The 144,179-nt window shown below is 45.7% G+C and overlaps 1 protein-coding gene across 3 annotated transcripts; it reads right to left on the bottom strand.

Annotated features, from left to right (window-relative positions):
- Positions 1 to 44,046: 44,046 nt before the first annotated feature.
- Vrk1 (VRK serine/threonine kinase 1) lies at positions 44,047 to 113,300 on the bottom strand. Of its 3 annotated transcripts, none has more exons than XM_051151103.1 (13): positions 92,872 to 92,956; positions 82,102 to 82,266; positions 76,802 to 76,857; positions 69,736 to 69,805; positions 68,821 to 68,908; positions 64,951 to 65,059; positions 64,746 to 64,838; positions 62,928 to 63,060; positions 62,210 to 62,330; positions 61,801 to 61,859; positions 58,543 to 58,721; positions 49,329 to 49,416; positions 44,047 to 44,631 (listed from the first exon to the last, which is right to left on the bottom strand). In XM_051151103.1, exons 1-13 carry the CDS (start codon positions 92,936 to 92,938, stop codon positions 44,600 to 44,602), a joined length of 1,260 nt encoding a protein of 419 aa, XP_051007060.1. In that variant the 5' UTR covers positions 92,939 to 92,956; the 3' UTR covers positions 44,047 to 44,599. The 3 variants fall into 3 exon arrangements, with proteins under 3 accessions (XP_051007060.1, XP_051007052.1, XP_051007069.1); XM_051151095.1 differs by having other exon boundaries at positions 44,052 to 44,631; positions 49,329 to 49,419; positions 92,872 to 92,895; XM_051151112.1 differs by lacking the exon at positions 92,872 to 92,956 and adding an exon at positions 113,183 to 113,300 and having other exon boundaries at positions 44,053 to 44,631; positions 49,329 to 49,419.
- Positions 113,301 to 144,179: the final 30,879 nt, after the last annotated feature.

Genomic DNA, 144,179 nt, shown 5'->3' with positions numbered 1-144,179 from the left:
CATAATGTGAGTATGAGCTCCTCTCAGGCTGTCCCAGACCCACAGGAACCTGGCTGGTGGGGACAGTTTATTCTTAACTTTTTTATTTTTCGTGTGTGTGTGTGTGTGTGTGTGTGTGTGTGTGTGTGTGTGTGTTGGACTTCATAAAGGGCCTCCCAAGCATGTCAGAGATTTCCTGCAGCTGAGTCCTGAGGGGAGAGCCAGGCCTGGGCACTGAAGATCTACACAATTATCTGGTAAATTAGCTTGTGGGAACCCTCACCTCATGATTATGCTATCCCAATACTCTGTGCTCAATGGTCTGGCTTCAACTTCCTCATGTTGGTCTCATGTCCTATTGAAAAGCATAAGCCAGGTGAGGGACTTCTCACCTTTGTAGACTGTTCTCCCTGATCTTCTACAAGCCAGGCCCTGAAGTCACACAGGAGAGTAGCAAGGCCCAAGGGAGTCCTGAATGTCTATGGAAATAGTTCACCCTGTGATGTGCAGCTCGGGCCCTGATGAGTCGTGGTCCTCAAGCTAAGAGGCAGGGAGACAAGAAAGCCTGCCTCCGTGCCAGAGTCTTCTTCGGACACCAGTCCCTGCATAGCTTGACGATGGCACTCCTTGTCAGCATGCACCTTAAGTGTGAGAGATAGGCAAATGCCCCGGGTGCCCCTCCCCTCATATATTAGCACCCATATGCCAAATGTCTCTTTCCACACTGCCGCTCCCAGCTAGGTCAAGTCACAAGTCAGGAGATCGGAGTGTTGGCTTCCTTGGAAGGAAGGTGCTCCTTGGTGGGATAGGACAAAGGTTGGCTGCACTCTCTTTCCATGTCATCACCTATACCCAGTCTCGACCTGACTGCCCCACTGTGGAACACCGATAAAAGAATATGGTCGGTAGAAACTGGACTTCATAGACTAGGGACCCATGGGTAATTCTCTCTGTGGGTGCTGGGCGCTGCAGTACCTCGTTAGCCCCGCAGTTAGGAGGAAAACACCTGGCCTCCATCCTGTGCTGTGTAGTGTGTCAGCTGATCCAAGAAGAGAACTCAAGGAAAAAAAAAAAGACTTCACCACGGCAAGAAAGTCACGGAGGCAGGAGCCAGAGGCAGCTGGGCACGGAGCACCAACAGTCAAGAAGTAGAAATGAATGGGGGCGCTCTGCTTGCGACCCTCAGGCAGTCGAATGGTGCTGTTCACAGTTAGGGAGGGACTTCCCGTGTCAATCAACCTAATCCGTAAGCCTTACTCCACCCCCAATCCCTTCTTGTTTGGCTGGAACCCCTGCTTGTCCCTGCGCAAACCAGGAAACCCCATTTGCTCTCCTCCCCTCAACCCTGCTGGAAAAAACCTCTGGGCTAACACGCTATCATCTCTTGTCTCCGTGTGTCTGGTAACCCACCCAAGAATACCTGCCCAGGGGCTCAGCTTTTGACAATATATGGGCACAATTCCAGCTATTAGCTGACACGTCATCACTCCTCGCCCAAGCTCTAAAAAAATCCCCTTGCATTAGCCCAAGTGAGTGACTTCGTTGACCTCCACCTGTGAGATTGGTTGACCCTACCTGAGAGCTGCCTCTCAAAAACCTGCCTTTATACTCTTGATTTGGCTTGAATAGGCTTATTGTATTAGCAGAGAAATCTAATTCCTCCTGACCAAAAGCTCACCCTCCATTATGACTTACCCCAGGTGCCATAGTCACTCTAAAGCCATCAGGCGCCCTTGCTACCATGTACAGTCTGTCGAGGCACCATCTGCCTGAATCATACATATAGTGATTGGTCTGTGCTGGCCAGACTCTGAGGAGCTGAGTGGAGCCTGTCAAGAATGGTCTCTGTGCATTGGTCTGTTAGCTATGAGGCTAACCCTCATAACAGCCCTCATGAGGCAGAAGACGCCTGCCAGATGGCCTGAACCCAGTCTCTAGCTATTTGGTGCTAAGAATAAGGGAGTCCTCTTCGCCCTGTTATTTAATGACTTTAGAATCTTGACTACGTTAACTTAAACTCTCTGCCTCAGTTTCCTCATCCATAAAAGTGACTTCTGCAAATAGTACATGACTGAAATTTATACAAAGACCAAACAAGGCGAGGCAGTCAAGCTGGTCCCTTCAAGGTGGACAGAACATGATCTTACCCCGCAAACAAGCCTGCTTACTGTGGAATACGGGGGTTAAGTTAGACAGTTTCCAAGATCTTTCTCCCACTCTAGATCATCTCCCAATCCCACAGTTCATTTCAGAGTGCCACTCAAAACTCTTCCTCAGCAGAGGACTGTCCCAAGTCACTTTGTCCCATGGTTATTTTCTCCAGATTGAAACACTTCTGTCCATCTAGAGGGAGGATGGAGGCTCCTAGACCAGGAAGTAAACCTACAAGGCTCAGGAAGTAAATGAAATTTACAAGGCCCTGAAAGCTCCTGTAAGTTACAAGATTCACCAAGTCTTCCAACACACCCTAAAGGTTACATAAGCCATAACAATTGCTGAGGAGAGGAGACTCTGATCTGCTGAGGTGTCTACAAGGCTGGCAGGAAGTTCCCAGGTACACATTTCATGAAATGTGGCCCACACTGAAGTGGGCTTTTTAGCCATGAAGCAGTCCGGAGTCACTAGACGTACATGAAATTATGTCTTTGCTCTGTCACAAATGCCCTATCTAGAAGTAGACTTTGATCATGTCTCTTCAGGGAAAGTCACACAACCCATTTCCAGTGCCTAATGACAAACACAGCAACATGGAGAAACCAGTGGGAGGGGCGGGCACGGTACAGCAAAGAGACGCTCACAGTGGACAAGCAGAGTGATTTGTGCACATATTTGCAGCTCTTCTTAGAAGGCTCGGCTGGCCTGTTTTTACTACATCCAGGTATATACATATACCTGAATCTGAGGGTGACAATTAGGATCCAGCTCGGTAACGTTGTCTCTCCAACTGGCTGTGTCCCACACTCCCTGCTTGTTAAGGTGAGCCCCTACTTTGCAAGTTGAGGGAGAAAACAACACGGAGTAAGTACAGGGTGCCTGAAAGTGTCTATAGCTTAGTTTTCCCCCCAGGCAGGCAGCTCCTCCACTCCACCTCATTCACACTAGGATTACTCACTTCCCTGGGCAGGTGAGGCAAACGCTTATCCTCTGCCTAATTGTTGAGAGGGATAATATGCTGGATTTCAAAATAATTAGGCTGCTGGTAATGAGGGTTTGATGGCTTCTGTGCAATTAGATGGATGGACACAAACACTTTGTTTTTAACCTACACTGGGGCTAATGACCTCAGGAGGGAATATGACAACACTGCCTTCTGAGAAGAGGAAAAAAAAATATCCTGGGAACTGCAAGAGAAAATAAATCACAGGGTGGGCTCCTTCCCGCAGGTCTGTTGCTCTGGGTACCCGGCCAGATGTTCCCTAGACATCAATAATGAAGAATCTCAGGCACCAGAGGAGCCAGCTCACTGTGGGCTAGAATCGGCTCTGTTGTGTTTTATGGACTCCAGGCTGGAGAGTGCCACTTGCCTCACTGAAGTCCAGATGTCTAACTGTAAAATGGGGGTGATGGTTGTTACTTCACGGGGCTGCTGGGATTTCCTGGCATTGAGGACAGTAAAGTAAGGTGTCCTGGGGCCAAGAAGGTCGTATAGATGAACTAGTATATAGAAGAAAGAAAAGGGTAGAGGCGCGGGCATAGTGGCACACACTTTTAGTCCCAGCACTCAGAAGGCAAAGGCAGGATCTCTGTGAGTTCAAGGCCAGCCTGGTCTCCATAGTGAGTTTTAGGCCAGCCAAGGCTACTCAGCGAGACCTTTTCTCAAACACAAGGTGGAAAGTCCTTTTCGATCAACAAAGGAGAAATTCAGAGTCCAGCAATGGTAGCTGTTCAGAAAGTCCCTCAGAATGGAAGAGAATGTTGTCACCCCAGGACCATAAGCCCTGAAAACATGTCCTCCCTTCCCATGAGCCTCAGTTTGCCTATGGTATCTGGCAAAACACAGCTTGTTCTCCTCGCTTGACAGCCTTTAAGAAACAAGATGCATGAGGTCAGATTTAGTGACAGGGACCCAGAAAGCAGAGGAATTGGCACAGGGCAGGAGGTGTGGGGGCTGCTGGGGGTTGCTCACAGGGCTGCTTGCTATCTGCGAGGCAGGTGCCACACAGGCTGGCTAATGATGAGCCCAGCGTCTGTGCAGGGGGAAAGCACTGGGGAGGAACTTGTCTATCAGACACTTGCTCTCTCAGAGCCCAGGACTTGAGGCCAGAAAAAAAAAGAAAAAAAGAATTGGCATCCAGGCCCTTTCATGTGCTGCTGTGGTACTGACATGGCATCTGAAACAGACACAGGACAGAATGACCAACTCAGGGTGAATCCGGGCTGGCCCTTGATGCGTGAATCTGTGTGGTTTTAGAGGGAAGAGATGGAGAAGAGGAAGGGGAGAAGATAAGGGGAGTGATAACTTTCCTGGTAGCACTGTAACACGCGAAGAAGCTGATTCTCTCTCCCAATCCTTCATGGCCCTGACAGGCACTACCCAGTTAGTTACCACTGTTTTACACCCAGTATCACTGCCTCACTAAATAGGTTTAAAAAAAAAAAAAAACTTCTAGGAAAGTTGGGCCTGGAGTCACCAGTCCCCAAGGAGGAGGCCATGAGATGAGGAAGGAACACACAGTGGGTTCAAGAGGACATGGTAGGCGTGGACAGCATGAGGGCTGTGATCATGGATTTCTTCATGTCACCAAGGTAGAAGACAGCCAGGAAGGTCCCGTGCGCTGGTTATCAATCTGTGGGTTACAAACCCTTTGGGGGGCCAAATCTAACAACCCTTTCACAGGGGTCACCTAAAACCATCGGAAAACACAGATGTTTACGTTATAACTCCTAACAGTAGCAACATTACAGTTATGAAGTAGCAGTGAGAATAATTTTATGGCTGGGGGTCACCACAACATAGGAACCGTATTAAAGGGTCACATCATTAGGAACCTTGAGAACCACTGGTGCAATGTGACTTTTTTTTTTTTTTTTTTTTTTTTTTTTTTAATCCCCCAGATTTCTCTCGCTGGCAGAACAGAGCTGAAGCAAAGACCTCGGGCTCTGGTAGTCAGCACCACGGACAGAGCTAGGGCTCCTCTGCCCTTCGTCCCTCGTGTTGTCTTCCATAGCCATGTTCTGAGTTTTCCTCGTAGGACATTCTCTCTCACGTTAGCAAACCTGTGCAAACCTGTTTTTGCTAGAACCCATTCACACTTACAGAACCACACTGGGAAAACCTTCCTAGGTACTATTTTGGGGCTAATTGCAGAGTCTCTAATTAGATGGAAGGATATCCCAGCAGCCTCTTTGAATGATGGGGGTGAAGGCCAGAGCCCACCAGGATTGTGAGTGTGGGGCCAATGGGACAAGAAAGGCAGACATCTAATTGATGACAATGATCCCATGGCTCTCCTGGGGCCTACTGAGTCCCAGGTTGGCACTGCCTATAATCCCCCCATTATAAGACAAAAGCCCATGGGACCTTGCACTGGTGGGCTCTAGCTCTTTTTTGAGCCTCGGGGAGCTATATCCCCCACAGGAAGACTTGGGTAGCTTCAGAAAAACTCCTGAGCAGGAGCCTCAGGTAGGGGTTGGCGGGGACATATGGAATAACTGACCCACACCTGGATCAAGTGTTTTCCTCCAGATAGACTGCTGCAAAAGGCTGTGCGCAGGCCCTATGAATAGAGCTTTGTTCAAGTCATTGAATTAGAGAGGCCAGGCAGGAGTTCCCCCAAAGCAGAGCTCAGGGGGAGTGACTTACGAGGGCTCAGTTGTTCCTCTGTCTATGACCTCATGAAAGCAGCTCCTACAGTGTGGACACTGCTCTCCTGTGACCCTCTGCCATTCCCCAGCCACCTTGATGGTGTGTGCACTATACCCAAGACATGGGCTTGGCTCACAGGATAGTTAGGCACAGGGGGAAACTTATCAACACTGTACCCACTCCTCCCCATCCCCTGTGTCTCCCTGGGCAAGGCAACTCTGTGGCATCCCTTAGGTGTGGCTAGGGATGTCCTTGACTAATTTTTTGCTTTAACTTGGCATAGACAGCTACTTAGGGTGTCTCCACCATTACCATGTTAGTGAGAGTACTGCCATGTGCTAGGCACAGGCATCCCACATGGTCAACTGTCCTGTGTAAATGGAGAGCTCTCCGACCCACCCTGAGTCCAAGTCAGTGGCTCCCCATGTTCTGACTCCAAGGCACAGCCAGATGGCTGACATGTAACAGGTCGGGAGCCTCAGAAGGGAAATGAATTTGAGAATTGAAACTTTCAGAACAACCAGAAAGTGACTTCGCAGACGGTGACTTCAGAGGCTGCTGTTAGCAGAGTCAGTGCCGCTGAGCTCCCACGCTGCATGTGCCGAAGCCAGATGCTAAAGATGGAGGCTTTGCTCTGGCCTCAGCAAGGGAAACCAGAATCCCATCCTCCCAAACTGTGGAGGGCTGTGGGCACTGGAGGAGGAGAAAGGGTGTCTGCAGGTGGAGTTGAGAGGTGGGAGGTGGGAAAGGGATACCTCACAGTCTGGAGATGGCGAGACAGGCAGAACGTTGTGGTGCAGGAAGGAAGGAACACACAGTAAAAAGTGTTTGGGTTTGGCCAGATAGCCACATCAGGTCTCACTGGCTCTTCAGCACAGTCTCTTGGGCTCACCCAGGACCAGTATCTATGAAGGAGCTCAGGGAATCTCAGCTTGGATGCAGAAGCAGACCCCCTAATGAACTCACAAGTCCATTAAAGGGTATGGGGGTGATTGGATAAGGAACTATCATAGTGGCTTTTGTGAGATAAAATGTTCTCAGAGGGAGCCACAGAACATTTGTGAGGTGATGCTGTGCATATTGGGGGAATATAAAATTGGGGAGGGAAGAAGTTGGGGTTCAGAAGCCAGTAGCTACAGCAATAGTCCAGGCATAAAGTAGCAATGTCCCAAACCATAGCAAAGGCAGAGGGACAGGAAGAGGAGGGTAGAAGTGAGGGACAGACTTTATGGAATATAATTGGCAGAACTCAACAACGATTGGATTGAGGGAGGGAACAAGGGCAGTCAGAGATATCTTACTCAAGATGCCTTTGGCTGTTTTTAATATAAAAGATAAATATAAAAACACATGATTGTATTCCTTAGGACTTTATCTGATTTGGAGAAACAGGCTCCTATCTCTTGGTGCCCAAAGACTCACAGTGGCTCAAGATGACATTAATAATGATGTTCTTTACAGCATCTGAATTTGGCCTTCAGTGGTGCAGGCATCGAAAAGTCAATATGAATAAATTGCAAGCTTGTCAATGAATGAAATTAATTTTCCCTTTCTGATGCATCACTAAACAAAGTTTCAGGATGCCATGGTAATATTAGCTGGCCATTATAATGGCCATGTGACTGAGAGAGAGAGAGAGAGAGAGAGAGAGAGAGAGAGAGAGAAAGTTGAGATACAAAGAGAAACAACTACTCTCTCCCAGCAAACACTCCGATGAACAGGCATTTGTTCGAGTGGGCGCACGGCCCCAGGATCTTGTCTCTGAATTTGTCACAGTTGCAGCCAAGAGACCTTTGTCCTTTGAACGTGAGGAAAAAGATTTTAACACATCTCCCAGTTTTAACCTAGACCTGAGTCCTATCGAATTGAACAGATGGCCTGGCCCACAGCAAGACCTTAGGGATCAGAGAGTCCTGCCTCCTTGTTTGAATATCAGAAAGAGACAGAGGGAGGATGCCACATGGTGGGGGGCCAGATTGGAACCTGAGGCTTTCTGAGGCAAATCTGACCAGCATCAATGTGTCCTGCTGGAAATGGGATGAGAGGAGGAGGTGGCCATCGGAGGGTGGGAAGAAACAGTGCACTCCTGGCATGTGGGTATTGGTGCACACGTGCGTGTGCAAGCACTGAGCACCTGTGCATCATGCAGGTGCTTAACAGCGTTGATGTCCTTTCTGAAAATAAACAGAGAGTGTCTCAGAACAGCCAGCTCACTTAGCTACCCGTGCATGTTATAGTGAAGGTCCGAAATCAGCATGAGGTTGAGGGTACACCCTGCAGCTCAAAAAGAGATGCCTCTGACCTCCCCACAAGCTCTCTGCCAGGTCTGTTCTAGCCACTCTCAGTGGGCAGGAGCTAAAGGCTCACAGGGTCCCAGGGATGGGGGACTCCTGAGGTTCTGGGAAAATGAAGAACAAGGGCATGGCAAAGTCCTCCATCCTCCAGTGCAGCTCTGACATCTGCTTGACCACACCTAACCTCTTTTTCTTTCCTTGTCTACTGAAAAAGCTGTCTTCCAGGTGTTTGTTTGTTTGTTTGTTTGTTTGTTTTCTTCAATGGCTAGAAGGGCTTATTTTGCCCTCTGGTTGACAATGTGGAGGACAAAGTTTGATTTGCAAGGAAGTATTTGTGTGCTTGCATGCAGGACTATGCAGCAGGAAGCAGGCAGATGGATAATGGGGCCCCTGTGGGAGATGAGCCAGGGTCTTGTTTTTCTGCACCTTGGTCCTTTTGGGCCATACCACTAATTGGAACTTGCAGTCCCATTAATGAGCGTTCTCTCCAGAGATCGCTATGACCATTTTGCCTCTAAGTCCCTGACTAATGGACTATTGAACAACAGAGAACCTCGTGGCTTTTGTCCCTATTGGACATGTAACAGTCCCCAATTAACCCAGGGCTTAAAACCAGGGCAGTACAGCAAGGTCCAGACCAGCCCTGGGGAAAGGGCTGATGTCATTCCTCTCCAGCCCAGGAAAAGGACAGCGTGGTTACCATCTGAGCAGTGGACACCTGGCTCCTTGGTGACCAAGAATCAATTTCCACCCTCACCATGCTGCACCTCCATTTGCAGTCATTAAGAGTCTGACCCTGACCTCAATGGGTTAGGCCCTTGGGACCCACCCTTCCCTCTTGGCTGCCTGAAAAGTGGGGTCCGTCATAAAAGTTCAGTCCACAGAAAAAATCAGCCTGTGAGGACTGCCCAAAGGGAAAGGAAAGAAAAGATCTCTTTGACCTGGATTATAGCCACCAAGATTCAAAACATGTGGCAGTCTAATTAAAGTCAGATTAAAAATCACAGTCCATCCCTGCTCACAATCCTTCAATGACTCCCTATTGCTCCTGCAGTAATACACAAGCTCCTGGGGTGGACTCCAAGGCCTCAGTCGCACCTTGGGTCCCCTTCCCCATGTCTTCTCAAGTGATATCTCTGGAAGTTCCATCACATATGGTATCCAGACACTTTTGTCTTTCATTCCCAAGCCTTGGATCCTACTAAGTCCATTCCCCAATGGCTTGATCAGTCCTGTCTTTCTTCCAAGTCTCACTACAGGCTCATCCCCTTAAGGAAAATACCAAATGGTCCCTCCCTCCCCTGCCTCACCACTGCTCAGGTCTGTCTCTCACTTGCTGTTGCCAGCTCTAACAATCCCATGTACCAGATTCACTAATAACTCCCAAAACTGTATGTCTCTGTATGGCTGTAGTTAGTGTCTCTGACTAGACCAGCACTCCCCAACTCAACTCTAGTGACATCTGGGGGCCTTGTGACAAAGAAGAGAGTCTCTAGGTATCACCAGGCACCCTATGGGGTAAGAAGAGCCTCCCTTGACCACTGTAGCTTATCCGGAGTCTGTAGGGATACAGAGAGTAAGAGCCCAGAAAAAAGTGGTCCCTCTCCCTGGGTCTCAGACTCCTCACAATGCGAGGTGAGGATAATGACACGCAGCTTGCAGGTCACAGAGACTAAGTGCACTGTTGATGCAGGCAGGTGACACACATTCAGCTGTTTCTTCCACTGTCTTGTTCTCACCTTGACTACTGTCCAGTTGGGGCCAGGGGCTCACCCAAGATCTGAGCCTTACCTTGTTAGTACACCACTGAAGCCAGCTTCCGCCTCTAGGTCAGCTGGTGCTTCCTCCAAGGAACTGATAGATGTTCTCCCTACTGCTATCCGGCCTCAATGTCCAGCTTATGGCAGTTCCTTGGCATGTGCATTTCCTATTATGGCTCCATCTCATAACCCCAATGAACTCTAGGAGAGCTGAGAGGAACCTCCAGCCTGCTTTTTCCAGTGCCTGGCTTAGCAATGACATTCATTCTATGGTGGGATGGATGGGTAGATGGATGGATGGACAAATAGATGGATGAATGGACGGACAGATGATGGATGGATGGATGGATGGATGGATGGATGGATGGATGGATAGATGGATATATGGATGAATGGACATATGGATGGATGGATGAATGGATGGATGGATGGATGGACAGACGGACATGTGGATGAATGGACATATGGATGAATGGATGGATGGATGGATGGATGGATGGATGGGCATATGGATAGATAGATGGCTGGATGAATGCTAGGTGCTCAGTAAGTGGAAGAGGAGGAAAAAGGAAGGGATGCCCTTTGCAACGGGGCTTATGTTGGGATGTTCTGGCACTGAGTTTGAGAACTGGCTACTGAGGTTCTCCAAGCTGCCTCTCGTGCTCCAGCCTCTGTGGATAGCTCTGTATCTCTCCCTGAACACCCCCAGGGAGAGAACACCCCCCAGGAATTCTGAGAAACTCACACAGTCACAATCCTCCCTTTCAAACCAATAAATTGATTCTAGCCCCACAGTCACACCCAGTACTAGCAAGGTGCTCCCTGGCAGAGTGGTCTACAAACATTTGCCCCAACCCATCCTTTCTCCCAGGGCAAATGCAGAACCCGCTATGGGCCCTCCCTGCACCCCATCTCCTCCCAACCCAAGAGAGGCAGGAAGGGGGGGGACAAGTGGATCCATGGGAACCTTAGATTTTGCATCTTAGGCTCATCTTTATAAAAGAAGCCGGGTTTGCTGGGAAATATTGTACAAAAGGATCTCTTCCCACAGGCGGAAAAATGTAATCATCTCTTTAGCGGGGGAAAAAAATGCAGTTCCTTAAAAACACAGCCATCGCCTGCATATGGTTTGTTTAAATGCATTTTATTAAGATTTATACCACTTAATGATGGCTCAAAGAATGGCTATATAAACAGTATCATTTCTATGTGGGAGGGATGGAAATAACTCCTCAGTGGAGCCAGTAAAAACTCAGAACTTGAGCATGTTGGTGTGGTATCGTTCAATTAATGTCAGGCCTTATGGGTTTCAATCTGGCTGGAAATATATTTAAACAAATGAATAGATACAAATGTTGGCTCTTCGGCCAGCCAGAGCTTTAAAAAAAATCCATTTTCCATCTCATTTATAATAAGAACTAATTTGAATGTAATTTATCTAAAGCACGACATTCCCCAATTTTTACACGCAACCATTACTTACAGCTTAAGTAATAGTTATATCTGTGGATCTCAGTGCACTTAATTGAAAATAGATGCTATTAAAATGCAAGACTTAATCCGTCAAAAATAAAAAGCATTATTCTAAAGAATAATTGAATACTCAGGCTCAGACCAAGAGGGGAGAGGGAGAGGAAAAGGCTCTTTTTTTAAAGAGGGGAAAAACCCTCCCCTTTAAATACAGCACTTCTCTCTCTTTACGTGGTATTAGAATTATGTCAGAGTGAAATTAGCCACTCTCGACCTGCTATTTCAATTCCGATTACCGTTGCCTCTCATCCGAGTGTCAGACTTGGCACAGGAGTCAAATCCGTCTGCCGAGGAGTGACATGTCAAGGGTGACAGTGACAAATTGTCACTAAGTGAGGAATAACACATGACAGGGCATGTGTCCGTAATGAGGCATATGCATGCCAGCCAGCCTCGGGACGCGCGAGGCTGAGGGAGGAACGCTGGAAGCACTCCTGGTGCCTCGGTTCTCATTAGGGCTCTGCGCCTCCCTGGATGGGGGCTTCCGTCATTAAAATAAATAAATAATAAATGTGCACCTAAATGAACAAAACACAGACAAAACCTGATTCTGCATTGTTATTTTAAAACAGAAAGTCACACATTAGCGGACTTTGTTTTGGAGGGGGAGAGAGCTTGGGAATTAAGCGAGGTCCTTCGTGAAGGCCCGGTGCCACCAGCCACACAATGGGTTTCTCTGTTTTCCCTTTCCACGCCACCAACATCAAGGAAATGAGGATGGCTGGAAGAAATGACCTCTCGTGCCTTCACAATATTCCTGTGAGCACTTTGAGAAATGTCTGGCTTACCACGAGGACCTGCCTCATGGAGGCAAGGAGGGGGGTTTCTAACTGTCCTCTGGTGTCAATAACTTTGTTTTCACCCCAAGCAAAATACAAACGGGGCGCGGGGGGTGGTGGACCGGGGCGGGGGATGTGCAAAGGCAGGTATGAGATGTCATCATAAAAAATTAACTCAAGAGACCACAGAAATGGGAAAAATTAGAAATGGTTGCTGGGTCCCTGTTGCTTTGTTTCATTTCATTCTGTTGTCTTTAATTTCCCACAGGAGCTCTCTGAGGCTGTGGGCTCTTTCCATAAAAAGTATTTTTATACCCTAGCCGTGCAGATGTATAAAGTTCTGCTGGACTTTATATGGATGGATGGATGGATGGATGATAGGTAGATGGGGTAGAAAGGAGATAGGTAGGTGAGCAAAAGAAAAGCTGATGAATATAGAACAGATGGCTGGATGGTGGCGGTGGATAGGTAGATGGAAAAAGGATGGATAAGGGATAGAGAGACAAATGAATGAGGTTTGGATAGGTGGATGAGTGAAGGATGGATAGGTGGATCGATAAGGGATAGATGGGTAGAAAAGGGATGGAGAGGGGGGTGGATGGGAGATGAATAGGTCAACGGATAAAGGATAGGTAAGCAGACAGGTGAGCAGATGGAGGATGGATAGGCAGATGAGTGGAGGATGACTAGATCAGGAACGGACAGATGTATAGATGGAAAATAGGTAAGTGCATAGACGTGGGATGAATAGATGGATGAGTGGGAGCTGGATGGAGCAAAGGATGAAGGATGGGCAGTTAGAAGGGAAGGACACGGCTGGCTGGGTGGGCAGGGAATAGATTAGCAGGAGATGGATGGCTAGGAGGTAGATGTGTGGCTGGATGAAAGGGTGAACTCGTGGATATGCCAGGAACTGACTCACAGGAATGGCTGGGACAGATCCTTGGGGGAATCAGCTATCGTATCAAGAGCTTAGACTTTGTCAAGGTTAGGGCTTTAAAGTCGCAAGTGGCAGAGTCGGGCCTGTGAGCAGAAAGATGAGCTAGCTTCAGTGTGGGTGGTAAGTAGAGGAAGAAAAAATGCCTCCCACATGCTGACTTCTGACGGCCTTGTGCATGCACACGCGAGCGCGCACACACATACACACACACACGCACGTATACGCGCGTGCGCACACACACACACACACACACACACACACACACGCTGGGAGCACACCCCACTGGGTGCTATGTTAAAACTCTCTCACCCCTGTGCCACCAGGAGCCTGAGAAGCTGGCACTCCTGCAAGGAGCCTTTATGAAGATGCCCCTGCTCACACTGCTTGCCATTGGGTCGGTTTCCAGTGGGAAAAGAAAAAAGTGGCTTTAGTAAGTTGAACCCCTCGGGGGAAGCTTCCAGTATAACACAGTGCTTGAATAACTGTTGACAGACTCAGAAAGCTATAGATCCTACCCTGGGCCACACAGCCCCAGCTAGGAAAGCACATCCAAGTTCAAGCCCACTGTCCTGGGAGCTCAGGGAGCAGTGACAGTCGGTGGGAAGAAGGCACTTCCTGCTTCCCTGCAGGATGACTTGGCAGAGACAACTACCCAACCTCGGTCCCCACAATCTTGCCCTCTGGTCCCAGGAAATCAGAAGCTCCAGGATGGCTGGTTCAATGTTGGCATAACGGTGGGTGTTCAAGGACATAAAAATCTCTACGTAGTGTGCCAGCAAACTCCCTGAAAAGGCCAGGATGGGAGAGAGATGCCGTGCCAAGCTCAGCGCTGGCAGGGGTGAGGCGCAGGAAGGCTCCGGTCCACCTAATTAATTTCAAGTGTTTGGGGAAATCAGAGAAAATTTGCTGAAGACAAATCCCAGGCCTCCAATTGGACTGTGGCTCCCCTTGCTCACCCCCCCACCCCCACCCCTCAAGTCTAGTTCTCATGTAAATGTGTCCCCAGCCAACCCCTCTCCTCCTGTCATGGACCCTCCCTGCCACCAGACCTCTTGGAGGGGATGGGGGCTGCTCCTCCCTCACGGGGATGCCTCAGACTTTAGAAATCAGAATGTTGGCAGCCTAGGCTGCCAGCCCTTGCCCAGGCAACAAGTGCGACCTTGCTGCTTATGGATTTGGGTCTGTGACGGGTCACTGTCTGTAGGGGTCCCTGACCTAGGGATGCCCACTCCAAGGACACAGGCGAATGCTTTGAGCGCTGTTCTCGATGCCCTTCGTGTCTTGAAACCAAAGGAGGAGACACGCCTCATGAAACAGGCAAACTCTTACACCACACAAAGCCCAAGAGAGCTGGATGAGGCCAATGGGAACACTCCACCAATGGGTGGGGGTGGGGCTAACACCCGGGCCAAGATAGCAGCTTGGTTTACATGAGCCACACAAGAAAGAAGGCTAGCTGCATTCCAGAAACTGGGCAAAGGCAGGCAGATGGCAAAAGGAGGGGGCTGACCCAAAGCCCAGAGGCACCCAGGGTGTGGTTCTCTTCTTGCTGGAGGGGTCTCTGAGGGTGGGGAGAAGGGGCACATGGGCAGTTAGGTCTGCTCATCCTCCGACAGGCATAGGACAAACTGCTGGGCTCAGCAGGCCTCTACATGAGCAGGCTCTGAGCAGGTGGGTTCGCCTTCCTGAAGATGGACAACACTGCACAAAACCTGATTTTCTTTTATCACTATTCCTTATACATACAACAGATAGTCAGCATTTACCTTGTAGTTAATGCAGTTCCAGAGGCCACTTAGGATGCAGTCGGATGTGAATAGGTGACATGCAAACACCACACACCCTTTCACAAAGAGGCTCAGCACGGGTGGACTCAAATTCACTGAAGTTTTACAACCAGTCCTCAGTGGACAGTGGGCAGTGGCTGTATGCCTCTTTTGAAACAAAGATTGTTTGTTTACTTATTTTTGTATGAGGCTTTGCCTGTGTGTGATTGTGCGTACCATGCGTGTGCAGTTCCCATGAAGGCCAGAAGAGGGCACTGCGTTCCCTGGAACTGGAGCTGTGAGCAGCCATGTGCATTTCAGGAACTAAACCTGGGTCATCTGAAAGAGCAGTAAGTGATCTTATTCACGGGCAACTATTCCGACCCATGGCTTTTCTTCAGAATATTTCCTTTATTTCTTAATTTTGTGTACATATGTGCTACGTGGGTATGTGCAATGCAGGTGTCCACGGCAGGCAGAAGCATCAAATCCTTCCAAAGATGGAGTTTAAGACAGCTGTGGGCTGTAAGGGTGCTAGAAACCAAACTGAGGTCCTCTGTAAGAGCAATTTATGCTCTTAACCACTAAGCTACTGGTGCAATGTGTGCATAGCATGTGCAAGGCCTCAGGTTCAATTCAACACACACACACACACACACACACACACACACACACACACACACGGAAGTAAATAACTGGGAGATGCAAATTTGTGTCTGTGGTCTAAAACATTGTAGGGGGCTCAGCAGGGGCTCTCAATACACTAAGAACCAATTGTGGTTCCTAAGGAATAAAGTGAAAATATATTTTAATATATGAGGGACAGAGTTAGTTAGTTGCCCCTCAAATGCCTACTAAATCACCAGGATATAACTATAGACAAAATTTGGGGTTCTGATGTTTCCTAAGCATGGCTGCTGGCTGCTTCTTTTGGTTGCAAGTGCATGAGAAAGCATTAAGGTCCAGACTGGAGGGCATTTAGAGGCCTACAGTTACAGATGATAGGCTATCCTGAGGAGAAGCTGAGAGGCCGCTGACTATGACCACAGTGCTCGGGAGAGCACAGGACAGGGTAGGTGGGTCAGCACCTGCAGGGGATGGTGGCAGAGTGGACTATCCCCCCGGGGCTGTGAGGACTGTCCCCCTCACTGGCTTCTGTCAGGAGAGACACAACATGGCTGACAGCTGGTGAGGGTCTGAGGAAAAGGTCCAGACACTGTGCAGTGGATTGAATCAGGCCCAAGAGGAGGTATATCCCTGGATCCCAACAGCTTGTTATAAACCTATAGAAAGTGAGGTATCTGTAACCAATGGTCTAGAAAGAATTGCCACACAATGTCCTGCTGGACTGAGAGTAGGTAGGCCCTAAGCCATAACCGCGAGTCTCTAGAAAGGTGGGATGGCAGAGATTTTGAGACACAGAACCAGGGAGAGGATTGTGAGCTGAAGACAGAGGTAGAAACAGTTACTACTGTAAGCAGAGGCTGGGCCCTGTCAGAATTCAGTATGCAACTGTCCTGGCTGGGCTGAAAGCCAGACCACAAAATGAGTTCTGCCACCAGCTTGGGCCTTGAGATAGCAGCCTCCTGGTGAGAAGTCAGCTTCTTCTCTGAGACCAGAGGTTTATCTGAGGGAAGTAACTCACACATGCATGACCTTTAGTCAGGAAGAGCAAAGAGAGAGACCTGCGCTGGCTTCCCTTGCTTTGAGGTCTGTCATTTCCCTCTATGGACAACCGGAGTCCATGTGCCAGCGGCCTTGTTGAGAAATGTGTTGGCAGTTGGACATAAGGAGGCATCAGTGCAGGGCCCTAGAGTGTGTCTGCTAGCCTGAGATGGCTCAGAGCCAGTCACCATGGTGGTATCATGTCCTCCTTGGGGAAGGCCTGGAACAGCGTGGCTTCCAAAATGCATTGGAAAGATTGGGCACTATAACCAAAGGGGCAGTAAAAACACCCCAAACCCATGCTCTCACAGCTCTGGAGCTGGCAAAATGAAACCAAGATGCCTGGTAGGATGATTTCTTCTGGGAGTTGGAGGCAGGACCTACACACACACACACACACACACACACACACACACACTCCTGTAGGGCTGAGGGCTAGTAGCATTCCTGGGTGTGCAAACAGTGAGCCTTCCGTGTCTATACATCACACTCTCTCTGAGCATTCCCTTCTTCTAGGGACCATTCCCATGTCCTCAATTTATCAGTGCCTCTGTGAAGACCCACCTCTAAACAAAGTCATGTTCCGGGAACCGGGGAGATTTGACCTTATCTTTGCGGGGGGTGGGGCATAATGCAACACATAAAGCGTGTTGCCCAAACAGCTCTTACCTAGAAGAGTGCCTGGAACTTTCTAGAAGTCAGTCCCCCTCCAATTTCCTGGGGAGGTAAATAAAAAGACACAAGGGTGCAGACACGTGTGGAGACAGCACAGTGAGGGGCCACTCTGTGTGGTTCAAATCACAGGTTTGTATTTCCCTGGGACTTAAGTGAAGTGTTGTTGTTGTTGTTGTTGTTGTTTTCAAATAAACAGACAATTAAGCCTCAGTTCTCTTTTCCGTAGGTGGAGGGTAGAATGCTGCACTGTCCCAGAGTGTCATGAGCAATCCATGTGAGCGCACCTGGGACGCCCAAAGCAGTGGCAGCACACGGGAGTCCTCAATAAACTGACAGGCTGCCCATCACCAGTGTCTGACACACTGTGTGCTTAACTCACAGGCAGAGAGAAGATGAGAGAGTGGGAGGAGGCAGACTTAAGCTATCACACCTTTTACAGGCTCTGAAAGACCGCTTACTGGGGTTTGAATATGAAATGCGCCCCCACACAAGCTCATTTGTTTGAACACTTGGTTTCTTTCTGGCTGGTAGTGTTATCCTAGAAAGCCATGGACAGTTTAGGAGGTAGAGATTTGTTGGAAGAAACGGGGGGGGGGGGGGGCAGGGGAGACTTAAGGGTTATTTAACGGCCCAGCTCCACTTGCAGTCCTCCTTCATCTTCCTGCCTGCAGATGCAACGTGATCAGCCTGCCTCACATGTATCGCCACATCTTCCCACCACGATGCATGCTGTCCCCTTGAACTGTGACCCAGAATACGCCCACCTCCTTCCCTTAACTGATTTCTTGTCAGGCATCTGGTCACACCTATGACAGTGGCTACTGCAGCCTCCGCGCTTGCTCGCGGTCAGACAGACAACCCTGGCGATTTGGAAGGCTTGTCAGAGCGAAAGCTCGTTCCCATCAGCAAATCCTCCACAGGAAAAGGTGGGTTCACGGCTGCTCCCACTGCCGACTGGCAAACGTTTTATACTTATTTACAAGGCGGTGCAATTATGTGTAATTATTCCATAATGCAAACACATTACGAATACTTAGAGCACCATTTTCCCTCCTCCTAAGGAATCTGGCTGAACTCGGGGTTAAAGATATTTTGTGTAATTGAAATTTGGAGCAGGTGTGAGAAGGAAAAGAGAGCCTTCCTAACTGAGGTTAAGAAAATTACAATGAGCATTCTTTTTAAAACAGGAAAGCTATTCCAAAAGAAAATTCTTCATGGATGAACACAGTACGCTGTTCAACCAGAAGCTCCTCAGGAGACCCGCCACAGCCCCATCTCTACAGTGTCACTCCTTTCCATTTTTGAAGTTTGTGTGTGCACGTGTGTGCCATGGTGCATGTGGAGGTCAGAGGGCAACTTGTAAGAAGTATATTTTCTCCTTCCACCATGTGAGTTCAACCTATGGAACTGAGGTCTCCAGCCCCGGGGGCAAGCACCCGCTGAGTCTTCTTACTTACGTTGCCCCCCATCCATGTCCACCCTGCCCCTAGTGCCTACCACTCCTGACATTTTTATTACCCTGCCTCCCTGACTCAGTGGGGAGCTTCTGAGTTCATTTCAGCAACCCGGTCTCAAGCCCACAGCATGCAGTAAATGGAGAGCACACAGAAGGCACTCATTGAATGTGCTTAGCACACAGTAGGCACCCACTGAATGCCTATGTAAAAGGCAAGCGTGGTTCAGTGAGATGGCTCAGCAGGAGCATTTGCTGTGCAAGCTTGACAATCTGAGTTCAATCCCCCAAACCCACATTTCAAAAGTCAGATTATGGTGGCTTGCATCTGTGTTCCTACTGGGAGACAAGAGGGGGACACAAGAGAATCAGCCAGAAACTCATACACAGCACAGTATTAAAAAATACAAGAGAAGGGAGGAGCTGCAATCAGGCTGTAAGTGATTAAATAAATAGATTAATGTAAAGAAAAAGAAAAAAAGAGAAATCCTGCCTTAAAAACTTAGAGAATTACTCTCTGGCCTCACAATACTTGCTGTGTCATATGCATACGGTGTCACACAAGGGCCTGTGTGCATGCACACAAATACACCTGCACAAATAAATAAGCTTTAAAAATAAACAGGTATAAAAACGGTCAAGTCATTCCCTGAGGGGAAGTGGGGGACAAAGAATTAGTAGCATTAAGTGAATACTCGCTGTATCCCTGCAAATCAAACACAATTCTGTGTGGCCCTCAGAGAGTGAAGTTTCATGTCCAATGCACAGATGGGTAAACTGAGGCCCAGAACGGTTATGTGGTTTGCCCAAGATCAGACGGGTTAAGCACTATAGAAGTAAATGTTTCACACCAGACTCAGCCTTCTCACCCAATCCCTAGTCTCCTCAAAGCATGACTTCATTCCTGCATCCTGCCATCAACATCACTAATCATCCAACTGAACAGTCACCAAGAGGCCATTAGATGGGCTGGAGAGATGGCTCGGAGGTTAATGGCACTGGATGTTCTTCCAAAGGTCCTGAGTTCAATTCCCAGCAACCACATGGTGGCTCACAACCATCTATAATGAGATCTGGTGCCCTCTTCTGGTGGGCAGGCACACATTCAGGAAGAACATTCTATACATACTAAATAAATAAATTGAAGAAGAAGAAGGAGGAGGAGGAGGAGGAGGAGGAGGAGGAGGAGGAGGAGGAGGAGGAGAAGAAGAAGAAGAAGAAGAAGAAGAAGAAGAAGAAGAAGAAGAAGAAGAAGAAGAAGAAGAAGAAGAAAGGCATGCAGAAAGAAAGAAAGAAAGAAAGAAAGAAAGAAAGAAAGAAAGAAAGAAAGAAGACGCCATCAGACACCAACAGTGTTTGTAGGGAGGAGGACCGAGTGGCAGAGGGAGGTTACTATCCGAGCTCTCATTTTCCTGACATCTGAATGGAAACTCCAACTACATCTCCCAGTCCGAACTTGCCCTTGGCTCAGTTCCATATCAAATCACAGCAGACAGACAGCCATCTTCCCTGGTCCCAGCCCTCAGAGGGCCTCAGAGATTCCCCTCACTTGGCCTTGACACATACCTTAGCTGGCTGTTAGTTGAGAAATAGTAACTCCCTGTGTTCTGCTCCCCTCACAGACAGCTGGACAGTCATCTGCCCCACACGGCCACACTGCCTAAAGGAAGCCGGGGCCAGGTGATGCCCTGACAGTTGAGATGAAGCTAACAGGCCTTTGTAGGCAGAATACTTTGCTCAGGGTGGGACAGTTGGCACCTAGTGATCTCCTGCAGGGGCACAGAGAGGAGGGGAACCAGGCTGTGCTTAGATCCTGGCTACATATTTCTCAGTATTGAACCAGCTTCCTATAATGCATCCAGAAGGCTCCACACAGAGGCTGGGAGGCCTTAGAAATCAAAGGGAAGAGTAGGCCAAGACAAAGGTTGGGGGAGGGCAGAACCCCAAATCCCAAGGCTTTCCTTCTGAGCTTCCTATTGTTAAACATGTCTATTAGTCACTGTCATCCAAAGCAAATGTCTCTGAAACACAGTGGCTTGGAGCCTGAGGAGACAGCTTAGTGGGTAAAGTGCTCATCTTGCAAGCATGAGAACTGAGTTCGATACCCAGAACTTACACACACACACACAAAAGCCTGGCATGTTAGCAAATGCCTGCAATCCCAATGCTAGACAGGCAGAATCCGGCAGATCCCTGGGGCTGGCCAGCCAGCCAGAATACCAAGTTCCAGTGAAAGATCCTGTGTCAGACAGCAAGGTGGATATGTCCTGAGGAATGATGCTGGAAGCTGACTTCTACACACACCCACATACACAGTGCACTTTAAAGGGGCATTCGTGAGCATTGTTTGCTCGGCCTGCCATCACACACCATCACAGACGAAGAGGCCTGAGTAATAAGACACTGTACTCCTGGTCCTGGAGGCTGGAAGTCCGAAGCCAAAGCCTGCAGGGCGGTTTCTCCCGAGGTCTCATTCCTTGGCTTGCAGATGGGCTGTCTCATGCACTATTTCTCCCTTCGTGTGCTGCCCGGATGTGATGTCCTCCAGTGACACCAGAGCCACCCTGTTAGAGCTCCGGACCCAGCCCACTCAACCCAGCCCCTGTGAGTCATATTACAGAAGTCAAGAAACTTCTGGAAACAGCCTGTGAAGCAAGCATCGAAGGCTCACAGCTCCATAGAGAGAAAGGAGAAGGGTTCAGACCCATGGCTGTGCGCAGCCACCATGTTGATAAGCCTGCCCCTATGTAGGGACCAGGGCAGAAAGCTGAGGCACCATTCCGCTGTGTCCATATGAAGTTGTTCCCTTTCTCTTTAACACACACACACACACACACACACACACACTTTTCCACTTGGCAAAATACAGCACAGCATTCTCCCCAGAAAGCAAGCATGGTGTCAGTATTACACGTGGCTCCAGTTTGAACTTGCCTTGTGACCACAGCCAAGGACCGTTCTGCTTGGAGTCACTACTCTGTGTGATGCGGAGGGTGGAAGGTTATTCGTTACCTGTTCTTTGTTCCCAGTCAACATGCTTTCCATCAATGAGCATCTCTTATGCCTCTTTAATGTGAAGGAATTTCCAACAAGCACACAGCATACATACTGAACTCGGTGTACCCTTGAGGGAGTGAGAAAACCAAATGAAGTTGAGTTGACTCTTTCCCCTGGACTTGACCATAGGACCTGGAGGGGTCTGTCCCACCCCTCACCTGGTGAGGAGAATCCATGGGCCTGAGAAGCAGGCAAGGTCCATGGATATGCCCCAGCTTTAGCATGCGTGGGTCCAGGAAGCGGGTGTGGCTGTGACTCGGGATCCAGCGCCAGCCATCCACGTTCAGGCTTGGTATGGTTGAGTGTATCAGCCGAGGGCTCCTGTGCTGGAAGCTTGGTTCTCAGTGAAGAGATGCAAGGAGGTGGAGGAACCACAAGGGCTAGAGGAGGTCCTAGGGCCACCATACCAAGAAGGGATTAAAGTAGTTGTCCGAGGACCTGAGTTGTTTCTCACCAGAGAGAGTAGTTGAAGATGTTTTGTCTGCACCGCCACCCTAGCCCTGCCCACCACCGCAGCCCCGCCCACCATCCTAGCACTGCCCACCACCCCAGCCCTGCCCACCTTCCTGTCTAACCACATGATTCCTAACCTCTGTTGCTACCACTGTGACACCATCCACAGTAGGTCTTTACAGAATTCCTGTGATGGGACCACTCATTAACTCTGCCAGTTTTCAAAACTATGAGCTAAAGAAATGTCTTTTTTTTTTTTTTTTTTTTTTTTTTTTTTGTAAATAAGTTATCCAGCCTCAGTTATGTCATCATAGTAGTAAAAAATGGATCCACACACACACACATATTCATCTCTTAGCCCAGTTTGCCAAGAGGACAGCTGCCAGGTATAAAGGGGGAGGCACTCCAGATGCAGAGTCAAGGACAGGAGGATCATATCCTGAGTGTTGACTTCAGGAGCCCCAGTGACCCTCATGATTTCCCTCCTACCCACAAGGCTCTGCTCTTGTGCTGTCCCCTCCAGGAAGCCGTCATCATCCTTCATGCCCCATGCCCTTCATGCCGTGTTGCTTGCCCACAAGGAGCATCTGTTAGTCACCAGTGTGCAGGTCTGTGTGCTTCTGCCATGCTTTTTACTCGGAGCTTAATATCTCTTCCAGGCTTAGCGATTACAAAGCAGCAGGATGGAGAGAGATGCCATGGTCAGCAAGGGCCAGACAGCTACGGCTGCAGGTTAAAGAGCACTGGGCTCCAGCAGGTCCCCACACCGTGGGAGCACTCCTCAAACGCAGCTCTCTGTGGATGGCAAGGAATGCTGAGGGGTCAGGTTGTGGCAGAGAGACCGGTCTGCCAATGCTAAACTCTGTCCTGTCTCTATCACAACTAACAAGGAAAGAGGTGTGTGGCAAAACAAACCGCTCTAGGGGACCGGACTCCAGAGGACAGGAAACACAGAGTTGAAACATCTAGGGCAGCTGAGCCTAACTGGTGACATTCAGGAGAGTGAGAAGAAAGTAGGTAGTGCCTGAGTTCATCCCCTAATGGACTCCCTCTCTCTCCCACCCCTTCCTCTCTCTGTTTAAGCCAGCAACAGGTTACTATCTGGAAGGTTCAAGAAACTCCTATAATAGAAAAGAAAAAATAATCCATACCTAATAGAAAAATGGGCAAAAGAAAAGTACAGGTAACTTTCAGAAAATGAAAACAGAAGAACCAGGAGCCACGCAAAGATGCTCATATATGTTATTAATCAGAAAGAAAAAAAGCACCATGAATCAATGACCAATGAAAATAAGAAATCTGGGAGCTGGAGAGATGGCTCAGAGGTTAAGGGCACTGACTATTCTTCCAAAGGTCCCGAGTTCAATTCCCAACAACCACATGGTGGCTCACAGACATCTATAATGTGATTTGAAGCCCTCTTCTGGGAGTGCAGGTGTACATGCTGGCAGAGCACTGTATACATAATAATGAATAAATAAATCTTAAAAAAGTTAGCTTTGACTGTCAACTTGACACAACCCAGAACCACCTGAGAAAAGTCTTATTAAGGGGGCATCTACACTCGTTTAGACTGTAGGCATGTTTGTAGGGGGTTGTCTTAATGCCCACTGTGGGTGGCACCACTCTCTACTCAGGGGCCCTGAACGCTATGAGTGGAGAAACTGAGCTGAAATCACATGCATTCATTTGTCTCTGCTCTCGACTGTGCATGTCATATGACCAGTAGTTTGACATTCCTGCCTCAGCTTCCCCACGCTGTTGAGACCTGGAATTGTAAGCCAAATAAGTTCTTTCCTATGCTGCTTTCTGTCAGGGTGTTTGATCATGGGAGTGTTAATGAAACTAAAACATGGAGTCACACTGTGTCAGGGAGCACATGTTCTCTGTAGACAGCTTCTGCCATGAGCAAGCTCACAAGTAGGTTCATAGGCAAAGGAATTGTCACCCTGGCCCAGAAGGGCATGTGTATGCAGCGCCAATGCAGACTTTTATACTCATCGACACCACAGCTCACTCCACAGTAAGTTCCACCTGTATTTTAAATTTTTCTAAGAAAGAAAAAGATACTTCCAATTAAGGGCCAAAGGCTTCACATCACTTTGAGTTTTTCTCTTCATCAAAAGCACTCTCTCTTACTGGTTCAATCTGTAGGTATTCTCTTGAATAGATATAAAAGGCAGACACTAATACTAAGATAGACACTAAGTAGTGCCAGACTCCACTCTGTCACCACCACCTCAGAGTTTTTCTGAGGCACTTTGTGGCTCAGACTTGCAGCTTGGACACTCAGAGTCACAGAGGGGCAGATAGCTGGGTGTCCCTTTGGATTGCATGGTTTAATGTTCACACAACACTCACCAGGGAAAGGGAAGCACACATATGAATCTAAGAAGTTAACAACTCAGCTCTAATTGATGCTGCCGGTACCTGGGGGCAGAGTTCACTCAGATAGTGGGTAGGGCTGGCACAAGCAGGTCTGGCTGCCCAGTGAACAGCAAGCCACCACGTGTACATCCACACCCACTGTTGGGGGACGGATGATGAAAGGAAGGATGCTGGCTCTGCAGCAGCACTCAGCCAGGCCACCAGAGTCAGAACGAGGCCAGAGCCAGGAGATCCTGGCTGGAGATGCGGTCACGGGAGGAGCCCTTGGCTGCTAGCATCTGTGGTTCCTGTGTGTTGAGGATTGTTGGAGACCAATGTGTGCTGAGCTGCCTGGAGTCCTTCCAAGGTTCATCTCTGTCTCACAGACTGGTTCCTGCTCTGCATGGATGTGGGCAGCTGACTCCCAGGTCTTTCCTGGTTACACTCAAGTGCTCACTTCTGATGTCAGCACAGTCTAATATAAGGACATTGAGCAAGAGTGCCTCCATCTTGGTTTTTGTTTTTAATTTTGTGTTCTAAATGTTGACCTACACGTTGTTGATGTTATCCTTCTCCACACAGTAGCAGCAGCATTATAAGCATGTGGTGGGGCCACCTTGTAATCCCAGCTCCACAAGGACACACACATACACACTCACACACACACACAAACACTCAGACATTCACACACACACAGACACACACACTCACATAGTCACACAGACTTACACACAGACACATTGACATAGACTCACACACACACACACTCACAGACACACACTCATACACACCCAAATACTCACATAGTCACACAGACACACTCACATACACACACACAGACACACTCACAGACAGACAAACACTCACATAGTCACACACAGACACACTCACATACACACACACAGACACACTCATAGACAGACACATAGTCACACACAGACACACTCACATACACAAACACACACACACACACACACACACACACACACACACATAACCAGGCATTTCCTAGCATGCTCCACCACCATCGCCTATAACTGTCCTAAACTGCAGTTGCCCTTTGCTGCAGTTCTAGCTCTGGAGAGATGAGACAATGCTTGTGTGGAGGTCAAAGGACTGCCTTAGCACAGCCCACACAACAAGCATAGCAGGCTGATCAGACTCAAGCCTTAAGATAAGCAAAATGTGCCCCTTGAGCATGCCATAGTATTTGTGGGTGGAACTGGTAGACGTCTGGGAACACAGAGGAAGCTGACACAGAAATGCCACAGCGCACCAGCAGGAGATAGGAACCACAAGCCTGCAAACCAGAGCAATGTGGCCCAGGAAACACATTAGAACCTTCCTGTCGGGAGGGAGGGTAAAGAGAGAGAGGAATAAGTAACCGAGAGAACCACACTGGAAAGTTCTCAAAGTCCTTGAGCGGTCAACGAACGATTCAGCTACCGCAATCCTCCTGACTCCTTCCCAACACTGGCGAAACTGGGGCTCTGAAAGAGTGAGTTGGTAAGCAAGCACATGAGCACGACTAAAATAACTAAGTAAAAGCTATTATTTTGGGAGGGGGGATGGAGAGATGGCTCAGTGGTTAAGAGCACTGTCTGCTCTTCCAGAGGTCCTGAGTTCAATTCCTAGCGCCCACAACCATCAATGGTTGGGTATGGTTGGGTAATGATCTCACACCCTCTTCACACATGCAGGTGTGAATGCAGATAGAGCACTCATACAAATAAATAAATAAATGTTTTAAACTGCTGATTTAATAAATAATCAAAAAATAAAAATGTAAAAGTCTCCTCATCAGGAGCTGTGGAGATGGCTCAGTAGGTATGAAAACTGGCTACTCAAGCATGAGGTCCTGAGTTCAAATCCCCAGCTCCCACATGAAAGCTGGGCATGGTCGCATATGCCTGCAACTCCAGCCCAGAAGGGCAGAGACAGATGAGTCTCCACAAGTCTCAGGTTCTGTGACATCCTGCTCAAGGGAATAGAGCAGAGAGACAAAGGATGACTCTCAGCATCCTCCCCTGGTGTCCATATATGTATGCACACAAACACACACACACACACACACACACACACACACACACACACCATACAAATACATAAACTATATCAACAAAAGCAAAACAGAAGGAAAGTCTGACCCTCAGGTGAAAGTCTTACTTTTAACAGTCAACTCTGCAGAGAATGAATGACTAGACATTTCCATTAAAAAACATGCTCCTAGAATCATTTTCAATGGAGAAGCACAATTTGGAAACTAGACAGGTGACAGGGACAAAGAGCCTGTTTCTAAGCCAGCTAGTCACAAGCTGTCTTCGTGCACAAGGGAACCCTGGACCGCACCACCCCCACCCGCCCAGAGGCATCACCCAAGGAGGAAACGAGTTCTCAGAATTACATGCTGTGAACTATTGAGAGGAAAGCCGCAGAGCCACCCAGGGCATCTGAGAGAAGCCCTGGCATTTCTGGGCTGGGAATCGCAGATTGCATTGCCTTGGTGAGGTCCTGGACCCCTGCTCCCAAGGGCAACTGGGGCAGCAGGAGCTGGCAAACAATGTGACACTGTCACTCACCAGGAAAAGTCACTTCCCAAAATACCACATGCTGCAGGTAAGTAGAAAAAGGTCAGAGTGGTATAGGTGTGCCTGTTGTCAGCCACCTCGTACATAAGAATTGCCTAATTACCAGGAAGATACTGAGCAGCATAGGATAGCCCTCTGAGTGGCTCACCCTGAAGGCTAGAGGCAGCAGAGCAATCTCAGACAGGCTAAACTCATCAGAGCCCAGGCTGCCCCAGCCCTGCCAGGCTTACATACAAATCAGTCTTAACAATCAGCAGGAAGATGTCACAAGTATCTAAATCTTTATGTTCATTTCATACTTAACTGATGCGACTAATCGTGGTTTTGCCCCCCTTGCCCTTGAATTTTCATGACGGAGGCTCAAAAGGTATAAATTCCACCCATTACGTTCAGAGGCATACATCACATGCTATTTGAATAAATTAAATTTTTTGACTTCTCACTATTCAGCCAGATTTTGAAATGTGATGGAATGGTGCCGTGTCCTCCTTCCATAGTTCAAAGATCAAACCCATTTTGAAACAATACAATTCTTTTTAAAAAGTTGCTTCAGAATTCCTCAATCTAGTTCTATTATGCTCTAGGCATTGGGTATTGGCATGAAGTTGAAAATGATGCTTCCCAGGATCTTTATGGGCTTGTTGAAAAGGCAAACATAGTTCCAAAAAGGGGCTGTTGGCACTAGCAAAGAAGGAGAAGCCAGATGGACCCTTGGGATCAGGTAAGGCTTCCCATGGGAAATGATGCTGGACTCTTGGGATCCAGTAAGGCTTCCCATGGGAAATGATGCTGGACTCTTGGGATCAGGTAAGGCTTCCCATGGGAAATGATGTTGGACTCTTGGGATCAGGTAAGGCTTCTCATGGGAAATGATGCTGGACTCTTGGGATCAGGTAAGGCTTCCTATGGGAAATGATGCTGGACTCTTGGGATCAGGTAAGGCTTCCCAGAGGAAATGATGCTGGACTCTTGGGATCCAGTAAGGCTTCCCATGGGAAATGATGCTGGACTGACTCTTGGGATCCGGTAAGGCTTCCCAGAGGAAATGATGCTGGACTCTTGGGATCCGGTAAGGCTTCCCATGGGAAATGATGCTGGATTCTTTAAAAAATAATAGAAATACTGTGGGAATCAAAGGAAGGCTTTGGGGTCACAGGGAGGGCCCCTGAAAAGACAGGGAGGCAGGACAGGAGAAGCAGCTCTAGAGAAGGGCAGATTGTTGGGGTGCCTGGGAGTGGCAAGCCCTTGAGTTATCTCTGGGTGTTTATGCGACAGAGGAAAAGAGCTCTCATCCTTCTTTTCCAGAACCTTCAGGGTGCAATTATGAATGAGGTCACGGGGAAAATGCAGCCAAGGTGGCAAATCTCTAAATAGCTGGAGGAACTTACACTCCTGAGAAAGTGAGGAGGCTCTTGGACAAAAGACAAGGGGATTAGGGGTCACAGGAAGTGACTCTGGTCATCACAAGGAAAGGTTGGTGCTGGTTTCCAATTCCAGCAGCATCTTCAATGTATCACCACAGGACTTTATCTCTGGGGTCCCAGATATGAGGGGGCCGGGCTTGGCACGATCCTCACAGTCTCACTGGGGAATGCACAGAAAAGAGTGTGAAGCAGCAACTGGCCAAGATGCTGAGCGACCTGTGCTGGATGGAAACCTAGTCATGAGGACTTTACTGAGGCTTCATGCGCTCGTTGGGTGATGGAGTAGCTACCAAGGGTCTTCTAGACACCAGGAGCATAGGGCCGCTAGGGAGAGACCAATGCAAAGTGTTTGGTGTAGATGAAGAGTAGGTACTGGGGTGTGACTGTGAAAGGACAAGAGCCTCCAAGAGCTATGCAGAGGCTAGGAACTAAGACAAGGACCACCGCCAGGTAGGCTTCTGGGGGTTGATCCTTTCATCCAGACCAGGAAGGACATGAGGAACTGCATCTACGCCTAATCCTCAGGGGCAAGTCCTGGAATCTCCCCTAACTCCAGCCCAGAGACTGAAGACCTCCCTGACAGAACGAGGAACACCTGGGGACCTACAGTTGTTGCCTGTGGTGAGCTCAGCCCCGGGATCACTTGTCAGGGCCCAGATGCTGTGAACCTCCCAGAAGCTCCAGCTGTTGGGTGTCTAGGAACCCACTGCAGATTGGCTCTCTGAGATCTCTCCTCAGGGGAAAGAGGCAGCTCACCCTGGGACAGGTCCATAAGATTTCCACTCATGCCTCCTCAATTTGAGACTAAACTAAAGAGCCATCTCAACCCCAGTGATTCTGGCATTGGCTGAGGCCTCTCTTGTGGTACCACAGAGAGGGCCTCTGGTCCCATTAACATCATGAGAAGAATATCAAATCCCCAAATGCCCTAAGGTCTAGGAACTAGAGGCCTTATTTATAAGATAAGGAGGCTCTCTTGGGCGATAAGATTATCGCCCCAACACACTAAGCGCTCCTACGCTAGTGGTCAGCCTAAAAAAATTCCTCTGCAAATCTATGCAGGCCAGGCAAGGGCGGGCTCCTGGTGAGTAGTTCTGTGACTCGAGGCTCACCTGGGGGCTCCGACTCGTGTCAAATGGCAGCCAGGACCATGGCAGTACAGCATAGGCAGCACCCATATGTGGTGTATGCAATACAAAAAACGAAGACTTCATCTCAAACAAGATGGAAGATGAGTTCAGTACCCTCCGACCTCTGCGCGAGTGCCGTGGCACATGCCCACGCCCCGCCCCCACACACATAAAGTAAAAGACAAATGCTCCCATCCTTGTCTTCTTCCCTGACACCACAATCAGAGATGGAAATGCGCAGGGCAGGTTGATGCCCACCACTAGGCTAACGGGGGGGTGCCTTGGGTTTGGCCATCACTTTAGCTTCACGGAGTAGTTCTGGCCCTGTCTCCCTTTGCCCACCATATCTGAGCTGATGGCCACCATGGAGTGTGTGCTGCTAATGGTGGGTAGGAGAGAGGCTCTGAGACCAGGAATCATGCCCTGGAAACTGCTGCTTGTTCGCGGTCTGCCATGCACCCGATTTCCCAGTTACATGTCTGGGACTATAATCTGAGACACGACTACTGCTGAGCTATTGCTGGCCAGTGTCTTCTCCTGAGGCCAGTCTTACAGACCGCAAAAGTCAGCAGCCGCCGCCCTGTGAGGTGGCTGAGTAACTCTGAACGCAGCCAACTCCCACTTTCAAACACACCCTCACCAGTCAAGTCATATTTGTGATTAAAACAACAACAACATAAAAACTGTTTATCTGAAATTCACACTGGGCATCAGCTATGCTTCTAATGCTCATGGCCCTTCATGATTTATGAGTCTTCAGGCACCTGGCCTTTGAGGAAATGACTAAGTCCTGAGGACTCCACTCTTGGGGTGGGATTAAATGGCCTTAGAAAGCTGCCAGCCCTCTGCCTTTCTGCCACATGAAGTCACCTTGTTTATCCCTCCTGTCGCTTGAAGATGCAGTGAACAAGGTAACGAAACACTGAGGCTCCCAACTTCTGAAGCTATGAGAAATTAATTTTATTGCTTATAAATGACAACAGCCGGAGTGTTTTGTTATAGAATCAGAAAGGGACTAAGGTAGCGTCCTATATTTTATATGACAACACTGATCAAAGTGTAGGGGAACTTTGTGAATGTAACAGCATCGGCCATAGTCCTAATTCACACGAGTGATGTCCATCCTTACAAGCCATCTCCCCAGGAGCGATGTCCGTCCCTACAAGCCATCTCCCCAGGAGCGATATCCATGCTTACAAGCCATCTCCCAAGGAGCGATATCCGTCCTTACAAGCCATCTCCCAAGGAGCGATGTCCGTCCCTACAAGCCATCTCCCCAGGAGCGATGTCCGTCCTTACAAGCCATCTCCCAAGGAGCGATGTCCGTCCCTACAAGCCATCTCCCCAGGAGCGATGTCCACCCTTACAAGCCATCTCCCAAGGAGCGATGTCCATCCTTACAAGCCATCTCCCCAGGAGCGATGTCCGTCCCTACAAGCCATCTCCCCAGGAGCGATGTCCATCCTTACAAGCCATCTCCCAAGGAGCGATGTCCGTCCCTACAAGCCATCTCCCCAGGAGCGATGTCCATCCTTACAAGCCATCTCCCCATGCCAGCTCTTTCCATGAAGTAGCTGGTGGAGGCTCAACACTACTAAACAGTTCATTAACTATGTGGCACTGGACGAGGCACTTCAGAGTTCTGGGAAATCACAGCACTCTCACTCACAGTGTTAGTAAAATTCAGTGAGATCTTGCTACATGACATGTAGCAAGGTGGAGGGGTAGTCACTTAAAAAAAAGAAAACTAAAGGAAAATAATTTGCATCCTAGATTCTATACCCAGCTAAGCTTCCATATGTAAAGGCAGATTGAAGATATATTTTCAAACAATGTATAAAGATCTTGCTAGGAACATTTTACATTTGAGTATATGACAGTGAAGAGCAGGAGATACAATAGAAAGAAATGGATTGGTTGGTTGGTTGGTTGGTTGGTTGGTTGGTTGGTTGGTTGACTGGTTTGATTTGACTGAATGATTGAGTGGCCTGGCATGCAGAGTGGGAGAAAAGTCTAGACTTGCTCCGAGGAGGAGCACCAGGTAGAGAGCTGGGGAAGGAGCAGAGAGACTCCTTGACCTTAGACTGAACCAACCTGAAGCATGGCTCTAGGAGGAAGGTCTGCAGTCCAGCGGGGAGGAGTGTTGAAAGAGCCTGGGGTTACAGGAGACAGTGCAGAAGACAGCCAGACAGCCAAACCTGCAGAAAGCTTATTATAATAAAAATTAATTAATAAAGCAACTTTTAGTTCCAGGGGAACCTCCTCCTCTTCCTCCTCCTCCTCCTCCTCCTCCTCCTCCTCCTCCTCCTCCTCCTTCTTCTTCTTCTTCTTCTTCTTCTTCTTGAGACAGGGCTTCTCACTGGATTCACTATCACTGGACTGGCTGGCCAGCAAGTTCCACAGATGTGGCTGCCCACCTCCCCAGTGCTGGGGTCACAAGTGCACACCAGCATGCCTGGCCTTGTAGTTGTTGGGGATCAAATGCAGGTCCTCAGTGGGCAACACCTCAGCACTGAATAGAGTGATTTTTAAGTGACAGCGGCAGAGGGAAGGACACTGAATTCGCTGGAACCAAAGAGAGATCCCAGAACAGGCTCATCGACATCTACATGATGTTTGACAATAGTGCAGAGTCAGTGGCAGAAAAAGCTTCTAGAAAACACTGCCCTGCAGTGACCTCCCACCTACAAGCAAAGAGCGGAACCTCTGCCAGAAAGCCAGGAAGTTTTCTCTAAGGAAATGCCTGGCTCCACTGTCCCAGAGGAGGTGGAGAAAGGGAGGAGGAGGCAGCACTTCAAGTCTTCCAAATTCTGCCCAGGCACAAGGACCAAGGCCATAGCTTCCCTGTCAGCCTGAGTTTGGCTGCCAGCCCTCTTCTTTCCTTCTCCAGGGGTGGCTTCTGCCAAGAACTGTGCACCTCCCTCTATGCAGCTCAGGAGTGGAGGGGAGCCGGTCCCCGAAGGCCGGCTTGTGAGATGCATTTAGGAGAAACATGGGTGCCAGGTGCTCTCAGCTATGGTCTGCTGAGTGGCTGGCCTTTCCTCCATCCTCACAGTAGCCCCTCCCTTCTCACTGAGACCACATGCAGAAGCCATCTGTACTACGCAGAAGCCTTCATGTCAGGCTCAGCTTCCTGGAGACCCCAGGCTGGATGAAATTCTTCTAAAAACCACCAGAGAGGCTGAAGAAAATGACAGCTCCAAACACTGGCCCCTCAGAGATTCCAAATCCCAGTCACCTGGCTGAGGGCTCATTCCTGCACAGCCACAGAGCACCTGAGAAAACCACCCCAGGAAAGGATCACCAAAACAAACCATATCCCTTAAAGAAATGCAGTCAGAACTGAAGGGATGACACAGTGGATAAAGGCACTTGCCACTAAGGCCTGCGGACTCAAGTTCTGCCCTTAGAGTCTACATATTGGAGGGAAGGACTGACACCTACACACACACACACACACACACACACACACACACACACACACACACACACACAAAATAAATAAAGGAACTATACGGAGCGTTGATGTACTGTGATTAAAATCTTTGGAGATGTAAAACCCTGCAGCTACAAACTAAGACCAGAATCATATTTTTAAAACTAAGAAAACAGAGAACTCCTGGAAATTAGGAACATAATAGTGTTTTTTGTTTTTTTGTGTTTTTTCATTTTGAAGATTTGGAAGAGATCATTAAAATCTCCCTGGAAATACAGTAACTAAGAGGAGACAATGAATGTTCTGGAACTTCTTGAGAACAGAGGAAATGGAAAAAAGAGGAACTGTCAAAAGATATTTCAACAAAAGTTCCAGGACACACCCAGGAAACAGACCCACACCAATTCATTTTATGAAAATGAAGACAATTAAGGAAAGAAAACCTTCCATAGGGCAGGGAGGGAAATGTCACATGTGAAACAGAAATCAAAGAGATTTTCAGTTTGCTAAACAACAGTAATGGAACCAGCAAAGTTCTTAAGAAAAATTCATTCCTATCTATAATCCAATATGAGTCAAACTGTCAGTCAAAAGGAATGGTAGAACAAAGGCATCTCACATCAGTGAGACTTCAAAACAGTTTACCTCCCACAGATCCATTCCTCAGGCAACTGGTGAAGTGCCACATGGCATGACAGGTAAACTGAGGAAGCACACTGGCTCAGAAAACGTGACCCAACATTAGAGATGTGGGGCACAGCTCTGGTTGGAACCAGTAGCCTGGGACTCTGTGGTGACTGGAGTAGGTCACTGGGGCTTGAGGGTCTGTGCTCAAGCCTGTGTGGACCCCAGGGAGCCACCGCCCCAAATCTGCTCCAGTGAGAGCACAACTCTCGGTGAGGACAACTTGACAGTGGCCACCACTTCTAGGCCACAGCATAGATGGTCACCTCTTATTTTGGTCATGAATTCTCTTTCTTAGGGCAATAAGCAGCATTTTCTCCATGCAGAGTCTTTCTATCATGTATCACATGTACCATGCACATGTGTCACCCAATGTTAGGTGAGGGCTATGACACACAGCACTCACCTGGGGCCAGTCAACAGCTGGCTAGGAGGCGGGGAGGAGGCGGGGAGCAGGCGGGAAAGGGCGACCCTCCACAAACCCTGCCTTATTTTGCATAGGGAGCCATCCCACCTGACTTTTCAGAAGCGTGTAGTCTGATAGCTGTCTGTGTTTTCAAGACAAGGTCTCACTATGGAATTGTGTAGATCAGGCTAGCCTCAAACTCAGAGATGGGACTGCCTATGCCTCCTAAATGCTGGGACTAAAGGCATCCACCTCTATGCCTGGCTAAAAAAAAAAGCATCTCACATTCATGTTTTTACCCAGGGTACTTATGAAATAAGTTTGTTTTGTGACCATGGTGGCTCCACAGGGGCTCGAACCCCGGACCTTCTGTGTATGAAGCAAACTTTATAACTGCTACCCTGTGCAGCCTTTGTTGGCCTGACTTCGAAAGCCAGTTCTACTTTGTACAAGGCCAATTCATGTTTCACGTACATTCTCATTGTGTTGGTTTCGCTGCATTGATCTGTGTGAATAAAACAGCCCCTTTTGCCTTTTCTATCAGCGGCTGGTACAGTGCAAAGGTCAGCAGAGAGCCCTGCAGCGCTGGAGGCCCTGCACTCACAGCGATCATCTCCTACCCACTTGCCTCAGCCCCTCAGGCAAAGGCTATGAAAGGGAATGAAATGGAAATTCAAGGCCCCCAGTACTGTGTGTGTGTGTGTGCGTGCGCGTGCATGTGTACATCACAGTCAGCACCAGGACAACAGGGCTAACTTAGGGAGTAAATGCAGAGCTGCGAGCACTGAGCAAACCTGGCTCTTTGAAAAGCAGTGTGGCACAATGCACAAAGGAAGTGCTATCACTTACAGCTGGGTTTTAGTTTGCTTACTTCTGAGGCAGGAAACATGACAATGGCAGAATGGGGCAGCTCGAGGGAGGGCGACTACTGGAGACACTGCTTTAGACATCTGTCTGAGTCAAGGAGCCAGGATGCATCTTTCTGCTTCCTGGCTTCTCCCTGAATTTTCCTTCCCAGGGTCACCGTGATTAAAGAAATGTAAGCCCAGCACACCCCAGTACAGTTCATTTCTTTTGACAGTCGGTGGCACAGATTATAAAAATCTGTGAAAACGAATGTCTCTGAGAACAGAAAACTAAAGCAAGGTTACAATTTGGGGGAAGGACTCCACACAGAAACTAAGACCTGGTAGAGCGTGGTGCCGGGGCGGGGATGTTCCGGCCAGCCTTCTGATTCTAGCCAGGGCAACCATGGGCTTGTCAATTATGCAATGAGTGCTCTGTGCCTATGTGCTGGCTCCACTATAGTGGTTTGTTTTTTTTTTTTTTTTTTTTTTTCAGTGTCTGCCAGAATGTTTCACAAAGCGATCCCAGCAAGACTACAATCCGACCAGAAGGTACCTCAGATGGTTTCGCTAATAATTCTGATCAGCTAAAAGGAGGAAAAAAACCACCATATCAATTATTCACTTTTCAAAAACTGTCAATTTTAATTTGGAGAATTCAGTGTGTCTTTCTTTCTCCCTCCATCACCACCAACTAAATCCAAACCCAAAAAGACGCCTTGCACAAAAAAGAAAGGACCAGGCAGGGCCAAGTTCAAGTATGCCCGCACACTAAACATCTTGCTGCCCATCCTCTCCCCCAGAAGGCTGAGTACAGCCCCAGCAGAACTTTGTTGAAGGGAACACATTCCTTAGGCTGCGACAGCTACTGTGAAGACACAAGCATGAGCCACCATACATTGGCTTCGGTTTTAATAGCCTTTTAACCAACTTTGTTAATGGACTGAATGCAATTTAGATATGGAACTTGGCTAAAACACAGCTTCAATTGGCTATTAAAATTTAAGAGCCAACTAAGATAGCTAATTACAAAATAAAAAAAAAAAAAAAAAGCCCCAGTGATGATGCTAAGCAGAATTAGGAACGGCAAATGACAGTCTGTCTAGTCTTATTCCCATAGGGAAAGAGACTCTTAACTGAGAAGCCAACCAGACACTGCATAGCAAACCTAATTGCATTCCTGGTGTTACGGCATACAAATCTGGCAGCTTGCTGCAACCAGACAGGGAGGAAGGCTTGCAGAGATCTGGTCTGAAAGTAGCTGACCTCTCCACACAGGTTACAGCCCATTTCGGGAAAGCTCCCCTGACTGAGGAACAATCCTACAAAACTCAACTGGGGATGAAGTAGTGAGGACAGATTGGAACACCCTCCAGAACCACGGTGCAAAGGACCCCTTCACCTCCACAGAAGCCATCTCCCTCTAACGCTTAGGTCTAAATAAAGGCTGCAATAAATACCTGACTGCTCAAAAGCTCAACTGAAGGAATACTGTGTCCTTTTGCTTCATTATAGGTCCCCTTGTTACGGCATCAGCTGAGCGCCACCCCGCTCTCCTGTGAAGATTTATCGTGTGTGGTGGCCACTTTGGATGGAGGTACTGGAGTCTTTAACATTCCCTAGTCAAGTATCTCCCTGCTGTGCCTGTAAATGTCAGTCCAGTTTTTTCACGGCTGTGCGCACAGATTAGAAACAGCAGGAGAGCCGGGTAGTATGACTACAGTGCCAGGAAGGACACTTGTCTTGTGGCACAGCTCAAGTGATTCTTGGGATTCAGGACCCTGCTGTTTTCTAATATTTACACACAACTGGAGTCATCAAGAGCAGTAAACGCAGTCCAAAGACAGCTCGCTTCCTTTGTGCTAGAACTTTCCATTCAAATAGGGTTATCAACAATAACACCAAAAAAGATACCCATCTTAAAGTTTCCTATTTCCCCTCAATTTTGCTACACTAACAGACAACCGGTATTACTGGAGCTGCTCACTTAGCCTGACCCCAACACTCTGTGCATCACACAGTTCACTGGGAACAGCAGGTGTTAGGATTCTTGACCTCAAATTGTGTTTCTGCAGACTGTAGTTTCTCTGATCTCTACAGGGGCAGGGCCCTGGATGGGATTTTTATGTCATTTCGGCCAACTAATTTTTTAAAACACCTAGCATGGTGTATGAAAGGCACATTTGGGCACTGAAACACCTGGATTGCAGAAGCTTTTCAAAATCCTTAGAGAAGTGGGGGGTGGGCATGCAGGGGGTACAAACAAACTATGCACAGCTTAAGAAATGGTTGAATGGTTCTTCAAGTTATGTTGCATAGCGACTGTATTCTCATAAGCTTTTAACTATCTGCTAGAAATTTGTGTTCAAAATGTGTGTGTGTGTGTGTGTGTGTGTGTGTGTGTGTGTGTTTTAGGAGGCACATGGGAGCTAGACCATACACTTTGAAACTACAATCCAACCAGACTAGGATATGCACCTCTGCAGTTGAATAGAATTCACATGCTGAAAATCACTGAAGACAGAATGTCAGGGTGTTTTGCTTTATATTCTTGGTAAGGAGAGATGCTGTAAAGTGCTCAGAACACAGCAAGTTCTTTTTAAAAGCTTTATTATTGTTGTATGCATGTGTACATGAGCACACACATGGAGGATGGATTCGTGTATAAGTGAGTGTGTGTGCATATGCCTACAAATCAAAGGGCAACTTTAAAGTCCAGCTCTCTCCTTCCATCATAAGCTACAGGTATCCGTGGCCAAGTGCCTTGAACCTGCCAAGCCATCTTGCTTGTCCAGCCTTGGGGACACTGAAGATAGATCACTTGCATGTTAATTTGCCTTTGGGGAGCTCTGCTACCCAGCAAACAGTCCTCAGGTGTGCAATGGAGGCAGCAGTCACAGTTCTCTGGAGCTGCTGTGCACACACTCCTCCTAGGCAGCCTAACAGAATCACTGCGCATTTCCCAGCTGGAACTTTCCCTGCCAAGAGACCACATCAGGACTTCCCAGCCCTCATATTAGCCTTGTCCAGGTGCTCTGACTGGCCCGATAGCCAAAGTATGAGGACACAAGCAGGGCCTCTCAGATTTGAGAACTGTGTGATGGGGCACACTGAATTCTGTACAAATTTTCATCAAGGTCCGAAAGTTAAACTGAGCATTTTTCTCATTTTTGTTAAGTTATTTTTATGTGTATGAATGTTTTGCCTACATGTATGTCTGTATACTATGTGTGTGCCAGGTACCCAAGGAGACCAGAAGAGGGCACTGCATCCCCTAAACTGGAGTTAAAGCACAAAACACAACAGTTAATGCTGTCAAAGGGTTTTCCTGTAACCGGCTGGTATGACCCATCAGCAGCTGTATGTAGGTACACCTTTGGCCACGTGTGGGGTTCCCACAGATGAAATCCTGGCCATCCTCACTGTACTAAGGCCGTGCTTACATGAGCACAGGCAGATCTGCTGTGGCTGCAGCAGTTTGCAGCTACTGAGCTGTCCTAAATTTGTAGGGCAGCTTGGGAAGCAGCAGCCTATTTACACTGGGCAAATTCAGCTTTTGTTATCAATCCCTGAAAATAACCATTGAGATTTCGTCCTTCATGTGGTGTGTGGTGTGGTGTGTATTGTGTGTAGGGTGTGGGATGTATGCGTGGTGTGAGGTGTACTGTGTTATGTGTGTATGAATGTGGTGTGGTGTGGTGTGTGTGGTATGGTGTATCGTGTGAGGTATGTGGTGTGGTGTATTGTGGTGTGTGTGGTAGTAGTGGTATCTGTGGTGTGTGTGTGTGTATGTGGTATGGTGTGTGTGTGTGTGTATGTGGTGTATATTGTGTATATGTGGTATGGCATGTGTTGTGGCATGCATTGTGTATGTGGTATGGTGTGTGCATGGGGGTGTGGCGTGTTGTGGTGTGTGTGTGTATGTAGTTGGTGTGTGTGGTGTGGTATGTATGTGTGGTGTGTGTGGACTGTATTGTGTGTATGTGGTATGGTGTGTGTATGTGGTGTGTTGTGTTGTTGTGGTATGGTGTGGTGTGTGTTACAGAATAACCCATCAACCTTTAAAATCTAAAAACCATCCTCCACACTACTGCTAAACTACATGCCTAAGTAGTACATATGCATGAAATAGACCTGGGGTGGCATAATCAAAGGTAAGAGTTGGATGTTTAAAATTTTATTATTTGGGGGAGGGGTATGCCAGGTAGGTGTGTAGGGGTCAGAAGACAACGTTGTGAAGTCCATTCTCTATGAGGGTTCTGGGGATCAAACTCAGGTCCCCAGACTTGCTCAGGGAGTGCCTTTGCCCACTGAGCCATCTAACTGGCTCAAGAGTTTGACTTTTGTTGTACTTGAAGAAAAAGTTAACTTTTTTCACCTTTATGTTTGCTAACATAGTTTGAACCATGAATAAGAATCAGCAAGTTGGTGACATTTACATAGATATGATGCTGGCATAAGAATCTAGCAGTGAAACTAAACACAGTTCAGGGACAGACCTGGGATGAGGACTTGATACAAAGGAAGCAAAGAGAGAACCTATTGAAGGGATGGTCTTGGGGGACCAGCTAGCCTCACCTAATGGCACACACACAGAATGACAAATTCCATTTCAACTGCAAATTCAGAAACTCTACAACAAAAAAGTCACATGAAGCATTCTTGATTTCTGGTTAGAAAATTTTGGCAGAAATTATAATGGAAGCAAGAGACTAAAGCTGTAAAAATAAATCCCTGTGACAATCCTAACGTAATTAGAGACAGAGAAAAAGCATGGCGAATGGCTCTGGTCATTATTCTACAAGCAATACACACAAACACAGTGAATGGAAGACAGGACAGCTAGTTTACAAATAAAGAATTGTTTAGCTAGCAACAACACCAAACTCACCTGACCAAGAAAAATAATCACATCTTGGCTGAGGCTTAAACAAGGGGCATCAGGTCCAAGGCTGAGGTGTAGAGATGACATTCCTAGTGGAGCCACACAAAGCAAAGAGACCGTGTCTTCTGCCTCCTCTTACAAAGGCACTGAGCTCATTCAGCAAGACCCACTCCGGTGACCCTATTACTTTCTAATACTCACACCTGGGATTAGACTTCAGCACATGGTGGGGGACAGGTAGCTGAGGCAGAAGACAGGAGGGACACAAACATTCTGCCCACAGCATTAGCTGCCATAAGATGGAGACCAAGCAAAGCAGGGCAAGGTGCTACTGGATACACTTTGATAAGACATCCTGAGAGCCCACATCAGTTCAGCAACATTCATAGTCTTTGGCCTGGTGCTCACTTTTTAAAACCTAGGTTATCAGCCAGGCGTGGGGACACACATCTTTACTCCCAGTACTTAGGGAGGCAGAGGCAGGCAGATCACTGTGAGTTAAGAGGCCAGCCTGGTCTACAAAGCGAGGCCAGGACAGCCAAGGCTACACAGAGAAACCCTGTCTCAAAAAAGCCATGAATGAATGAATGAATGAATGAACGAATGATAGATAGATAGATAGATCTAGGGGATTGGTCACAAATGTTGACAAAGATTTCCAGCCAATTCTTTTCAAAAACACTGTTTATAATGTGAAACACTGGTAGGGATTTCAACATTAGGTAAGGTTATAAAAAGACTGTAAAACCAAGAGATGCTACAGACTGTAATGTCCATGAAGTAACTTTGACATTAAAAACTATAGGGCTCTAAAAGGTGTCCATGAAGTAGTATATGAATTATTTAAAATAAAAGTATAAAAAGGATAACATGTGACTATGAACAGTAAGTGCCTGGGAGTGGCAGCTAAGACATTTTTCTGTATATTTTAAATCTACAATGGCTGTGTATTATTTAACACCCCCCCCCAGTCATTGTAATACACAACTTTAAAAACAGAAATACAAGACTCCCCAGCACATATCCAGACACACACAGGCAAACGGCACCCACACCCATGCAATGCTGTACAACCTGGGTCTCTGTGGGCACAGCTAACTCAGCAGTTCAAGGAAATGAGTGTGTTGACGGTTCTTTTTATTTTATTTTATTTTTTAAGATTTATTATTTATACAGTATTCTGCCCACCACAAGAAGGCATCAGATCTCAATACAGGTAGTTGTAAACCACCATGTGGTTGCTGGGAATTGAACTCGGGACCTTCGGAAGAACGGATGGTGTTCTTAACCTCTGAGCCATCTCTCCAGCCCGTGTTGACGGTTCTTGTCTAACAGTGTTCTAGCAGCTTCCCTTAGGGCTGATCTGGTTACCATTGCTGAACCCGCTGCTTGACAGACGAGTCGGCGGCCACAGGTGATGATCCTCAAAATCCAGAAAACATCGGGTCACTAAGAACTCGACAAAACTAAGCTAAGTGTAGCATGAGTGCAGATGCTGGGCTGTAAAAGAAACTGCAAAGCCACTCCCTCAGGAGCCGGCACAAAGAAAAACCCGTATGACTGAAAGGGGCAGGTAACAGCAACAGCTGCGGCGGTGGCTGCCGTGGCTCGGCCTCGGAAGAGCCACAGTCAATAAGGAGTGCAGCGCAGCAAACGGGAGACCCAGCCGATGATCTACCGGGCTACTTCTGGCTAGTAGTTTTCCACTGATTTACGTAGCCCTGCCAATATAGTAACATTTGAGAAAATGTCAGCACTTGTTTAAAACAATATGTGATGAAATATTTGTTTTCTTAATATTTAACCAACAGGTTGTGCTGTTTTGTGTTTTAAAAAATAAAAAAGGCTACAGCACACAGACAAAAACACATCACACACATTTTATCCTATTTTAAGCGTCAATGTGTTTAAAACAGAACTTGGGAGTCGATGTAGGTGTTACAAATAGATGGGACCGACCGACACACTGCTCAGCACTACATTCTAAGGAGAGCAGGCATCTCTGCCCCAAATGTCATTCTCCTTAGAGCCACAGAGGTAACTTTGCACTTTTGACTGTACCTTATTCCAAAAATGACCCTGTCATGTGACAACTGAGGAGTCCAGAGAGCCAGAGTTATAGCTCTGTGCTGCTGTCCACCCACACAATGTTTGCTTCACTCAAAGCAGCTCAGTCTTTAAGCAGTGAGATGATGACTTTAGGCTTGTCCTAGGCTGAGCACACATGATGGCGGCCACACTGCCGAGCACACTATACATGGCACCAGTCAGCAACTTGCTCACTGATTACAGCATGTGTCCAACCCTGACTTCTCTACCTGTAGTTTTAGAGGAATGTACGTGAAATTGTTCATAAATATGATAAATTTTCCAAGCTTTATACCAAAACAATTTGGAAAAAACTCTATCTTAAATTTTCCAATCACAAAAATCTTGCATCTAGCAGGGCGTGCTGCTATATCCTTATAATCCCTGCAGGTAGTGTGGGGCGCACAGCTGTAACCCTGCAGGTAGTGTGGGGCGCACAGCTGTAACCCTGCAGGTAGTGTGGGGCGCACAGCTGTAACCCTGCAGCTAGTGTGGGGCGCACAGCTGTAACCCTGCAGGTAGTGTGGGGCGCACAGCTGTAACCCTGCAGGTAGTGTGGGGCGCACAGCTGTAACCCTGCAGGTAGTGTGGGGCGCACAGCTGTAACCCTGCAGGTAGTGTGGGGCGAACAGCTGTAACCCTGCAGGTAGTGTGGGGCGCACAGCTGTAACCCTGCAGGTAGTGTGGGGCGCACAGCTGTAACCCTGCAGCTAGTGTGGGGCGCACAGCTGTAACCCTGCAGCTAGTGTGGGGCGCACAGCTGTAACCACTACAGCTAGTGTGGGGCGCACAGCTGTAACCCTGCAGGTAGTGTGGGGTACACAGCTGTAACCACTACAGCTAGTGTGGGGCGCACAGCTGTAACCCTGCAGGTAGTGTGGGGCGCACAGCTGTAACCCTGCAGCTAGTGTGGGGCGCACAGCTGTAACCCTGCAGCTAGTGTGGGGCGCACAGCTGTAACCACTACAGCTAGTGTGGGGCACACAGCTGTAACCCTGCAGGTAGTGTGGGGTACACAGCTGTAACCACTACAGCTATTGTGGGGTACACAGCTGTAACCACTACAGCTAGTGTGGGGCGCACAGCTGTAACCCTGCAGCTAATGTGGGGTACACAGCTGTAACCACTACAGCTATTGTGGGGTACACAGCTGTAACCACTACAGCTATTGTGGGGTACACAGCTGTAACCACTACAGCTAGTGTGGGATGCACAGCTGTAACCCTGCAGGTAGTGTGGGGCGCACAGCTGTAACCACTACAGCTAGTGTGGGGTACACAGCTGTAACCACTACAGCTAGTGTGGGGTGCACAGCTGTAACCACTACAGCTAGTGTGGGGTGCACAGCTGTAACCACTACAGCTAGTGTGGGGTGCACAGCTGTAACCACTACAGCTATTGTGGGGTGCACAGCTGTAACCACTACAGCTATTGTGGGGTGCACAGCTGTAACCACTACAGCTAGTGTGGGGTGCACAGTTGTAACCACTACAGCTAGTGTGGGGTGCACAGCTGTAACCACTACAGCTAGTGTGGGGTACACAGTTGTAATCTTGCAGCTGGTATGGGGTACACAGCTGTAACCCCTGAAGCTAGTGTGGGGTACACAGCTGTAACCCCTGCAGCTAGTATGGTGTACACAGTTATAACCCCTGCAGCTAGTGTCGGGTACAAAGCTAAAACCTCTACAGCTACTGTGAGGTACACAGCTCTGAGGTACACAGCTATGACCCTGCAGCCAGTGTGGGGTGTACACATGTAACCCCTGAAGCTACTGTAGGGTGCACACGAGTGATCCTAGCCTTAAGAAGGTAGAGGCAGGCAGGTCAGGAGTTTGAAGACACCTGGGCTACATAAGTCAGACTCAGAAAACCAGAAAAGCAAATCCAAAAATACCTTGCAGAACTTGGGTTTGCTTTACAAATTATCATTTGTACAAAAATGAAATTTGGGGGAAAAAAAGATTTTAAGTGGGGAAGGCTCTGTAAATCCCACTCACAGGACTTCCTTGAAGGGTTGTGTATCATCTTTGGTCCTGCCACCACCAGGTGACTGATTATTGTTCTCCTGTCACTTACCTTCCATACTTATTCTTACATAATATGACTGTAAAATGTGTGTTTCTCTCATATACATTGTATTTACTAGACTCTTTCTTTGTGCATACAGCAAGTACTCAATACATGCTTGGGGAAAAGAACAGAATCCATATAGACTAAACTTTATTATCACAACAAATTCTATACTTACATCAAGCAAAAGAGACCTTTATTTCAAATTCTCCATTCCTTAAAAGCAGGAGCCTGTGGAGCACTCTGTCCACTCGGGAGCGCACAGCGGTCAGAGTCAGCACATACTCCCAAGCCCAAAACCACACTTTGTAATGACTAAAGATTTGAGGATCTCATAAATTATCCTTCAATAAAGTACACAAAATATTCATTTTAATAAAGCTTGTTTTTTTAAAAAGTCATTCAATTATTACTATGACCCTACAAGACTCACATGAAAATAAAACATAAAATAGAAAAGGAGAAAAGAAAAGAAAATCAAGTGAATAGGTGGAAAAGTTGGTTTCCAGCATCTTGTTTACTTCTGGGCTTTCTTTCTGGTTCTTGAACCTTGAAGAAGAATTGGAAAAAATCACATAAGTAATCATTAACTTACAAAAACAAGGGATCAGAAATACAAATCTCTTCGTGTCTGATGTCTGTGAAGACATCACACAAGACAACGCACAAGAGCCTAACTGCTGCTGGATAGCCTAGAAATTGTCAGTTTGCTTTCTAATCTCAGCCCACCAGTAAAAACACGCCCCAGTATTTCTCCCCAGCCTAACTTCCGAATTCACACTTCCTGGGGGCTAGCTTGGGTTACACCTGGCACAAAGAGCAGAGGGCTTGTTTTCCCACAGGACAGTCCTCCCTGCTGGCACTCACAGCTAGCTGATCTAAGACCCCGGGATAGCTCCTATCCACCTCACAAGGGGACTCTTGTCCCAGCTTGACCACACTGCCCAACACTGGCCTTGTGTTCTTTCCAGCCGCAGCCCTCTCGGCCAGAAAAGACCAGCAACACTGGGATGAAGGCATCCTGGCTGTCGACAGTTAATCAACTTCTTTTTGGAAAAGAACAAAATTTTCTTTGAATATGAGACAAAATTTCTAATCCCACACAAGTAATTATAGTTCTAAAGGTATTCTGATTATGGTGTCTTTAGTTACTTAGCTGGAAAATCAGTTTTAAAATTAAAATTTTTTCAGGTGGTTTCTGCTCAACCGTCATTCAGTTCAGTCCCAGCAAACCTTAGGCTTTGTGAGCATCACCCCACCACTCACACAGCCTATACACTGAGGCTGACTAACAACTGCAACATAGTGGTAGCTACAGGGGGTTCATGAAGCCCCACCCCCTCTGATATCTACTGGTTGCTGGAGCGCTGGTAAGGAGCCCTGCTCCTATAAATAACCCCTCGCTCAGGGCCATGTAAGAACCCTAATAGAGCTCACTGGGTACTAGCTAACTAACTAGGTGAGTGACCAAATGAAAGCCTAGAAGAAGAGGAGGGACTCGGTATGAAGGGGAGAGGCCTGCGGGAGTGTGCTGAGGAGCAAGAGACGGAGCAGGATGAACAGGATCAAAATACAACCTATGTACGCATGGGTACTACAACAAAACCATCACCATGAAAAAGTAACCTTCCCTAATAAACACACGCTAAAAATGACTGAACCATGATGAAATAAAAAGCCTGTGTTCACTTGGGGAGGCAGAGGCAGGGGGATCTCTGTCAGTTCGAGGCTAGCCTGGTCTACAGCCAAGACTACAGAGAAAAACCCTATCTCAAAAAGAAGAAAAAGCTTGTGTTGCAAAAAAGAAAAAAAAAAAATTCCATGATACACTTTGAGGTTTTTACTTCTAAAGTTTTAAAGTTAAATCTACAAAGAAAAGCAGAAATGCTGTGACTGTGAAGCCATCCTGACAGCCATCTTAAGATCAACACCAAACAGCTCACTAGAAGTGTCCGAAGGCACATGGCAGAGACAGGCAACCACCACGTGCAGTCAAGCAATGCTGCCTTGACAATGTCCTAACTTGACATTTCACTCTTAAGCTAAATATTGCTATTTACCCCTGTGATCCAGACTCAGCATTTCTTACCTCTTGTTGTCTAGACTTAGCACTTAGCTCTGTGATCTAGACTCAGCATTCTTACTTCTGTGATCTAGACTTGGCATTTCTAGCTACAATTCCTAATGTTTGTGCCTCCTGGAACCTAAACAGACTCAAACCAACTGTCACCCAGGAGAGTCTGCTGCCCAGGGCAGGGCAGTGTTTCCCCTACTGATCAGGTCTGCTCTACTCAAGTCTCTAGTAAGACAGCCATGTTCGTAACTCACTACAACCAGACAGAGCTGATCTTTTATAAAACTAACATGTAAAATGTGATACTTGAAATAATCCACATGAGGAGTTTGGAGAAACTCTTCCAACATTTTATTTAAAAAATGCAAAAGTGGGGAGTATCTTAGCAGGGTTTTCTTAGAAACATCTGTGCCTGACTAGTTGGTATTCTCCCACAGAAAATCCTCAGGACAGGCTCAGCCTCAGTGCTTCCCAGCTACCTCACCTCCAAACAAGAGTCACCACTGTCTGACAGGGACAAGGACACAGGTCATAAGTATCATGGTCACATCAACTAATTTTTAGTACAATTCTGAAATTGTGGCACAGTTTTAAAATGCCAGGATATGCATGGTTTTTAAGGCTTATCATTTTGTAAGGGGGGAAATTACTTGTAGCAAATAACCAAATTTCTTCAATTGGTAAAAAATTGTGCCTTGCATAAAAATAAAAGGATTAAAGGTCTGTTCTTCCTGGGCACCACCCGTCACATTCTCTTTTCTCTCACAGCTCACACAATAACACACAGAAAGCTTTCAGAGTGTGTTCCCACACAATAGACCCCCAACTATTCAAAATGAGTTTAGGTGTATCCAGAAAATTACACATGGCTTTAAAATGGTCTAAATAGATATTAAAGGAAAGGTGCTCCCATTTTGCAAGGCACAGAATTGTAAAGGTATCACACGGTGAGAACAGTCTCTTACCACATTGTAAACCATAAACTATGTTTGAAAATAAAATTCTTAATGAAGAAACTGACATTTCTAAAGCTTCCATTAAAGCAACCATTCCTGAACACGTTTATGAGACAAAATCCTAAAGCCTCAAATCACAAATTCGTGGAATTTATCTTATGTCTCAAAATATTAAAAAACTCAAACATAGCACCATATCTTCCATCAAGTGACTTAAACTGAATATAAACGTACACATTTATAGGGCCCTTGGCCTGTTGGTTTGCTTTTTCACCCTGGAAGCAATAACATTTACCAACCACCTCTGGCAATACTTCTCCCCGATGAATATTCTGATAGGAAAATAACTACCCTAGTATTTTAGGGGCGGAAACAGCCTATAACAAGAAAGCAAAAAAAATCACGTGAGCAAATGCTGGCGCACCCCTTTAATCCCAGCTCTTGGGAGGTGAGGCAAGTGGAGCATGAGTTAGATGCCAGTCTGGTCTACACAGTTACAGGCCTGCAGGGAATATGTAGTAAGACTGTCTCGGGGGAAATAAATAAATAAATATACTAAATAAAGCAAAGTAATTCTGAGTTCACAAGAATGTAGAACAATGTGATTATTCGTCACCCAGCACATGCCTTTAATTCCAGTACTTGGGAGGCAGAGCCAGGTGGATCTCTAGGAGTTCGGGGACAGCCTGATCTACAGAGTGAGTTTCAGGAGAGCTAAGGCTACAGAGAGAAACCCTGTGCAAAATAAAAAATAAAAAAGTTTTAGCAAAGCAGTCTGAGTGGCCCTTCCTTGTCAGGAGTCACATCTAATGACACTGTCCTAGCAGTACTGCCAGTTACAATGACTATAATCTTATCACCTGGCAAAAACTAAGATGGTTTTCACAGTTAACAGTAGAGTTTTAAGTGGCCCACTCTCAGATATAAAGACCTCTGTGTTCACCAAGCAGCATGCAGGCTTCCAATGACCCACGGGCAGCTGAGAGAGCCTGTCTGACTACAGCACATCTGGGACCTGGCTGGACTGACTCCTGGCTTGACCTACTGCAATGCAGGACTTGCATAAACTGCTATGACAAGGCTGCTTTAAAGCTTAAGGGTGTGTTCAAAGGTAAGAACAGAGCTGTCTTCATCAGTGCTGCTTAGTTCATTCCCACTCACTGTCAGAGCTGCTGCAGCTCGCCTCTGGCTGAGATGTGCTTCCATGTATTGCTCCTTGGGACTCCTCACTTCCTAATAACAAAATGAACAAGACAGGGAAGGAGGCAGTAAAAAACAAACAGTAGCAAATGGGAGACGGCAGCATTAGAAGGAAATGAACTACTGCAGAGCGTTAGCCTCCAGAGTGAACGCACACTCCTGGCATCCCAGGGACTCTCTGGGTAAATGCTGATAACCCTAACCATAACAGATATGGAGAAAAATGCTAATAAAATCAGGATAAAGGAGATTGTCTTTCAAAACTTGCTTTCCAAGATGTCCCAGGGCCACTGTCAAAGGGAAGGTAAAATGCAGTGCGAGCCTAGGTCAACAGAGCATTTATGCTATTGTGACATTTGTGCTATTGTGACTACTTGTTATTAGTTAAGAAATGCCCAAGACCAACAAAATAATAAACGAAACTCTGAGGAAGAGAGGGGAAAAAGTCTTTTAAAAAGCACTCAGTCCAGGAAAGCATCGCATTGGACCCCAGCACAGCAGACTTACTTCCACTCTTAGCTGGCTTGCGTGATGCCACCTTTGCTGAAGCTGCCATTTCTAACTGTGGCTTTATAGGTCGTACCCTCAGCACCAGGCTCTAACTAGCAGTGACTTCAAATCTTTGCTTCTCCATCAACTACTTTAACCAGTGGAGTTACAAGGCTTGACTCCCTCACCCCCTAACTGACTGGGGTGGGCTGTAGAGAAGTGTTTTATGACAAGAGTGTGTGTGTGTGTACCCCGCCCAGAGTTACGTGGCTCTGTGTGGGGGAGTGGAAAGCTGTAAGCCTAAGAGCCAGTTCCAGTCTCTACCTCCCAAGCCCCAATCATGCCTGCTGTGAAGAGTGACATACAGTGTGTATGGAAGATACTGCTACACACACTATGCAATGCAAAGCTATCTACAAGATATTTTATATCAAATCATGTATTACAACTCACATGTTAGTTAGACCACATCCAATGGGAGCCAGTGTAGCTTGGCTACATAAGGAATAAGCAAGTCCCCAACTTACGGGTCTGTACAGCCTCTTCCACCTGTGTGTCTGACCACTCCATGTCTTCCACACTACACGCTGTGCTTTCTTCTACTTCTTTCTTCCGCTTCTTACATATGAAAGTTCAAAAGACAAGAGGGAGAGGTGTATCAGATGCCCACATAAGTAAATATACATCAATTAGCATATATATGAAACTTTCTAAGCATGGGAGTCTCAAAACATCCAGAAGAACCTAAGAGAAGGAACAGGAGTGTGAAGCCTCCAGCTATGGTCAGCCTGAGTTAGGTCTTTTCTTCTGCCACCTCTAGTTCCCAAGCTTTAGTCTACACCTGAATCATGCTGACCCAGGAGGGCTGATCAAGAAGAAACTCTTTGAGGACATGAAATGTTTACTAACTTGCTATCACCTTCCCAGGCCAGGAACACTCGTTCTTCTGTTAATGTGGCTGGGGGTAAATGCAGAGGCTGTGAGCCTAAGAAACAGAAAGGCGCACACCTCACCTTACACCTGCAATCTAAATTTTGTGGCAAATTCTGTTCATGAGCCAGTGTTTCTTTACAATGCTTTTTATAAAATATCTGAGTGCCATAAACTTGCTTTGAGCAGCCTTACAAGTATAAAGCTTTCCTGATACCTTGAAGCCATTCAGATTATCCGCACTGGTCCTTCCATCTTCCATTTGGAGAATGTCCTTGTACTCCACTGCCTTCCACTCTTCATAAACACACTACCAGCCTGAACTAAGCCACTTCTGTGCTGAGCCCTTTAATTAGTTAACATCTCTCTATAGGAGTGTTTATAGCAGGGTGTTGGCAATGACTATAAAGCATTTACTTTTTCATGTAGCCTTATCCTATGTATAGCTATCTGAACTCCAATGCAAAGCCTCTCTAAGTTCCCTGAAGTATTCTGGATCATTTAGGAAGACATTTGACACATCCCAGACTCCGCAGCATGATGCAACAAGATGTCCTCACTTACACTGTCTAGCAATTAATATTAAGTTTGACTTCATCTGAGAGTGTTCCTTGCTGGAGGCCATTTTGTGTACAGCTGCAGAAGATAATATTTACTGACAGCACAGTATTCTTTCCCTAACGGCAACCACAGGTTCCGCCCTAGATAACGGAGCCAACCTATGAAAGCTACCATGTTTCATACCCAGTGCTAAGAAGCATTGTCAGGGAGGCAGACGCAAGCAGAGTTCTGTGAGTGTCAAGGCCAGCCTGGTCTACAGAGAAAGTTCAGGACAGCCAGGGCTATACAGAGAAACCCTGTCTTAAAAAAACAAAAACAAAAACAGAAGAAGAAGAGGAGAAGGAGGAGGAGGAAGAAGAGGGAGAAGCATTGTCAGTGCATGACACTCAATCCACTGTTTCAAGCATGTATGAGGCAGGTATAGAAAGACGGGAACTCAGAGAAACCTACCATGTGCCGTGTGGAAAGGGCTCACACACAGAAACAACCTGACTAAACCTTAAGGAATTTTCAATGACATTCATTTAGGAGATTTGTGTAAGAAGGTATTGCTTCTCAAACACAGCCATGAGAAGGCCTCTACTTCACATAGCTGAGAAGGGAAGGGGAGAATGCCTTACATCTTTCTTTTCCAAAGTGTTGCTTCATGATTACCATCTAAACCCTGCTGGGCTGAACAGATTGGCTCGATAATTACATACAATAACTGCAGTGGGCAGGTAACCCTCAGCTGGCACGGGCAGCTCCCCTGTGAGAGCTTCCATATGCAAGTGCACTGATGAAGTGCGTTAGGTATGTCTTTCCTGCCGGTTCACAGGCCTGATTAACGGCAGCCAAGACTCCAAGGTTAGCATGTCAGCAGACTTGTGATGCATTAGGCAGGGATAAACACAGACACTTTTGTTCGTTCAGACCAAAATTCAGGAGGAATATTTCATCACTCTACTGTTTTCTACATAGAACAGAAAGCAGCTTTCCGATTGTAGAGGTAGTTCTTAAGTGCTCGTTATAAAGGAAGCTAGCTAGTATTTCCTACCAAAGAGCCTAGCACGTTCATTTTATTTTGAAGCTTATTTAATAAAAGCCAGCTTTCTCAATCTCCATACAGGTGAATTACAAGGAATAAAAGCCACACAGCATTCAGTCAGGGAAAGGAGCACCTGGGGGCTAGGGATGGCACTGCATCACAGTCACCCACTCGCCAGCCAGGTAGCTCCTACCAACTTTCCTGATAGCACATGCTGTTTGGGTAGAAAATATCCATGGTCTAAGATCACCAGTTAGCAAAATAAAGCAAAGCCTGTGCAGTTTCAGTGTGTAAGGCCGGCACTTGGTTATATAGCAGCACACAGCAAGCTGCTGAGCACTCTCCTGGGTGCCTATCTGTCACAATCCTTAGGCTCCTGGTGTGCAGGTGTGAGCTCCCTTCTAAATGAGAACTTCCCACATGGTTGTGCCAATCTCTGATTCTCTCACAGTCTCACAGGTACCTTTATTTGCATTTATAAATGAAACCACAGGGGCAACCTACAAAATACATATGGAATAAAGTTTGCTTTTAATTTAACATAGAAAAAGTCTTGAAAAATGGGCTTATTTCAAAGGGTATTAGTGTATATATATTTTTTAAACATGTTCAGATATACTAGGTTAAAACTTAGTTAATTAGCTGCTTCTCACTTCCAATTTAGAAACAGGAAGAGAAATCAGCTGGATGCATTTGGACTGATAATTTACTAATAGTCTAAACACTGACTGGAGACCAATAAAGCTGTTTCAACAGAAAAGACAACAAAAATCTTCATGGGTAAAACCAGAGAGCAATTCCCTGCTCAAGTCAGGCCCTAGGAGACCTTGTCCAGGGGCCTCTAAGAAACACCAGCAAGACCCATGGCCATCGCCAGAAAAGCAAGAGATGCTCTCGGGGTGCCCTTCCCCTTGCTGCAGGCATCAAACATGTCATTTTAAAAACAAAAAGCCTAAAATTTCCAGGGTTGGTACTGAAGAAGCCAAAGATCTCTAGGCACAAATCTGCACATGCCACCTCATCTTAGTTGTTGGAGCCCAGCAAAGCCAGCATCCAAAGCACACAACTCACAGACTACTGAAAGTAGCTGAGGAAGAATGACACGTAAGGGGCAGCAAACATGGTGTGCCACAGACCCCACACACATGATGTGCCACAGACCGTGCCACAGACCCCACACACATGATGTGCCACAGACCGTGCCACAGACCCCACACACATGGTGTGCCACAGACCCCACACACATGGTGTGCCACAGAACCCACACACACATGGTGTGCCACAGAACCTACACACTAGAAGATGCAATTCAAATGCATTACTTGAAGCCAATGAGAATGTGTTCCTTATTCCCACTGCCATATGGACAGAAGTATGCGTGGGTGTGGGTTCTTGTCAGAGCTCCATCACATCTTTATCCCTCTCTTACCTCAGTCTTGCCCATTCCTAACCCTAGCTGAGCTTTCACACACACTGTACACCCCACTCTCTGTGGACCTGCACATATTCAGTTGCCTCAACTTACCCAGGTCTGCCAAACTCTTACTATTTGAGTGGAAACTAAAAAATTAAGATACATTTGAGAAAACATCATAAAGGATCATCCACAATTAGAAGGAGAAATTAAGTAGGCTTGGAAATGAACAAATGACTCTTTAAAAGGAGACAGAGAGGGCTGGAAAGATGGCTCAGAGGTTAAGAGCACCGTCTGTTCTTCTAGAGGTCCTGAGTTCAAGTCCCAGAAACCACATGGTGGCTCACAACCATCCATAATAAGATTGGGTGTCCTCTTCTTGTGGGCAGGCACACATGCAGGCAAAGCACTGTATATATAATATATAAATAAGATTTTTTTTTAAAAAGGTGGGGGGACAGATGATTTGAAACCTTATCCAACACTGCTGGAATGCATTAAAATGCTCATTGCTTGTAGTGAGGCCATGATGAAGACTAGCAAGAGCACAGAGCACTGGGAAATCTTTTCCCAGAGTTCCAGCCTCTACCCAAATGCAGACAACGTCTACTGTGTGGCTGGCATGGTGACTAGCTTCTTCTGAATGTTACCAAACCAATATAAAAGATTAAAATAGCCTGGTGGGTTGGAGCACACCTTTAACTCCAGCACTCAGAAAGGTGAAGCAGGCAGATCTCTGTGAGCTGGAGGCCAGCCTCCATAATGAGTTCCAGGCCAGTGGGGACTGTATATACAGAAAGAGAGGAAAAGATTAAAGCACTGCAGCTTTCAAGAAAGCATTAGACACACCCGTGTTCCAGCTCCACACCTGTCTGCCTTTCCATACACTGTATGAAATCCTTTCCATGTTCCATAAATGAATGCTCCGTGAAATCCTGCTTACAAGGGATTTCATTATATGAAGTATCCATTCTTAAGCAAGAGCAACACAAACATGCCTTCGCAGTCAACTCCCAATTTTCTAGTCTTTGTCTACACTTAGGTCTTTCTGCTAATAACAGTTTAATCTGTTCTGGGGACAGGAAGAAGAAATACAACTCAGGTAACTGCCATTATTAACAAGTCTGGGAAAGGAGTTTAGAAAGGAGAAATGTTTAAACACAGTGTCCTCTCCAAGTTCAAATACTATTGAAGTGTGTACCCTAACTAAGCACCTGAAAGGGGTGCATCGGACATCACTACCAACCCACTTGAGTGTGCAGAAAACACCAATGCATGTATCTGTGCTGTGCACGACAGAGCCTGCGGCATCTTTACCATCCACCTGCTTACTCTGGAGCATATTTGTGTCCCCTTTGGCTCAGCCTCTTGAGGACCCAGAGAAAAAGCTGTTTAGAAGCCCTCCTGATATTTAGAGGGGAAGAAAGTTAATGAATAGGAGAGCAGAAACACCTATAGGTACACTAGGTGCAGAAGTTTCCTAGTAAAACAGCAACTTGGGCCTGGAAGGCTCCAGCTCCCATCGCAGGACATTCAGAACTTCTGCAGCGAGGGTTCTCCGGGCCTCTGAGTTCAGCACGAGCAACCTTCATAGCTGCTTCTAGACAGTCAATGAACTTAGCTCTGGAAACTAATCTCTGTGTTCTCTACCACGCTGGAATTCATGTGATGTTTCTTCACTCGCGCTTTCCTCTGAGGACACTCACTTATACCATTAACATCAAAAACTTTAGGTGTTTTATGGACAATTCATGGGAAAAGACAAAAACAAGCAGCTAGTTACACCTACAATATCCTATAACTAGAATCCCTAGCAGATTTTTTTTAAGTGCCTTGAGCTTCTCTAAGGAAAACTATACTACAGCTGACTCTAGGCAACTCGGTTTGATTTTTTTGTTTTTTTGACACACACACACACACACACACACACACACACACACGGAATATTTAGTATTTGTGGGTCTGGGTGGATGGGTGTGTGTGCATGTACAACCAGAGAACAACCCTGTGGAGCTGAGACTGTCTTTCCATCGCTCCATGGCTTCTGGAGCTCAAGCTCAGTCACTGGACTTGCAAGGCAGTGGGAAAGGATCTTCACCTCAGAGCTGCAAGCTCATCTCTTTAAGTTGTAACAGAGTGTCTCATGTGGATGCTACAAGGTCCATATGAAAGCAGATGGAAGGTGGTTCTGAAGCAGCCAGTGAGCCTGAAGCTTGAAGCGTTACTTACTACCAGTACGAAGTCCTCTGCATGTCAAGTAAAACCCTGAGATGCCCACTGCAGATATGATACACTACAGCTGTCTGTCTCCCTGATGATCAGGAAAAACCGGACCCTTCTCTTCCATGTGGTGGTAGGAACCACCTCAGGCCTTGTGAGGAAGGACAAGCTCCTTGCAAAACACATAATCCACTTTAGAATTAACTAAAAACAAGACTGCCTAATGGTCCCTTGAACCATAAAACCCCTATCATTAAACACACCCACAGCAAAAAGCAGACATGGAAGCCAGGAGCCCACTGCTTTACATTAACTGCTTACCCATATCAGTCAACAACTTCAAAGGAAAATACTCACAAACTCATTACTATGATGTACATGTTTTTTTTGTTTTTGTTTTTGTTTTTTCTTTTTTTTTTTTATTAATTTATTCTTGTTACATCTCAATGTTTGATGTACATGTTTTTAATATACATTATGGGGTCACACATTGGAGTCTTTATTTCATATCAATTATCATCTTCTCTTTTGCTAAAAATCAAGTTTTAGCAAGCCAGAACCATTTAAAGCCCATGACACATACACCCATCAGGTAAAATGTAAACCAGGCTTCATCCTTATCTAAGACCCTAAAACTGAACTGAACTTCAAAGCTGGACCTCAGTTATAAAGATGGTGCCAAGAGATTCAAATGAAAACATTGTTGTTTTCTTGAATCAAGAAAGCAGAGAAGTTCAGCAGTAGCTGACAGGACTCGTGCAGTCCCACCCCCTGTGCTGGATGCGCTGGCCACAGCTCTCAGCATCCATGCTTCCTGTTTATCCCTTGTGACAACATATCAGCAAGAAAAGAAGACATTACTGTTATTTCTACAGAAAATTCATATTTAAATACATCCCTTATTAAAAATGCAAAGACATATGAGCTTAGCATTCCCTGAAACTTGGCCATGAGTAGCAAAAGCTCAATCACCTAATTTTGAGGACATCTGATAAGATGTCCTTGTGTTGCTCCAACAGATCAATTCTTTCAAGAGCTCGAGGCACTGACTCTGTATCCTGTATCACACAGCCGATACACAGGGACGCAAAGATCAAAACGGGATGTAAATCCTCATTGCCACATATAGAAACTGGCTGTGGAGGTGAAAACTCTACTTAAAGGCCCAACTGCCCAATACCAGATATACTACTTACAAAGAGGCTATTTTCCACATAGATATTAGAACCCAGACATGCAGCTTTTGATTCACAGTGGTTCTCAACTGCGTTTGCATGATGGAAGCATTTCAGAAGCCTTTATGCATCTCTGAGGCCTGGGCCCCACTGCATAGTTAACCACTGGCTTAACTGGTGTGAGAAGCACAAGCCGGGAGTGGAAAGCGTCAGAGCGTCCAGGTGACCTGACATCCAGACCAGGACAGTCTTACAAGATCTGCTTCATGTGGCCTCAGGTATTTGGATTACAGGGGCCTCCAGCCTAGACAGAAGACGGGAATCCTGGCATCAGAAATCCCGTGTGGCCATAGCCTCTCTCTTTTCTCTCACCACTGGTAGTAGGCACTGTAAGGAAACACTAAACAAGTAAATGGGTACTCGAAGTGGGGTGAGGAACAGAATCTAAGGAAAATTACAGAACCAAAAAGAAAGACACTAAATTCAAACAGTACACAGGATTCCCATGTTCAGTCATTATACAGTCAGGCACAGACAGGAGAGGGCTCCTGGGCCTTCCCAATCCCTGCTGATCTGCTGGCTACCAATGAATCCTGGGAGAAGGGGAGTCACTGTCCTGAGTTGTGTACCAACTGGTGACCCCACTAGGCTCCGACAAATAGCTCCAACGTATGGTCACACAGACTGCTTTGGTTAAACTCAGGGTCACAAAACAAATGGCATGAATGTGAGAGACCCTTATCTGGAAGGGATGAAGTAAATAGGTAGAAGATAGGGCAGGGTGGGATGACAGTGATCAGCATTATACACCTATGTTAAGGTGTCAAAAACATTTAATTAATGAAAAAGGATAAAGTGACACAAAGAAAATCACTAATTCCCCTGAAGTGTCACTGAAGAGAACAAATGAGGAGAGTGAGCTAGAAGCACCGAGATCCATTTCACGAGGAGAAGATAGAAGAGAATGTGTAAGAGGTAGGTGTAAAAAGGCAAGGCTCTCCCAGACACCAGCAAAGAGCGCGAGGGGGAGATGAAAAAGGAAGCCCCAGCGTGCTTACAAAGATTAAGTGTTCCAGTTCCAAGATGAGCTTTACGTCATTAGACAAGGGTTCACCAAGCACCAAGCGTGTGTGTGTGTGTGTGTGTGTGTGTGTGTGTGTGTGTGTGTGTGTGTGTGTGTGTCTCAGGAGGCTGGAATAGAATGAGAAGCAAGAGGCCTCAAATGTAGAGGAAAACAGAAATCTAATAACAAACAAACTTAACCAGACTGGAAGCTGAGGGACAACACAGCAGTGTCTTTGACCAAATTATCCTTTCAGTGGAGCAAACAACACTTATTTTTTAAAATTGTGGATTCATAAAGTTCAAAAACAAACAAACTTGAGCAATTCTCTAAAAGATGTACCCAGGAGAAAGGACACAGTGACAGTAAACAGTGACAGACATGAGAAAGGACACAGTCACAATTAAAGAGTAACCGAAGTACAGTAACATACTGCGGACACAGAGGAGCAACAAGACACCTGCACCCTTAACAACCTGAAGACGAACTATGGAAGGGAGACATTCTTTTTGTGAAGGAATGGATACACATTCTAATTACCTCTAAATGTTCACACACAAACAAGTTAAAATGTGTTAGAAAATAAGGGTGGGGACATTTGGGAGATAAAAATTCACAGCTTCTTTCTGTCTAAAACCTGAAGAAATGAGCCCAAAATAACCATTTAGAAACACTTGTACAACAAGCACAAGTGGCACCCCTTCATAAACAGCCACTGGAAGCAGTTACCAGGAAGAACAGAGCCACGTTCAGGAAGTAAGGTGAGCTCCGATTCACCACTGAGCCACCCCAGGAAACACCTCTGTAAAAACCTTCACCAGTAATCTCAAATCAGAAAGTGCTAGCAGGCAGTGGCAGCTCAGTAGGCAGAGTAAGAAGGATCGCTGAGTTCGAGATCAGCCTGATATACAAAGTGAATTTCAAGAGAGCAAGGGCTACACAGAGAAACCCTGTCTCCAAAACCCAAAAATAAAAAGAAAGTGCCTGGCAAATAGTGAGAGTTGGGGGCTGAACATTTAAAACCCCTTTAAAAAAGAGATGCTTCCTCCACAGTGGCCCACCAATGACAAGGCCCGAAGGCAGAGGAATTACTGCCCCATCAGCACTTGATCTTAGATCACAACTAAGGTCAGTTCAGATGCTTAACACCCTGCTCCTGGATGGAAGAACTCCAGACACGTCCTGTCCCAAGTCCTCTACACACTCTCTGGTGTCAGTGCCCTCCACTTAATGAACCCTTAGCCACCAGCCCACTGATGCATTCTTGCTGAGCTAAGGCCTCACCTGCCTGTAATGCCTGCTAAGGTGGAACCAAAGGAAGCCTAAAGGGTCATCTAAAACCTATACCTACCTTTGAGGCTGGTTTTGTCTTCACACTTCCGTTCTCCACAGCACTAAAATCCAGTTTGCCATCATCTTTACTTCCTATAGCTTTTAGGCCTTGCAAAAGAATGTCTCGTAAATTTTGGTAAAGAGGTTTTTCAGTGTAGTCCAGTAATTTCACAGTTTCCATGTACTTAGCAATTTCACCTAAAACAATAACACAATCATTTTATTACTTTTAGTCACAAGCCTGATAAGTCTATCTCATTTCTAAGCAAACAGTCGATGGCCAATGTGAAATTACAATACAAGTGTACAACATGTTAAAATAAAAACGTTGTCCTCAATAGAGCTCAGTAAAAAATATGCTTCTAAGTCCAGGAATTATCAGGCAAGTAAAACAACATATTTTGAGTTACAATGTAAAAGGCATTTCTGCAACCATAAGAGACAGTAAGAGAACAAAATTTCAAACACACATGAAGTGTAACTATAAAAAGGAATTCAGAAATTAGTATGTCCTGAGGTGCAATGACCCTAAGAGTTAGCAGTCTTGCAAGAGAAAGCTGCATGCTATGAGGTGAGAAACAGAACCCAGAGAGCAGATTCATGAAGCAGCAAGGCAAGGTGCCTCAAGGCATGAGAAAAGCCTCCTAGACAGAAAGGGCCCTGCTCACAAAGCGTTTGTTTCCCTTGACGACAAGTCCACTGCTTCCTCATCATCAGTCTTTGATATGTAACCATCGCCAGACCCCAACTCCTGGTCTAAACCTGCCCCTGTGGCTTTCCCTGGTCTGTTACTGAAAATGCTGCCCTCCCAGCCCAAGCCAGCATCTCACCCGAGTTCCTTGTAGCCCACATCGAATGCATATGCTCTCATGCCAGCACAGCATCCATCCACAGACACATAACCACTAGCTTAACTAATACGTGCCACTGTACGCCGGGCACTATTGGGGGGGGGGCCTCAAATCTCCACTATCTTAACCAGATATTTAAAAAACAAACGAAAAGAAAAACAAGAATTAATAAATATATATTTTAAAATACATGGAACAAACATGTGTCTGACAAAAAACAAAGTTTCCATTTTAGAAGCTACAGCAGAATTCCACCTTTACCACCATCTAAGCAGAACAGAACGGCGAAGTATACTTTCACTGGCATAGAAAGGCAGAAAAGTAAGTCAAAGAGCATCAAAGCATCTTCAGGAGCCAACAGCTGGACTGTACTTGTTTCAAAGTCTTTGACAAAATGGTCTTAGTAGGCAAACTTGCAATCCTGGCTTTCAGGAAGCTGAGGCAGGAGGAACACAAGTAAAAGGCCACCTAGGGCTACATAGAGACACCAAGTACTGGCACAAAGGGAAGGATGGGTGAGAGGACAGCAAAGCAAAATTCCTACAGAGTCTACAAGGCTGCTAAAACCAATAGGCAGAAACAGCACAGTACAGAATATAGGTAAAATATGTAAAAACTCTGCCCTATTTTTACACACTGTTGAAAATTAGAAATGAAATGTTCAAGCCAGAACACTAAACGCTCCAATTACCCAATGTGACTATGCAAGATTTCTGCAAAGACCAAAATACACACAGAATTTAAGGAGTTTTCATAGAAGAACTGCCATGGTGGGCTGGAAGACTCAGTATTACAAAGCCAGTGGCTCTCCAAATCAAGCAAGAATCACTCCAACCTCAAAGCCCAGTGAACATGAGAGGAACTGTGTATGTGAAACTGACACAGTGATGCTACAACTTCAACAGAGAGACTAGAGAGGGGCTCAGCAGTTAAGAGCACTGGCTGCTCCCCCAAGGTCTCCATCCCCAACACCCACAAGGTGACTCACAAACTCCAGTTCCAGGAGATCGAACGCCTCTACTGGCCTCTGTTGGCACTAGGCATGCGTGTGGTATATAGACATAGCTATAGGAAAAATGCCCATACACATAAATTTTAATTTTTAAAGATTTTTATTATGTATACAGTGTTTTTTCTGCATGTACACCTGCACTACAGAAGAGGGTACCAGATCTCATTATAGATGGTTGTGAGCCACCATGTGGATGCTGGGAACTGAACTCAGGACCTTTGGAAGAGCAGCCAGTGCTCCTAGCCTCTGAACCATGTCTCTAGGCCCCAAATTTTAAATTGTTTAAAAGAACAAAGTCAGGTTTAAAAAAAAAAAAAAAAAAAAAAAACAACATTCAAGTACTTAAACTAGCAGACACCACCAGTTATCCAGACAGAAGACAAAGCTGCACTATCTGACACAATATAGGCCAGAAACACATAGAAAGAACACAGTGCACAGCTGCCTTTTTTACAAAGGAGAATCCAGAAGATAAAAGAAAAGTCCTAGAAAAGATGCTAGGCCAACTAACATAACTCCTTCTCACACACAGTCCAAGTGAAGCAGAGGTAGTCTGTGTGGGAAACTGGCAACGTGCAAAGGACAAACCTAGAGATGCAGTGGGACACAGGAATAATGGGATGCAGGTATAAAGAGCACTACACAGACATGTGCACAGGTCTGAGTGTCCAGGACTAGGGACAGAAATGGAGGCTGACAGAGAGCACACACTGACGTGTGCTTCCCCATTCCTACCTTCAACCTCAAACTAGAGACAGTTCATTTCTCTAGAAGGTTAGGCCATTGGCCTCCCTGTCCTATTTCAGGCTGTAGACTCTTAGTCAAAGTAAAAGCCAAAGACCTCATGATGACCAAAAAGGACACAGTCCTACAGCCTCTAGGACAGTCTTCCCAACCTTCCACAGCTCACTTTCTCTCCTCCTTCTGACCACTGCTGCCATGTCCTCTCCATCTGGTCCTTGGCCACCTGGTCAAAATTTCAATTCTCCTCCCTACTCTCTGTGCCATCTCTACATTCCCAACTCCATTTCCTGCTGTCTTACTCTCCACAGGACTAACAACATAAAGCGCTAACAAAAAATCACTGCTATATACATCCCCCTGGCTCCCAAGGAAAATGCTAGCATCCTAAGGGGAGGGGTCTGATGCAGCTTGCACTGAGAGCACATTGTAGCACACAATACAACCTCCATAACCACTGGCTTGGTGAACAAAGCATGCTTCCCCCTTCTTGAAAACAAAGGGCAACTGTGTGAGGCTCCGAAGCTCACTGGCCACTCACTGTGCAAAGCTGCTTTTGTGAAGGTGCACCTCCAACAATGGCAAGGTCCTAAAATGCCCAGTCTCATGGGCTGAAGGCTTTTGCATCCCAGAAAACAAAAGCTCTATGAAGGTCGATGGAAGCCTTCCCTACCTGGCTTGTTTTTCTCAGGAAAGCACTTCTCCATCAAAGCTGCAACATTGTCTCTGTATCTGTAGAGGAAGGAAGAAGTCCTTAGTTAAAAGTGTAGTCTCTCATTTGCTAACAGGACACACCTCAGCAGGCAGCATGTGGAAAGGAAACAGCAAAGTTCCCAGATCCCTGCTGGCTAACCTGCACCTTCTAACTTATGTCATTGAGCCACGAGTGCTGACTGGGACATGCCTGTAAAAGCAACACTCGAGGCTGGGGCAGGAGGATTGCTCAATAAAGCACTATTTTTAAAAAATGAAATAATAATAATCTAGAGAATAAAACTCCAAAGATGCTGTCAAAAAATTCTGACTAAAATCCTTTTAAAGTCCTTCACCACCCAACCCAAAATAATTTAAGTTGTCCTTACCTAATTTTGGAGTCCCTAACGTAATTAGGGTCTTTCAAGTTGTCCTCCCAAGGAAGACAGCCGCTGAGCCACTGGATCATGCAATAACCAAGTATTTCCAAGTCGCCACGTCGTGATGGGGCTACAAATACAACAGAAGGCTAAGCACAGTAAAACGGCTTTGCAAAAAAGCCAGACAGAGCAGTTCACTCAGGGCTACCTTGCAGCAGAAATGTACTCCTGCACACAATGAAAGCATTGATCACTGGGCTGCATAAAACAAATCTTTGTCTCCAACTAATAACCTACTTAAAACCCAAACTGATAAGCCTTAGGGTTTCAAACTGCTACTATTGGTCTACGAAGTAAAGTCTGAAGACACCTCACAAGCACTGTTGTCTTTGGGAGACTTGAAGGCACTGAAATATTAGACACTATCAACACTGCTAAGCTAGCTTACACAAAACATAAGCTACGTAAGAAACCAGACACTAAAAACAAAGCAGCACAGAGATGAGCAATGAATCCAAAATGCAGTCCAGTTATCTCTGAAAGGCAGGAACAAACAAAAGGGCCCTCACTTTAGTGTAGAAGCCAAACCTCTGCCCTCTTACTCCACACCACTCTGCTTCTTCTAGTATTCTTCATCACTCTACTTATTTACTTAGCATAATTAAATCTGTAGAAATTCAGACAGAAGCATTAGCATGTACTGGCATCCAGGCCACTTTGGACATACCCACGCCATTGTGCGCATCAATGCTGGTGAACTCCAGTGTGCCATCATGGCACCTTTTGGGATCTTCTTTGTACTCTTTATGAACTCCATCTGGGCAGTAGCGATAAGCAAGTCCATAGTCTACCAAATACACCTATAAATTTCCAAGCACCAAATTAGAGACAAAAATCAATGCACATGTATTACTAGAAAGTACTGAAATAAAATAGAATACTTGGGGGTAGATTCACCTACAAGGGCAAACAGCAGCTCTCCAAACAAGTCACATCTAAAATGAGTGCTGTGCCAAGTGCTGAGACGCACGCACGCACACCGCCTCCTCTGCAACACAGGGGACGGACTTAACCCTTCACACTGAACAAGATGCTGCTGACCTCCATCTCTGAATAACTCTGACTTGTAAAACTCTTATTTTGTCTGCATTAATAGGAGTCTAACTCAGGACATTCCTCTACCACTGAGCTATTCTCAACCTCCCATTCAATAATTTTTACTTTGAATAAATCCTAAATGACCAAAAAGCTACAGTGCTTGGATATTACTTTACTTCTCGTACTTTCTTAGAAAAACATGTGCTAAATTTCTAATTAACCCTGTCTCCATGGGCAAGGCTTACAAATGTTAGGTTTTTCTTACAGAGTCTAGAACAAAGCTATCATACAAAGTAAACTTTCAAGACTCTTTCCACAAAAGAAAAGTGAGATGAGCAGTCAGCACACAAGGTATCAGCTGTCCTCTGCTCTTGACTCTTGTAAAGCAGTCAAAGGCCGATTTAATTCAGAAAAATGAGTCAAGAGCTGTAACAATGTCCAAAACTCTTGGCTGAGGTCTTTACCTCCATCTTAAATACTATGTATTAGAGTCAAGTCTTCCAGATTAATGCTAATTTAAAAAACAGGTAGAGGAGTTCTGTGGGCATAGCCTGGTGCTCTGCTAGCATACATATTGACACATGTGGCTTCTGTCTGACAGCCACGCATTATTCCTGATGCTGTCACAAACGCACACACACATACGCATGTGAACACAAAGATGGACATAGCACTGAGAGAGTAACTCCATCCACAGACCATGTCTGAAAGGTAGGAGAGCTGCACATGGCTGCTGCATGAACGAAGCTGCTCACATCAGTCAAGTACAAACTAACACGAGTCCATTTTTTAATGGTACACTATGCAAGTCTTTCCTACTTGAGCTAAAGAAACCTTCACTGCCCAGGTTCTTGGCTGTGTTCGAGCAAACAGCGCAACTGAGATGGCTGGGGATGCCTCACAAGGGCTCCAGCACAGCAGCTTTCACTTGGTGCACTACACAGACCTTTATACTCCCCAGACCCCAGAGGGGAGGCAAACACACTGTAGTAGAAGGAAGCAATCAAAAAAAAAAAAAAAGTAAGCGAGAGGTAGTTACAGACCCAAGTGCACAGAGTGTTGACAGATCACTGCACCAAGCCAAGGACTCAGAACTTCCCTCTTACACAAGACTAAGAAGTGACACTCAGCAGTGTCAGCTACAGGCAAGTCTAAATCACTGCCCACTACATAATTTTAAGCTTCCACCAAAGCAACTACTTGAAATGCATTTTGTATCAAGCACTTCTTCTAAATATTTAAATTCAAAACCAGCCAGCTTGATAAAGTGCCAGCAACATAAAAACTGCAACAAGCATTCAGAATGGCAGCTATACACAAGTGTCTGAGGACACGGTGCTGTTAGAGTATCGACTTCAAAAACGCAGAGCTTGTGGGGTGAGGTCCAGAGGACCCTATTGCTCTCAAACAGCATGTTAGACAAGAGTCAAACTGAAGCAGTGAGGACCTGGTCGGGGTTCCTGTAGCTCAGAAGAAGGTTGGAGGCCTTGATGTCCCCGTGCACATACTCATGCTCGTGGATGTACTCCAGGATGTCCAGCTATGGAGAACACACAGGGAGTTAATGCAGTACCCAACATGGCCAGCAGAGGACTGAGCTGCAGCGGAAACAGCTCTTACTGTATTCACAACAAGGAGCATAGCTCACATACAATTCTTAAGCTTAGCTGCAAGACAGTTTTCCGAGAAAACCTTTTGGCATTTGCTTCATATATTTTCTGAAGGTCATTCCCAAAGCGGTCCATTATCATAAACCTGTAACTGAAGACAAACAAGGAAAGTCCGTGAGGGAAATAACTAGGAACATGTACTCGCAATGAATACTCTCCCTTCAGATTATGTCAAGTTAATGCTTAATAAGGCAGTATTATAAACGAGGAGGAAAGGGGCGTGAACACACACCATGAGGAATGTCTCCCAATTAGACAAAATCTTAAGAATTCAGAATGCTGTAGTGTCTTGTCTCCAGGGACTCTTCCTGGACTCAACTAGTTTTACAGGAGACAAGGCTGAACTTAAGACAGTGCCCACCCACAATCCAACACACATGTGCAGTGAGACACGTCCACCTGGCTTTGAGTGGGGACACTGATTCTTCTCAGAGTTAACTGCTGTGTCTAGGCAGGAGCTTTCTTCCTGTGACCACATCTCCATTTTCAAGGCACATTTCAACAATAAATGCTCTGTTAAATCTACATTCAATTTAACTGTTCAAACAGCATAAAGCAATTATGTATTATACACTCAATGGTCAAGATTTGGAAAAGGAATATCCTGTGGCAATGAAGATTTTTGGCCTTGCCATCATCCTGCTTTATCAGGTGATAATACTTCTTCAGGCCCTCATTCTGGAGGAGTGAGTGCGGAGGCAGGACTCCTCCTTCCTTGGGATTCAAACTCCAGGGGTGCAGAGAGACACACTGGCCTGCAAGGAGACTGACTATCCAACTCCCCTGAATATCACTCTCACCTTCAGCAGCTGTCCAAGTTCTAATGTGTCTACTTAAATCATTAAAACAGAAAAACAAGACAAAACTCCTCCCATGGATGAGCCTGTGCCACAGCAGTCAGCCAGTGCACTTCACCCACGGCACTCACTAGACATGCGATCTATCGCCCATCTTATAGAAGTTACTATTAGTAACTGCCCTCAAATGAGGGGGCCTATAGTGGGAATCACTGTCCCACACACACTGAAATAATAATGTACAATACAAAAGTCATGCTTACATAGTGTAGGCTTTTGGGGGGCTTGGTTTTGTTCTGTTCTTTTTGAGACAGGGTTTCCCTGTGTAGCCTTGGCTGTCCTGGACTTGCTCTATAGACTAAGCTGGCCTCAAATGCATAGAGATCCGCCTGCCTCTGCCTCACAGAGTGGGTGTACGCCACTGCACCTGGCACATAGTGTAGGCTTTATGACAATAAATTATAGTGAGTTTACAAGGGAAGGAATACCCAGATGATATTTAAAAGACAGTGTGGTAATATAAAATATACGGTCCTATTTATCCACTTCTGAATCAGAAGAGAATTAGAGACTCTATCTATATGTCTTTTAATAAATAAAGTATTAGTGTTTTAGGAGATAAAGTTTATGTCAAAGTCAAGTAGGTGCAAAATATATTCATTTGCGTTAATATTCTTGCTACCCTGACCTCTACAGTCCTGTGACTTCCCAAGATCTCAGGTATGGAAGGCTTTGCAAAACTGAGAGAGAAGAGTAGAATACACACATTTGCCTTTGTAAATGAGTTAACCTGTGTAATCACTGTAATACTTTGAATAACAAAGTACAACCTTTGCCAACAATCTGTATTTTAGGGTTACTACTGCTGTGATGAAACACCAGGACCAAAACTAAGTTGTGGAAGAAAGGTTTATTAACTCACACTTCCATATCACTGTTCATCATCAAAAAAGTCAGGACAGAAACTCAAGCAGGGCAAGGGCCTGGAGGTAGGAGCTGATGCACAGGCCATGGAAGACTGCTGCTTCCTGGCTGGCTTCCCCTGGCTTGCTCCACCTGCTTTCTTATAGGACCCAGGACCACCAGTCCAAGGATGGCATCAACAATAGGCTGGGCTCCCCCACATTAATCACAATTAAGAAAATGTCCTCCAGCCAGATCTTATGGAGGTTCCCTCCTTTCAGATAACTCTAGCTTATGTCACGTTGATGTAAAACAAGCCAGCAAGTCTGGAAGAGCATAAAGACACTGACTGAATACAGATCGAGCAGGTCTTTGTTTTTATGCACAGATCACCCTGCCACTAACCCTCAATGGCCCCTAAAGCCTCCTACCATTTCTAAATGATAAATGACACATACAAACTGTTAGCACATTCTCCTGAGAAAGCTCTAGGACTGAATAATGAGGAAAGGCTACTTCTGAAAATGTCTGTCAGGTAAGTAAGGCTTTGATGCTTTCTTTTCTAGGGACTTGGTTAAATGCTTCAAGTAATGGGAAAATACCAATCAGTACAAACAATTGCAAAATGGTAACTGTGAGTATTTCACAGTACTGCTCTAAGCTCTAACTCCACACGAGTTAAAGAAGAAGCAAGGACATCTGGCAGGGAAGGAGGCTGGAGACGGACCCTAGCTTCTATTCTTTCCTTCTGAAAGTTGTACGGATTATATCTAGTGCTTTTTCATCCTGACCAGTCTGGGTCTTGCGCCCCACTGGGGAAGGTCTAGCAACCTCCATTTCCGGAAGAAAGGGTCGTCACTACAACACTGACCCGAGACAAATGCTGCACCCTGCTCCACTGTAGTCACCCTCCCTGACTACCCTGAAGCTCCTGCCAGCCTTCCTACCACCTGTAACAAAATAACAGACTCCATGAAAGACGCATGGTGCTCTGGTGAATTAAACTCACAGGCCTACACAATGGCTGCCCATTCTCAAGCCTTTGCTATTACAGCACCATTTGGCTGGGGCATTCCGTTCTCTTGCATTTATCAGTGTCTTTCACCAAGACACTTGTGTGACCTGTGTGACCACTTGATTCTTTCCAGCAGCAAGTTTAAACATAAGAATTATAAAATTGTGACTAAGAAAATGTATGAGGAAGCCTCACAGGACTCCACAAAATGTTCCTTGATAGGAAAGGGAAACTCACAAGACACTGACACCAATTTCTGACACTGACATGTGTCTGACACTGACACGTCTGCATGCAAGGTCTAGAAATGAAGCGGTCTTCCCAATAACATCAAAAGGAACAGTAACAGAGAGCAACGCCAGCACGAGGGTAACTGCATACAGGCAGAAATGTACCCACCGCCCCAGCACTCAGCAGGAGCAGGCCAGAGGACGGAAAGGTGACCTAGCCCAGGCTCTACAGTGACTTGAGGCTAAGTTTATGTAATGGGGCCTTTGATGACAAGCTGATGACAAGCTGAATCACAGTTTCCCTTCACTTACTACAAATGCCATGCCAACTAGTACACTAGCCTCCAGTTTCTAACTCAGCCTGGCCTCCACGGTCTCCTACAAGCTTTGCTCAACGACGTTTAACTTGTCCATTTGGAGAGCAGGCTGCGCAAAAGTGTGAGTTTTCTCCACCTCCTACGACTTCTAAGAGGAAAGGTTACACAAGTAAGCACCTAACTTTTCTCTCATGCTTCAGAAAGGCTGTCTCTAAATGATTGTCATCTCTACCTAGCTAGACTAAAGTCCTCATAAAGAACAAGCCTCTAGTTTCCATGGAAGATTAGGCCTTAATATGAGATATCATATGTGACCCTCTGTGTTGCATAGCGGGCAGGAGAGGCAGGGGATACTCTTTGTTCCTGGGCAGGCTTTGTTCCTGTCCATGGGGTTCTTTCTAGTCACCAGACACAGCTCCACAGGAGTCCAGAAGTCAGACTGGCACTCCCACCTGACAGGCCCCCAACGCTGTGCTGAGCAGAGAAAAGCAGAGCTAAGGTCCAGAGGCACACCTACAGATATTATGGGTGCTCAGCAAGTACTGACTAAACCAACTCAATAGGAAAGTGCTCAAAATGGAGATTTTTACCTTTTTCCATTTTTATCATGTAGGCCAGATCCCCAATACTTAGGAACACCAAGGTACTTCAATTTATGTGTACGAATCCATTTCTGAACTAGAAGTTAAAAGAGAAGCCTGTGATTCCAACCGCTATATATAAATGGTCATTTCAGAACAAATTACTAAGAGCAGAGCATACTTACATGTGCAGCAAAAGCACCTCTAATGTGTGTGTGCGTGTGTGTGTGTGTGTCCCACACAGAATGTAATTTTAAAAAGTTTACCAACCTGCAAAAATAGTGCCCTGCTGTTACCTATCTTGAAACTGTCCATCTGTGAAACCATTTTAAAAGCACAAAGCAACAGGGCTGCCTCTTCAGTCAACTCCTAATGACGTAGTTTGCTTGCTTCCGCAGGAAGACTTTCACTCCAATCTCTAGTTATCTCCTTCAATGTTTACATCTCTCCCTCACTTGCAATCAAGGTAAAGAGGGGAGCGGGAGGTGCTGCTGCCTCGCTGTCAGGAGTTGCAGCCTCAGTGGAGCGCACAAGAGAGCAGCCAGGAGGCCTTGTTCGCTGCACTCCTTCATGTCTCAGCACGCCTAGAGCCCGCCCCAGCTCACGCGCTTAAGGACCTAGCAAAATGCTCAAGAGCTAGAGCTCTCATGCTCATTCTTGTGACCTAGGAGGACTCAAGTATTTCCTGGGCCACACAGCACTGATTACTTCACACACCAACAAACCATACAGCAAGTACATCAACACATCAGAGTGACTTCATGCAGATATCATTTGAACGGTATTTATGTATAAAACAAATGAAAACAGAGCCATAGGCTGTGACACTTTAACCTCAGCCTATGCAAAATAAAGCCAGGTAAACTGTTTATTTTTAATTGTTTAAATCTTTAACAAAACAATTTTAAAAGTGTTTGTTCTTACTTTGCTCTGGTTTAGCAGCCCGCTGGTAGAACTTTAATTCAGTGAAAAGAGGTCCATTGTCACTGGGTTCCTTAGAATACAACAGTCAATTAAAATTATTAAATTATTGTTATTGACCTTCAAATGGAGTAAATCTAATTTTTCCTACAAATATAATTTAACTTTGATGCTTAAATATATAAACTATTAAAAAATTAAGTTCAATTCCTTAGGAATATTTTACATGTTCTCACAATAATCTTTCTCTTAAGCTCAACTTTCATTTAAGTGGTAAATTATACAAGATCAGAAATATAGTTCAGTCTTTGCCAAAATTTAAGGCAAATGGTTAAACTAATTTTCATCTCTATTAAGCAAAGGCCAGCGACCATGCTAAGTGTATCACCACCAGAGGCTACAAGACATTTCTTGAGATTTAATAAAATTCCAACACCTAACTTAACCAATTAACGGCAGGCTCCCACTCCTTCCTCTCACCCTGTCATGGTTCTCCCTAGTTACTAGAACAGCGACCATGTATCCCCACCTCTAGAGAGGATACCACTGTGCCTTTCCTCCTCTTTCTGACACTAATTCCTCTTTCTCAGATCAAAGAACCCTACAACTTTTAAAGTCAAAAAGAAGCGGAGCTAAATAACTGTTTTCCCCATCCTTACTAGACAATAACTATTTTATATTTCAAGAAATATTAACCATTTAAATTATTTGTAAAGAGACAAACATTTACAAAAAGATATTTTACATAAGAGATAATAGCCCATAATGAGTGCCATGATGTTTAACAAATATAAATAAGAAATAGCTTATCATTTTGTTGGCTTTTTAAATGGTAAATTTTGTATTTGCTTAATGTTTGATTTTTATACTGTGACAATCTCAAAGACAAAAGCAAACATTTCTAAACTAATCTGAGCAAAGTATTTGGGACAGAAAATCTGGCCAGCTAGAGTCAGGGTTCCGAGCTCATTAGACCTGGCAAGACCAGCGCCTAGCCATAATGATGTGCATTCGCCACTGCAGAGATGCCTGCTCCAAATGCTGAATTCTGTCCATCCACTCACTTCCTCTTCTCTCAGGAAACCTCAGCTACTAAAGAAGGTAATTTTGGTCCTTGAGGTGTCAGTAAAAACCTCCATTACATCAACACTACTAGCAGCTCAGATGTGGGGCAATTGACATAACAAGCATCTGCAGGTACATGTGCACAGGACTCTGCGCCCCTGCAGTCAAGCAGGACCTCACCACAAGAAAACATTTAAGCCACAAATGGGCAACATTCAGACCAGAAAGAGTCTAAACAGTCTCCCATGCTTGTCACAGCTCAGCTCAGAAGAATTCTGCTTAAGAGCTTACCCGCTCACCAAACCCCACAGATCAGGTGTGTACAGTGTGAATGCCAAACCCCTGACCCATGTGCTAAGCAAGAAACTCTCCCATGCTTGTGGCCAGAAAAAGCAAATGTTTCAATCCAAGGACCAAGCAAGTCACAGAATCAGTGTAAGAAATGAAGAACGTGAAACTAGAGAGTAAAGGAACCTTGGTTGACGTTCAGAATGACTCATTACTAAAACTCCAGTTTAGTTTAGAAGGCGCTTGCTTTCCCGAGACCACTCCTGGCTTATTACCAACAGTCTAAGATTTTTGATTTCTTCAGTTTCAACCTACATCATATCAACTTTAATTTTCAAGTTCCCTTCAAGCAATAATTTATTAACGTTATAATCCGAATCAAGCATATAAATCAGAACGCTGTAATGACGGCCCTCTGAGCACTTCCACACGCTCTCTCTCTTCCGAGGCCTCCATTATGACAAAGTAAAGGAGCTGCTTCTTGGCGCTGTGCTCTAGCTGAAGCAAGCGAGCTGTAGAGAAAATACCTTAACTCAGAACTAAAATTGTATTAACATATTTCAAATCTAAAATACTTTGCCAGCTCTATAATAGCCAAGATTTAGAAAAGAAATTGGGACTGACATTTTAACTAGAATATCACTAAACGTTTCCTTAAGACTTCTAAGTGTCAAAATGACGATGACAACAGGAAAAAAATTAAAATGTGATATATTTCAATGGCACCATCCAAAAGCAACTGGCTGCCATTTAAAAACGAAGCTGTACAAAGTTTCTCCTTCTTACCAAAAAAATTAAGATATCTGAACTGAAAATCTTGAACACGCGTCACAACATCAGGCAAAGTCCTCCCCAGGAGGCTGTGAGATACAGATGCTGTCAATTCTCCAAGCAAAGGAGCACCATGCAGCAGCTCCCGGGGGTGTGAACTGGAAGAGTATCCTCAGCCTCCCACCCCTGCCCCCACAAAGGTGAGAATGACCCAAAGAACTCATTTCTTACTAAGTATTAGGTTTGTTGGGGGAGGGAGGAATCAGAAATGTTTCTACTCATAATATCCAACTTACTTCTTTACACCTTCCTCCTGGCCATCTAATTTCCTGTGCACAGCCATATGTGCATGTGCACACCCAGCCTCTGAAAGCTAGCTGTCCTGGTAACACGGCAGCACTATCCCACAGCTGCTTTCATCAATCAAGGATGAAGGCCCCAAACAGAAACAGAGATCACTCCCGGACAGGAGGGAGTGTGCAGGAGACGCTGAGGCATCCAGCTTGTATGTATATGTTATTCACACCAATGGCAAACACAGGAGCTGTGTGCCTATGTAGAGCTCATTCACAAAGCAGGAGTGTCAGCAGCAATCGAGTTTTTGAGGTAGGAGCGCAGAGCAGAAGCATGAGAAAGGACCTCAGAATGAAGCTACAAGCTGCAGAGACAAGATCCCACCTGACACAGGAAGGTGCGCAATGCTCCAGTTCTCAGTCTGGATACAAAGGAGCACCTAACAGACTTATCAAAGGCACTAATGGTTGGCCCTGTGCAGTCTGAGACAATGGACAAGGACTAGAAAGCACTGCGTGGCATGTGATTAAATAACTTTACAATAGCAGCCAACTTAGCTGCATGTCTTAAACAACTTGCCCATTTTTCCTCTAAAAATAAAAGGCTCATTTTCACAATGCACAAGTGCTGTGGTGAACTTCTTCACAGAGCCACCTTAGAAAGAACTCTCACAGACCAAGCTTTACATCTTACTGTTCTGTCACTCGTGCCCCGTCGGTCCCTCGTGGTCTTTGAAAACACAAACTTTGGCCAGGTGGGGTGGTGCACACCTTTAATCCCAGCACTTGGGAGGCAGAGGCAGGCAGATCACTGTGAGTTAAAGGGCCAGCCTAGTCTACAAAGTGAGTCTAGGACAGCCAAGGCTACACAGAGAGACCCTGTCTCGAAAAAGAAAAAGAAAAAAAAAAAAAAACAAAACAAAAAAAAAACAACAACAAAAAAAAAAAACACAAACTTTGGCTAGAATTGTAGCAGTCACAGAAACCTGCCAAGCACCCAGGAGGCTTTGTAGCTATCTTGAGCAATATTCACGCACGCACGCACGCACGCACACAGAGGCACCTTTAACAATCCTCATGTGTATGTCGGAATGGCAACTGTTTTGATTTTAATTCAGAAAAGGCATGATATTGTGCTACATCTTTCTATTTGATGTCGACTTCAACTTTGACGACTACAAAGCTGTAAGAAAGGAAATAATGACCGGCCTATTCCCAATAGAGAAAAGTGAATGAATAGAAAAACAGGAAAAGGGGGATAGAAAACTATACCTTCAAAAGTATTTTTTAAAACAAATATATAGGCATGTAAGGGGCTGGAGAGATGGCTCAGAGTTTAAGAGCACTGACTGTTCTTCCAGAATACCCAGGTTCAATCCCCAGCACCCATATGGCAGCCCGCAACTGTCTGAAACTCCTGTTCCAGGGGATCTGACACGCTCATACAGACATGCATGCAGTCTAAACACCAATGTACATAAAATAAAAATAAATAAATTTTTTAAAAAATAGGCAGGTAAGACCAGTATAAGCGAAGGACATTTAAAACAAGGTCACTATCAAGTAATTTAAAATCTACACACACAAATATTTTAACTAACATTATTAGGAGGATATTAGAAGTGAAATTGTATAATAAATGACAATACAGTGACTGACACGGGATGTTAAAGGACCCAAAGACTTCAGTCATCAAGGGAGCAGCAGCCAGCCTCGGAGGGCTGGGCAGCTGTTCTTCCAGGACACAAACCACCACTCTGGAAGAGCTGCTAAAATATGAATCACAGGAAACTGAGCACACGTCACCATCTTATCACAAAGAGAAGAACAAAGGGCATTAGAAGACACTAGACTAGTTCTGAAAACAGGCATTCTTAAACTCAGAAATTCAATGTGCTCTGATTTAATAACTAACTGCAAATACCTATCCTACCCATCTCCCCTCAGCTAGATAAGTAAAACGGGCAGTAAAGTGAAGTTCACTCTACTTACAATGAGCCTCATAATTCTAAGATAAAGCATCTGAAGTTCAAGTTATACAGAAAAACACAAACATGGTCACCTAAGGCTTCCATTCTAAGACATGGAAACAAGTATACAAATTAGGCAGATGCAGAGGCGTCTGAGAGCCTGGACCAGCTTGACCCACATGGTCCTGAGTCCTGGGAGGCTTGCTTTCTTCTCAATGGAATCCTGTGAGGACGCTCAAGCCTACCTGCAAGCCACAGGTGTCATGTTTTCAAGTGTACAGGAGACAGGCACAGGTAATATCCACAACACCGTGTACATGACCGATGTCACAGTAAGAACTCTGAATCCTCTGACCTGGCAGCAACCCCAGTGGTTCAGAAGGAATGTCAGTCCACAATGAGAAAGAAAGCTCCCAATTGGAAGGCCAGGAGACGGGGGACGTGGTGGCAGGAGACAGACACACGGGCACTGACTAAGGAAAGACACACAGTGACTAAGGCTTCCCACTAGTCTCACAAACTCTACAACAGGAGCTCAAGACCTGCTTGCTGTGCTCTAGGAGATGAGACGTGAGGCATGCACCCAAGAGGACTATGGGTCCAGTGGAGCATGGGGATCAAACAGGCAGTGCAGCTGACACCAAAGCAAGTCAGACTGGAAGAGTCTAATAGAGAAATACTTCTGGAAAATTATACACCATGATACCTTATGAATTAAAAACACAAAAGTCAGCCAGCCACAGTGGTACACACCTATAATCCCAGCACTCGGGGAGGTAGAAGCAGGTGGATCACTTTGAGTTCGAGGCTAGCCCAGTCTACAAAGCAAGTCCAAGACAGCCAAGGCTACACAGAGAAACTGTCTCAAAAAAACTAAAAACAAAACACACAAGTCCTCAACAAACATGAGCAAAGTGGTTCCAGGAGGCATAAGACACCTACTTCAGCTGCCTAAGTGGGGTGTATGCTACAGGTTTAGTTCAATATCAGAAGCCATATTAACTGAATAAAGGAGAAAAGGCTTATGAGGCAGCTTAAAAGATATATAAAAGCATTTTTAAAATGAACAGGTAAACTATAAACTAGAAGGAAATAGTTACAACACACATATCTGAAAATAAGACTTATCTAGAATAACTTTTCCTACTCAATTATAAAAAGCAACACAACCCAGTTATTAAAAATAACTTCTTAAGGAGAAAAGCAGCAAGAGACTGAAGAAGCACTTATCACACAAAGGAAAAAGGGCTCAATAGCATTCATGCAGCAAATGCAAACCAAGCAACAGCAGACAGCACCACCTGCTTCCTGCGAGGGCTGGGAAGGAAGCAGGCTTACACCAACTGCGGGCAAGCCGTGGAGCAGGCAGAGCAGTCATCAAGTAACCAGCAATATAAAAGCCAGCACAGCCAGCTACACATGGCACATATCTTATCACACCAGTAGGTAATGCTCTAGGCAGGGTAAGGAACTGAAGGATGAGGGGCGGGGCTCAAGCACAGGACACAAGGGCTCTCTAGAGGCTGCACAATAGTCCACATAAGGCACCGCACTTACATACCTGTCACAACTGTTCAAATACTGATTTATTAGCTATATGTTTTACTGAAAATTACACTTCTTAGTAAATGTCTTTAAATATTTCACTACAACAAGGACTAGTGGTTAGAGCACTGGCTGCTCTTCCAGAGGTCCTAGAATTGCTTCCCGGCACCACGTGGCAGCTCCCACCGTCTGTAACTCGAGCTTCAGGGGACCCAATGCCCTCTTCAGCCTCACATGGCGCCCAAGCACAGAGGCAAGCAAAACACATATAAAGTAAGCAAATTAGAAAGAAAAACCCAAACAACTCTGGTCTAAGATAGTTGGCTCCTAGGGAGGTGAAGACACTTCTATTTGAATACAATAAAGTGAACCGACAAATTCAGGCAATCCTAACTCCCAAGTACACAACCTTCAGAAGAAGGTTATGGCAATGGGACAGGGAATGGGGCACTAAGCTTCCAAACAACCACTCTGCTGGCTCCTCTATTTAACAAAGGTTTTCACACGTATCAAACATGGCGTAGGCAGAGCTACAATGTGGAGCAAAAAGATGCCCAATCACCAGGAAACAAAATCAGTGATCCAATATACACATGCCTCTTAGTTCTCCAGTCTGTAACTGGCCTAGATGACCAGTGTGCTTCTGTCCAGTGGGGTGCCTGTTGCTAATCCCTGCACATGAGAAATTAACTGCAGTGTGAGGACAGCCAGGAAAGCTGCTGGGGTGGGGGAGATATTCACAACATTTTTAAATGAACGGGAAAAGGAGTAAAAAGGACAGCAGGCGAGATAAACAAACAAACAAACAAATGTCCAGAAAAAATGGAAAATAAAGTCAGTTTAGCATGATTTACAAGACATAAATATAAAATGCACCACCTGATGAAAACAGCTGGAACAGACACTCCCACTACTGCAGACCTCTGATCACTCAGACACCCTCAACTGTGCCACTCTGGTTCAGGGGAGCTGGAGACTTTAAAGTCAAGTTACTTAAAACTATAAAGCTCATTAAATATTTATGAAAGATTATTAACAATGCACTACCTTATGGTTTAACTAACTCTAGTCATCAAAAAATACTTTATAAAATAAATACCAATTATACCAAGAAAAAAATGAGCAATATTTTCTTACCACTTTCACAACACAGGGCGCATCACTGCCAACAGGTTTGGAAGAATTTGTGTCCGCTGTTTAGAGAATGAGACATTAACATCAGCACAAGCAGCGTTGCCACAGACAGTATATAACAGACACTTACGCCCTCTGAGGGGTGAATCCCAGTTCCCAAATGGCATTTCAAGCATCATTACAACACTGTACCTAGTCTAAGACTTTTTGTGTGTGTAGAATGTATCTTGCAATTTTAGGTTTCTTCAATTTAATCAACTGTTACAGGAAGTGTTACACAAAATTAACACAATTTCAGAAGTCCTCTGGCCTTTGGTACGCTGGTGCACTGTGAATTCCTGGAGGATGGGGACTGATGGAATCCCTAGGTTAAACCAGGTGCAGAAACCCTTAGGAAGGAGCATCTGGAAGCAAAGGAGCTAAGCCCAGACACTGGTTAGTACAGAGCAACACTTGAGCACTGCCGTGCAGAACAGGAAGTCTTTCCAAACTAATAAGTACCTACACTATGTCATTTTTCTAAGAAATGGGAATTTGCAAGTGGACAGGAAAAAAAATTTTTAATTCTTCCACTTCTGGCTATCATTTGAGCATCAAAATGCAGACATCAAATAAAATATAAAGTAAGTTTGATGTGTTAGGAGAAATGGTAGGAAATTTTAAACAGTGAGGGAGATAGGCAGTGTTGCAGTGTGCTAAAGGAGCCTGGGTAACACTAAAGCCGTGAAGCAGTAGAAGCCATGAGAAGTCACAGAAGCAGCATTCCACATGGACTAGCACCAGAGGTCCCAATATGGGAGTGTGTTACATGAATTTTTAAAGCCAGGAGACCAACAAACACAGAGCAAATGTGATGTAGAAAGCGTGCAGAAGGCACATGAGAGAAGCAGCAGGGAATAAACAAGAAGGGCTTAACAGACGATACCAAGGTTAGGGCTGCTGCTGTAACTGAATCACGGAGCCTCCAAGGTGTTGCCGAAAGAACTAGCATGGTCCAACTAGATTGAGCTGTTTGGGAGAGCTGTGTACAAGCAGGCAGAGCAGTGGGCACAGTGAGGCCCTGACATCTGCATGGGCTGCAAGGTGGTGTTAGCGACTGTGCTCACAGACTCAAAGCTTCTAGGGTTTGGACAGAAAACTGCACAAAACTCAGGAGAGAATGTTTTGGGGAATCTTATTTGAGAAGCTCACTAAACATCCAAGTTCACATGTTGTTATAGTTTTAATCTAAATGTCTCCCTGATTTGTGTTTTGAACACTTACTGTTTTGGGAGGCTGTGGACCTTGAACAGGTGGAGTCTAACTCAAGGAAGTAGCTGAGGGCCTGACAGACAGTTCTGACCTAGACTCTCTGCATCCTAGTCTGCTGCACTGTGGATATCTGTCCTCAGCCATGCATGTTCCCCTCATGCATATGAGCTGCAACTGTAGACTCAATGTCTAACTGTGAACCAAAGTAAATCCTCCCCCTTAGGGTGTTTCTCCACAGCAAAGCAAAGCTGCTGACGCAGATCTTACCCGCCATTACAGATTCAAGTCTCAAACTCATACGTGAGTAGCAGAGAAATACTAGCTATTATGTTGAGGATCTAGTTCGATGGAAGAGCAAATCTATGTTCTGCATAGGTGAGGTCAAGGTTCAGTCCACCAGAACAGTTTAAGTGAAAAGGCTACTTGTTTAGAGCCTCACACTGGAAGACAGCTCCTTGGGAATGAACAGAGAAAGAAAAGAAATGCTAGGCCTGATCCCAAAGGCACTCTGACCTTAGAACAGAAGGCAGGCAGGCAGAAAGAACAGATAACGGAAACCAAGGAAGAAAACCAAGCAAGAGCGGCAGCCAAAGCACTCAGACCCAGGAGCAGCACCAGCTTCTAGAAAGGCTCTCTCAGCAAAGGAACAGCCCCAGGGAGCAGCACTTAGCTACTGAATTAGTAATGAGGCAGGTTCAGAATCTTTAACAAAACATGAAAATGAAGATAGCATCCCAGTAATGCCACATACTCAAATGAGAAGAGGGAAAAGAAATGCAACAATTTACCCACAACACATGCACATACTATGCCAGAAACAAAGAAGACAAGAGCTATGCCTTGTCAACAAGTACATGTTTATCCTGGAACTGTGAAAAGTGTTCGAGTGTGGAAAGCATCATGAAAGAGAATAAAGGGAATAAGCAATACACGGCCTGCCCTAAACTCAGCTTTGGGGAAAAAAAGCAACTCTATGTAAAATCAAGATGGAGAGAGATTCCCCACTTCTGTGTTCAGACATTAGCAAATTGTTGCTGTTGATCTCACACAGGGCAGCGTCAGTGTATCAGTGCGCAGCCATGAAGGCATCAGTCTTCAAGGAAATCCTCCTCTCCAGAGTGTAAAATCCTAACTCACAGATGTTCATTAGCTATTAAAAATGCTTATAAGTTGACAGCACCTGCTAATGACAGAAATAAAATATATAACACACACACACACATACAAATCAAGTTTCAAATTTGCAAGAGGTCACAAAAGCAGGGATGCTGAAATAAAAGAGCACATGGTTGAGCCAGGCATGGCTGAGCCAGGCATGGTTGCTCACGCCTGTGATCCCAGCACTCAGAGAGGCAGAGGCAGGCAGATCTCTGTGAATTGGAGGCCAGCCTGGTCTACAAAGCGAGTCCAGGACAGCCAGGGCTCCACAGAGAAACCCTGCCTCAGAAACAAAGCAAAACAAAGAGCACAGGGTAGCGCGGTAGCTGAGGCACAGATTTTAAAAAGATAAAAGAGACAAGCTACTTAGCAACAAGTTCCTACTAATGAACGCCAGCGTCCTAAGGGGACCACAGCACCTCCTCTAAATCCCAAGCTTGAAATATGCATTCGGCTGACATAACTAACATAACACTATGGAGACAAAGTGCCCCGTAAAGGGTTGCAGAGTACGCAGTTGGTGGCACTATTGGGGGACACTTTAGTGCGACATCGCTGGAAAAGATCACTAGGCAGTGGAAACCACTAGCGACATCTGGCCCTGGAGCCTTCCTCTGCTTCCTGTCATGTGTGCCTGCCCTCATAACACGCTGCCCAAACACATGGGGTGTGGGGCCAAATAGCACAGACTGAACGCCCTGAAATCAGGAACCATGATGACCATGTCTGTCGCCACACTCCACCCGGAATATTTTATCATAATAATTTGAACATTTCATGAACAGCTATGTTTTCATTTTCATGGCTTATGAAGACTTTCACCTTATATAAATATAGCTACTTCACTAGGACGCCTCTGACTCTAGACAAAGCCAGAGAAGCAGCATGTACTTCCCCAAGACAAGTGCACTCTCCATCAGGAGGCTTGTGCGAGGAGACATGGTGTGAAGCGCTGGTTCACAAACAGGAGAGCAAAGCACAGCTCCCCTCCGTGAAGTGAAGCAGGCGATCCACTGGGAGCAGCTGCTGTTCCACTACGGCTCCCAAGCCCCAGATGCACCCAATCACGTAGAGAGTGTGTTCAAACAGCACTGCAGGCCTTCCCCATGGTCTCTGAATCACGGGTAGGGTAGAGTGCAAGAATGGCAATTCTAACAAGTTCCCAGATGATGTCAACTTTCACTGTAGTATTATTAGCCTTCCAATCAAATGCTGCTTGAAAGAAAAAGTTTTCATTTTATAGTAACAATGTAAAAGAAAATGTTAACAGAGTTTCATTTTACAGATCTTTACATCTTGAATATTTTTAGATGTCTATACATTTCATTTTATGTAAACTAAACTACTGTTAAACATAAAATTTGACATAAACATAAAACTTTCAGTGATAGAATGATGGATGGCTCAGTGGTTGAGAGTACTGGCTGCTCCTGCAGAGGATTGGGTCTCAATTCCTACCATTCACTTGGTGGCTCACAACCATCTCTAACTCCAGTCCTGGGGAATCCAACTCCTTCTTCTGGACACTGCCAAAAATAGTTTTTCAGCAGGAATGGTGGCATACACTTTTATTTCAACACTTGGGACACAGAGGTAGGAGAATCTATAAATCCAAGGCCAGTCTGAGTCTGACAGGTAGGTACATAGTGAGACCATGTGTCAAAAAAGAGAAAGGTAAGCATACGTTAACAAATTAAATAAAGGTAGGCATCGTGCCATTATGTCTGTAATCCCAGCACTCAGGGAGGCAGAGGCAGGCAGATCTCTGTGAGTTCCAGGCTGGCCTGGTCTACAAAGAGAGTCGAGGACAGCTGGGGCTTCACACAGAAACTCTGTCTCAAAAAAAAAATCAAAAAAGAAATTAAATAACTAGTTAACTAATTAAATCAAGATTAGAGATAAAAGAACAGTCAGAGCCCACTTCAGCTATATGAAGCCTTAAAAAAACAAAATTTACAACAGCAGCAAAAATTGGAATAGGGTAAAATCACAGAATTCAAAGACAGAGAAATGCCCAAAGCTAACAGAATCTGCAGTATATATATTCTCACTAGTGTTCTTAGTGACAGAGACAGTTTACATGCAATCAGGGTTTTTTGTTTTTCATTTTGTTCTGTTTTTTGGTACAGAGTCTCACTATATAGCCCTAGCTGGCCTGGAAATCATAGAGATCTACCTGCCTGCCTCAGCCAGTGCTGAGATTAAAAGCCTGCACCAGCACACCCAGCTAAGTAAACATGTTGTTGTCATCGTTGTTGTTGTTGTTGCTGCTGCTGCTGCTGTCTAAGACAGGGTTTCTCTGTATAGTCCTGACTCTATAGACCAGACGGGCCTCACACTCAAAGATCATGCCTGCCTCTGCCTCTCGAATGCTGAAATTCAAGGCTTGTGCCACCATCACCAGCAGGTAAACCATTTTTAGTGTTGATGATTCAGTAAGCTCACAGAAGACCAGGGTTCTAACTAGATCTCCAACTATCCCATGATAAGCATGCTAACTAATACAACTAACATGAAGTACAGACATTTTTTAAAACCCACAGCTGTAAAAATCTGTAAAATGAGCCAAAGATAGAGTTTGAGTAAATTGTACCTGGCTGAGGTGGAGGAGAAGAGTATAACTCTTTTCTGCCTAAAGAGAGCCTGACTAGACAATGAAAACAACTTAAAACTCCAAGGATACTGTGCTTATTAGTGACAGTATTACAGCATTTGTTCTTTTTCTAAAAAATGAGCCACCTTCTACTAATATGCCAAAGGTGAATTTACGGTCAACCACACAATCAAATTAACACAGATTATCAACAGCACCCTGCAATAGCTTAAGTAAGAAGCTATTCCATAAGAAGCATTTGCATCTTTACACTGGTGACTAGAGATCACCATGCACTTACCAAGATATATGCAGCCAAAACCACCTTGGCCAATAGGCATTCCTAGTTTCCATTCCTTTTTAGACATGTCGGTTATGATCTCCCCAGCAGCAAACTGCTCTGCAAGGCGCCTCTTTGCAGGTCCCTGTCTTCCAGCCTGAGCTGCTTTTACACGTGGCATTTTCACTGTAATACAAAACAAAGCAATTGCTCACAATTATACCCTTGGAGTGTTTAAAACATTCCCCTATAGAAGGCTTCTACTCAACAAGGGCTGTTTCAAGACTAAAGAGAAGAATGTCTACTAATTCTAGTCTATAACAGCCAGGATCCCATTTGGTTGTTGCTAAGTTTTGAAGAGGAAACCATAAATAAAATGATCAATGCAAGTATGGAAAGTGCTTTAAGTCCTAGAGACATATTGTCCATGACTTAAAAACTATTTAGTAACAACAAAGCAGGAACTGTTTTATGTAATTGAAGGAAGGCATACAATTAGACTGCACCACTTAGTAATGCATTCAAGGAACCCTCGGTCTATACAGATGTGCTGAGCACAAGCACAGAGACTACCATCCCAATTAGGAATGTACAAGAGGGAAGGACAGGGCACCTGGGGCACAAGCGCAGGTGCTCAGTAGGAAGGCTGCACCAGTACCACTTACAAAGGAGGAGGCAGGCTCAGCAGAGAAGGGATACACATCACCAGCTACTGCACAAAGCCGTGGCCATGCAGTGTGTCCCTTCTCCCTGGGCATCCTAGAGAAGCAGCTCATTCACTTTCCTCACCAGCACAAGTGTAGCAATGTTCTGGGGGAACTGTTTTATTCGGGAGAGCATGGGTGGAAGCAAAAGCTTTGGATCCCAAGTATGAAACTGGCTAGTTGGGAAATCGTGGTCAAAGCACATTTCTCTAAGCTTCAAGTGCACGCAGGTATAACAACACACTGCGTACAATTGTATGTATACATAAGCATGTACCATATGACTCCAAATTCTTTTCTATAAATACTAACTCAAAGGATGGCCTTAAGATTCTACAACTCCCTAAAAACTGCAGAACAGATGAAGTGGAGAGAGGGAAGCAATCAAAACAGACTGGCCTGCAATACTTGCAGTGCTACTTCTAATAGGAATCTATTAAGATCTGACATTTCGAACCCAGATATACTAAATATATACACTATATTAAAACATTTATTTTCTTGGGACTTAAGAGAGGTAGCTCAGTGGTTAAGAGCAGTGGCTGCTCTTCAGAGGTCCAAGGTTCAATTCCCAGCACCCACACGATGGATCACAATCATCTATAACTCCAGTTTCAGGGGATCCCATGTCTTCTTCTGGCCTTCTCAAGTACTAGGCATGCATGTGGTGCACACGCACGGGCAAAACACCCACATACATAAAATAAAAATAAACATTTAAGAATTAATGATTTATTCTCTTGTTTTAAAAGTATGTGTATGAGTGTCTATCTGTGTGGGTGCCTGAGGAGGCCAAGGGTATGGGACCTGGAGTTGTGGATGCTGGAAACTGATCTCAGGTCCTTTGCAAGAACAGTATGTGCTCTTAACTGCTAGACTATCACTCTAACTTTATCCCTACCCCACATACACACACAGCAAATACCCACCAATTATCACTACATATGCATGAATCCTATATATGCAAATAAGGATGCTGTGATTGATAACCTTGGTTGTCAACCTGACTATAGGACAGCACACTATTAAAGGCTTTTCTTGATGGACTGAGTTGGGGAGATGAACTCTACATCTGAGCCACGCCTTCAGATGGTAGTCCATGGAAAAGGACATGGAAGCAGGAGGCTTTTGCTTTTTGCCTGCTTGCCCTCACTACCACTGTCTAGTTTGTCCATCTACTTTTGAGGCACCCCTTCCCTGGAATAGAACCTATGTCTTCAGGGCTCCCACAAAGACTAGAGCCCAGCATCTCCTTACGACTTCCCTGGGACTCTAGCACCAGTTTGGGACTGTTGAGACACCCAGTCTTCTCTTTCCATCAGGAGACAGCCATCCATGGACGGCTCAAACCACAGCCTAAGCCATGCTAATAAATCTCCTTTTAACACATGCATCCATTCAAGCAACCTCGTCATAGGCTGCGATAGTGTGTGCCAGACTAAAGGACCGAGAAGCGATTCTCTCCTGCTTCTCTTCGCTCTCTCTCCTATATTCTTCTTCTCGTCTTCTTCTTACTTATTCTTCTCTTCTCCTTTTCTCTCTCTCTCTCTCTCTCTCTCTCTCTCTCTCTCTCTCTCTCTCTCCCCTGCACTTCCTCTACATTGGCTTTCTCTCTCCCTCCCTGTGTCTAGGGTGACCTCCCCATTCTCCCTCCCTCCCTTTCTTCCTCCCCGCCCCCACTGTCTCTCTGTCTCTGTTTCTCTCTACCCTCACAGCCCACGCAGGCCCTAATTCCTTTCTCTTTCCCTTCCCCCAAATAAATCTTTCCATATCAGATCTGTTGCATCTCTCTGTGTATTTGTAATGACAACACAGTCCTTTAGAGAATCCTAATGCAGTTGCTTTATTAACTGATGAGGAAATCTTTTTTTAAAGATTTGTCTATTTATTATTATGTATACAGTGCTCTGCCTGCAGCAGATCACATTATAGATGTTTGTGAGGCACCATGTGGTTTCTGGGAATTGAACTCAGGAGCTCTGGAAGAGCAGTCAGTGCTCTTAGCCTCTGAGCCACCTCTCCAGCCCTGATGAGGAAATCTTTAAATCTAACTTTTCTCTAAAACACTTTGTGTGTTTTCCCAGTTTTAAATTTCTCTGAGGTGAAAAGCATCTTCAAAACAAAAGAACTAAGTGTGCTGGGCCCTTCCTCAGATCAGTGCTCTCAAGGTGCTTTTAATCTGTGCTAAAATCTTGCCCAGCAGAATCTTGGTGACAGCCATGGCAACCAAAACTCAAACACCTGAGAAAAGATTAGCTTCTGCATCCATGCACAACTCAACTAGAAGAACGAACCTGACCACACAGCAGTCCCCAGCACTGACTTCTAAACCTCACCCAGCTTTTATCACACCACAGCAATTTCCTATTTGATTATTTCCTCATAGTTGTCACAACAGTTTTAAATGACTTTAAAACCTTCTATGACTGAAGTGTCTGGACAATTCGTTTCCTAGAATTATTTTCCCATGCAATAAAAATACCATATTGTAAATGAAAAATCTGCCTAAGCATTTACTTCATATAGATTTGAGGTAAATAAAGTGGGTTTCTTTCCCCTTCCAAATAAAACTATTAGCTTTTATTTATAGTTTTACTCTTGGAGTCAGCTATTTGGAATATAATAATTAAGATCAGGAATGCCACTAAAAGTAGCTCTAGGAACAGCACCTCATGCCTGTGAACTCTGAGACGACACTGAGTGTAGTAAGGCCTCCCTGAGTCCCTCCCCTACACAGCTCCAAACCATACAGGAAAAACTTAGAAAACTAAAATAACATCCACAGCAAAACTGGGAAATGGTTTCCTGTCTCCATAACACAATATAAATAGATATAGACAACTGTACATACAACTCACAAAACTTCAGAGCAGTGCTCACAGGGAAACCCCTGGTTCAAGAGAAGATGCAAGTGCTGCAATTCAAGTGAGCTTCACAAGGACATCACAAGTAAGAGTGGATCTTAAAGTTAACCTCTTTGAACTTTGAACATGACACAAAACTAAACATAAAGGAGAACAGCAGGCAAGGATTTGCAACTGGGAAGGCACATCCCACACAAGTGACCATTGGGTGGGGGACATTTCTTTAGAAATGCATTTCCTGTTCCTCCAGAAAAATAGCCATGGCTATTTCAAAACGAAATAAAAATGCCAGCTAGGGGTGGTGGCTCTGTTAACCAAGATTATGGTATAGAAATGTGGAATGGCACACAGGAGAACAGTAATCTCTCACTAATCCTTCCAGCTATCCACAGTCAAAAGAGGTCAAAAATTCTAAACACAAAATTCCAGAAATAAACAATTCATAAAACTTAATTTTGCGTGCCAGTCTGAGTGCTGGATGCATCCAGAGCCAACCCTCTGTCCAGCCATGGATATGATTCGACCACACTAAGGATGCTACCCCCACCCCCATTCGTCATAGGGGCATCTCGCTTACAAAGTGATGGTGATATCCCAGTGCCTGTGCTTAAGTGGCGAGTCAACAGCTCCCCACTACCTCACCTCATCTCAATACCGAGGCGCATTCCCATCTCACAACAAACGTGAGTACGAGGAGATGGTGCTGAGACATGGAGACCACAAGCATCTCACATACCATCCTCTCTGGCTGCTCTGATGTTGGTTACTGCCCTTACTCTTATTCAGTCACCTCATAATTAAAGTAGGATCCACATTATACACATTGGCAGCGGTTCCATGACCAGCTGTGGTTTGTGGGACACGCTGAGATCTTTGAATGACTCCCCTAAGATAACAGAGGACTGCTGTAATTGTACGATATCCCTTAATCTAGTATTCCTTTGTTCCTTAAGAGTCACAAATGTGGAAGGGAGACAGAAGTAAAAGACACAATTTAAAATGCTGTGCTTGAACTAGACACGAGTGAGACTGAGCCTAGCACTAGGGGGTCAAGAGTAAAGCGATCGAGGGGTCAGAGCCTGAGGAGGCTACAAAGAGAGAGACTGTCTAAAAATCTGTGACTATAGTTGAAATTACCTTTTATAAAAAACACACATATACAGCCAGGTGGTGGTGGTGCACGCCTTTAATCCCAGCACTCAGGAGGCAGAGGCAGGCAGATCACTATGAGTTAGAGGCTGGTCTAGTCTACAAAGTTAGTCCAGGACAGCCAGGCAGAAACCCTGTCTCAAAAAAACCCAAAAAAACAAAAAACACACATATGTGGAAGGACCACAGGCTTTGTCCCAGGTGAAAGCAGTCATGGCAGGCTTTGCCCCTTGGAAACACTACAGATACCCCACTGAGACTGACATTGGGATAGATTGAGTGGAGCCATCCTGGGTCCAGAATTCAGGAAAAAAAGCAGGGACTCAGCCAGGCTTCTGTGTTTCTAATTGAACATCAATGGGAGGAGTGATCTGGAGGCGAGACCGGCCATTGCACCCTAGAGAGAGAGACACGGGTGGAGAGGAGAGGAGAAGGCTGCAGGTTCAGGTTCGGAGCACGAGCACACGTGGATGGGGAAAGGACCAGCGCACAGGCCAGAAACACCTGGGGATCCATCCCGTGGAACAGATACCGGAAGGTTTGTTCTTGTTTCCCTTTAACCGTCTGTCCCTCTTGTATAGGATGGTTGGGTTGTATAATAAAGTCTAATTGTTTAGAAACAGAGCCAACACACATATTCATACACAAGCCTTCGTGTTTAGCAACCCCACTCACAAAAAGGCTTAGAAATAATAACCAATTCAGTAACTTAATACATGCATCCCCTAGCATGAGCTATATTCTTGAAATACTATTTCCATTAAAAGAAACCTCAGCAAACTTGCCATGAAAGCACAAAGACCTAAATTGAACTCCCAGAACATGTGGGTGAAAAGCTGCCCCAGTGGCGTGCACCTGCAGTCCCAGCACTGGAAAGGCAAAGAAAGGTGGATCCAGAGGCACACTAGCCAGCCAGCCTAAACCCAGTGAGAGACCCCATCGCAAAGCACAGGCACATGGCTCCTGAGAAGGACCTCTAACCTCACACATGAGCCCACAGAGCCTCTTCCTGCCATTGCAAAAGTCCCTACAGCCTTTTCTGCTGGTTCTGTCCTTGCCCTAAGAAGGAGGCACAACTACCTTGCGAGCACTCTTTTGCCAGCTTTGTCTGAGATCTAGAGCCTTCACCACTCTTCTGTGTTTGTTTGAGCCAGTGCACCGGAAACCCCTCTTATTTCCTAGTTAAGAGCAACAAGAAGTCCCCTGGTTTCTGAGAACAGGAAAACTGAATGTCTCAATCTACTACGGCTTTGCAGGCAATTTCTGAAAAGGACAATTTCTTAAATCCAAGAACCCAAGCTCACAAAAATAACCACAAGTACTTGCCTTAATGTGTTAGTGAGTGCTTGAAAGAACTGCAGACACTAATTTCAATTAAGCAACTACTTAAGTACATTAGAGGTATCTTCTAACAATGAAACCAATTCCAGCCCTGAGGTTCCTACTAAGGAATTCACAGAAGAGCCAGCCTGTAAGAAAGTACAATCTCTGTGTCACTTCAGTACACTCAGCTCAAACCTACTGTAGTAACAGCCTATGCAACAGAGGGAAGAAAGTTGGTTACATCATCTGACCATTTCTTTTCCGTCTCAGTCTAAAGAAAATGCAGATGTAACTGAAAAGCACATCAAGATGCAAATCCACACTGCCCTTTGCTGCAATCACCCACTGTTACATTCTATATTAGCATATTCACCAAAATTTAATTGTAAACAGAGTGATTATAGTACTAAAGTTATTAAATACACAAAGCAAGCTTGGAACCATACATATTCAAATAGAGTTTCTGCGGCAGATCAACTTTTATTTCTGAAACAATACCCTAATTAATAGTCAGTTCTGATGACAAAATGGTCCTCAGTTTTTCAGATAACAGTCCAAAAAAGTTCCTATGAATATTAAAATAAAGTTTTGTGAATAGAGCTAAAATCTCAATGGCTATATTTATCATAATACGATACTGTATTTAGATAACTGGCACTTTTTCAAGTCCTGGATTCAAATTTGGTGAGGATTTTAAAAAAAAAAAAGCTGGAGAGAGGGTAAAAGGCTTGAATGGATCACAACAGTGACACTTAAACTCACTGAGCTCTACAAATTCACAGCCACACTGGGAATCACAGTGCAGTGTGATGCTCACTACTGGATGACTGACTACTCGTAAATTTTCCCTAAAATAGATGTGCATAAGCTCCTTTAGGGGTTATATATTTTCGTGGAATTTTCTTTAAAGCCATAAACTTCTCTGAGATGTTTCACACTGCACAGAAGCACACCTGATGCAGGTACAATCACCATGGCACCGACACCTCTGCACCAGCCTTTCTTCCACACACTCCCCATACACATTTACTGACTGTACCCATTCCTGAAGACCATCTCAGTCAGATTGGCTTCTAAAGTAGAAACTGTGCCTCTCTCGGCACCTGGTGAACCCCTCCCACTAGTGTTTATGAGCTCCTTGGATGCAGGGATCGTCTTCTCTAGAATACACCGTACTGTAGGAACTAAACAGATTGCTACAGATAGCAGGATGTCCCGGTTCTTCTCACAAGCAAGTACCTCGTGTCCAGCTTTACCTACGCACAGCAGACTACAGTAGGTACTGGCAAGCCTTTCAAAGGCTCAGCAACTGCTCTCAAAAATGACTATGTCAAATTCTTCTGTTTCCTCAGAACTCTCTCTTTTTTTTTTTTTTTCCTCAGAACTCTCAATTCCCCTTTCTGATCTGTGATTCTCAGCAAATGATGCAATAGCCTTGTTTATGAAGAAAAGCAAGTTTCAGAAAGAAATTCCCGTATGTTTCTAAGACACAAGTGTACAAACCATTTACACTCGGTGTATGTCCAATTCAGTGTCCAGACTGGCCTCCTCGCCTGTCTCAATGGATGAAGCCCTTCCATTCCTTCAGCTCCTGTCACAGCCTCCACCCTGCAACCTTCTCAACATGCATTCTATAAAAGAACTTTCCATATGTGGTTTTGCTGGAACAATATGCTGTGAGATGACCAGAGCTGGAGACAGGCAGGAGGGAGAAAGCTGGCTGTGTTCAAAGGGCGCCACTGGCAGCGGTGTTGTGCACTTTGGAACACGTCATGGGAAGTGATGGACTGGCTCCTGGGATGTAGAGGTTACTGAAGGCTTAGCAAGAATGCAACAGTTGTCTGAGTACCTGGGTCACAGAGACTTTCGCTCGCCTCCTTCTTACCAGTTCTCAGTGGTTTGTTGTCGTCTTGATAATATGTATCAATTCATTTTCATCATCATGTGTTACAGCTATAAGTGAATATAAACAATCTTGAACCCAAAGTTATAAACATTCTGCAGTGCCGCTGTCACACGTCACACTGAGATAGGAGTGAATTTATAAAAAACAAATTCCACTCATCAAAAGCAGAGGGAAGGACTAGGCCCTGTCTCTCTTTAACAAAGTCATTGGTTGCAACTGGAGAGCCTTACTACAGGGATGAACGTTTTAGTGGGCACCATCTGAAGTTAAAATGGAGAGTGCTGCCGCTGCTGCTGCTGCCGCTGCTGCTGCTGCTGCTGCTGCTGCTGCTGCTGCTCTGCCTGTGTCTGTGTGGTCTTAGGACACCACTGTCCTTACTGCAACACTGACAGCACACTGTGCCAGGAAATAAACCATAATTTTCAAAAAATTAAGTGCTGGGCTTGCTCATCCATGTTCACTGCTGCTCTATTTATAAAAGCCAGAAATTGGAAACAGCCTAGATGTGTCAGCAGATGAATGGATAAAGAAAGTCTGGGACATTATACAATGAAATCTTACTCAGCTGTTTGAAGAAAAAAAAAATGAAATTCCAGGTAAATGGATGGAGCTAGAAAAAGGAAACCACCCTGTGAGACCCAGATCCAAAATGGTAAGTATGGTATGTATTAGCTTATACATGAATGTCGGCTTTTAAGTCTTTGGTAAGTGGAAAAACACAGAGGTTAGATATAGAGGGTGTGGGGTAGGGGTCTCCCAAGGAAGGAGAAATACAGTATATTTCCTTTTTGTTTTGTTTTGGGTTTTTGGTTTGTTTGTTTGTTTGTTTTCCAGACAGGGTTCTCTGTATAGCTCTGGCTGTCCTGGACTTGCCTTGTAGGCCAGGCTGGCCTCAAACTCACAGGGATCTCCCTGCCTCTGCCTCCCCAAGTGTTGGGATTGCAGGCATGCACCACCGTGCCCGGCTTAGAATGTATTTCTATATATTTTAAATCCAACAACTATCTTAATGGATTTAAGGCCCACTCCACTACTAGGAACCCATGCTTGATACTGCTCGGATGGCCAAGAACTAGAGGCTAGATAGGCCATGGACCTCGAACACCAAACACTGCTGTTGTGCTAAATGAACCTAGCAACAAAATGACTCCTAACCCCAATCTTCTATACTCACAGATCAGTGCCTTGGCTCAGCGATCATCCGAAAAGTAGTAGATAGGGACAAATACAGAGTCCCACAACTGGACAGTGTGCAGAGAGTAAGAGACCCCAAAACACTCAATCCTAAATGTCTCCATCAAATCCCTTCTTCAGAGCTCAGACTACTTTGTAGAAGATTAAGTAGAAAGACAGTAAGAGCAGGGATGGAGTACACCAAGGGAACAAAGATTTCCAGAACCAACAGGACTGACAGCCATATGTACTCAGAGAGACTGAGGCAGCAGGCACAGGGCCTACACAGATCTAAGCCACATGCTGACAGGGGGAGTGAACACAAGCCCTATTCCTAACCCAGAAGCTATTTCCAACTGACAACCACTCACAAAAGAAAAGTTGTTTTTGCCAGGCTTGGTGTGTATCCGTCCATCCATCCATTTGTGTCTGTTCATGTGTGTGTGTGTGTGTGTGTGTGTGTGTGTGCGCGTGCGCGCGTGCGCGCGCGCGCGCGGATTGTCCAGTCATAGTCACAGGCTCAACTGGCTCATATGTACTTTAAATTTACTAGGTACTAAGTAATTACATGTTTCAGTAGAAACGGCTTTCTGCCAAACTATAATTAAGTCAGAAAGTAAAATCAACCAGCAGATAACTCATCAGCAAAGAATACCATCATTTCTTCAGCTAACCTTCATCAAGAACAATCTGAAAACAATGTATCTAGGGACAACTCTCTCACAAATAAGTAAGCTAATCAGAAGCTGATGGTGCATCTGGCCAGTGTTCAGGAAGAGTGTGAAAGTCACAAGCAGAGACCAAGTCCACAGAGCTACACGCCACCAATGGCAGGTCTTCCCACTTCCTTCATTTCCCTCCACAAATTCACAACTGAGACAAACCTGTAGAATAGTCAAAAAAGTTGGGCATGGTGGCACACGCCTTTCAGGAGGCAGAGCAGGTGGACCTCTGAGTTTGAGGGCAGCCTGGTCTATAGAGTAAGTTTCAAGACAGCCAGTTCTTACACAAAGAACCCTGTCCTAAAACACCATCCCTCCCCAAAAAAGGAAATTGGCTATAAGAATTAATATATATTAATATAACCAATATAATTATTTGTGTTAATTATATAATTTACATAATCATAGGAATTGAATGCTAACTATATAAATGTGATTAATTATATATAATAATATAACTGATAAATGTAATTAGGGTTTTATATATGTTTGTGTGTGTATATATGTATGTATATATGTTGATTACCAATACTATCTGACATAAAAACCCACAGTGCATGAAAATCCTGGGTTCCCATTAGGGGCAGCCAGACAGTGTTCTAGTTTCAGAGGAGACACACTCATATTAATCAAAGCACAGCAACTATCCATGGCTAGATGGTATCTTCTGTAACATAAACCAAGAATCAAACTGAGAATACAGAAGCAAACTCTGGAGCTGACAACCACAGAACTTCATAGATTCTTCCTGAAAGCATTAAGCTGAGCAAACTGTGACACACGACTGTCACACCTACTGTGCTTCACACCTAAGCTGCAAAGAGCTAGGCAATGACTCACACTACAACTTCTGATAAAGGGAAGCGGATATGAGCAGAAGAAAAATATTTTCTAGTCCCATTTTTCACTTGTATTAGAAAATTAACAAGCCGGGCAGTGGTAGTGCTCACCTTTAAGCTCAGCACTCAGGAGGCAGAGCAGGCAGATTGTTGGGTTTGAGGCAAGCCTGGTATACATAGTGAGTTCCAGGATAGCCTGGGCTACAAGAGAAACCCTGTGGGGGTGGAGGGGGGAGAGAGAAAATTAATATTAGACTATAAAAATTTTGTATGGTGAAATATCTAAAACACAGTAAAAGTACTTCTTCAACTCATATTTCCTTAACTCGTTTCTAAAAAGGATGCATTAACTCAGTTGGGAGTGGTGGCACACACCTGTAATTCCAGCACTCAGGCAGGCAAAGGCAGGCGGATCTCTGTGAGTTCAAGGCCAGCCTGGTCTGCACAGCGATTCCAGGACAGTTTCCAAACACAAATTCAAGCCACGCCCTTGCAACCACTTTCACCTCAGAGGAAAGATTCTGAGGCCTCCGCAAGCACTTCTCCTTCTCATCTGGCGTGTACAGAAGATCATCTACCCCGAGATTCCTACGGGGCTCTCAGAGCCTACTCCCCAGTGAGTGAAGAAGCCACTGCAGAAGTGCAGCTGTCTGCTACACTGTTCCTCACGGGGCCAGAGCTGTGAGAGGGCAAGCATGAAATGCTGCTCTAGGGAGAAACAGGCTCCTGACCTTAACCCAAGGGAAAGTGCTAAAAGAGATGTCTGTTTGGGAAAAATAAATGCTAAACTTTCTCAACAATTAGCAACTTAAGTATATTACTAATATTTTACACAGTATTTAGTTAAAAAAAAAAAAAAAACTCACACATGCTACACCTTCCCTGAGCCCCCTGTGAACTCTGTTGTCCACAGTTACTCTTCTGACAGGTCCTGGTTAAACTCATCAAAATCTCCCCAGGACAGCTACTGAAAATTCACCCTGACATATTCTTGAGGCAGAGCTCTAAAGAGGATATTCCCAAATATGCTAGGAAAATGATAACAACTATATAATGAAAATGCATCAGTAGTGTGCTATAGTTATTTAAAACATTCATGAAAACATGAAAGAACTTTTCAGAGTCTCTGAAAAAAAAAAAGCTTTTTATAAGAAACACACAAAAACACTTAAGCCATAAAGAAAAGTGGTAAATTGACAAAATAAAAATGGAAATTCAACCACACGTTATAAAAAAACAGAAAGAAAAGCACCATGAACTCAAAAGACAAGTGAAAACTAACTGCAAAACATGACAAAAGGCTTGTTCCGCATTATTGAAAGAGCCCTTTAAATTATAAGGAAAACTAGACAAAAGCCAGGAAAAAGAAAAGAAGTGACAAGGACAGGCGGACAGATTCACAGAAGAAGCACACCTGGCTTTAACAGCAGCTTGCTTCAGGAACCTCAAGCAAAGAAATGACAAGCAGCAAAGTGACACTACACAGCCACAGGATACTCACACCCCTCAACAACTGTCAACATAGTGACTACTCCACCAGCCCCCTAAAACCACTTTAAAGCAAACTCCAGCCAGCACAGCACTTCATAGGGAAACAACCTCCACCTACCATGACCTAATACACTGAGTCATTTCTCAATACCATCTAGGAAGGGTTCTAGTCTCCCCACTGTCTCCAAAGGTGTCTTTCACATGGTGGCTCTGCTATTAGGGACCCCAAAGTTAATCTTGATCTGAATGCTACCCCTCTATGTCTTCCCTCTCCTTCAGCTATCTGTCCATTAAAAAGTCGTGAATTTCAATTTGTTGAATATGGCCCTATAATGTTCCTGCAGTTTCTTTGTTTTGGATCTGTGCTTAAATTGTGCTTCCTCTGGTGCTGCCATTTACTGCCAAGGCTGCCTTGAACACACTGCAGTAGTCTATTGCTCCTTACAGGGGACGGGCACACATACCACAGGGCACTGACAGAAGTTACTAGAATCTCAGGACTTGGCACCAGGCCCTTTTGAGATAAGGCTCAGAAGCCTTGGAAACCAATGTTCCAGGTCCAAACCTCAGCCACACTCCTACAGGGAACCTTGTTTCTTTTTAACTGGGAAAGAAAAAAAATGACTATTTGGAGGTGCAAGCCTAGACCCTAAGACTGTCACTGTGCTAGATGCTAGATGTGTATTTACAGTAATGCCATGCTACCGTCATCCCTGTACCATAGGATTGCTTCCAAGTCTCTTGCACAGAGAGCTACAAATTGATTTTTTTTTTAAAGCACAACTCAAGTTCACAGTAGCATTTCCTGCTCACACTTAAGATCACAGTGTTCCCAACTCCTCAGACTGCACATGTGCCTCACTTTTCCATTAAAATCTTGGTTTCTAACTATTTTAACCTAACTATAATGGGTATGTTTTTCTCTTTGAATTTTCAAAATTCTACATGTTTATGAGGCCAAATACAGAGGCCAAGCAAGGTAAAGTGGGCTCAGGGGACACTATCCTCTGCCTCTTGTTTTCTCTCACCACAAAGTAGCCACTTCCCTTGGACTTTGAATTAATTTCCACATTTCCTTTTTAAGTAACAGAGACATTTTTCAGCATCTGGTGCATCACATAATGTCTTTCATTACCAATACATCCTGAATGCGAGCAGTACACAGAGTCAATACAAATACAAATTAAAACCATCGTCAAGTTTTTCAGCTAGAGATTACTCAAATTCAAAGTCAGAAAATACACTGGGTGCTAAAAATATGGGGGGAAGAGGATACATCAATTTGGCATTATCTTTCAAAGGTGTAAATGATGACATCTTTGGTGCCTCAAGTACCTGTCAGACAACTGTAGCATCCCATAGCAAAACAAAAGACCGAACATCCTCAGCTTACATCACAGGGAATTTAGCAATGGAATACAGGGGAGAGGGGAGGGGTGACAGGTACAGGGTCTCAAACTATGTAGCCTCAAACTTACAGAGGCTCCCCTGCCTCTGCTTCCACAGTCCTAGGATTAATGGCAAATGTCACCATTCCTAGCCAGAAAACAGTTCTGGAAATGAGGTGGCTCTACTCACACAGATGTAGAATGGCCTAAAGATAAGCTTTAAGTGGAAAGTACCACTGTTTCTTTGAGCATCCTAGTCACAGAAAGGAGAGAGCCAACCTATGAGTGCTGCAGATACTGGGATGTGTGTGACTGGCACCTCCAAGAGCTTTGAATCACTGCGTCAATGCATGCACATATGATGAATTAATAACAGAATGCGTTAAAGGTAGGAAGTTTAGTCTTCATTCTTTAATCATTTATAACTGGCTTTATTGTATGCATGTTTTTTGTTTTTTGTTTTTTTTTTTAAGACAGGGTTTCTCTATGTAGTCCCAAGCTGTCCTGGAACTTGCTTTGTGGACCAGGCTGGCCTTGAACTCAAGAGGTCCACCTGCCTCTGCCTCCCAAGTGCTAGTATTAAAGGTATGTGCCATCACGCCCAGCTGCACATATTAATCTTTAAAATAAGATCATTTTTGTTAAAGATTTATTTATTATGTATACGGTGTTTTGCCTTCATGTACACCTACATGCCAGAAGAGGGCATTAGATCTCATTATAGATGATTGTGAGCCACCATGTGGTTGCTGGGAATTGAACTCAGGACCTCTGGAAGAGAGAGCAGTCAGTGCTCTTAACCTCTGAGCCATCTCTCCAGCCCAAAGTAACATAATTTTAAAGACTAAATTCATGAACAATAAAGCTTATTAATGTCAACCGCAGCTTTTCAGTGCTCTTACTCTGGAACTTGCTAATGCTTCTGTACACCAGGACCGCACGGATCAGCCTGCATACAGCCTCAAGCACACCACAAACAGCACATAAACTGTAAAAACCAACTCCCAATATCCCCCCAAAAAACACAGTCATAGCTTCATACCTTGATGGTGTAGCCTACGGCACTCGTTACAGAACAATACTGACTCTAGCTTGAAAACAGTATATATCTCTTAAAGACTAGCAACTGAAACTGAATACTGACATAACGTTCCTGCATTAGTATCATCAGTTATTTTTGCTCAATTAATCCTGAATGAGTAAAAATATGAATGAATGAACTTATGCTGGGAAGAATCAATTAACCATTAATTACAACACACAACTCCTACATACAAATGAATCTAACTAAAACTACCACTGTTATATGACTACATAGCAGGCTCTAGGTTGGGTGACTCAAACACCATCTTCTCTGATTTATATAATAACCACAAAATCTAAGTACTACATTGAGTGTACATACAGGGAAATTGCTTAAATAAAATTAAATAATTTGCCCATGAACTCATTGTTGATGCATGTTTTTATCCAATGTTATTTAGAGTATTGACGCCTCGACATCCCTTCCATTGTTGTGGGGAGAGGGGGCATAGACTCCTTTACTACTCCAGGCTGTTTCGGGTCAATTGAGTTCTTTGGGGGCAATTCCAGTCTCCGTCAACAGCAAATGCAGCAAGCAGTCTTCTCCAAGCCACTGCACTGAAATGTTTCTCTCCGTCCACCACACTGGTCTCTGGTCTCTGGTCTCTCCAAACTGCTACACACCTCACACCACACTGCACACCACACCCCCTCCTATTTATCTTCCTCCAAGTCCTAGACCACACCCCTCTCTGTGCCACATGAGGCAGGCCTTTATCAGCTGACAAAGACCATGCCCCCATGAGACAATTATCAGCTATGGACAAACTAAAGCCCAAACTAAAATCCCACACTTGAGAATAAAGCAAACACATATTTATATAACATAACTGAGATTACAAAGAAACTAAAATTTCCATTACACTTCATAACTAAGAAGCAAAGCAAACAATCTATACAAAGTGTTCATGTTTGCAAATACTACCTTTCTGCCCCTTAAAGAGTACATAATGTAGAACAAGTCCTTTGCAAAAAATTAGCCTAAAGTTATAAAATAATCCCTTTAGTGGCTCAGAATATACCAAAACACATAAATGCAATAAGATTGCATGGTCAAAGCAAGAGCATTCACCACACTGCTACAAATTCACTCCCATGAGCTGACTGCACAGTGAATGGTGTTGACCCAGACCGGGGGTAGGGGGGAATGGGGCGGGGAAGAACAAAAGCATTCAATCGAATCAGTGCTCAGGTGCTTCAGAAAGATGCTACTTTTAAATTGCACTTGTACCCATGGTTCCAGCTACTTTGAAAGCTAAAATAGAGGAATCACATGGGCCAGAGAATGTGGGGTCAGCCTGGGCAACACAGTGAAACTCCCACTTCAACTAGAAAATTATACATTGTCTGTGTGTGTGTGTGTGTGTGTGTGTGTGTGTGTGTGTGTGTGTGTACTGACAGAAATTTTGTTGGCTCAACAAAACTAAAAGATGTAAAGAAAACAAGGTATCAATCAACATGGTGTCCTAAGACTGTATTCCAGAGTCAGATTCTTCATCAACCTACCATGGAAATGACATCATTTTTGTTTTAACATCTAAAACAAACAAACAAACAAAACTACCAGGGTCACATCAGCTTACCTATTAAAGAAATCAGTGTTGCCAGGCATTACACACACCTTTAACCTCAGCACTTCGGAGGCAAAGACAAGAGGGTCTCTGTGAGTTCAAGACCACCCTGGTGTACAGAGCAAGTTTCAGTTTCAGTCCAGCTAGAGCTGTACAGTGAGACTTGTCTCAAAAGAGAAAGAGCAAGAACGCTCAAGCATGTGAGCACTGTCGGTGCGTGTGTCAGTCTCTGTTAACACAATCCAGAAGCTAGAAACCTCATCTTACTTGGAAATCCACTCAGTTAAATGAATGGACCTCTTGACAAGACAGCAACAGATACTTGCTAAGAATGTGCGGAGTGCATCCCAGGTCCTCCACCTCACCACCGCTTCCCACCACCCCCATGAGCTCAGTCAACAGCCCACTTCTCCACTTCTTTCCTCTCTCCTATGAAATGAGAAACTTGAAGTAAATGCTAAGCCAGGCATTCTACCCGCTGTCTGAAGAGGAAAGGACGGCAGTCTGCTCTAGAAGCAGTATGAACCAGAGGCACTATGGAAATGAGTGGGTGTGTTTCCACTCTGAGATACCTAGGCTTGGTCCTAGTGGGCTGCCCAGGGCGGTGTGCTGCCAATGGAGATCGTCAAAAGCATGCACATAGCCTAAGAACTTCTTAACCACCTGCTGCTACAAAATGAATACTCCCTAAACAAAATGAAAGAAAAACAAACAGGAAAAATGTTTCGGATTGAAAATAAATCAATGTAAACACTGAAACATTAGTGAATTCAATTTAAAAAGTAAAAATGGGCAAAGGATTTGGGTAAACATTTCTCAATCACAGACATGCATGCAGGTGGCCTAACAAGCACAAAAAAGGATCATAACAGATCATGAGGGAATGAAAGTAAAGGCAACAACCTACTGCACTCTCACCAGGCTGCAGCCCACCAGAGATACTGTGAACCACAGGACCAACTGCTACAGGCTGAGCTGGTTTGGCATCAGCACAGGCAAGAGCTATTCCTACACAAAATACTTCTGAGGCACCCAGGTCTACGTGTAAAAGGAACCAAAGAAGCTGCCAATCTAGATGACAGCAGAGCTGCTTCCAGGTACCTTCAGGACCACAAGGTAGCAAAAACGCAGTGAAAGAGAGCACAGGACACACTGACTGCTAGACAGAAGTGGTTAAGGTTTCAGTTCACCCAAAACTGCTACAAGGCCAAAGAGGGAAGTCACACTCAGAACATATAAAACTCCAGCACTTCAGTGAGACACAGAAGAGACAGTGGGAGAAAGACCATTTGCTTACTCATGTGTTTACTGTTTAGCTGCTTGGGCACAGTGGCTGGGGTAGGAGAATTTTACGTTTCAAGTCCCAGGCGGTGGTGGCATACAACTTTAATCCCAGCGCTCGGGAGGCAGAGACAGGAAGATCTCTGTGTTCTGAGTTTGAGGCCAGCCTGATCTACAGAGTTCCAGGACAGCTAAGGCTACAAAAGAAAAGGGAAGGAAAAAGGAAAGGGAAGGGAAGGAAAAAGGAAAGGGAAGGGAAGGGAAGGAAAAAGGAAAGGGAAGGGAAGGAAAAAGGAAAGGGAAGGGAAGGAAAAAGGGAAGGGAAGGGGAGAAGAGAGGAGGGGAGGGGAGGGGAGGGGAGGGGAGGGAGCTGAGTATGACCTAATTGTGGCATGTGGAGTCGGGAATGACTGGCTAGTAGGAATGCTAATTGGTACAACGACTTTGGAAAACTAGCAGTTTACTAAGCTCTACTACTAAAGGTATCAAACATTATAACTGGCTATTCTAGATATATAAAATAAATGTGTGCCAAACACATCTATATGCTGATATGCTGTTATAGTGTAAAAGACAATCACTGAACTAAGAACAATGTACAGAGTTACTATCTTTGCTGTTGTTGTTGGGAAGCTCAGCTTGTTTGGACTGTGGGTTTAATTAAGATTTGTTTTACGAGACAAAAAGATTATCACTCATGCAAGAACTACTCTGTAAAGCAAAGCTGTACACAGCTGCAGCGTGTTCTCACACTTGTTTTCCATGGACCTTTTAAGACAATATGACTTAGAACTAACAGATTCTTTTAAAGATTCCTCCTTTGGTTCTAAAAACTTCTTCTTGTCCAAAGAACATGTGAAATTAACACACTGTGGCTGGGAATGTAGCTTAGTGGTAGAGGATCTGCTTACCATGTACAAGATGCACAAGGCCCTATGTTAGCTCCCCAGCACCTGCGGGGGCGTCACACACACACACACACACACACACACACACACACACACACACACACACACACACACTACTCTTGCACATTGTCATTTTGCAGCAAATGTAATCACACTGAACCCCTTTCTGTTAAAAAATGGTTATAGGTCAGAAGGCCAGTCATTGGAAGAGAGCTACAAAACCCACACCACCATTTCTAACAACTGCAGCTTCTTACTCCTCTCCTATCTCTCACTACCCAGGCTAAAAAACACCTGACTCGCCAGGGCTTTCCTCTTTAATGTCGAGGTATCTTCATCTATTTCCAGAACTTACAACCCTGGAGAAGTCTGCATTTCTCTTGCTTATTAGGCCTTAACAGTTTGTCTATATCAGTAAAGAAACTATTACAACGTCACTTTACTACAACATGCATTCTACATTCTACTGTTACAGTTAAAGCAGAAAGGTAACAGAAACAGGAGCAGAACACGGCAACCATGCCCTCTGTTCAAGGACCCAGCACAATGCTGAGCACAGTCTGGCAGCTTACAGAACATTGACATCTGATCCTACTTCCATGGCATCCCCTCCCGGTCACCTGGGCTACCTTTCTGCACGGCTGCTTAATAATATTAGGATTCCCAGGCTTCTCACTTCAGTCTTCCTCTCAATCAGCAGACGTGTGCGTACACATGCTTTTCTCTTGTAGTTCCAGTTTCAGCTGACATCATGAGCAATATTTAAGCAGGAAATGTCCAATCTTACCAAGAATTGGGATTCTAAAATACCTAAAAATGTTTGTTAGATAGATAGTACAATAAAAGTAAATTTAACAGAATAAAATATCTGCTCCCAACACTTACAGCCCCAAACTAATTCAGAACCACAGCATAGAGCAGGTTGGGTACAAAGGAGACTTACTCAGTTCTAGGCTGTGTGCACACAGTGGTAAGAAGGCAGCAAATATTAACACAATGTGATGTGTAGGGGCTAGGGGGGCCAGCACCTGTTCCTGACACAAGAAAGGGACATCTACAAGACATGTGATCCAGGCCTTTTGCATCAAGGCATGCCTGGAGCATTGATTCCGTTTTATACACTAGAACTTAAAAAGAGAACTCAGAAAAAGGAAAGACACTGGTGAACAGACGTGGAACCAGGCCATGTATCAAAGAGCTTACAAACTGTAGGTGTTTCCACTCAGTGACTGAGAGTGCCTGATCCTGTCTGAGAGGATGCTATGTGAAGCGAGAGGCTCCAAAACACAGAGCAGTGTAGGTTTCCACAGACAATAAGAATTTTCATACAGTTAAAATTTAAAGTAGAATAGGGTTTCTCAAATGAGGATGACTTTGTCCCTCTGGCAGAAAGTCTGCAACCAAAGAACAAACCAAACGGTCAACAACTCAAGACTTGAGAAGCACTACACTGGACGTAGTGCATTTGCTGTCACTAGAGTCTACACCATGTACAACAGAAAATGTCTAGGTAAAGTCCAAGGATGGGAAGAACTGAGTTGAAAAAAAGGATAGTTTTTGATATCTTTTGAAAAAAACAAAAGCACCCCCTTCTAGTATGCTCAGATGACAATAGACTCGTGTAGGTTTCATAGACAATTCTCACATCTAATTGTAAGCCGGGAACTATTTTTCCTTGATATGATGCTGATTCAGATTGTCCTAATGTCATACTCGATGTATACTGGATCTCAGCTCTCACTCCCATTACATAAACACGGGTATGTACACACACACATCACTGCACAGAGCATGAACAAATCACTGGAAAACAAAGCCACATTCATTCCAGAAGTATCAGAAGAATCTCTAAACAGCTTTGCATTCGTTACAAACCTCTCTAGCTAGGAGAAAGAGGAAACGGTTATTTGAAGGATTCCTGTGATGAGGGAGACAATAGTTATCCTAACTGTCCCCAACCGCCTACTTCTGTAAGAGCCAAAGCGCTCTTACAGATCCATGTAATCTCAGTCAGAGCTGGGATTAATGATGACATCCCTTTATCCACAGGCGTGAAAGCTCAGGATGGACAGACGTTTGAACATCCCAACTGGGAATCCTGCCCTTAACAGATACACTAGATGCAGATACATGGTTTCTTGGCTGCCTGTACTCACACCCATCTGTCAGGATGGCAGTGTGCCTGCTCACATGTTGGTCAAACTGTCACTAGGGCATAGGTGCCAAGCAATGATAGTTTTAAATGGGCAGCTTGCACAGCACTCTAAGAGCCGGCTCTTCTGTAGGGAAAAATTCTGTGACAGTACTACTGAAGAGTTGCAATCAGGAGTGTAACACTGTGATCAGTCTCAGCATACAAGTAGGCAGGATCTGACTGTAGAAGTCAGCCAGCAGAAAGGTACTGTGGGCACAGGAAGTGGCTACAGAGATCTGCCATACCCACCTTGCATCCCTACACACCATCCTGTCTCTTATGCAGCAAAAGCCTTTACTCAACAAGTCATCACTTTTAAAACAATGGAATGTTATGTTTTCCGTTCTAAATAAAGCAAAAACTGAATCGCTTTCTAGTAGTCTGTCTAACATTATTTAAGTTTTATTTGTTAGCTGCCTACTTTTAAAGTGATAGAATCTAATGTTTATATTCAACATGGCCTTTTAAATGCAGGAAACAAATGAGATTCCCATTGGTGAGCAGGAGGAGGCATGGCATAACTTGTATGAAAAAAGAAATCAAGAATTTAGGCGGGTGGTGGCGGCGCATGCCTTTAATCCCAGCACTCGGGAGGCAGAGGCAGGCAGATCGCTGTGAGTTCAAGGCCAGCCTGGTCTGCAAAGTGAGTTCAGGACAGCCAAGGCTACACAGAGAAACCCTGTCTCAAAAACAAACAAAAAAAGAAAATCAAGAACTCTAGTGGGTGATAAACAGAAGCCAAGTAGTTTAAGTCAAGAAGTAAAAGCCATATCACAACACGAAGAGCCAGTGTTCCTCATCTGATCTGATCCTCATGCTCTGGAAGAGCAGCTAGGTACCCTCACCCTCTGGACAGGTCAGGACACACTGACAGAACACTTGAGTCCCTTATCTGTCATCACAAATATATCTGGTGCCACCAACTTTTCCTCAAGGGGTCAATTTATCAACTCTTTTTAATCACCTCAGTGATTCAACACTTGGACCCTTTTCAGCCTTAGTCCAAAAGTCATGTACAACAACAAGCCAATAGAATCTAGTCATCTTTCCATGTGTAACCTGCTAAAAGCAGCACTGAGGAGTTTGAAAGTCCAGATTTGTCAATCACTGAGGACAACAACAAGAGTCCAAAATATATCATTAGCCTTTGTTATATTCTAGATAACTCTCCCTCAAAAATCTTTGTGGTACTAGTTTGGGCATCGGTCCATGGCCGTAGTAAGAAGTGGTGAGGCCATTAGGAGGTTGGACCTAAAGAAGAAAGTAAGGTCACGGAAGATGTGCCCTTAAAAGTGATACTAGAGGCGGCTGGAGAGATGGCTCAGAGGTTAAGGGTACTGACTACTCCTCCAGAGGTCCTGAGTTCAATTCCCAGCAACCATATGGTAGCTCACACCCATCTAGAATGTGATCTGATGCCCTCTTCTGGCCTGCAGGTGTACATGCAGAGAGATCACTGTATTCATAATAATAAATAAATAAATCTTTATTTTAAAAAGTGATACAGGAGCTGGGTGTGGTGGCACAGGCCTTTAATTGCAGCGCTTGGGAGGCAGAAGTGGATTTCTGTGAGTTTGGGGCCAGCCTGGTCTACAAAGTGAGTTCAAGACAGCCAGGGCTGCATAGAGAAACCCTGTCTTGGGGGGGAAAAAGTGATACTTGGACACCCATCTCTTCCTTTTTTCTGTGCTCGCTGGATACCAGGAGGTGAGCAGCTTCCTCCATGACAGTCTCACCATGATGGTCTTCTCTGCATGACCCCAGTGTAACATGACTAACCTATAATGAACTAGAACCTCTTTAAGCTAAAGTAACCTTTCCTCCTAGTAAGGTGATTATCTTAAGCATTTTGCCCCAGTGGCAGAAAGCTAACTCATGCTTTTAGGAAGAACTAGAGATTAACAACATGATAGTCCATCACTCTCTCAGCTCTCTAGTGCACCTTCGTCTCACTGAGTGGTATGCCGAGTCATGGTTATCCCTGTTCCTCCTTCACATGACCCTAAAAGATTTCTTTTAATATCATTTTCTGCTCATACTGCCACCTCGTCAACTGTTTCTACTCACAAACTAACCATCCTTCCTTAAACTTCAATTCCAAAATATTGACTTCAAATACCCAGTCCCTACCTGTGCCATGACTCTGTTCTAAATATAATTCCATCTTTGTCAAGACTCAGGCCATTTTATACCTTTATATATCTGTATTCACATTTACTTAAGTGCTCATTCATTTCCTCCCATTTTCATTTTGATACTCAGTTTATGGTCTATGGCCGTTCTATGGAGAAAGAGTCATCTTTTCAACCGATGGCTTAGGAGTAAGTGGACACCCACAGACAAAAGAAAAAGAACAAAGATTTAAACTTCACATCATATACAAAACATCAAGCTAGGATAGATGTAACACAAATAGAGACAGAACATAAAACTGTGAAACACCTACAGGGAATATAAGACCGAGAGCTGAGCACACAACTCTTGACACCAAGACCACACTCCATAAAGTAATGAACTACACTTCTCCAGAAAGACGATGCTGCGAAAGGCAAGACAAGCCCAGGGACTGAAAGAATGTACTCACAAGCCCTGCAGTTGGCAAAGATGGATCTAAAACACATTTTTAAAGCTCTAAGAAAACAAACATTCCAATTATAAAGTGGGCAAAAGACTTGAAGAGTTAAGTCATCAAAGAAGATGTGAGAGGCAAATAAGCACAGGAGAAGATTAGCCCTTAGGAAGTGCAAATGAAAGTGAGAGCTGGATCTCAGTGATGGCGGGGCTGAGGCAGTGCAGTTACACTGGCAAAGTTTGGCAGTTCTTAAGCTGAGCACACACACCACACAACCTGACAGTTACTCCTGGGCATTTATCCTAGAAAAAAATGTAAGCTTTACACTCACACAGCAACCTGAAAATGAACATTCATACAGCTTTATTTAGAATTGCCACGCCCTTCAATGGCTACATAAAATGACAGACAGCCCTACAATGGATAAGCAATAACCAAAACTAGTAAACTGACAATTCAGCACTAGTAATTAACTCCTTATTCAAATTTCAGCTTTCAGGCTGTTTCTACACCTCATCCTGTTCAAACGTCGCCCACATAACCACCACAGCTGTACACAGGGCTGTCCCATCACCCAAAGAAACTCAGCGCTAACCTAAGCAAATACTAGCCTGCCTTCCATTTCTACCCTGCTGTCATTGAGAACTCTACAAAAACCAGCACTGCCTGGTCACTTTCTTTGAGGGTTTTTGTTTTGGTTTTTTGTTTGTTTTGTTTTTAAGACAGGGTTTCTCTGTGTAGTCCTGGCTGTCCTGAGGCTCGCTCTGTAGACTAGGCTGGCCTAGAACTCACAGAGATCCGCCTGCCTCCCCCTCCAAAGTGCTAGGATTAAAGGGGTGCGCCACCACCGCCTGACTTGCTGGCCACTTTCTAAGCACTGACTCCTATATGTTTAGAGAAAGGAGGCTGCTGCGCCTTTGAAAAGACTATGAGAATAGAGGCAAGAGATGGCTTAGCTAGTAGGTGAGTTGAATCTCTACGACCTACAGAGAGGACCAAGACCCATAGAGAAAGAACCAGCCCCCACAAGCTGTCCCCTGACACTCACACAATAAATAAATCAACATAAAAATCTTTTTCCTTTTGTTTCATCTAAGGTTAAGAAAAACTTCCAAGGAACCAAAGTCACACTCATTTTTAGGTGAAAAATTGAGAGTAAATTGCTTCACTGTCTCCCTAAAATGCCTTCTGAGAGCTATCCATGTTGCACTTTTTAAAAAAGATTTATTTATTTTATGCATCTATCTACAGATACACCTACAAACCAGAAGAGGGCACCACCACGTGGTTGCTGGGAATTGAACTCAGGACCTATGAAGAGCAGGCAGTGCTCTTAACCACTGAGCCATCTCTCCAGCCCCCACCATGTTGCACTTTTAATGTGATAATGATCTCCAACTGACCATGTCCATGAATACACCGCCTCCACATGTGATGAGGCATCTTCCCAATGTGACAATGGGTAAGCTTCCCTTCCCATAAAAGCCCCTTGCTGACCTGATGGCGATGGTGCACACATTTACACCTGGCACTTCAGAGGCAGAGACAAGCAGATCTGTGAGTTCAAGGCCAGCCTGATCTATAGAGCAAGCTCTAGGACAGCCAAACACAGAGAAACCCTGTCTCACACAAACACATAAAGCCTGTTGCTTTCTTTGGGGAGACTCCTGCTTTGCAAACTAACTGCCGTGCTCTCCTCCCTGCAAGGAAGCCTCTTTCCACCCCCATCTCCTGGCTGTGCTCCTGAATCCCGCCTTCCCGTAGCTATTTACACTTAGCTCAAAGTCTGTGAGCTCCATTCAAACTGCCGTGTGCACCAGCAGCTGCCCTTTGTTGTTGTCTGGTGCTCCACTATATGGCCATAACACATGTTTCTCCTCTGTCACCCCAAGGTGGAGTTCTTTCTGGGTTGGGGCTATTATAAAGTGTCTATGAGCCTGCTGGTGGTGGCGCACACCTTTAATCCTAGCACCCGGAGGCACAGGAAGATGGATCTCTGTGAGTTCAAGGCCAGCCTGGTCTATAAAGCGAGTCCAGGACAGTCAAGGCTAAACAGAGAAATCCTGTCTCGAAAAACTAGAGGGGAAAAAAAAAAATACTTTTACAGAGAAACCCTGTCTGAAAAAACAAAAAACAAAACAAAAATAAAGTGTCTATGAGTATTAATGAATAAGATTTTGTACAAATGCAAATTTTTATTTATCTAAGGTAAGTGTCCAAGAGTGCAACTGTGGTATCATGTTAAGTCTATGTTTAAATTTTTGTTTTTTTGTTTTTTTTGTTTGTTTGTTTTTTGTTTTTTGTTTTTCGAGACAGGGTTTCTCCGTGTAGCCTTGGCTTTCCTGGACTAACTTTTTAGACCAGGCTGGCCTCGAACTCACAGCGATCCGCCTGCCTCTGCCTCCCGAGTGCTGGGATTAAAGGCGTGCGCCACCACGCCCGGCTCTATGTTTAAATTTTTAAGAAACTGCCAAATTAATTTCACAGTGTCTATATCTATACATTTTATAGACCTGTCAGCAAGTTCTAAGAAGATAAATTTCCAAACCATGACTTCTGAAAAAACAAGGCTGAATCTCTTAAGCAATATGAGCTGAATTCAGCTTTTACCAAAAAAAGAAAGAAAATTTTAACTTTTCTGATGTCTAAAGACTTTCTTATTACCTCTAACAGAGAATTTATAATTACACGGAATCTGCATGGTGATGGCCAGTGCCAAATGAAACAGTAAATTAGGGAGGAGGGATGGTTACTGATTGTCTACAGTAACAATAGTAAGTTTCTCTTCTTCCAGAAGCAATCTACAGTCTGTGAGGGTTAGCAGCACTCTCTAAGTACTCAGTACCTTGAGACAGGCCCACAACACAGCAGGACAGAGTGCCACCAAATGATGGTACTTGTTCAGTACATACATGTTGAAGTTATTTTTATAAAACAGTGTTTCTATTAGCTTATTTCTTAACCCAGCTATCACATAAATAATTGAGACTTTTTATATTTGTTTAAAAGCAAACTTCACAACACAATCTTGAGCAGTTTAAGTCTGTTCTTAACCCTCTATGTTATTTTATCTTACTCGCAGCAAACAGGGCAGTGATAGTTGCACTTTGTAGCTTTCCTCAGTGGCAGCTCCTTCCTCCTGCTCTTCCTTGGACTCTCTCTACCCTCTCCCCGTGGCTGAGTCCCCTACTTCCTCTTCTAACTTCTCCTCCCCTGTCTGAGGAAGTCCAGCCCTATTCTCTTCCTTGCTCATCAACTGCTTTACTGACACATCAAGGGGACAATTGGAAAGCAGAGTTTACACAACATTTAGACCAGAGATCAGAATTTAAACTACACAATACCCTCATGCCTACACATATTTGGTAAAATAACTTGAGAACTACAACCTCAAATAAAGCTGTCATTATCCTGGCTATAAGACTGCAAACTACATATTGTTAAACCTTTTGTAAAATCCAGTTACATAATGTGGTCTCTCTGAGGTTCTTAAAACAAGAAGCTAAGTCTAGAGTATACGCATCTGCTCACAGAGAGAACTCTAAAGCAGACAGCAACTGTAAGGTCCTCATTTTTACTCCCCATGCAATCATTCTGTTCCTAACACTGAGCTGTGTCAAGAGTGTTTCCTTCCAGTGTCAGTGTGATAGCTACTTGAACCTGAGTATTTCAAATTTTCAAACTAATTACTCTGCCATTTAATTATGACTTCCATTTAGTGTATCTTCCTATTCAACTGTATGGCTTATTGTTATATTGATTTTCATATTTAAGTTTAGTACTACTCTAAATGTATGTCCATCTTAATTTTTAAGTCCTAGAGCACAGGCTCCCATCCTTTGGACCAGACACCCATATAAGGACAGGAGCTGATACAGACTCATCAAAATGCAGTCACGAGGCACCTAACAACCTGCCAGTCAGTGAGTGAGTACAGAGAAGTCCCATAAAATGATATCACCCAGTGACATTGGTGGCAGTCAATCTGCAAAAGTGTACGGTGATATCTGCAGTTACTTTGTATAAGCATACTGTTGTGTCTGCAGTTGGCTTGTATAAGCATAGCTTTAGGGGTTTTGTGGTGGTGGTGATGGTGGTGGTGGTTTTTCAAAACAGAGTCTCACCATGAAGCACTGACTGGTTTGGAATTCACTATGTAGATCAGGCTGGCTCAAACTCACGGAGATTTGCCTGCCTCTGTCTCCCCAATGCTGGGACTAAAGACGTGTAAGCATCCTCTTACAATTCCACACAGTCCATCTGAATAAGCACACAGTGAGATAGCCAGTCTGTCTAAGCACACAGTGAGATAGCCACACAGGCCATCTGTATAAGCACACTGTGAGATAGCCACACAGTCCGACTGTATAAGCACACAATGAGATAGCCACACAGGCCATCTGTATAAGCACACTGTGAGATAGCCACACAGTCCGACTGTATAAGCACACAATGAGATAGCCACACAGTCCGTCTGTATAAGCACACTGTGAGACAGCCACACAGTCCGTCTGTATGAGCACACTGTGAGATAGCCACACAGTCCGTCTGTATGAGCACACTGTGAGATAGCCACACAGTCCGTCTGTATGAGCACACTGAGATAGCCACACAGTCCGACTGTATAAGCACACTGTGAGGCAGCCATACAGTCTGTCTGACATCTATGTCCAAACATTTGTTATTTAGTAACTCAAAACTACCTTACCTAAGACTAAATATGACTCACAACATCAATTTTCCCAAGTTGACAAGCATGCTGCACCTAAAGAAATTCTTAAGCTTATTAAAGAATGGCAGTAATGCCGGGCAATAGTGGTGCACACCTTTAATCCCAGCACTCGGAAGGCAGAGGCAGGTGGATCTCTGTGAGTTTGAGGCCAGCCTAGTCTACAGAGCAAATTTGAGTACAGCTAGAGCTGTTATACAGAGAAAACCTGTCTCGAAAAACCAAAAAAAAAAAAAAAGAATGGCTGTAAGGGCTGGAAAAGTTGGAAAGACGGCTCAGAGGTTAAGAGCACTGTTTGTTCTTTCAAAGGTCCTCAGTTCAACCCCCAGCAACCACATGGCGGCTCACAACTATCTATAATGAGATCTGGTACCCTCTTCTGGCACGCAGACACACATGCAGGCAAAATACTGTATAAATAATAAATAAATCTTAAAAAAAAAAAAAAGAATGACAGTAAAATGTCCTTGTCATTAGTACTTGTTGATAGATGTAATACCTACTCTGGGGTCCAGACACACCTAATAGCTCCCTAGGTTCCGAAGAGCTGCTTTTAAAGCATAGCCTAGCCAGGTGAGGCATGCATACCACCCCACCCACCACACACACATAACTGGGCACTTGGGTAAGCCATGAAGATTGTTGTGGGTTCCAGCCAACCTGGATTGCAAAGTAATTCTAGGGCAGCCTAGACTACACAATAAGATCCTGTCTCAAAAAAACTAAAATTAAGTTAATAAAAAAACAAGCACTACATATATACCACTCAAAAGAATAATGCGCTTGAGTTTAAGCCTAAAGATTTCGGGCAATATTCAGAAATGCAGCAAGAATATCAGGAAAGCACGCCAAGCTACTTCAGTGCAGCAACCTCTGGCGAGGGGGCTTGGATACCATTCTCAGAGTGAGTCTTAAATGGCACTGGATGTCCGTATGGCTTTACAGTGACAACTACAAACAGTCAAAGAAATACGGACCAAAAATTTCACCACTGAGCTGAAGGTTTGGCTGCTGAAGTTACCACTCTTCTAAACTCACCTCATACCCTACTGCTTCAACAAAACAGTATAACGCAAGAATAGGTTTTGCACTTAGCAGGAGCCATGTGGCTTCAGGGGAATGAATCAGTCTACGTCCTCTCACACTTACAATGAACCTTGACAGCCAGGCAGTGGTGGCACATGCCTTTAATCCCAGCACTTGGGAGGCAGAGGCAAGCAGCTCTCTTGTGAGTTCAAGGCCAGCCTGGTCTACATTGAGAGTTCCAGGACAGCCAGGACGACATAGTGAGACCTTGCTTGAAAATACCACAAACAGCCGGACGGTGGCGGCACATGCACTTTAATCCCAGCGCTTGGGAGGCTGGGAGATTGCTGAGTTCGAGGCCAACCTGGTCTACAAAGCAAATCCAGGACTGCCAAGGCTACACAGAGACCCTGTCTCGAAAAACAAAACAAAAAAAATAACAAGCAAACCCCTGACAAGCGTCCAAACTGCGCCACCAGTCTAAAACCTGCTCCAAGCTCAGCCAGTTACATCCAGACCAACCTCTTCAGCAGCCTCATTTCTCTATCACAAGACAACAGCACTTCAATTCCCAGCAGGCTCACTGCCTGCTGCTTAGAGACAAGAGCCTTTGCTCATTTGCATAAACTTAAGGAGTCACCCTTCTGGATTTGATGTGAGGTAAATCCCATTTCCAAATGTGTTTGTTTTTTAAAATCAATAATATTTTAAGGTTTTATTTTCCAAATCAAATCCTAGTTGTAGTATGTCTACTAGGGACTTCTTTACAGGAAAACAGTCAAAATTAAATCTTTGTCTTTTCTAGACATCTGGGACATTCACTTATTTCACATTAGTTCTCAAAATTAAGAAAAGCTGGCCTATTTCCTGTAAGAAATTTAATTTTAGGATCTGTCAACATTTTAGATGCACTGCTGTTATTTTTAAAATACACACGCGCGCGTACTTGAGTAAGGCTCAGTGTAAGCTTTCCATATAACCATTCCCTGGGCACTCAGGAAGTTATTAGATGCCAGGCTCCCTGCTTAGCGCATCCACACCACCATCTCATTTGCTTAACAAATAGACTCTCATCATCTCTGCAATGGCAAGCCTTAGCAGCAGCCATTCCAGTTATCAAAGTGATACAGTATTGGATACTAGCGCAGTACCGAATCCCTAATCCTAAACCCGCACTTGTTATCCAACTCAACCCATGTTACTGTGTCAGCACCGCCTCTGTCAGAAATGCTGAGTCGCAGTGCCCGCCATCTGCGGTAGCACAACGGGGAAAGCCATTATTAAGTGAAGTCAACTTACATGCCTCCCTCCAGGTAGATGAGCATTATCTTAACTGCCCAGAAATCTAATGCCAATCATAACTGTAAATTAAATTTCCCCAAACATTATGATCGGCATCACTCACACACACACAAACATACACACAAAAGTGAGATGCACTCTTAAAAAATAAGTTCTGTTCTACATTTCCTTTTTTACTGTTTTGAATTCCAGACTCAACAGATGGCCAATTCCAGTTTTTGTTTTTGTTTTTTTAAAGAGAGGGTGGCATTAATTAATGAAGCTTTACAAGGATCCCATAAGTTTAAACACCACCTTCCCAATGGCAAAATCCTCTTTCCAAATTGTGCCAAGAGCAATGAGGGAGGGAACGGAAGATTACAGACATAAAGAATAGTTAACTTCAAAGACAATACGAAAAAAAACCAGTTAGCTTCATCGGGATTAGCATGTCTGTCTCTCTCCACGTTTCTCAAAGACTATGGCCCAAGTTTTACACCTACGGCTATTTGGACTGGAATCGTCTAAACCTTTGGCTCTGGAGAAAACCTAAGTTCGCTTTTGAAGACCGAGAAATAGGGCTCCTGCGGTAGAGCTCACAGGAGCAATGCCGGGCTAGGGGCGAGAAGCTGGCAGCCCGCGGGTGCCCCACGCCTCATCGCAACGCTCCTAAGAAAGAGATAGGCTCGGCCGCACCTGGTACCTGTCACCCCTTGTCTGCTGCTCTGGCCCGAGCCAGGCTTCGGGTGGCCTTCTAGAACCGGGCTTCCGGCAGCTCCGCGAGCCGGTTGGGAAGCGAAGGTTCCCGGGCAGGCCCAACTCAGCCGCGGCGGAAGACCAAATGCCGCTCTGAAGCGAAGCCCTACCAAACGTCCCGCCGCCAGCCCCAGCTCCCTACCCAGAGCGGCCAACCCGCCGTCCACAGCGTAGTACGAACTTCCCGCCGCTTTCCTCGACTCGCAACTTGCCCACAGCACTGTCCACGCCAGACCCTGCAGTACTGCGCCTTCCCATTGGCTGCGAGGGACAAGAGAGGCGGGGCGAGAGGAAGGCCGCGCTTCCCCCGCCACCTCTGCGGGCATGCCGGGAGTTGTAGTCCTTGTTATCGCTCCAAACTGGGAATTGTAGTCTTTGAGCCTCGGAGAAGGCCCGGAGTCCTCTGAGCCCGAGGGCTTCTGGGAAGTGTGGTTTACAGCTGCTGGGACTTAGCTGTTGTCTTAGGAGGTTCTCTCAAAGTCCTAAGAACCGAAATAAATATTACCAACACTCACTGTAGGTTGATTTACTAAACGATTAGACAAAGAGACTCATTTCAAATTTCCGAAACACATCTCGGTGTTTACTTAACCCTCCTCAGTATTTAAGCTGCAGTTCTCAAATGCCAGTTTGCTTTGTTTCAAGGTCTCTGTCATCCTAAAGGCTGTAAGCATGGGCTTCAAACTGCATTTTGGATCTGCGTCTTCTGGAGCCCTGGGAAAGGCTTTCGGTGTTCCTATTAACTGCATTGTTTTACCAATTTAAAGGTTTTGTTTTGCTTTGCTTTGCTTTGCTTTTAAGACAAGGTCTCACTATGTAACTCTAGCTGTCCCAAAAACTCACTATATAGATCAGGCTGGCCTGGAACTCCCAGAGATCTACCTGCCTCCAACTCCCAAGTGCTGAGTTAAAAGTGTGTGCCTCCGCTCCTGGCCTATGTTGTTTCTTAAAGTGAATCCTATAACATTATATGAACTTTAGTCCCCACAAAATCTGAGTCGTTGCCCAGTGTGCAGTTTAACATTGATCTTCTTGTCTTGAGTTTGCTGCCCCAGGTACCCACAGCTGCTTCTTCCCTCTCTTGCCTGCTGCCCCATTTAGCTGCCCCACAAAACAATTGCCCTGCATGTCTCTCTGCTCCCAGGCATTTATGAAATTTGATCCGGGGACTGGGGGAAGGGAGGGGATCCTGAACATTGAAGAAAAAAAGAAAAGAAAAGAAAGAAAAGAAATGTCAGCTAAAGAAGGTGGTGTTTCCAGCCAGGTGTGGTGGCACATGCCTTTAATCCCAGCCCTCAGGAGGCAGAGGCAGGTGGATCTCTCTGTGAGTTCAAGGCCAGCTTGGTCTACAGAGTGAGTTCCAGGATAGCCAGGGCTATAGCACAGGAAACCCTGTCTATAAACAAAAAAACAAAAACAAAAACAAACAAACAAATAAAACAAAGGTGATGTTTCTTCCGATTTCTTCCCAGCAAAGACACACTCAAGCAGGTAAGTCCCTTAGCTGAAGGCCACTGCCCCCTTAACCCCACCCCCACCGGGCTTCCCACAATTCTATATGTGGGAGAGCATGCCATTGTGACCATGCCATTGCTGGAACTGATAACATAATTGCTGCCTCTGAGCCAGAAGTCACTGCTCCATCCTGTGTGGCTCCATGCCCCACACCTTTCTAAACAGCCTCGTCGAATATAAATCCTCCTCAACAAATCCTCTCATGGCATCTGCTTTCTGTACACACCCCGACGGAAACACAGGCACAAGGTGAGCTCTTGATGAATATTTGTCAGCCAAGAGGCTTCAAGATTCACACATCTCCTGAGTGTGAAGTCCCACAGCAAGACTCTGTCTGTGGTCAGAATGCTTTGAGTGAAAGTCATTCTGCATGCACAAACATGTTCACACATGCGTGCTTGGAGTGGGCTTTACTTGTCACAGTATGACCATGTTCCCCTAAGCTCACCATAGGCGTGCAGGAGAAAGGTCCCTGCTTTCACACTGGCTTGACAATTGGCCGACCTTAAAGCACAGTTAAGTCAGCAACAGTGCCTGGATTGTTCCAACGTGGGAACAGAACGTATCCCAGAGCTCATGGCTCTGGCACTCTCGGATGGCTCTCAGTTAAGTGCTACTTTGTGGCAGCTATGCTCCAAGGCTGTTGCCAACACCTCCAACACCACCCACGCATGATGAGAAGTCCTACCAGTGCACAGCGTAGCAGGAGACCAGTCCAAGCTGCCGTCATGGTGACAGCCTGTCTAAAATGCCACCAGTTAGGATGCAACGCCTGGGACATAGGACACCTTCAGTACATTCTATGAGTTGATAGGTTGGTGTGGAGAACAAGCATGGCCAGACCAGTCATCAGTCCTAACCTGCTGAGCTTCTGAAACTAAGAATTGAGCTTGGGAGTATAATACTTTGAGAGCTGGGTCTGGTGGTGCACGCCTTTAATCCCTGCACTCCGGGAGGCAGAGGCAGATGGATCTCTGTGAGTTCAAGGCCAGCCTGATCTACATAGTGAATTCTTAGACAGCCAGAGGTACACAATGAGACCCTGTCTCAAAAAAATCAAAACAAAACAAAAAAACCAACCTCCACAGTCCTAACATTTTCAAACATTTACTGTGAACCAGGGCTTAGAGTATTCACCAAAGTTCTCAATTAATACTTAAGGAAGCCCTACTGTTAGGCAGGAATTATGTTTTCCTTCCCTCCCACCCCCCACCGAGACAAGGTTTCTCTCTGTGTAGCCTTGGCTGTCCTGGACACTCTTTGTAGACCAGGCTGGCCTCGAACCTCCCAAGTGCTGGGAATAAAGGCATGTGCCACCACATCCAGTTTAGGAATTATGTTTTTCATATCTTCTGATTCAAGGGATTCGTGTTCTCTGAATCTGCTTTTGGATGCTCTTCTCAGGGCCAGTTTATACACAGCCTCAGAACACAGAGGCAATTCCTATAGACAAACCCTTTCAGCCTGGTGATAGCGCTGTGAACAGAACAGGGTCGTAGCTAAGTCATGAGACCCCATAGCGCAGGGGCCATGGAGGATCAAGCAGCCGACTAATATGAAGGTTAGGCAATGTGAACAAGTTCTCAGCAAGGAGGACTGACTACAATCTAGTGGGTAGAATCTGCATTGACCTGCCACACAGCCAGAGCCCAGGGTGGCCTTTTCCAGTTCTGAGAGCCCCTCAAGGCCTGGCAACCCTACACAGAAACATGAAGAAGTCGACTGTAGGAGATGTTTTGAGGGAAAGAGTGGAGGTTGGCACCATCTTCCCTCCTCATGGAAACTCCATCTGAGAAACTCAAGCGACCAACGTAGCCATTAGGAAGTGACGCTTCCCTGGCAGGCCACCACCAGGTGCTCACTCCTCCCAAGAGTCAGTTCTTGAGTCCATGTTTTCATCTGTGGAGTGGGACCAGTCATCCTCAGCTAACTAGCAATTTGCCTCTCCCAGACCGAGGAGAGAGAATGAGGTAAAGCTTGGGAAAGGCTTTGATCCATCTGGAACAAAGGCCCTGGGTACCCTTATTAATTACAGTAACGCGGGAAAATGCTGCATCTGGTAAAGAGGGAGATGAGTGGGAAGCAAGGAGCAAAGCATGTAGGCGTCTCTAGCCCTGGTTGGTACCCACTCAGTACCTTGACTTCTGAACATCTCTTTGTCAGGCATACTGTCCCAATACACTTAAGATCTGGTAGGAGAGCCAGGTCCGTGCGCAAATTCCAATAAACATGGTTTTATGAAAATTCATTGCTTTCTAGAAAAATGATCTCATATAATCCTGCAAGGCAGATGGTATAGGACCCCAGTGTCTAGATAATTGAACAAGCTTCAAAGCCACCATGTTAATCTCAACTGTCTAGTAATAGCATGTAGAATAGGCTGGGGGAGGGCCCTCAGGGCATGATTGTATGGGACTACCTTGATTGCCTTAACTGAAGTGGGAAGGCCCACCCACTGTGGGTGGCACCACTCCCTGGCTGGGGCCTGGATTGTGTAAGTGTGGAGGACAGTGGCTGAGCTGCAACAGGCACTCACAGCTCTCCGCTCCCTGATTGTGGGTCTGATGTGAGGAGATGCTTCATGCTTCAGAGCTGCCTTCCCCCCCCCCCCACTCGGGACTTTACTGTGACCAATGAGCTAGAACAAACCGTTTCTCCCTTAAGTTACTCTCGTCGCGTATTTTATCACAGCAACAGCAGAAGTAACTAAGATAATTATGGACTGACTTTGATCCATGCAAGGCCACTGTGAAAGCTAAAGTTTTGTTTGCTTAAGAGATCTATAAAACAAAAATACCTCTAACATGTAAGCCACACTTGCCTCAAGGACAGATAAAGTTCCTGAAATGCTGGTGTTGTTTATGTATGGTATAACAAACCGTGTGTTTTCACTTCTGCACACAAGTTTGGTTGCCTCAACTGTACAGGATGTGCTTGATCACATGTAGGCAGGAGGCATGTAGGCAGGAAATATGTCAGGCTATATGCTGCCCGCCCCCACCATTGGACAAAGGCAGGAAGTGCGTAGCCTAGTGGGGTTTGCCATTATACGGCCCTCCAGCTACTGTAATTTGGTGCCATACTCTCAGCATCCAGACTAAGGACTTGGCCAGGGTCTCTCATCCTGGCCAGAATTTAATAAAGCTTTCTTCAAGTTTGGCTCAGGAATGGTGGTAGTGGTCCTCACGCCCGGTGAGAGTTACAGACTCTAAGGTGAGAAAGTGTAACGAGGAGCCAGCCAGTGACTCCCAGCCCAGCCCTCCGGTGATGTCATAGTTAATTAACTCCCCTTGTTAAGTTCCTCTGTCCTTCAAATACCCATATGGTCAACTTGGTTACAGAAGAGAAGCTGGCTCCACAAACGCAATCTCTCATTCATTATCTTTTAATTTTAATTAATTAATTAATTAAACAACATTCCTTTACTGATTGTGTGAGTGTGAGCACGTGCCACAGAGCACATGTGAACGTCAAAGGCCAGCTTGCGGGAGTCAGTTTTCCCCATCACCATGTGGGTCTCTGGGATCAAACTCAAATTGTCGGCTTTGGTAACAAGTGATGTACCTATTAAGCCATCTCACCTGCCCCATCTCATCAGTTCCAAGATGCACGCTCTCCACATTTTTAATCATTGAAATTTGGATACAGCTTTCAGCGTGTGCCTGTTGCAATCAATGGTGGTCTTATTTATCCACTAGCAGCGGAATAAAATAATGTAGAAGTCTATGCACAATAAAGACTTGGATCTAGCACGCCTTTAATCCCAGCGCAGGTGGATCGATGTGAGTTCGAGGCCAGCCTGGTCTACAAAACAAGTCAAGGATAGCCAAGGCTACAGAGAGAAACCCTGTCTCAGGAAAGAAAAAAAAAAAAAAAAGACTTAGATCTAATGAAACTCTGGGGTGTTACTACTAAGTTTACCTCCTTGAAAGTCCTCCCCCAGGGCATTCCTACTGTTCGTTTTACCCTCCACATGATGCCTCAGATCTTATATTCCTAGAATCTTACCGAAGTGGACCTTACTTCCTACCTTGCCTAGAGAGAGGCAGAATGCTGGTGGATGCCATTGTGGGTTTGTGAATAAAGAAGTCCCCTGGATGAGCAGCTCCTCTGCTACGTGTATAGATGATTAACTCTACCAAACCTGCTACCTTCCCCCCCCCCCCCGTTTCCCCCGCCCCTGCAACATGCTCCTTCCTCATCTGTCACATCTGATAATGAGAGCACATATGTAAAATTGTTCGTCTGACAGATAGGAAAGTCAGCCTTTCCTCCTAGACCTCTTAATTCCTTCTTCTGAGCACCATGGGGGTCTCCTTCTCTCACCACTCCATCTCCAAACCAAACTACGAGCAGCTGTCATTATGCGTCCTTCATGGCTAGACTTGGGGCAGAACCGCACGCATGCTCAGACCCAGCTGCCAAGTTGCGAACTGGGAAGGGAAGGCGAGCTTGTTCAAAAAACAAAAGCAATTGTCGCTTTTCTTTTTTGCAACCATCCAGCTCTTGTCATGTTTTGATGTCACGGCTGCTCCAAGATTCTAGGACAAAAGACACTATATATAAGCGTGATTGTGAGACTCAAGGGGGTTCTGAGCAAAACAAAGTCCTTTTATTACCAGAGAACCGGAGAGACTCGTTGCTAAATATAGTTACTCCATGGAAATGCATTTTTCCCCTTTTCTCCCCATCATCACCCCCTATACCCTATTAGTAGTCTTTTCCGAATGTTCCTCCCTGTTCGGCTTTTTATGATCTTGTAGCCAACATACATACGGTGTGCTCATAAGAGCCTCATCCAGTCTTCTCCTCAGCTCTTTGGAGCAAGGCATCATTGCTAGCCCACTTTACCATTAAGGAAACTGAATCTTTGAGAGCCCTGGCAACTTAAAGCCAGAACTGGGAAAGAGCAGAGCCAGGATTTCAGCTCACCTATAAGGTATCAGTGATGACTGCCTTTCTTTGTGTCAAGGGGAGCATGGGGTGACACCACCAAGGATTTATCACGCTACCTAGTATTCACCTAGGGGTAATCTGGTCACCAAAGCAAGTGCCAAGTAGGTTGTCGACAGCGGCTCTTTCATTGGTTCAGGGAGGTGCCATCTTGGCTAGCCAGGGTTCTCTGGGAGTTCAGGGCTCAGAGCTCTACTTGGCTCATGTGAACCACTTCCTCCTCACTTCCCTAAGGCATGCTTAGACCCTGTGGCTTCCTTGAAGTTCAGTAAGAAAGGCATGCCAGCTCGAAGCCTCAGAGGAAGAATGCCATGTGAGAAGTGACAGGACCAGCACCTCTCAGCGTAGGTATTTGAGGATGCGCTAATTTTCTTACATTATTCTTTGAAGATTTCATACTTTTGAAACTCTTGGTGATAGAATTCAGAGACTTTCTTAAGCTGTGGGGTTAAAGGGCTATCTTAGTTTATTGTCTATTGCTGTGATAAAGACAGTGGCCAAAAACAATGTGGGGAGGAAAGGGTTTACTTGGCTAACCCTTCCACGTCACATTTCCTCATTACAGGAACTCAGGCAGGAACCTAGAGACAGGAAGTGAAGCAGACACTGTGGAGGGATGCTGCCTACTAACTTGCTCAGTCAGGCTAGCTTCGAACTCATAGAGATCTGCTTGCCTCTGTCTCCTGTGTTCTGGAATTAAAGGTATGCACCACCACTGCCTGGCTCTTTTCTTTCTTTCTTCTTTATTTTCTACTTTTGGTTTTTTTTGTCAAGACAGGGTTTCTCTGTGTTGCCCTGGCTGTTCTGAGCCTTACATTGTAGACCAGGCTGGCCTCGAACTCACAGAAATCCACCTGCCTCTGCTTCTCAAACACTGGGACTAAAGGTGTATGCCACCACACCTAACTCGGTCTGCTTTTTTCCTTTTAAGCGTTATTTATTATTTGTACAGTATTCTGCCCACATGTGCGCCTGTCTACCACAAGAAGTCACCGATCTCATTACAGATGGTCGTGAGGCACCCTGTGGTTGCTAGGAATTGAACTCAGGACCTTCAAAAGAGCAGATAGTGCTCTTAACCACCGATCCACCTCTCCAGCCTCCTTAGTCTGCTTTTCTTATACATCTCAGAACCACCTGCCCAGGGACGGCATTCTCCCACATCAATCATCAGTCAAGAAAACATCCAACAAACTTGCCTACAGGGAAATCTGAGGAGGACATTTTCCCAACTAATGTTCCCTCTTCCAAAATGACTCGAGCTTGTGTCAAGTTGACAAGGGCTGAAAGAAAGACTAGAATGCAGCAAGACTCCTAGGAGTCTACTGTCCAGTCCAATACTATGGTTCCTTGACAACGAGGACAGGCTGGGAAAGGCAAGAAAGCATGCCGGTACTGAGGAATCCACGGAAAGGGATGGGTGTGTACCCGCATCTCTCCACATCCAGAGCAAGTCCCAATGGTAGAAACAGAGCCCCAGATGACACATATCTATGTGTCTCAGAAAATGAAGTCTCAACTCGTCTCCTGATCTCCGGATCACTTGCTGTTCTTCCAATACCAGTTCTGTAGTTTAATTATGTCCTTTTTCTCCAATGTCATGTGCTAAAGTCATGCCCCCAGGACATCAGAGTGGCACTGTGTACAAAGGCAGAGCCTTTGAAGAAGAGGTGACTGAGTTAAGATGAGGCCGTATTTGTAGGTTTAATATGGCTGATGCTTTTCTATAAAGAGGAGAGCGGAGCAGAGCCCCACATGGGGGAGGACCAGGCAGAAGCCACAGAGAAGACACCAGTGGCAAGCCAAAGAGAAAGGAACCCAGCCAACACCTTGATCTTGGACATCTGCGTACCATCCTGTGAGGAAATAGGTCCCCACTGTTTAAGTCACGTGATCTGGATATTTTATGATGACTGTCCTGACAAACTAATGAGTGTGGGACCATCACTCAGAGTCATAGAGCTGCTTGAGTCTGCCAGGAGGCTGTCTGTGGCCCCAGGAGCTGCTCCCCTACTGTTTTCAGCTCAGTGGTCCATCTTTCCCTCACATCAATGTCTCCTAGCAACCTGTTTGTGAGCCAGGTCAGGAATCCTTTCTTCTTCACTTGGGATGGAGGGAGCATCCATGAAACCAGAAGTGTGAACAGAGGGAGAGGTGTGAGCACATCTCTACTTCAGACAGTTAAACACATTGACAAGACTCCTAGGAAAGCCTCAAAAGGGGACAAGAATACAGTGACGGACTTAGGTGGCACCTGAGTCCTGTGGAAGACATTGACTTCTTTAATCTCCATGATCAACCCAGAAAGAGAGTATGGTTATCATAGCCTCACAGGGGAGAAATAGGACCCGGGCTTGGAGCGGCTTGCCCCTCCAAAGTTAATGGTGAAGGCCAAGCACTGAAACAGATGGCTGTGATCTGAGCATTTGGGAAACTGAGGCAGTAGGATCTCAAGTTCAAAGCCAAATTGGGCAACAGAGTGAGACACTGGAGAAAGAGCTAGAGAAAGGGCAGGGGTAGAGGCAGAGACAGAAAGAGGGAGCACTTTAAGCAGTGGGTCTAGGGGTAGGCCCTTGGGTCACTGGGCCTTGGAAGCGACTGGTGAGGTTTTCATTTCTCCCACGTTTCTACCATCAGGACACGGTGGTAAGCTGATGGAGCCTTGGCGCCCTGGCCAGTACCATGCTGCTTGCACTGCCAGCCTCCTAGATTGAGAGATAAATAAGCTTCATTTCTGTTCAAGGTACCCAGCAGAAAATGGACCAGCTACAGCCAGTTAGTGACAGCGTAGGGTTTTATAGCCTGGACTGCATGCCTCTAACATGGCGATAACTCCACACTGCCTCCTTAAGACTGGATAAGTGGCCATTTCCCCCTTTCTGCACAAATGTCCCTTGCCTAATACCTTGGGAGAGAATGAATAATCAGCAAGTTGACAAATTATACTCACTTCACACAAACAAGCGGATTGTTATTTTGCCTCTCACAGGTGTGGCTTGATTGCAGACCATTAGTGACCATTAATAAAAGAAACCTGGGCTGCAATTGACACATACGTCTGAATTTCCCGAAGCTTGCATTTCACACCGGGGAGCTGAGCTCAGCCAGTATTTTCACACTGTAACACCTGCAGCAGAGGCAAAAAGCATGGTTTAACCAAGGTAACTTTTTTTTTAACTGGGAATTTAATTTGTGAAATTGGTCATTGCTTCCCATGATCACCGTTGGCCCTAGCTCACCACAGAGATAAGCCCGAAAGGTCTTGAAAATCTGTTAAGCTGCCTAGGGAAGATCTGGACATGTTGCAGGACCCTTTGGTGCCTCCCCTGGTTCAACCGGAAGTTTATTCATTCACTATTAAATAAGCATTGGCTGAGCACCAACCCAGCCCTACTGTAAGGCAAATGGACATAAACTGAAAGACAGTTATAGAGTAGGGTGATGGCCATGTTATGACGGCATCGATGCTCCCACGTTCCAATTTCCATGAGAAAAAATCCTTTCCAGCCAAAAGGAGAAGCTAATGGAAAGGAATTTCAGCTCCTTTTCCATAAACCTCTCTGAGAGAAAAAACATTGCGCTCTCTCTCTCTCTCTCTCTCTCTCTCTCTCTCTCTCACACACACACACACACACACACACACACACACACACCGTATTTTACTCTTCCTCATGTGAGATGAGGTGAGGGAAAATGAGGAAAATAAAATAAGGTGAGGTGAGGTGTCGCCTTATGGACTGTCTCACAATACATCAGAAGGATAAGGGGCCGAGGAGGCGGCTCAGTTGGTAAAGCACTTGCAGCACAAGCGTGAGGACGTGGGTTCGATCCGAGCCCCCACATGACAATGCTGGGCACGGTAGGATGAGCTTTCGATACCAGCACTGAAGAGGCTGGGACAGGAGGAGCTCTGGGAGACCTAACTGGCACACTCGATCAAGGTCAATAAGAGAACATTATCAACGGAGGTAAGGGAGGTAGACAGACTTCTGAAGATGAACCGCAGAACTGCCTTCCAGCCTCTACGCACCTACACAAACCCATTAGTTAGTTAAAATAGAGAGCTTGTCTTCAGGTGATCCTGAGTCATCAATAGTATCAAGAAGGTAGCTTGGGGGCTGGAGAGATGGCTCAAAGGTTGAGAGCACTGACTGATCTTTCAGACGACCTGAGTTCAATTCCCAGCAACCACATGGTGGCTCACAACCACCTATAAAATGATCTGATGCCCTCTTCTGGCCTGCAGGTAGAGAACGATATACATATTAATAAATAAATCTTATAAAATTAAAAAAAAAAAAGAAGGTAGCTTATGGAGTGTGGACACATGCATGGGCAAAGGGATGATTCCTGGCCTGAGTGGGATGAAACTAGAGACTTCGTATCGCAGTACACAGAATGCACCTGACTTAAACCTTAGGAGCTGGAGATGGACATAGAGGGTCAACAGCATTCCTGTAATAGGCTGGGAGTGGGAGTGGTTCCCTGAGAACAGGTGAGCTGATGAGAATGGTGGCTGTGGTGTGAGAAGACATCTCAGAGAACACAAACAGGGCACAGGAAACAACAGGAGAGAGGGGGGTTGGAAGGGGGACAGAAATCTAGAATTTTGTGTCCTGTGAAACCAAGAGAAATGATGCTGGCACAGGCCTTTAATCCCACCACTTGGGAGGCAGAAGCAGGTGGATCGCTGTGAGTTCGAGGCCAGCCTGGTCTACAAAGTAAGTCCAGGACAGCCAAGGCTACACAGAGAAACCCTGTCTCGAAAAATCAAAAATAAATAAATAAATGAATAAATAGTAAATGTTCTCCAGAGAGAGAGAGAGAAAGAAAGAAAGAAAGAAAGAAAGAAAGAAAGAAAGAAAGAAAGAACAAACAGTCTGGTTCAGAAATTTAAACATACGGAAAGGAAGGGCATCAGAGAAGGAAGATGGGAGGGTGGAATCTAAGTGTTGGGGTCCAGAGAAGAGGGGAGGGGAAAGGAGGGAGCTCTGGTGGTGACAGTGAAATAGCTCCTGTCACAGCATCCCCCTACTACTGTGCCAAAGCAGACAAAGCCAAATGACCTGCCCCTGAAAGGGGGCAACACTCAAGGAGATGGCCGCTGTTTGGCATTCACACCAACAGTGCCTGCCTCAGGAGGCTGGACCCAGAAAGGAAAGCCACCCTGTGCTTTTCCACAGAGGAGGGGATTCTTAGCTGGATAAGGTGGGGAAAGGAGTGTGCCAGAATGGAGGGACTCATGAGGAGTGTGGCCCTAAGTCCTCCATATAGCACCCCTGAGACCCTGGCTGGTTAATGAGTCATACATGTAAAAACATGATCTCCGGAGCCTGTGCAGGGAGACAGCAGTTGGAAGGCTGAGTGAACCCAGCCCAGCTGTAGGCCACTGCCCCCTGCAGGGGACACTGACTTGGGGTTTGTGGCAAGAGGCCGTTAGGAAAGATCTGAGAGTGTAGCTGAGTGGTAGAGAGCTAGCCTAGTGTCCTAGTTTGCCTTCTGTTGCTATGACAGCACGCCATGACTAAAAGCAACTTGGGAAGGAAGGGTTTACTTGGCTTATATGTCACAATGACAGTCCATCATGAAGTGAAACCAGGGAAGGAATTTGGGCAGGAACCCGGAGGCAGGAAGGGGAGCAGAGTCTAGGGAAGAACAGTGCTCCTTGGCTTGCTCCTATGGCTTACTTGGCCTGCTTTCTTACACAACCCAGAGCCACCTACAGAGGAAACGCCCTACAGACCTACTTATAGGCCAATCTAATGACAGCAGGCCTTCATTCAAGAGGCAGTTAAGGGGCTGGAGAGATGGCTCAGTGGTTAAGAGCACTGGTTGCTCTTCCAGAGGTCCCAAGTTCAATTCTCAGCACCCACATGGCAACTCACAACAATGTATCTGATGCCCTCTTCTGGCGTGCAAGCACACATGCAGATAGAGTGTCATTTACATAAATAAATAAATCTTAAAAAGGAAATTTAGTTTCCTCCTCCCATATAACTCTAACTTGTATCAAGTTGGGGGGAAAGAACACACACACACACACACACACACACACACACACACACACACACACACCTAGTAGTCCTAGGTTCTACTCCTGGGACTGCAGAAAAATATACAAACACAGGAGGAGGAGAAACTATATTTACAAAACAGAACTCGGTGTTCAGTAGCTCATCTTAGTCCCAAATAAGGCTAAGAATTGAAACCTCCAGGGCTAGTCCCAAAACCCACGCTCTCCAGATCTGTAGCCATTGTCTGCTCGAAGCCAGCTGCACCCTCTTATTCCACAACTTGCCACCGACTTTTCAAACTTCAAATGAACATGCTCAGTCGCCCTTCCCCCACGCTAGACCGAAGACCCCCAGGGCGGAGGTCTTGCACGGCGTCTGGCACACAGGCCACACCAAGTGTCTGTTGAATGCTTCGCTTGGTATGGCACACTTACTGAAGCCCAAGCGCGGATAATGTGTGCTATCTTCCCTATTAGTTAGAAACATATCATTAAAAACCCATTCCTGCCGAACGATTTCACCCTCCTCATGATCCCAGAGCGAATTAAATCACCGATAATCACTCTGTGTGTCGCCCAGTCTATTTGTACATATCTGTTACTGACTATTTTTAAGCACGACCAGGAGTATGTGTGATATGAGTGACTTGGTATTTTGATTAATCAGCTCGGCGGGGGAAGTTTCCGTGGGTAATCAGACTGAACGTCAAGACTGGGTGCATGCTGGGACCGAATGGAGGGAGGGGAGAGAGAGGAGGAAGAGAAAGAGAAGAAACCCTCTGTAAACAGAAAAAAGAGTCTGAATCTGCTGCAGGACCCACTACATCATCACTTCTTCCGGAAGCTGGGCAGCCCTTATGGTCTTTTCCCAGAGCTGTTCCCACCAATTGTCTTGGACGCCATGACCTCTTTTTTTTCCCCCCTTTGAGCGGGGTTTTTCTGTGTAGCCTTGGCCTTGGCTATCCTGGACTCACTTTGTAGACCAGGCTGGCCTCGAACTCACAGCAATCCACTTGCCTCTTGCTCCCAAGTGCTGGGATTAAAGGCGCTCTGTGACCTTTTATGGAAAGCCTGCCACAGTTCTGGGGGAAGACAAGGTAGCCCCAAAGCGGTGCTCCCTGGGAAGGCTCTAGACCAGTGCTTCTCAACCTACCCTTCAATACACTTCCTCATGTTGTGGTGATACCCGCCCCCCGCCCGCAACAAAAAAAGTATTCTGTTGCTACTTCCTAACCATAACTTTGCTACTGTTGTGAATCATAGTATAAATATCTGATATGTGAGCCCCCCCACCCCCCAGCGCAAGGGGGTCATGATCCACGTGTTGAGAACCCCTGCTCTAAGGGGCAGAACCTCTTTGCCTCCACCAGTTTCTGGCAACTCCTGACATCCCTTCGCTTGTGCCACTAGACTTTTGTGGTTGCCGGTGTGAGTCCCGCAGGTCTGCTTCCGGAACCTGGCTAGAGTGTTTTAGGGCTGAGGCTTGTCACTTAGGGACAGAGACGGGTTCCCAGCCTCTCTGGGGGAGGTAGGAAGTGAGTTCCCACACCGAAAGGATATGAGGGGATGGCACCTAGGTGTAATTAAAGACCATTTGTTGGAGGCTAAGATCTCAGCATGGGGTAGGGTATTTCCTGGAATTCCCAGTGCTTGCTATAGGGAAGGTTGGGCCTGTATTTTCTTTCAGGACTATGTAACACTCCTTACAAAAGTCTGGAGTTACCAGATCAGGTGAGGTGAGAGCCCCACTGAGACAGAGTCCGTTCTTCATGGACCAATCACAGAACCGGCTATTCAGAAAACATGGACTTCGACCTTGCCAGGCCCTATAGACTTCCTGCCTCTGTTTCCACATGCTTTCTGTGTATATCTTCTCTGTGTGTCTCAGACCTCCTGTCCTTTTTCTTTTCAGATCTGTAAGGGTCGTAAATCTAGGGAGATTTCGTAGCAGGAGTGTTGGAAGAGGGTCTCATGACTTCCGTGCCCTGAGATCTGGCTACCACCCTGCCACCGGCATTGTTATGTACGTCGAACCATCTCCTGTACCCGTGTGATGTAAAGAATGTTCCCCAATTATCCCTGATTGATTAAATAAAAGGCTTACACAACTGGGCAGGGCAGAAATGAGAGGCGGAGCTAAGGCTCCAGGACTTTGAGTACACAAGAGGGAGAGAGACAGGTGGAGGAGAAACAAAGAAAGAGCTGCCAAGGGATAGGTAAAGAACAGCGCGTGAGCTGGGAGGAGGACCTCTGAGGTTGGCGTGGAAAGGAGCAGCCCAGATGCAAAGCTTGTGCAAGTATTTATGGGGATGTTGGATGGGAAGCAGCCCCATAGGAATGATTAAGGCAAGTGGCGAGGGAAGTGGGCCTGGGTGGTGGCTAGGTAGTTTAGTGGGTTAATACCTGCCCAGCCCCAGATGAAACAAGCCTTATCTAAAATCCATCAGGTGTCTTTGCCTTTTATTGTTTGATAGCAGGTTAAATAAATCCGCCGTAATAATTACAGACTTTTAATAACAAATGATATTAGCTATTTTTATTTTCTACCACACAAGAGCCCAGGAACAATCTTATCTTTCCATTAAAGCCTTCTGAGTGGAGTTTCCTGTGGGGGGGCACGGGGGGAGGGGGAAGCTGCACACACATTAATATTCTACAAGGCTGATTGGCTGATTGAAACGTCAATGACTGGAGAGATGGCTCAGAGGTTAAGAGCACTGGCTGCTCTTCCAAAGGTCCTGAGTTCAATTCCCAGCAACCACATGGTGCCTTACAACCATCTATAATGAGATCTGGTGCCCTCTTCTGGCATGCAGGTGTTAGATGCAGGCAGAACACTGTATACATAAAAAAAAAAATAAGTAACTAACTAACTAACTAAATAAATCTTAAGAAAGAAAGAAAGAAAGAAAGAATAAGCATCAGCCAACTGAAAAGATGCTGCACAGCCAGGAGGCTGCTATTAGTGAAGCCTGTTCAAACAGCAAAGCCATGGCCAGCTTTTATCCCTGGCTCTGCCTTCCCAGAGAAGCTTTCCAAGCTGAATAGTTGAGTGGAGAGTTAGAGACACGAGTTGATGTGGCCCCTGAGTTAGATTGAATCATCTCAGATTCAGTGCCCTGAGATCTGGCTCAGAGGTGCCAGCACAAAGCATATGTTTCTAGCACTTTCTGGAGCCTCACTTTCTCAGCAAGACTGCTGGTAGCCCAAAGCCCAGAGAGATGGCCATGATTCCACTGCCTCTATCTTTCCTTCCTTCCTTTTTACGTGTGTGTGTGTGTGTGTGTGTGTGTGTGTGTGTGTGTGTGTGTGTGGCAGAAGGGGACGGTAGCACCATCATCTATGACCATCCTAGGATTTCCATTGCTGTGATGAGGCACCAAAAGCAATGTGGGATGAAAGGGTTAATTTTGTTTATGATTCAAACTGGGTAGCAGGGAGCAGGTGGGGGGGGGCAGGAGCTGAAACAGAGGCAATGCTGCTTACTGGCCCCTGCCCCACCTTGTTTGCTCAGTCTGCTTTCTTATACTTACCAGCCTAGAGGCATCCCAGCCCCTCAGTGTGCTGAGCACTCCCCATTAATCTCCAATGCCCCACAGGCTTGCTTGCCTGTCCATAGCCGGATCTTGCAGAAATATTTCCTCAGTGGAGGTACCCTCCTCACAGATAGCTCATGTCAAAAAAGCTCGTGACATAAAAGTAGCCAGCCACAGTGACTTTGACCTTTCGGATGAAAGGATCTGACCACGTCTGCCCTGGGGTGAGCACGTGACCAAGGGTCAGCAAGCCCATGCTTGTACCCTGAAGATGGTGATTTGTTCGGGGGACAGACAGGACTCAGGATCCCATCTGAGCCAACGAGATTGGACCTAGAAGCTCTTGAGAAGATTGGAGGAAAGTGATTCTCTTCTGCCGGTGAGGACGCACTGTGGGAGGCAAGAGCAGGTGGCAGGAAGGACTGGCTGGATGGCTCACCTCAGAGCAGAGGAAATCTGATAATGCTGGAGTGGTGGGGACAGCGACTGCAACCTTTCCTGAGGCCAGCTCCTTACACAGCATGAGTCCTGTACCTTAGTCCCTGTTCTCAAGGTCTTCCAAGTTAATGGCTCATCTCAAAGACTCCTGATGCCAAAGCCTTGATTTTAGGGTAAGAAAATGGATGCCCAGAGTGGAAACAAAGCTTTATCATGTAATCCCTGAAAGTCCACTGAGTCCAATCCTGTCCACGGATAAGACATGACTCGTTATGTGTAATCACCACAACACACACACACACACACACACACACACACACACACACACACACACACACACACAGCCTGTGAGTCCCTTATTATAATACAGAGAAACTGTTTGTCATCAAACATTTCACACATCTTATTACACGTGAGAGAATTGTTCTCCAGGCTGGCACAGTGAAATGCTTTTTCACATAATGGAATCTTACTCTGGCAGCGTATTTTGGTATTAAAAGGCTCCACTTTACAATGTCGATGGTTCAATCTGTGATCTAAAAGGCACTTAAACGCTTTGAACAAGAGGCCTAAAAGCCTTTTACTGAAAAAGCCTTGCTGGATCTACCCTTTCTGCCACTGATCCCCTGTTCCCAGAAGGCTGCTCTGGAAGGCAGCCGTGCAGGGGCTAATCCCGTGGCAGGACTGGATCTCCAGTGGGGTGCATGTCAGTGGGCAGTGCTTTCTGGGGGCCCATTTGCAGACACCAAAACACTCTGAGCAGAGAGCTAACGGATGTCTTCAGCACAGCACGCTTGTGGAGTCTGATCCGAACGTCCCCCACCACTCCCAAAGGCAAACCCTTCATCTGATCACCTCATCCATAAGTCTGTTCAAAATACACCTCTTCCTAATGTTCCCGGGATGCACAATAGTGGGTAGCTGATCTGATATGTAGGTTCTTAGTGCTCAGTGAATATCTGCAATTCCTTGTTCCTGGTTGAGGCTCTCCTTCGTGACTGAAGGGATGCAGGTCCCACTGAGAGCAGTGAGATAATACAAAGACCCACACTGAGTGAGAGTCAGGAGACTGTTGTTCCTTCGGCTTCCCTGGGAAGTTCATTCTATCCTCTGACCTCTGCTTTCTCCTCGAATTGTCGCCATCACATGTGCTGTACATGAATCGAAGAACCTGACTGCACTTTCAGTTCTGTGTGCATTTTAGCCCAGCCACTTGCCGTGGAAAAGGGAATGCGACAAACCCCTTTGCAGGTAGCTGAGGGACCTGCAGCGCACTGCTTGGCCAGTAGAGCACACGGAAGGGATATTTTATATAAGAATCGGTGACACGGCAGTGATAAGCAAGAGTGATGAACCAACGCTTCCCTAGAGAATGTTCTACGCACCAGTGATCTTGCCAACAAGCAAGGGGCACGCTGCATCTCTGCTTTCTGCAAGATTCTAAGTGCCCACCCCTACAGAAAGGGAGCACAAATCTGAATGCCCTCCCCTCAGGCAATACTCACCACTGCCTTCTAGCCCTAAGAAAAGGCAGAACACATCTGAGGGAACAGGGCTAGAAGGTTCCAGAAGCTCAAACAGACAGTGCCTAGTGATGCTTCTGTGCACTATCATCTGGGTATTGCAATGTGAAGCCATTCTTTAAGTCACACCATGTTCTCAGGACAGTCACACGTGCATGCGCTGGAATGCCCACTAAACAGAGGTACCCCATTTCCCTGCACCCTCCCAGACAAGGTGAACTCTGCAAATACACAACTGTAAAGACTTGATTGTCTAAAGGGGAAGACAGAGATGCAAACACACAAGAGTGAAAATGTCTATGAGGCAAAGTACATTCTGTGGGGCTGGAGTGGGTGGGGCACAGGGAACCTATGAAAAAGGGCTCTAGGAAACCATCAGGAAGAAGCAGCCTACCATGCTGTAAGTAGCCCCACCTACTCAAGCAGCTCAGAGAATGTGTATGGAGGGACCTGTCAAGCCCTGCTGCCTTAACTGGCCCAGTCCAACCGTCAGACACAGCTGGGCTGGTTCCGTGTTGGATAACTCATTCCTAACGAATGTGGAATGAGAGGACTCAAGGAGTCAGCCAGCCACCAGAACCAAGGCCCTGGCAGTACAATCCCGGCATGGACGGCCTCACTGAGGCCCAGCCGTTGTGAACCAAAAACCAGCTCTCCTGTGTGTCCTGCCCCAAATCCTCCCCCCCCACCCCCCCCACACCACTGCCCCGCCGCACAAACTGTGTATATCATCAAATTGAGCCATTGTTTGGTGCCACTCGCACCTGTGCTGTGTTTTTTGTCATAGAGTAAGAGATCAACAGAACACTGAAGAAGCTTGGAGACCAGATCTAATGGAAATGAGTTATCGTTTAATGATTTTGGAGAACTACAGTGGTGGCCCACGCCTTTAATCCCAGCACTAGGGAGGCAGAGGCAGGCGGATCTCTGTACGTTCGAGGCCAGCCTGGTCTACAAAGCGAAAGAAAGGGGTCCTGGAGTTGGAAGATGGTGGTGGCCCCATAACAATGTGTACTTTATTTTATTTTTGGTGTTTCGAGACATGGTTTCTCTGTGCAGTCTTGGCTGTCCTAGACTCACTTTGTAGACTAGGCTGGCCTCGAACTCACAAAGATCCGCCTGCCTCTGCTTCCCAAGTGCTGGGATTAAAGGCATGCACCACCATGCCCAGCAGCAATGTGTACTTTAATGCCACTGTATGTAACACTTTAACATGGTCACTGTAATACATGTTATGTCACGTGTACTTTACACCATGAGTTTTTGTTTTTGTTTTTTCTTTTGTTTTTATCCTGTGGAAAGGCAGTTGTGTACTGGCACACACACTTCTCAGATGCATATTCCATATTTCATAGTATGTTATCATCCTGCCCTCTGTCCCAGAATGTGTCACCTAGTTGTGGGGGTGTGGCCCTGGAGGAAGGGGTACAGCATTAACAGGAAAGGTCTCATTAGCAGGTGGGCATCACCCATTGAAGAGAATCTAGTGTGCTGCCAGGAGCCCACAGCAAAGCCGACTCTATGGATGCTTTGTTCCCACATCAAGCCTGTGTCTGTCACTGTTTCTTATGTTCCAGGGTCGAATTCAAACCACTACTCCAGCCTTTGCCGCCCCGTGCCCCCCTACCCCCCCGAGGGAAAATGGTCTTCTCTGTGTAAGTTCTTACCCAGCTTCGAGGAACCAAAGGCAAAGCAGAGCCTGGAATTTCCCTTCTGTATCAGGTGATGGAAGCCAGAGAGGCCATGCATGGGTAAGGGGACTCTTCAGCTGGAAGGAGAGGGGGCGGTCAGGAAGGGATGGGTGAGCATCTTGTTAGGCCACAGTATCCTCCCGAGCCTTGCTCCTTTTCCCAGACCTTGGCTCCGAGCTAGTCTCTGTAATAGGGCACTATGGGGCCCAGAGCGGTAACCTTCTAGCTGCCCATCAAGTATGTAAGGGGCCTTGAGCCTGACCCAAAGGTTTCCTATGGGTTGTACAGTGTCTCCTCGAGTTCTTGCAGAGGTCCTAACCCCCATGGCTTGTCTGCAGCTAGGGTCATTGTATTTGTTTAGGGGGAGAGTTGGGTGGGCCCCTCATCCAGTGTGACTGATGGTCTTCTAAAACGTGGGGGGTGGGGGCATCTGGATGTGCAGCATACAGACAGGAAGGCCTCCACATAAACACAGGTTCTACGGCAGCAAGCCAAGATGCTACCAGGAGCCCCAAGAGAGGTCTCGAAGACATCCTGCCCTAAACCTTTAGAGGGAGCATGCCTCGCATACTCTTCGATCTCGGACTTCCAGCCTCCAGACCCATGAGAGTGCACGTGTCCCTTGCTGGAGCACCCCAGGCCTAGGAAACCGATGCACACATGCCATCCCCTCTCCTCTCCACCCCCACACCGTCCCAGGAAGCTAGGTAGAACCTGCCAGATCATGCTCCTCCTGTGTCCCAGGCCCCTACTCTCCTGTGCCCGGGGCTTCCTGAGGGAGAAGCTCCCACTCCCCCACTCCTCAGCCATATATTGAAGCCTTCACTACCAGAGCTTCAGAATGTGTCTGTGCTTGTCGCTACATTAGTTCATTTCCTGTTCCGCAACAGAATACACGATTAAAAAAAAATCAACTTAAGGCAGGGACGGGTTGTTTCAGCCTGGAGTTAGAGGGTACAAGCCATCAGTGGAGAAGTCGTGGAGAAAGGATGGGAGGCGGCTGGTCACGTGACCTCTGACACCAGGAAGCAGAAAGAGATGAGTGCCTGTGTTCAGCTCACTTTCTCATTCTTATGTGTCCTAGGACCCATAATTAGAGCAGGCCTTCCCGACTCAATTAACCCAGTCTACAAACTCCTTGCCAGATATGCCTAGAGTTCTGCCTCTTTGTGATTCTAGAACCTTTCAAGTTGACAATCAGTATTTTTTTTTTTAAGATTTATTTATTTATGTATTTGAGTGCTCTGCCTGTATGTTTGCCTGCATACCAGAAGAGGGCATCGGATTCATTACTATAGATGGTTGTGGGCCGCCTTCTGATTCCTGAGAATTGAACTCAGAACCTCTGGAAGAGCAGCCAGTGCTCTTAACCACTGAGCCATCTCTTTAATCATCATAGGAAGAGGGTCTTTAAAGGGGTAGTGAACCCAGGCCCTAGCCCTCTGTGTCTGCGTTCTTCTAAAGAGATGAGACCAAGACACGGACACACACAGAGGAAGAACCATGAGAAGACCCAGCAAACAGACGCCATCTACCATCCAGCTGGGGAAGACTGCCTGCCAACACTCCCAGCCCCCAACACTCAGTACCAGATTTCAGGAACCGTGTGAGAGAATCTACTGCTATTTTTCAGACTGTAGGCTATGAAGCTATCTGACAGTCACCCAGCAAGCCAACACCCAGAGCTGCATGCCAAGTTCAGATGGATACAGGAGAGAGGCTCAGGACCCTGCCTGGGAACTGGAGAGGACCTACCAGAGGGTGTGAGGTCTGAAGTGTGGGAAGCTTGTAGGATTGTGAGGGACCAGGTCCCCTTTCCATCAACAGCCCTAGAAAGCTCCACCTTGGGGATCCTGGCTCCCAACTTGCCCTTTCTTCCTTAGAGACAATGGTGGGAATGGGACAGTGCCAAAGTCCTTCTCCACACACGGAGTCTGCTTAGCAGAAGTGGGGTTAGGGTTGCAATGATCACTGAAGACTTCTGGAATGCCCCAACTCCTTGTGAGTGTTCCAGGCCAGGGAAGACTGCAGGCCTTGACTCTAAACACAGCACGGTCTTATTGGAACCAGACTCCAGGAGGCTCTCGAACCTTGCTGATAAAACTAAAATGTAAGCAGTACTGGACCCAGCCCAGCCCACTCCTGGTGTCATGGGTCCCTAAGGTGGGTCTCAGCACTTACCAACTTCTGTAGGCAACTGTGATTCCCACCCCCACCCCCACCCCTGCCACCTAATGTACTCACCTCCTCGCATTTGGGTATTCTACTCAGCAAGTCTGAACACCCTCAAACAATGCCAACCCCCAGGGCTGGAATGCCAGGGTGGGGTCTCATCATAGGCAATGGCAACCAATTGGGTGCTTGACCCAAGTGGACCCAGTAAGTCTCTTGAGCCAAGGATTTTAATAAAGCTATGAAGAAGAGATCATGAAAAAGACAGACACCTGAGATAGAGTGAGACCACCCTTGATAGACACACTCTCATATACCACCAGCGTACACAGGATCACCCCTCTTCTCACCCCACACCTCTCAACTGAAGCTCTTTCTGTCCCTGCCTCCAGTGCTGTGAATGGGCTTGTCCACAGAAGGATTCTCGAGGTACCTACTACCACCAGGTGCCTCTGTGGGGTGCTTTACACCGACACAATGGAAACTATGTGAAATCTTGGCAAATTTTAAAGAAAACACAGCTAATTGCCCCTGGCATTCTCCCTAGTTGCATAAGCAAGCTCAGGGTCTAATGACATGCATTATTGTAATCAGCCTGCCAATCACATTGAAATATTTCATTTTTGACGTAATTACAGTAGAATACCCACAACCCATCAATACTAGGATAAGGCAAGATTGATTCTGTGTTTCCAAATGGGACCTGACAGATCCACCATAGCTTTTGTTCTGGAAGACAGGCGGGAGGGGCCCAGTGTCCCCTAAACCTGGAGGTGAGGAGAAACTGTCTGGGATGTTATAGGAGGCAGGGAACCAACCCCACGCGTGGAACCATAATGAGGAATTTTCAATTATGCAAGTCTCAGGTTAGTCTTACGGCGCCACAAACCCAGAATTGAAAGCCTGTAACCTGGGGCCTTTGTACTCCATGGTACTGTGGGAAGGGGGCCTATTGTGAATGGCTCTTTTATGTTAATTTACCTCATTTTACTTGTTAGCGCCTTGCTGTAGATCCATTTTATCCACATACACTAGTCTCATAAGGAAACATACCAACAAGAAACTGTACAATTTGAACTTGCAACTTCTCCCAGTGGTGTGTCTGTGACTCCCCCTCTCCCCCTCTCCCTCCCCCTGCCCCACCCCACACCCATCTCTATCCCTGACTCAACCCCTACCCCTACCGTCACCCCCACCTTTTGTCTCTTTCTTTCTAGGTAGAGCTTTGGTGAAAGCCCAATTCAAGGAGTCTGGGGCACCAGACAAGTTGTCTTTTTGGCCTTTTTGTGGACTCCCCTCCCCCATCAATAAGTGTTGACTGTGGAGAGGAAAGAGAAAGCCGGACCTGTGCCTTTTCCTCAACCATCCTCCTAGAATCTAGTGAAAATGCAATGTAGGGCGTGTTTGACCACAGAGGGGCTCAGCTCAAAAACAAAATCCTGAGTAGAAGGTCTGGAATGGAGGGGCCTGGAGATTAGCAGTGAGCATTAGAATCAGCCAGGCCTGATGCAGGCCACACAGCGCAAAGCACTTGTCCTCTTTCCCACTGAGAAGCTCACAGAAACCTCTACTGGCCCAGGGGGCAGACATCTTATGGACAGGCGCAGAGCCAGACCCACAGCACCACCAGAGCCACAGAAATACTTACCTTTCTTTCAAAACCTTTATGGTTGTTGTTGTTGTTGTTTTCCCTCTGTGTAACTTTGGCTGTCCTGAACTTGCTTTGTAGACCAGGCTGGCCTTGAACTCAGAGATCCGCCTGCCTCTGCCTCCCTGAAAATGCTGGAGTTACAGGTGTGCACCACCACCGCGCCCAGCTTCTTTCAAAATCTTTTAGTTTTCAGACACTTTAATAATTAAAAAATAATAAGAGGATAAGAAATAAGATAATAAGATTCCAGAGAATAAAAAAGATGTCAGGCAACAGATTTTATATTACATGAGGTTTATTAAATAAGCATGGGGGGAGAAGGAAAGGGGGGAGGGGTACCCCAGAGAGAGACAGAGACAGAGACAGAGAGAAAGGGAGTAAGGGGTAAGAGAAAGAACCACAAGGGTTTGGCCTTTATAATCTTGGGCAGGACTACGCCCCGATGGCAGGTAGGTAATGACATCACACTTAGGCAGACTGGAGCAGAATCCTGACAGGCACAATATTAACATATGTCTTTATACTAAAATGGCCTCTAAGTAAAATTTTGTAACATTAAAAAAAAAATCTTACTTGGCTTGAGGAGAGAATGTGTTGGCTCCCCTGGCCCTGGAGTCACAGGAGGTCTTGAGCCACCTGACATGGGTACTGGGAACTGAATTTAGGTCCTGTGTAAGAACAGTACCTTTTTAATTAACATTCCTTATGAACTGTGTGTGAAGGGCAGATAGTAAACTTCTCAGGCTTTTTGGCCCAGACGGTATCCAATACAAACCAGTCGGCCCTGAGCATCCATGCAGTACTGAGCTCTCACAGCTCTTATATAAAGAGATATGGTGCCGGGTCGTCACACTCTCCTGCAAACCTGATGCCACCCACAGACCACACACAGCGCCTCACATCAGAGCCATGTTAATAGTCATTACACTGGGCTGCTCAATAAAGACAGAACTGTATTATTTTTCAGATGTTTTGCCATCCATAGACATGACATTCAAGGATACAATGTTGCTGGACAGCTGGACTGAAAACAGGCCAGAGCCAAGAAGCCAAGGACTAGGGCGTGTCTGGGCGCAATAAAATCTCAACAAAACCAGGCCACTGGATCACAGGGGAAGCTTGCAAACCCCTGCACTATAATTTAGTTCGTTGTTTTCTATGGTTGGACATTTTATCATATAATTTCTCCTGAGGAAAATATGTAAAAGACCAGGAATTCAAGGTCATCCTTGGCTGTATAGGGAGTTGGAGCCCAATCTGGGCTTCAAGAGACTTTGTCTCAAAGGAGAAGAAATAAGAGAAGAACACCCTTGCTAGAAGCTGGCTATTCTGCTCTGTCTTAGTGCCAGTTTGTATGCTGAAACTCCCAACATGATAAAATTGGATGTAGATCCTTGGGAAGGGATTAGATCGCACAGGCAGGGTCCTTATGAGTGGGATTCATTCCTTTATAAAAGGAGCAACCATGTACAAACAGGACACTCAGTCCAAGAACTAGAAACTGGGTCCTCACAGGGCACTGGATCTCCTCCCTCGATAATCTCCCTCCTGCCATATAAGGCACCATATCCGAGGAGCGACAGACAATCAGGTCTCCAGATCAGCCTTGGAACCCCATCTACTGCAAGTGGCAAGGCATGCATGTTGGGAGGCTCTGGGGACACACAAATTGGAAATAGTTCTGTGCAGGATAAGAATATTCATCCTGGTTAATGAAAGGAAGACAGGCTTAACTGACGTTCTGTGGGAGGGAAATGCTAATGCGCTTGAAAGAGAATCACAACTTCTAGAGGGAGACCAAGTTGAGCCGCTAACCGCACCTAACAGTGTTGCCGGCAAGACAAATGCGAAAGCACTACAGTTATTATTTTATTAGCACTAGGACCTCAGAGTATGTCTTCAAACACCCAGGTGTATGTTCTTTTGGGCTGGAGGAGAGGAAAAGCAAGGTGGGGAGCCCGGACACTGAGCCATCATTAGCAGAAGAAAGTTGTGTGCTGAGATAAAACCATGTAGGGAGTGGCAAAGTGCTTTGGAAAGATGAACCGTCGCTTCCATGTGACAGGAAATCGTTGCATATGCAAATGATGACTTGAAAATATTAATTAAAAATGGGAGTGAATCTGGAAACCGCGTAAAATTAGAAGAGCAGTTTTTTAAAAATATTTATTTTTCAAATGAATGGATCAAGGACAGAGAAAAGTGACGGGAGACTTACATGGCGCAGCCTACCATGCCAGATGTAAACAGGTACACAGAATCCCAGACTTTAAGATTGCCCTTTCCAAGGCATGTATATGATTGTCACAGATTACTCATAAGAGCCAATCATGGGATATACTACAAAATATCTTTTTAAAAAGAACAAGACAGGAAAAACAATGCATGCAGCTTTTCTGACTGAAATTCATTAAAAGCAGGAGGTGATGGCAACAGTGAGGACCGGCGAATTAAAGTCAGGCCTTCCTGCCTTGAAATCATGAGATGCCTTCTAAATACTCACAGGTCACACAGAAAAACAAACTGAAACGGAAAACATGAGTAACAAAGAAACACTGCACAATGAGCAACACTTTCCCAGCAAAATAAGACCCCGAGGAACCCCGGTGGTCACAAACGCTCCTGTTTATACGAAAGACGGAAACAAAACCAAGCATTTGGCTCTGGGGAGTGGAGAGGTGGGAAGAACGATAAACCCAAAGTCAGACAGGCGGAAGTTGACAAAACAGGAAACAACCCAGTGACAGTCGGTAAAAAGGGAAGCATGTGCCTCACAAAGCAGGAATGCATGCCTCGCCAATTCATGGGAGAATTCTGGAACATCCTCTAGATGTCAGGTGTGGTTCTGCCCTCATGGAGCTTGAAGGAGAAGGTGAGGGCAGGGGTGTGTGTCATAAAGAGACAGGCAAGTAAAATCTATATGTACACCTGATGTGTGTGTGTGTGTGTGTGTGTGTGTGTGTGTGTGTGTGTGTTACATAAAGTACACTCACACAGCCATGCAGATACCTGGGAAGAACATCTCAAGCAGAGGAGCCAGAAAGTGTGAAAGCTCCAGCTTAGCTAGTGTGTTTGCAAAAGAGACAAGAAAAGGTTGAAGAGACGGCTCAGTTGTTAAGAACACTGGCTGCTCTTGCAGAAGATCTGGGTTCGATTCCCAGCACCCACAGGCAGCTCACAGCCATCTGTAACTCCAGTTCCAGGGGATCTGATGCCCTCTCCTGGCCTCCCTCGGTACTGTAAGCACACAGGGCACAGACACACATGTAGGCAAGACACATAAAATAAAGAGACATTTATTTTTAAAAAGAGGTGAGGAATTTAGGCACTGATGAGGGAGGTACATGAGAGAAGGGGGTAAGGGGAGTTGGGGAGGAGAAACATGACAGAAATAAAAACGAAGGCCCTGGCATGTAGCCCAGATGGCAAGGGGCTTGCTCAGTCAGCATGCACGAAACTCTGGGTTGTCCCCCATCACCATATAAACCAAATTAGGGCATTTTTCTGTAATCCTAGCACTTAGGAGAGAGAGCCAGGGAGACAGAAGTGTAAGGACATTCTTGTTTGTGTAGCAAGTTCGGGGCCAGCCTTGGCCATATGAGACCCAGTTGAGAAGGAAGGAAGGGGCAAGAATGTGATGTAACTAGAGAGAGACTTTAGATTAAGGCAAAATTATAACCAGACCAGAATACATTTAATCTCTAGATGAAGTGGGTATTTACTACATAACCATATCATCTAAACACACACATACACACACACACACACACACACACACACACACACACAAAACTTTAGCCTGATAGCACTATGAAAGTGTAGCTTATGTCATTATGTGTAGACTCTGAGGCCATAGCAAACCACAGAGGGACTGGCTCAAAGCAAAGAAAGCCTCCCAGTCAAGTCACTGTCCAGAGCTGGCACACGCCAACCCTGTGCTGCAGACCCAGGCTCCTTCAGCATTCCAATCAGTCAGGCCGACCTGCTTCCAGCTGCCTCCCCAGCAGGCCCCCTTCCAGGCAGCAGACTGGGGGGGGGGGAGAATGCACCCACATATCCAGGCTCATGCCAGAGTGGTGCCCACACATCGCTGGTCTCTCTCACAGCCCGAGCTTGGAAACTCAGCCGCATGTAGCTATCGGAGAAGCGCGTTAGGACAAATGTCTCGTTCCAAGCATTTGTATCCACCTACAAGCCCAGGGCTTGCTGATCACAGAAAGACAACCTGTTTGTGTACAGTTAGCACTCTCTGCCATGCTAGCCAAAGCCTTAGAAACAGTCACCATGCCAGATGGCTTCAAGAACAAACCCTCCCAACCAAACTCTCAAAAAAGAGTTGCAGCCATAGGAGCGGTGACAGGACTCAGGGAAGGACAGACAGTTCCCAGCTCACCCTCTTAGATTAGCACAACCCTGCTGCCGAGGATGAAATGGGGAGAAGTCTGCACGTGGACAACACTTACACCTAGATGCACATCCTAAATTAACTGTGCGCCACGGTCAGCTAAGAGAACTAAGCAGCACAGCGGACGGTCTACACCCAGAAATTACTGAGGGTGGAGAGGAGTCACCTGGTTACTGCTAGACAGTCCGGGAAAATGGAGTGCCCAGTCTCATGTTTAAAACAAGCCAAACTTCTGTTATTTACTTCTCTCAAAATTATGGCTAAATCCCTCTCTGGAAGCCGCTTAAGGAGAAAGGGTTTACTTTGATTTGTGATTTAAGGGCGCACCGATCTGAGTCTACTGTGGCTGGGAAGACCTGGTGGCAGGAGGGGCTTGCAGCCTCCAGCCAGAGCTTGCTTACATATCTGCTTGGATCAGGAAGCAGAGGAAAGAAGAAGTGGGGATGAGGGCTGGGGGTAGGGGTTGGGGGGGAGGGGGCGATGGGAGAGGGGTGGGGGGCTAAAGCCTCCAGCACCTCCCCAAGGCACCCACTTCCTCCAGCTAGACTCTGGAGTGATCAGAAATGGAAGGAAGTGAAGTTGATAAGGTTGTGAGCGGCAGCACGCACTAGTGTTCTTACGTTCACCCCGGTCCTCTTACAGCTGGACCTACCCTTCCACCCACTCCTCTCTCCCCACCCACTCTCTCCCCCGCCCTCCACCCCCCACCCCGACCCCTCTGGGTAGTCTAGGCTCAAATCCTATGCTAATACTGTTGTGGCCACAAGTGGCCTCTGACACTGTTTCATGAACTGTGTCCTCAGTGAAGACAAGGGCCACAAGGACACTCGCTGTCTCCTTCAGTGGTCAGACCTGGATCTCCATGTTGGAAGTGCCCCATCACCGTGGATGGCACCGGGGATTAAACATAAAGGGGAAGGAAAGAAACAGCTACCATGAGAAACGTGTGTGTGGTGCTTGAAAAACACTAAACTGGTTTTTTGTTTTGTTTGGTTTGGTTTGGTTTGTTCTTTTTAAGAAGCTGTGCTCTGCTACAGAAAGGCCACTTGCTCCCACAGATGGACGCTGTGGTGGTAGAGAAGCGTGAGAGAGATAGTGGTGGCGATCTGCACTCACGAACAGCAGAAGCTACTAGTAGTGGCTGCCGAGCTCCAGAGGCAACCAAGAGGGTTCCCCACTGGAGGTCCAGCTGCGAGGTCTTTGGGGAGGAGGGCAGCCTTCTTTCCACAGAGTAAACAATGACTCTCAAATGAGACATTGACGATCCTCCCCTTTTATATCATGTGAAACAGGGACTTATAAACCTTGGGCAGTGAGCCGGGAGTGGTGGGGCAGAGGCAGGCTTATCTCTGTGAGTTCAAGGCCAGCCTGGTTTACAAAGAGAGTTCCAGGACAGCCAGGGCGATTACACAGAGAAACCCTGTCTTGAAACAGCCACCCCTGAAAAGGGGGTGGAGATGGTGGCTGGAGAGATGGCTCATCGGTTAAGAGCACTGTCTGCTCTTCCAAGAGGTCCTGAGTTCAATTCCCAGCAACCTCATGGTGGCTCACAACCATCTATACTGAGATCTCATGCCCTCTTCTGGCATGCAGGTGTACATGCAGATAGAGCATGCGCGCGCGCGCGTGTGTGTGTGTGTGTGTGTGTGTGTGTGTGTGTGTGTGTGTGTTGGCCAGTGGGAGGGGGTGTGAGGATGAATGGGACTAGGGTGCTGGCAATGCTGTATTTGCACGGGGAGAGATAACAGGAGACAAAGCTCACGTGACTGACCCCTTGTAATGTTGAGTGACCACCTTGTAACTTTGAGGCTGTGTGATGTGCTCCTGAGGCAGGCACGGGAAACAAGGAGAGAGCGTTATCCCACACCTTCTGTATTTAAATCTCAAGTGTGAGATTCCTGGAGCTTGAACATGCTCCATCTTGCTCATCCCATGCCAATTCCTCCAGAGGCACGGTCCACAAGCGTGACAACCCATATGACCTAGCTAAACCAAAGATCTAAGCGTAAAGTTCTAATTAAGGGCTAAATTTGTCTGCAAACCCATATAAGAGATATACAAAACATGGAAGCCGTGAGGCAGACAGGCTTAGCTTCTCCTCCACGTCAGCCACATAGGTCCCTTAACTGTTTCTGGATATTCCAAGCATCCATCACTTTAGGCATACTGTCTGTCCTGTCTGCCCTCAGCCCCTCCCCCACCATGTCTGCAAAGTTCTACCCCTAGAGTTCTATTTCAATGTTGTTCTTTTTTTTTTTTAATATTTTAAAATTTTTATTATGTATACAAGGTCCTGCCTACATATAGGTCTGCCTACCAGAAGAGGGCATCCAATCTCATTATAGATGGTTATGAGCCACCATGTGGTTGCTGGGACTTGAACTCAGGACCTCTGGAAGAGCGGACGGTGCTCTTAACCTCTCAGCCGTCTCTCCAGCCCTCAATGTTATTTTATTAAAGAAGTCCTTCCTGACCCTTATAGGAAAGCACAGATGCTATTCAGGCTCTATGACACAATGTCTGTGCTGAGGCATACCCTACCTACCTACAGGGAAAAGGCTAACAGATTGGCTGATCTAATGGCCCATCTATGTTCCAAGGCCTCTCTACTACTTGTGTTTGAACATGTCTAATTCCAGAGAGGCCGCCATGTTCTAGAAGGTTCTGTTCTTTCAGTCTTTCCTCTGGCCCACGCGGCATTCACTCATCCATCCACTGCCCATCTACCCACTGGCAACCCACTCACCCTTTCATCACCAACCCATCACATCCTGCATACTCACTCCTTTTCCTTACTCAGATCTACCCATCACCCACACGCCCCTTCTTCCACAGCACCACAGCACTGACATCTGTAGTGGGGTCTATGCACCCTAGGCACAGTATGCGAGCCTTGGGACTAAGCATATCTTGGTTGGGTTGTCAAGGAAGCCAGTCTTGTGAGTGTAAACAAATAATAGCACACCGTGACAAGGGCCATCATGGAGTTCCTTTCAAATGTCTGTGGAAGAGAGGCTGTGATGGCATCTGGGAGTGCTAGAGTTTAGTGCCAACAGGGATGGCATTGGAGCTGGAAGCTGGAAAATATCTCAAAGATACCATGCAAGCAGAGAGGAACTATTGTGGCCAGGGAAAATAGAAATCTAAATACAGACAAGTGCACACACAATACATTCAGAACATGGGATGGTGGAGTTGGGGGGTGAGGAGCTGAAGATAGAAGAAAGAGACAAGAGAGCGGC

The sequence above is a fragment of the Acomys russatus genome, chromosome 1, assembly GCF_903995435.1.
Source record: "Acomys russatus chromosome 1, mAcoRus1.1, whole genome shotgun sequence".
NCBI lineage: Eukaryota > Metazoa > Chordata > Mammalia > Rodentia > Muridae > Acomys > Acomys russatus.
This window is presented reverse-complemented; position numbering and strand designations above follow the sequence as displayed.

Bases quoted from the DNA above. Each gene is read 5' to 3' on its own strand.
- Vrk1 (XM_051151103.1), bottom strand. From the start codon at position 92,938: ATGTATACCAGGCTTGCCTCAAACCCAACAATCTGCCTGCTCTGCCTC. The intron at 82,267-92,871 runs GTGAGCACTACC...TTTGTATTACAG, and splicing joins CCTGAGTGCTGAGCTTAAAG to TGAAAATGCCACGTGTAAAA. The intron at 62,331-62,927 runs GTATGTCCAAAG...TTGTATTTGTAG, and splicing joins TGATGCGCACAATGGCGTGG to CCCCATCACGACGTGGCGAC.